General features: G+C 38.7%; 4 protein-coding genes and 1 long non-coding RNA gene across 9 annotated transcripts in view; 1 reads left to right on the top strand and 4 right to left on the bottom strand.

Annotated features, from left to right (window-relative positions):
* Nucleotides 1-2,353: 2,353 nt before the first annotated feature.
* utp6 (UTP6 small subunit processome component) lies at nt 2,354-19,752 on the bottom strand. The gene is made up of 19 exons (XM_057338673.1): nt 19,547-19,752; nt 19,373-19,457; nt 19,154-19,195; nt 18,850-18,942; nt 18,709-18,756; nt 18,534-18,597; nt 18,082-18,200; nt 17,871-17,948; nt 17,697-17,778; nt 17,523-17,604; nt 17,211-17,386; nt 17,026-17,105; nt 11,354-11,431; nt 11,047-11,226; nt 10,676-10,756; nt 3,133-3,242; nt 2,970-3,036; nt 2,815-2,887; nt 2,354-2,724 (listed from the first exon to the last, which is right to left on the bottom strand). Exons 1-19 carry the CDS (start codon nt 19,636-19,638, stop codon nt 2,570-2,572), a joined length of 1,785 nt encoding a protein of 594 aa, XP_057194656.1. The 5' UTR covers nt 19,639-19,752; the 3' UTR covers nt 2,354-2,569.
* A 749-nt stretch (nt 19,753-20,501) lies between these two features.
* On the bottom strand, nt 20,502-22,922 carry dr1 (down-regulator of transcription 1). 3 transcript variants are annotated; one of them, XM_057338120.1, is made up of 4 exons: nt 22,674-22,922; nt 22,222-22,589; nt 21,785-21,948; nt 20,502-21,665 (listed from the first exon to the last, which is right to left on the bottom strand). In XM_057338120.1, exons 2-4 carry the CDS (start codon nt 22,439-22,441, stop codon nt 21,519-21,521), a joined length of 531 nt encoding a protein of 176 aa, XP_057194103.1. In that variant the 5' UTR covers nt 22,442-22,589; nt 22,674-22,922; the 3' UTR covers nt 20,502-21,518. The 3 variants fall into 3 exon arrangements, with proteins under 3 accessions (XP_057194103.1, XP_057194102.1, XP_057194105.1); XM_057338119.1 differs by having other exon boundaries at nt 22,222-22,567; XM_057338122.1 differs by having other exon boundaries at nt 22,222-22,563.
* Nucleotides 22,923-36,201: 13,279 nt separating this feature from the next.
* Nucleotides 36,202-39,181, top strand: LOC130557375 (uncharacterized). Its single transcript, XR_008963297.1, has 3 exons — nt 36,202-37,880; nt 38,021-38,067; nt 38,177-39,181. It is a non-coding gene; the product is annotated as an uncharacterized LOC130557375 (long non-coding RNA).
* A 643-nt stretch (nt 39,182-39,824) lies between these two features.
* Nucleotides 39,825-83,076, bottom strand: btbd8 (BTB domain containing 8). Of its 3 annotated transcripts, none has more exons than XM_057339075.1 (19): nt 82,913-83,076; nt 76,913-77,071; nt 73,346-73,525; nt 72,825-72,961; nt 72,601-72,712; nt 70,353-70,442; nt 70,038-70,118; nt 69,836-69,932; nt 61,880-61,968; nt 57,925-58,027; nt 56,829-57,011; nt 56,571-56,744; nt 54,216-54,345; nt 46,698-46,759; nt 45,680-46,271; nt 44,658-44,745; nt 44,391-44,509; nt 42,416-44,200; nt 39,825-40,813 (listed from the first exon to the last, which is right to left on the bottom strand). In XM_057339075.1, the coding sequence occupies exons 2-19, from the start codon at nt 77,014-77,016 to the stop codon at nt 40,278-40,280; spliced, it is 4,662 nt and encodes a 1,553-aa protein (XP_057195058.1). In that variant the 5' UTR covers nt 77,017-77,071; nt 82,913-83,076; the 3' UTR covers nt 39,825-40,277. The 3 variants fall into 3 exon arrangements, with proteins under 3 accessions (XP_057195058.1, XP_057195059.1, XP_057195061.1); XM_057339076.1 differs by lacking the exon at nt 82,913-83,076 and adding an exon at nt 77,628-77,972; XM_057339078.1 differs by lacking the exon at nt 70,353-70,442.
* A 7,921-nt stretch (nt 83,077-90,997) lies between these two features.
* Nucleotides 90,998-144,179, bottom strand: part of ube2o (ubiquitin-conjugating enzyme E2O) — a 63,131-nt gene continuing 9,949 nt past the window's right edge. Inside the window, exons 2-20 of the mRNA XM_057337470.1 lie at nt 124,910-124,969; nt 124,616-124,726; nt 113,731-113,828; nt 111,322-111,385; nt 111,041-111,184; nt 110,804-110,913; nt 110,402-110,552; nt 110,172-110,274; nt 109,042-109,381; nt 107,965-108,119; nt 107,611-107,723; nt 107,399-107,521; nt 105,956-106,045; nt 101,654-101,918; nt 97,102-97,572; nt 96,655-96,791; nt 94,939-95,142; nt 92,855-92,912; nt 90,998-92,245 (exon numbers count right to left, since the gene is read on the bottom strand). Of these exons, the coding sequence (XP_057193453.1) occupies nt 91,497-92,245; nt 92,855-92,912; nt 94,939-95,142; nt 96,655-96,791; nt 97,102-97,572; nt 101,654-101,918; nt 105,956-106,045; nt 107,399-107,521; nt 107,611-107,723; nt 107,965-108,119; nt 109,042-109,381; nt 110,172-110,274; nt 110,402-110,552; nt 110,804-110,913; nt 111,041-111,184; nt 111,322-111,385; nt 113,731-113,828; nt 124,616-124,726; nt 124,910-124,969 (3,546 nt within the window). The 3' untranslated portion in view covers nt 90,998-91,496. The remainder of the gene's footprint in view (nt 92,246-92,854; nt 92,913-94,938; nt 95,143-96,654; nt 96,792-97,101; nt 97,573-101,653; nt 101,919-105,955; nt 106,046-107,398; nt 107,522-107,610; nt 107,724-107,964; nt 108,120-109,041; nt 109,382-110,171; nt 110,275-110,401; nt 110,553-110,803; nt 110,914-111,040; nt 111,185-111,321; nt 111,386-113,730; nt 113,829-124,615; nt 124,727-124,909; nt 124,970-144,179) is intronic.

Below are 144,179 nucleotides of genomic sequence, written 5' to 3'. Positions count from 1 at the left end.
TACAGTTAATATAAAGTTTAAATGAAATAAATGCCATTGAAATTCCAAGTAATCACTTTGGTAATCTAAAATACTTTTCGGATGTAAATGTGATTTGATTACCACCATTTAAAAAGTAACTGTAATAAAATACAGTTACTCAAATTTTGTGTTTTAAATACGTAACTAAGTTACATGTATTTCGTTACTCCCCAGCCCTGGTCGTAGGAACCATTGTATGTTTCCCCGTTTGGCCGAGTCCTGGCTGCCTGTTCCTTCCATTAGCTTCATATGTAATGCTGCCGCTTGAGCGATTGTTTTGAATGACGTGAGCTGCGGCGTTCGCTGGTTTATGAAAGTGTATAATAGTTTAATAGTCCCTTGGAGCTAAATGCTGTTTGGTGTCACTACGTTGCTGCTTTGCCCTTGCTTGCCTTTATGCTGCTATCGTGCTTGATTAGTGTGGTGTGGGTCTTTTTTGTGAATTTTGTTTTTCAGCTTGCCAGAGTATATTATTGATTATTTATGTGGTGTGAATGTGACCAGCCAAATTGGTAACAGTTGGTAACGGAATTAACATTTACGTATTTGGCAGACGCTTTTATCAAAGGGACCTACATTGCATTATACTAGTCATTTGTATCAGAATATGTGCAATCCCTGGGATCGAACCCATTACCTCGGCGTTGATAGTGCCATGCTCTAACCCCTGAGCTACAGGAAAGCTTTAAAAAAGGTTTTAAAAAAGGATTTTTATATTTATACGCCGTCTCTTGCCTGAAATCCTTGGCTAATGAACGAACCTGTGTGCCCTTATGGGGGATTTATTCCCCCTGCTATTGTGGGGTGGTGTAGTCGATTAGTTAAGAGAAAATTTTATGTTTTCCTTTTAAGTGGGTTCTTAAGTTTAAAATCCAAGGATACTGCCTGCCTCTTTACCGCTCGGCTACAAATCTCATATGAAAATCCTCAATGAGTAAAAAGCAAGCATAATAGCTTTGTGTAATTTATACAGCATTTTAATGTCACAGCATTTTATTTTATACTGTTGTGCTGTTTTACATCACAACAGTACATTACATTGTTAACAGCCCCCCATTCACTTGCAGTGGTTACAATAGAAGTGAATGGGAGTCTGTACTGTTCTGTTACCAACATTTTTAAAAATATCTTCTTTTGTGTTCTGCGGAAGAAAGAAAGTCATACACAGGTTTTAAATGACACAAGGGCATGTAAATGATGATTTTCATTTTGAAGGTGAACTACTGCAAACATAATGCAGTATGAATGAATATTGGACAAGTAAATCGATGACATGAGATAATTATTGTATCAAAAGTGCAGTGTTTGCTACAGTAAGGTCCAGTATTGTATTGTTGGATTGCGTGCCATATAGTGTATGTTGTGTAAAGTGTGTCAGTTCAGGTAGTTTATTAGCCTGATAGCCTTATGCATGCCAGGCCAATAGTTGGCGATGTCACTTTGTGAAAACACTATGCGCCTACAGCATACACACAACCAGGTTTAACCCAAAAGTGCTGTTTAATAATAACCTTTATCATGTATATAATATAATAAAAACCTTCATGTGTGTTTAGATGTGTGACTGTCATCCAAACAGATTCCTCACTTGCTGTGTCCTATAAGCAAAAGGAGAAGAACTGAGGGCTGGTGGGAATGAGTGGTGTAGCTAAAGAGAGGGAACCAGATCCGAGAATCTCAACAGCAGCCAGAGAATGACACAACAAAAGAGGTCACACAAACATAAACACAAAGTCAACACAACAGGCCATGACCATAACATCTAAAGGAAGGGTCAAACTTTATATTAGGTGGCCTGCAAGCAGCGTTGACTGACCCAAGCATTACTGTGCCATCGCTACATAATTGCTCTAAGAATATAATTTAAGCTGAAGAATATCTGTCATCATTCACCCTCATGTTGTTCTAAACCTGTAAATGACTGTATATGAAAATACTTTAAGAAATGTCTCAGTGGTTTTGTGTCAATACAATGCAAGTCAATGTGGTTTGGTTATCAATGTTCTTCAAAGAGGGAAAGTCACACAGGGTTGGAATGACATAAGGTTATTTTGCGGTTTACATACTTCCGGTTGTCAGTTGGTAGTGCCAAGACTGTTACTAACCATTGGCACATCAACAATCATACCTCATGACTAAACAAGTCTGATTTACTTTATATTGTTTAGGAGTGTAACATTTAGATTAATTTCGTGTTGTCTCCAGCAATTATGAAATTGGCAGTGTGATCAAATCAAAGTACATTCAATTATTAATCCCTACTATTGCATACTACTATCCAGCATACAACCCCCACTGTTTTATTTAGGCATACTAAAACAAACCAGTTAAATGTTAAGAACACCATGAGCTTTATTTAAAAATTTAAGACAATAACAATATCATAAACTTATGTGGACAAATGTGTATGCATGTTTTAGAACATAACACAAATATACAATGCATGAGGCTCCTTTACAGTCAAAACAAGGGAATTAATTTGTCAAGCCAATCAATCACATTGTGCTTTCATCATAAACAACACAGCAGTATGTTCAGAATAAATTTTTTAGATGTGCCCCGTCTGCAGCAGTGTGTACTGGGTTGTGAAACGATCAGCACTTTCACCCTCCAAGATTTTAATGGCCCTCCAATGAAGATTCCCACACTTTTCTGGGTTTCCATGCCCACTTAACTCTTCCCTGATGTAGTTCATCCAGAGATCTATAAAATTAATCGCAATCAGAGAAATGTACTGCTAAACAGGTATAACAAAAAGTGTTGTCTCTTAAAGAAAAAAAAAATCCTAATAACCTTCATCTGAAGACCCAAACTCACGAATTGCTCGTTCATAATAATCTCTCAGGTTACTCATTTTAGGAGACTCCTGAGAACATAAAACAAACCATCAATATGTCTTGTAATGTTATACACAATTCTGCTGGTTGATATTTTTACATCAGTAATACCTGCTCCTTCTCAATGTGAATCATCTTCACAAAGAATGCCTTAGTGAAGGGTCTGTGTTCATGCAAGCTGTTTAAAATGACAAAAAAAAACGTATTAGTGGCATGATAATTTAGAATTACAGCATATACAGACAACATCAACAAAAAAAGGCACTGCACATACCTTGTAAAAGTTTTTCTAGCCTTTTTGTAGCCACCAGTTTTGTGTGACCATTCAAGATATTTTTCCTTCATGGCAGCTGACACCGCAGGCACTGGGGACAAAAGCCCTTTCTGCAGGTACAGGAAAAAGTGCATTTAAAGGGAACCTATTATGCAACTTTTAGAAGGTGTCCACAGAATGTGTCTGCAGTTTCAGCTCAAAATACACATACCAAGCCCTAAATGCCCATTTTTGGGCATGTTTTCATGTTTATTTTTAAATGCAAATAACCTGCTGCTCCCGCCCCTTTCCGGCACAGGGGCTGTGTGGGCTAGCGGCCCAGTTTCAACTTCTATTTTATAATTGATTCATTTGTATTGAACAATTGGGTGGCTTTTGAATGTTAATCAATAAATGTTTTATCAGGTAAGCAAATCTTTTGTCTTATATTTGTTTGACACAAGGGGAAAATACACTAATTCTTCTTCGGTAGAGAATATTTTTTATTTTCCTTGTTACTATATGGATGAAATATTCTGAATGCAACATCAAAATATCGTATGGTACGATATCAAACCAATTATTATTGGGGTGATAATTTCCATTTCATATAAGAGGTCTTGGTATCAATAATACATATTACAGGTTTTGCATATGCCACTGACCCACAGTTTCGGGGCAACTGTGTATTATTGTCACTAACTATTTATTGAGCTCATGTTTGCTAGCCTTAGAGAAAACATTTACCAATCAGCTTACTTGATACCTTCATGTCCATTTAAACTATGTTTTATGGACAACAGTTAATATTATTCCTTTGATCCCATATGTCCATATGCCAAATGCCCTGTTTTACCAATTCCTTCTAAACAAATCAATGTATTTTGAAGCAAGGGGTTAGGTAAGTCTATACATTAACTACTTAGGACATATATCAAGTAATTTAATGTTAAACTTCCAGTTAAATGTTAAATGACAGCTTCCAGTGTAGTAGCCGAGTACTGCAGACAGATGTTGACGACTGCCACTAATGTGTGCACAACATTTTTGTCTTGAGAGATGCCACACGGCACTTCTTGTCAGGCATGTGATCCCTTCAGAGGTTCTCCAGTTTAATCTTTAGGGGTTGCACGAACTAGTTGACTAGTCGACATTAATGCTCTGGCACAACATTTAAAGCTTGATGTCGACTCGTCGCGCGGGTTGTGTGAATTTTTTGACACGGTACCTTTAAGAAGATGGCTGACTGTTCCAAGGACCTGCGCGCGGAACCGATGTCATTCCCACCTGGTCCAGCGGGATTCTGTCACACTCCCGACAATAATATATGTTATCTTGTCCTGCTTCCGCATGCATCATTCACAATGTGTCCTGTTTTCGTCCACAACATTCACGATTTGTTCTGATGCCTCAAAAGCTCGCAGGGAAAGCCTTACGTTTCAGTGCGCTAGCTTCTACACTAAGGTCTTTTAATATTATAGGCCACTTTTGTACTTGTTCCCATTTAATAAAACATGAAAGAAACAGTATAAATAAAAATGTTTCTCATATTGGCTGCAGTGTCACTGAGGTGCTGCGTTTGTAAGTCTGCTATGATAAAGCATCTGCTGCATCGGGCTAATAAATATATTGACGTTGTTCTAAAGTCATAGGCCGTTACAAACAAACTCTACACATTTTTCTGTTGTTTCATCTATTAGTGCACATAACACTTGCAGTTGACTTGTAAATGCAAGTGAAGTTTGGTCTGTACACACGCTTCAGATCTGAAGGACCGTTAGGCTGCTGTAGAGTAGGGTTGCACGGTGTACCGGTGCTACTGTAGCATAGCAATGCTAAAGCTTCAAAATTCCCACGATACTGCTATGTTTTTTAAATGGTAGTATCGTAGTGCCGTAACTAATGTTGCATATGCACATTAACGTTCATTTGAATGTTTTCATCTGTTTTTTGTGGCGTTTCTCTCCTAAATGAGTGTTTTGAACGACTCTGACGAGATAATGATTCAGTGAGTCATTCATCAAGTCACACAGCTATTTTGAACGAGTTGGTTAAATGATTCACGGACACAAAAAAAATTGCCGCCACCTACTGGCCATTTTAGTCACATTTAAAGTAAGCCTAATAGAACGTTCCCACCAAACGCGATTTGCGTGAATAAATTGCGCTATTTGCGCGTACTTGGACACATTTTGAGTTTACTCGTTTCATTCGCGCGAGAAATTCACTTCACAACAGATGCGAATTCGCGTCTGGCTTCTGCCAGGCGGCTCCAGTCTCGTGTATATATACAGGTGCTGGTCATATAATTAGAATATCATCAAAAAGTTGATTTATTTCACTAATTCCATTCAAAAAGTGAAACTTGTATATTATATTCATTCATTACACACAGACTGATATATTTCAAATGTTTATGTCTTTTAATTTGATGATTATAACTGACAACTAATGAAAATCCCAAATTCAGTATCTCAGAAAATTAGAATATTACTTAAGACCAATACAAAGAAAGGATTTTTAGAAATCTTGGCCAACTGAAAAGTATGAACATGAAAAGTATGAGCATGTACAGCACTCAATACTTAGTTGGGGCTCCTTTTGCCTGAATTACTGCAGCAATGCGGCGTGGCATGGAGTCGATCAGTCTGTGGCACTGCTCAGGTGTTATGAGAGCCCAGGTTGCTCTGATAGTGGCCTTCAGCTCTTCTGCATTGTTGGGTCTGGCATATCGCATCTTCCTCTTCACAATACCCCATAGATTTTCTATGGGGTTAAGGTCAGGCGAGTTTGCTGGCCAATTAAGAACAGGGATACCATGGTCCTTAAACCAGGTACTGGTAGCTTTGGCACTGTGTGCAGGTGCCAAGTCCTGTTGGAAAATGAAATCTGCATCTCCATAAAGTTGGTCAGCAGCAGGAAGCATGAAGTGCTCTAAAACTTCCTGGTATACGGCTGCGTTGACCTTGGACCTCAGAAAACACAGTGGACCAACACCAGCAGATGACATGGCACCCCAAACCATCACTGACTGTGGAAACTTTACACTGGACCTCAAGCAACGTGGATTCTGTGCCTCTCCTCTCTTCCTCCAGACTCTGGGACCCTGATTTCCAAAGGAAATGCAAAATTTACTTTCATCAGAGAACATAACTTTGGACCACTCAGCAGCAGTCCAGTCCTTTTTGTCTTTAGCCCAGGCGAGACGCTTCTGACGCTGTCTGTTGTTCAAGAGTGGCTTGACACAAGGAATGCGACAGCTGAAACCCATGTCTTGCATACGTCTGTGCGTAGTGGTTCTTGAAGCACTGACTCCAGCTGCAGTCCACTCTTTGTGAATCTCCCCCACATTTTTGAATGGGTTTTGTTTCACAATCCTCTCCAGGGTGCGGTTATCCCTATTGCTTGTACACTTTTTTCTACCACATCTTTTCCTTCCCTTCGCCTCTCTATTAATGTGCTTGGACACAGAGCTCTGTGAACAGCCAGCCTCTTTTGCAATGACCTTTTGTGTCTTGCCCTCCTTGTGCAAGGTGTCAATGGTCGTCTTTTGGACAACTGTCAAGTCAGCAGTCTTCCCCATGATTGTGTAGCCTACAGAACTAGACTGAGAGACCATTTAAAGGCCTTTGCAGGTGTTTTGAGTTTATTAGCTGATTAGAGTGTGGCACCAGGTGTCTTCAATATTGAACCTTTTCACAATATTCTAATTTTCTGAGATACTGAATTTGTGGTTTTCATTAGTTGTCAGTTATAGTCATCAAAATTAAAAGAAATAAACATTTGAAATATATCAGTCTGTGTGTAATGAATGAATATAATATACAAGTTTCACTTTTTGAATGGAATTAGTGAAATAAATCAACTTTTTGATGATATTCTAATTATATGACCAGCACCTGTATATACAGTGGCTTGCAAAAGTATTCATCCCCCTTCAGTTTATTCACATTTATATATGCTGCTGCCTTATCTTAAAGTACTTTAAATAATTATTTTTTTACATTAATCTACACTCCATGCACAATAATGACAAAACAAAAAAACGGATTTTTGACAGCTTTGCAAATGTATTAAAGATAAAAAACAAAAATAAGTACATTGCATAAGTATTCATAACCTTTTCTGGGACACTTGATATTTAGCTCAGAAGCATTAGTTTTGCTTGTTGATGTTCATACACTTCGAGTGGCGTTAACCCGTGCCAAATTCAATTGAATAAGTATGATTTGGAGCGGCACATACCCCTCTATAAAGGGTGCAACAGCTGAAAATGCATATCAAAGTAAAAACCAAGACACGAGGTCAAAAGAACTGCCAATAGAGCTTTGAGACAGGGTTGTATCAAGGCACAGATCTGGGGAAGACTTCTGAAAAAAATATGCTGTATTGAAGGTTCACAGAAGCATGTAGCCTCCATTGATCCTCAATGAAAGAGGTTTGGAACCACCAGATCTCTTACTTGAGCTGACCTCCTGTCCAAACTGAGCCATCGATGGAGAAGGGTCTTGGTTAGAGCGGTGACCAAGAAGCTGATAATCACTCTGGTTGAGCTCCATGATCATATATGGAGATGGGAGAAACTTACAGAAGGACAAACATCACTGCAACACTCCACCAATCTGGGCTTTATGGCTTAGTGGTCAGACTCAAGCCTTTGCTCAGTGACACATGGAAACTTGAAATATGCAAAAACGTACTTCAACGAATCTTTCAAACTGTCAGAAACAAGATATTCTGGTCTGATGAATCTCAGATTCATGCATCATTTCTGGAGAAAAACAAGCACTGCTCAACACCTGTACAATACCGTCTTAACAGTAAAGTGTAGCGGAAACAGCATCATGGTGTGGGGGTGTTTTTCAGCTTCAGGGACTGTACACAAAATACGGAGAGATAATGATCATGAAACCCTAGCCCAGAACATTCAGAACCTCGGACAGGGAAGAAGGTTCATTCTCCAACATGACAATGATCCTAAGCACACAACTAAAACAATGCAAGAGTGGCATATGGACAACTCTGTCTATGTCCTTGAGTGGCCCAGCTAGTGCTTGAACCCAACTGAACATCTCTGTAGAAACCTGAAAATGTCTGTCTACTGATGATCTCCATCCAACCTGACAGAGTTTGAAAGGATCTGAGCAGAAGAATGACAGAAAATTGCCAAATGCAGATGTGTAAAGCTTTTCACATCATACCCAAAAAGATTCGAGTCTGTAAAGGCGCTATAACCATTTTCTGAGTTGAGGGTACGAATACTTATGCAATGTACTTATTTTTGTTTTTTATTTTTAATAAATTTGCAAAGCTGTAAAAATTCAGTTTTTTGTTTTGTCATTATTGTACATGGAGTGTAGATTAATGTAAAAAAATAATCATTTAAAGTAGTTTAAGATAAGGCAGCAGCACAACAAAATGTGAATAAAATGAAGGGGGATGAATACTTTTGCAAGCCACTGTGTATATATATATATATATATATATATATATATACTGTATATACACACATACATACAGCTCAAACTGAGCAAAGATCGTTTTTTACAACTTACCAGATTGTCCAACCTCCTCACTCACTTTCTTCCAAGCAAGATCCTTTTTATTCCCGTTTCGATAAAAGTAAGAATACGTATCGTACAGCTCCGGGTATCCACATACAGCGATGATGATTTTGTCCTCCATTGTTGTTTCGGATTTCTGCCTACGCTCGCTACGTCATAATCACGTCACAACTAGAGCAAGCTCCTGATTGGTTAACGCAGCGTGAATTTTTGCCAAAGTTCAGATTTTTCAACTCGCGCGAATCACGTGTTACACGTGTCAAACGCCAGAAACGCTCAATTCACGCCGCAGGATGTCCTATCGCGTCTTTGCATTGACTTAACATGTAAATCACTCGCGCTAAACGCTTAATTCGCTTTTGGTGGGAACACAGCATAACATTTTCCTTTATCAGGATTGCTATAAATGCAATTTGTGGCACATTGATTGAATTAGTTCCAATTTTAAAAAAATTTTCTTTAGTAGTTTCTACAGTAAATGTTGCTAAAGTTACTAGACACTACTGTTTTTAAATCTTACCACAGTAAATATTAAAGTATTACTACAGTATTTGCTAAAACTTATCCAATTACTACAGTTAATACTACAAATATTGTAGTGTGCAGTATAATACAGTTCTCTAAATACAACGCGTTTCATTAAGATCTGTATATAGAGAATGTGAAGCTGATGTCATGCCCTATGTTACATGTTGCGCCGCCATCTTGGGAGGGTAATATTCCACTCCTATTATTGTTTTGATATGTACCGTTACTTGTTTTGTTTGACATATGGTGAAATCAAAAGTGAAAGAACCATGGGCTTTTCCTGAACGACTCTGCGTAATGTTATTGCAGTTTTTAGCACAACAAGACCGACCTACCATAGTTATAATTTCCTAATCAAACAAGAAAAACAAAACACTGCATTGAACGCACTAGCAGCCATCCTCCCAAGATGGCGCAACATTCAACATAGCGTGACGTTGATTAACAAGCTCTATTAAGGAATTTTGGTCTATTTTGTAGATTTTAATTGTAAACATGACACAGCACCGCAACACTACTTGGTATCGTGATATTTCACAAGGTATAGTATCGTAAGATATGTTTATGGTACCGTGACAACCCTACTGTAGAGATCCACTTGCTGCTCTTTTACTGCATAGTCCCACTTTTACAGACCTCACGCTTTAAAATAGTTTGGTCACACTTTATTTTAAGGTCCAATTCTCGGTATTAATAAACCCTTAACTATGACTTTTGCCTCCGTAAACTACAAATTTGTTGCTTATTAATAGTTAGTAAGGTAGTTGTTAGGTTTAGGTATTAGGTAGGATTAGGGAATTAGAATATGGTCATGTTGAATATGTGCTTTATAAGTACTAATAAACAGCCAATATGCTAAAATTAGGCATCAAATAAGCAACTAGTTAATAGTGAGAATTGGTCCCTATACTAAAGTGTTACCAATAGTTTTATTTTAGTTTAGTTGTTGTTGCTCTTGTGCAATAGATGAACAACAGTTTATTTGGATACTATGTTGTATATTTAGAGGCTATTTTGCGGGAGTCCCGCCACTTTCTTGCAGCCCGCACACATGAGTGTTTTACTGCCCACACCCATCAAATCTTGTTGCAAAACATTCCCTAGCTCTCTAGTTTTATTTATTAATGATGTCATCGACTAGTCGACGCGACTATTATCACATAATAGTCGACCTCAAGGTCGTTCAACCCCTAAAAGGCATAGCTCTATTCTGGAAAGGAGCAGCTCATTTGCATTTAAACAAGCACACGCACACACCTTGTTTCTGTAATAATCTGTAGGGTATTTAGAGCTGATACTACAACATTCTAGTGACATTTTTTTATGTAAAGTTCCTAATCTAAAATGGGACCAAATAGTAATGACCCACATGTCTTTTATCAGTATGTCACCATATAATCAATCATAATGCAAATTATCAATACCAAGCTAATCTCCATTTAAGCAGACAAATATGTATTGTTGGGTCCTACCTGAAAAAAGGCCTCCGTTTCCTCTGGTGTTTTTGAAGTCATGGTCCAATCTGCCTGCAATTGCCATAATGGCAGACTTTCCTATGGAGTACATATTAACATTTTACAATTCATATTGAAGAACAATTATGATGCCACAAGAAACACACGCATGCACACACATTAATAGGAAAATCTTACAATAACATCTATTAGAAATAAATAAGAATGGTGCAGAACCACGTTACTCTATCGCTATCACTTGAAATTTTTGTAACTACCACTACTATTATTATTACCTAACATTACTACTACTACAATCTATATTTTGTTGACTTTAAGCTAGTTTAGTTTTTTGGCTTAAGCTAATTTAGCTAGTGCAAAACCCGTACCTTGGAATTCACATGTTTCAGGGCTTCTTGAAATAAATGTCCTGCCTCTGCACTCTCCAGATCAACCAATGTCTGCAGACTGAGGTACCACACTTCTATTGACTTACTAAAGCGCTGGGTCGCAGTAATGGCAATCTGTACAGCATATACAGACTCTCCTTCCGACAGTAGGACCTTTAGCTGTTTTTTAAGAGGACAAAAGTGTCTTATATTACTACAACGTACGATTTTAATCCAGCATTGCATACAGTTTGTAAAGATCACACCAGCTGTAAATAGAAATATAAGTAGTAAGCCTATACATTACCCATGTCTTGTAAAATGTCTCTTCCAGAAGCATGGCATCATGAGCACTCTGTAAGACTCGGAGTAGTTGCTCTTTCCTCTGAAAATATATTAATAAAAAGTAAACAACCACACAATACACATACCAATTGAGTGTAATAGCATCTCTTATGGCAAGTTGATCAAAATGAAGTTTAACAATTGTTTTAAAGGAGTCATTGGATGAAAATCCCAAATTTTCTGTGTTTAAGTGCTATAATCGGGTCCCTGGAGCATCTTGCAACCCAGAAAACATGAAAAAACAAGATCCCAGTAAGTTTGTTTTGATGAGCCTTTCCCTGCAAACATGTGAGAAATCGAGCTGTTCAGATTTCGCTCCTGTTGTGACGTAAAAGCAGGATCTTATAATATTACCGCCCCTTAAACTACACAATCCCACGCACGGTGCTGCCGCCATTGTTATTTTCACAAGTGACAGCGGTGTACATGACGCCATGGCTAAAGTTCGTGGACAACATGCAATGTAGTCGCTGCACAGAGTCCTAACCTCGGAAGAGACAGGAATGGATTTATTTTATTTTTAGTGGAAATCCCTCAGAAACCATAAGTAAAAAAACTGTGTGTTTCCGCGAATCACTTCAAGCCGGAGTGCTTTATCAACCTGGGACAGTACAAGCAGGATTAGCTTCAAAGTTGTTCCTCAAGAGGGATTGAGACCAACTGAATGAGACAAAGCTGCCGATGTAAGTAATATTTATCAACAGTCCGTATATCAACATACCGTACATGTACCGTATATATAGGAGGATAACGTTAGCATATGATAGCGAAGGGAGCTAAGTCAGTCACGGGCAGTGGCGGCCGGTCAATAGGCGGCGCTGGGGCGCCGCCCCCTTAAAGTTATCCAGAGAAGAAAGCTACTTTAATATGCCAACAATAAGTTTAATATATATCGCAAATTAATAACGTAATAAAATAATTTAGTCGTACTATTCCACCGTTAGTCATATTATCATTTATTAAAAAATCAAAAAATCAAAATTGTATTTTGTTCATACGTGTGCGGGGCGCCGGACAAACGGGTGTGTATGTAGGCACGAACATTTTTGAAAAGCATGTGATTTGAGGCTGAGCTCTAATTGGCTTGTTTCAAATCGTCCTTGGGGCGCAGCACTCTGCGCCCCAAACCCTCCCACTTTTGTTGTAAGCGAATCAATATTGTTTTTATATTTTTGGCCTCATGTGATTGGACCGTTCTTAACGCCTCTCATTACCGCTCAGCAGATTGTCATTTGACTGACAAGTACTGATTAACGTGGAAGCAAGCGAAATTATCTCGAGATGAAAGAAAATTCGGTTTTATCTTTACAAGAATACCCGTATCAAAGGCGTTCAGATGAAGAAAAAAAACGGATCAAGGAGCTTGGACCAGATCGACCCAACTTGCAAATTCAGCAGCAGTCAAGTGATCGCGGTTGGTGCTTTTCCGGCACTTCTTATGGAAAACGGAGTTGGCTAGCTGGATGCGATGTAAGTAGGGATGTAACGATTCACTCAGCTCACGATGCGATGCGATTCACGATTCTGATCTCACGATGCGATTTATTCACGATTTACTCACGATTTATTTTGAAAAAATTAGTTGAAACAAATTAGAAATGAACAACGTCCCTTGCATTATTTCTTAAATGCTTCACGTTTCTTTGTATGATAAAATAATGTTTTATTTCAAATAACAAAACTAAACTGCAATTTTATAACAAATTAATAATAGAAAAAGTCTCTTTAATATAAACAAACTAATACTGTATGTGCTTTTCTTGGATTTTTTTGCATTTAAGAAATATCAGCATCCACGTTTAGGTTTGCAGTGAAAATAGCGGCCCCTGCTGTCCAAAAAATGTATTGCGATTCAGTTCAAGCCTCAACCGATTTGAATCGTCGCTCATTATAACCGATTTTCAACCGGCTCACGGTGAATCGTTACATCCCTAGATGTAAGTCATGCCTTTTATTGTTTTCCCTGTTTGCTGTTTCAAAGTTTTGGCACCGAAATGTTGTGGACAACAACAGGGGTTTGCGATTTAAAACATCTCTCTGATAAGTGCAAGCGACATGAAAGTAGCCGCAGCCATCTTGACAACGCTATGAGGCTCCAGTTTTTTGGGAAGCTTAGCATTGCTGAACAGCTAGATGAAGGCTACAGGATTGGCATTAGAAGGCACAATGAAGAGGTCACAAAAAATCGACACATCCTGTCTAGAATAATAGACTGTGTAAAATTTTGTGGCGCATTTGAGCTGGCTTTTGAGAGCGAGAGCTCAGATAACCCCGGGATATTCCATGGCTTGGTCGACTTTGTTGCTTCTCTTGATGGAGTTTTGAAAGAGCACCTCGAGAATGCCTCTGTGTTTAAGGGAACTTCGAAAACCGTGCAGAACGAGCTGTTGGACTGTATGTTGTCTGTTATGAGGGAACACATAATCCAAGAAGCACAAAACAGCGATTGTCTATCAATCCAGGCCGACGAGACCACCGATATTTCCACACAGTGCCAACTTGTGCTTGTGCTGCGATACATTGATGGCAAAAGCAACGTACAGGAGAGGTTTTTTGCTTTTATTCATCTGCATTCAACTACAGCTGATTCCATCGCTACAGCACTAAAAGAGCATCTTACTGTCATCCTTCCAGAGGATCAGAAGAGTAAACTCATCTCCCAAGCGTATGATGGAGCCAGCGTGATGAGAGGTGCCACTGCAGGTGTTCAAAGGAAGATTCAAGATGTGTACCCAAATGCCCATTACATCCACTGCTATGCTCATCAGCTCAATCTAATAATGCAAAAGGCCACTTCTCACATACCCAAAGTTAGAATTTTTTTTTCTAACCTTGGAGGATTTGCCAGCTTTTTTGGAAGATCACCCAAGCGCACAGATGTTCTTGATAAAGTAGTTGCCCATAGACTACCAACATCAAGCAGTGTTAGATGGAACTTCCACAGCTGTGCCATCAATACAGTGTTTGAGCACAGAGAGGGCCTCATTCGCTCTTTTGAAACTATTGGAGACTCAGGTGACTTTGACCCTGTTACCACCAGAGAGGCAGGAGGCTTTGCCATGCTGCTGGAGGATCAGGATTTTAATTTTTTTCTGCAACTTTTCCACAACATCATGCCACACGTGGACATCCTCTATGCCAAACTCCAGAAGAAGGACATAGATTCAGTCCACATTAAGGGGAGCATCCAGCAGTTCCAGCAGGACATACAGAAGATCAGGTAGCAGCTGTATTCCTTCTTTTGAATTTGTTATCATTATTATTGTTATTAGTCATACATTTTCTTAATCCTTTGCAGAAATTCTCTCCATTCTCTGGTTAACCAAAGCAGTGAAGGAGCTTCTCAACCAAAGAGGCGGCGGTTGCTTAGTCCAGACGTCCATGAACAGATTGCAACAGAGGTACGTTTATTGTAGTCCTTGTTACTCTGCAGTTTTTCATAGAAAAGCTATCAAAGGAAGCTATCAAAAAGAAAGTAAATATTAACAACAAGTTAAACGGCAAGGTTTCATTTACCCTCTTTGGGTACTAAATGTGTTCTCATGTCTTTGAGTTTATAATTTTTTTGCTTAAATATTGTAGTAAAGAGTAGATCCTTTGATATTGGGCTTTATTAAACTTTATGAAACTATACTACATTTATTTGCAATACATATTTTACTACAAGTCAATCTATTTAACCATTTTCATAGTCTTTAAATAGTGATCTAAATAGATTTGTTATTCTTAGGTTTCCTCTAGTGGTGTGCCCTTTTTATCTGATTGATATGAAAATGGATGATAATAAAAAAATGCTATTAGCGCCCTAAGCATCAGAAGTTCATGAAACTTGGCATGTTTGTCTAGTCCATATGTATGAAGTTTGGATAAATCAGGGATTCAAACACTGAAACTGGTCTCCGTCTCTCTATGACTTACAACTGATCATGTTGCAGTTGAAATTGACATTTTGTCATCACTACATCATTTTTGTTTTTGTCCTTCACTCTGTAGGTCTGTGACACCATACTCCAAAACACCATGGAACGGTTCTGCTTCACAAGCCACCTCGTTAGTGCCACCCTGCTGCAAGCAGACAGGTTTGAACAGTACACAGTGGCGTTTCCTGAAGATGCACTGAGTAGGACTTTGAAGGCCTATCCAGTGCTCAATGGGAGTAAGCTAAAGACAGAGCTTAGTCTCATCTACTGCAAGGAAGAGTTCAGAACCTGTTGTGGTGCTGTGGACCTACTGCAGCTGTTTAAGGAGAACAATCTTGAAGAAGTCTTTTCAGAGACTGTCACTCTCCTAAAGATCCTCATCACCACACCCATGACCACAGCAGAGGCTGAGAGGTGTTTCTCAACTTTGAAAAGAGTTAAGACTTTTCTGAGAAATAGCATGACCCAGGAGAGACTAAATGCATTGGCCATTCTGTCAATGGAGAAGAGAATGGTGACTGAGATCATTGACTTTAACCAGAAGGTCATTGAGAAATTTGCAAGTCAGAAAGAAATGAGAGCAAAATTTATTTTCAAATAGTGTTAATGGCCAATGATTAGGTAACTATAGTGTGTGTAACTATAGTTTTTTTTTGAATGATTACCTTGATTACTTCATTACTGATAATAAACCCACATTCAATTCAAATTCACTGATTCATAGTACATTTATTTGCATGTATTAACATTGACTGTAATAATGATACATCACCTGATTAATGGCTATTTATAGTCCTGCATTACTGACAGTTGTTGTTTGCGCCCCCCCAAATATTTTTTGCACCAGCCTCCACTGGTCACGGGCTAAACAGAACATTCAAAGCCAGTGTTAAACTTACTCTATATTTATATGTTATTTGGCAAATGGGCACTTGGAGTTTAGCTGTATGCATGTTTATAAATTATGTGCGTTAATATGTTCAGCTGCGGCAAGCTGTTTGTTTTGCTAATGAACAGTGGCGAACACTGCGGTTAGTTTCGTTTTAAATGTCTCAAATCATTCGTCCTTAGGCTGAAAAATCTGTCACAGCATACTAGTTATGCTCTGACAGATTGTTGTGTGACAGAAGTTGTGTGTGTAACGTTATAACTTGTCAATGACAAGTGCTAAAATCTACGTTATTCCGCTGAGATCTGCAGGTGCGCATTCCGTGGATTTTAGGCAAGCATACACGCACAACGTGAGCGCATTAGGATGCGCTGTTTGCTGTGACAGATTTTTTAGTCTTCGGACGAATGATTTGAGACGTTTAAAACGAAACTAACCGCAGAGGAGTTCAGGAAACATAATTTAGCTAAACCATTGCCATGGCAGTACTACGTATGTGTTTTGTTGACACGCCGGACGGAAGGGCGGTGGGGTGTGCTGTAACTCATCATTTAAAGAGACATGCACCAAAACGGGTTGCTGTGAGCATAGCTGTTTTTGACGAAAAAAAGGGTTTTGTTTACATTGGTTTTTGTTGCCATTGGGTGTTTTTAAGCAAAATATTTTCCAGACATTTCATGAAGACCCTAATAAATCATACCAACTTGTTGAAAGTGCTCATCCGATGAGTCCTTTAAGCTTTTAAATATTGATCACCATATTCAGGCTGACAAAATGTGATTTTGTAAAGAAAATTAATGATAAAAAACAAGCATTTTAAGTCACCTTTTTCTTGAGTTCAGTTACATTTGTCTTCCTCTTGTATCTATCCAGACAGAATGTGACGTAGCATGTCCACATAGCTTCTAAAGACACATCAGTAAACACATATTTTGTTTGTTACAGCTGGAGCTGAGAGCTATTAGAATGTACTGAATCATATCTAAACTAAATAAGTTATATTATGATACCTGTATTGAGGCTCTTTAGAGCTTCTTCATAAATGACACAGCAGCGCTCCTCTCTACACTCTGTATCAATAGCACTTCCTCTCGCTGACTGGAAGCCAGGTGCAATAGTAGCATCCAGCTCACGCGTAGCCATAAAATCCCACATCAGACAGTCATCCTTATAATGACTCTGCAGACTGAACACAAGCAGCATTTAAAACCTCGAACTTGACAGAACTTGAAAACATAACCAAGATCATAGCAAAATGTTATTTTAAGGTGAAGTACAGAAATACAGTAAAGATTATACTGTACATAGAAAAGATGTCTTACTCTTGATGAATGATGTCCTGTAACTCTTTTGTGAAGTCAAAGATTGCAGCAATTTTTAGCAGGGACAAGATGAATTTAACTCCTAAACAGACACAACAGGCATGTTTTAGCACTCTGTCAATACAAAGCAAACCACAATAGCTGAATTAAACGGTTAGTAGAAATTCTGCCAACCTTTAATTTTTTGTGTAGCATCTCTGTACACAACCTCAGCCAGTTTACCACTCATGATCTCTGGAGAAAACTCATATTCCCCCTATATAAAGCATTTTAGTATTACAAAATGCAAAAGTACAATTACTTCAACTGCAAATATTATTTTTAGGCCAGAAAAAGATATTAGCCTACCACATCTATTTTAGCTTGTTCCAACTCCTGCTGCTGTTTCCTCAGTTTCTCAGCGTGCATGAGCTCCATCCGGAAATACTGTGTAGACACACACAATAGCAGAATATTATTTTAAGATTAACCATGACGTGAGCAACTATCATATCTATCTCACAGCCATTATTGTTTTAGGCTGATGTCTTTCTGTCTGTCAGTCAGTGTATCTACTAACCTCCTGATAAACTTTCTCGTTTTCAGGATGAAAGCGCAAGGCACGGAGGAATAGATGTCGGGCACTTTCTGACGAGTTCCTGTCCTCCATCTCACATTTGGCAGCCATCATCCACAAAGCTGAAAGAATAATTTATCTCTGACCATCTGGCTGACATTATACAATTACAATGATGACAAAAAAATAAATGAATATCGTTGCTGTCCTTCTAAAACCTTGTATGACCAAATTCGCTGTTTTTCAGGAAAAATACTGTATATTTTAAATGATTACATACAGTATTGTCAAAGTTAACAAGCACTTTTTAATAGGTTTTACATTTGCAAAACCTACTTATAAACATAAAAAGTGACTAATAACACAAAATGAAATATAAAATGAAATATGGAGATACAAGGTTTCAGAAGGACAGCAGCGATTTATTTCATTAATATAAGGCATTTCAAGTTCACCTGGTTTGTCAGGATGGATGGCTAACATGGATGACAAAACTTTGCTAAGCTGAGTCTTTGTGCCCTGGTTGAAACATGAAAGGTACAGTATTAAGCATTTAAAACCCACAGTCATCATATTAATATAAAGAATGAATGAAGAGATTGAATTGGTTTGATCAATAACTGCACATACCCATTTCTTGTTAAAGGCGACCTGAGAAAGCCAAAGCTGGACATCTTCCTTTAAGTAACGCAATTAATAAAATTTCTGTTAACGTTTAGTATTACATTACAGCATCTAAAATGGGTTGTAATTTTTGGAATGCTGACCAACCTGCCATTTTGTCATAGCTCTTCTGAAAACATTGTTTATGCCATGAATGATAGGATACTCGATTTCTTCTCGTTTAAAATGGTAACCAATTCTCTGGAAACACATCATTAAAGTACAGTTCATAATAGAGCTTTGCTGTATATTGCCATTGAGAATCTGAGAGCCTAAGAATGGTTAATAAACAGACAAAATAGGATTCAGAGTAAAGTATATCTGTGATATAATACAAGTCTGTACATCTGTATCGTAAACAGACTTTTACTATATTTAAATGTATTGTATAAATTATGGACGCTATACTCACTGCTCTCCTCTTCTTGATCAGCTCCAGTACGTTTATTTCATACTGAAGATCACAAAAGCACTCAATTACACACAAATCAAATATATATATATTTTACCCAGGAAAACAGTTAAAAGAAAACTAGTTTGCAAAGCCTAATATATTGTGTTGCAAATGATGAATACGTACACCTGCTTGTGTGTCGTAAACGCAAGCAAAACATATTTTATTAATACAAACCTGTACGAATGCGATAAAGTCGTCTTTGCTCTGAACTGGTCGGTGCAGCTTGTATTCCAAAGCAGTAGATCTTTTCAGCATGGATCTAAAAAAAAAAAAAGAGTTAATTTGCGTCACTTGTAAGTGTAAAGAAAAACGTGTTTTAGATATTGTGTCCTTACTAGTAATACTCACTTGACTTCTTTATTGGTGAACAAACCGATCCTTTCTAATTGCTCAAGCGCTGGAATTCTGTCTTCTATCCGCTGCTGCACAATGTCAGCCATTTCGAGACTCTCTTTAGCAAAAATCTAAGACTGAAAAGTTTTGATAGGGAAAATCTACATCTAACCAAAATCTATCCACCTCCTCAAACTAACACACGTGTGAGAAGGAAGTTGTCGTTTGAGCGTTTCTTCGTTTTTTTTGCAAACCACCCTACATGTGCATTACCGCCCCCTATTGGACCGGGAAAACAGGTTGGGATGAAAATTTGTACCACGTTTCTTTCCAAATGTTTATTACCTGTACATGTACCTGTCAATGAAAGAAAGTTTAAAACTTAAAAACTTTTAATTGAGTTCTACGTGTTCTAATTTAAGACTACCTTCTATTCTTGATTAGGGTACAGTAGTACAGACGACCACAAACTCCTGTTGCAATAAAATGAATACAAATTCTGTCATCATTTACTCACCTTCGAGTTGTTTGGTTACAAGCATTCTTCCAAATATCTTTCTCTGTGTTCAACCAAACAAAGAAATTTATACAGGTTTGGAACAACTAGTGAGTGAGTAATTCATGACAGAATTTCTTATTTTTGGGTGAACTATCCCTTTAATTCTGAATTGTAAAATTAAAGTCAACAAACCAATTCATGTTTAATCATCTTATGCCCCTCTCCATTACACATAGACTTCACAGCTGAGAGAATCTATAGGGATGAGGAGATTATCAACTCACTGCGAATTGCAACAGATGGTGGAGCGTATTTGCAGGGCAACAATTTATCTAACCCCGGCTCAATCCGCCTTCCAGAACTTCTTCAATCCAGCAAAGAACGAAAAAGAAATTTGTTGTGTGTTTGGGAATTCGCATAACCACATCATCATTAAATCATGTTCATAAACAAATAAACTAATCAACGATGTCTATAAAAGGGGGTGACTTTATTGCTTAGAGAATACAGCTTTTGCAAAGGCATGTGAATTTGCTTTTCACCTACACCTTACCAGTCAACACAAGATAAGAATAAACCACACATCCACAATGTAACTTTTACACATTGCAGCTGGAAAAAATCTATCAAAACATTGTACAAAGTGAGTGTTGCCATCAACAGGTTGACGAAGTCCACAGTGTGGTTTAGCACTGACACGCTTCTTTCATAAAAAGAGCAAATAACATTACTAGATTTCTGCTCACCTAACTGACTAAAGTTCATAGTTTTGTCTATCTTTGGTACTATAAGCCAGATATTATTCCTTAAATAGTTGAAGTTGTTTTTCTTTGAATACTGTTCTGAAAAAAGGTCAGGTAAAAGCCTATCTACATATAATCTTTATTCTCACTCAACTAAAATGTGAAAAAAAGCAACATTCTACATTACAAATCACATCTTCTCTTATCTCACCCAGCAGAACAAAGAGAAATAGAGAAGCAGGGATAAACTCCTGTCAAAATAAATGTCCAAAAATGCTTCCCCAATTATGTCTCCTTAAGCTATTTTACAAAGAAAAAGAAGTAGAGAAATATGTCTAAAACAGGTGGCAGTGAGCTAAAACACTGGCTTTTGAAGTTAACCAAGGACAAACGATATGGTGTGCCTCACATGATCCATTACATAACATCCTTATCACATACACATGGTGAAACTTTCAATTATCTTCGAAATAACAAGGGGAAAAAAACAAGAAAAAAGAGCTAATAATTCTTAACATGTGAGGAGAGGCAAATATAGCAACGAATAACAGGATAGCACCCATGACTGTTCCTGAATAGTCAGTATGAATCGATACTGATGAGCTGGATTGTTTATATAGTAGACAACACTGCAGAGTTCCCTCTCTGCTATGGTTTCAGGAGGACACAATGTGTGTGGGAGAAAATACGTGTCTGTAAATGTATATCAATCAATCTGTGTGCTTCAACGAAAGCCTGCCGGGAATCACATGTCGTCCTCTTCATCTTCATCCTGGGAAGATCCAGCCTGCTGAGCTGAACTGGCTGAAGCTGCCGCTAACTGTGCCTGCTGAGCAGCCTGCTGCATCTGTAACCACTCCTGCTGTGCCAATTCAGCCTGCTGCTGCCGTGCCTGTGACAAAAAAAGAGGGCCAAACATTTTTTGAAGTTCTCTAATCAAACACTTCATCAAATTCATTTTTCTACTTTGACCTCACAATCAGTCAACATACACGAATAATAAATCTTTACCTTGGCAAATAATTCCTGCTGTTGACGGAGAAGTTCCTCCTCAGGAATACCAAGGTTCTCTAGTCGAGAGCTGGCCTTCCTCCGTTTAAGTGCTACTGTTTTACACTCCTGCAGAACATCTTTTACCTCGGCGATATATGACCCAAAACCTAGACTTTCAAGTGCTAAAGAAAAACAAGAAAATATCTTGCTTTGATTAAACATTACTTAACAGATGTCCAACAAACAAGAAAATTATGTTCACAGACTGCAATGTGTCAGTAAAGCACAACAAATGGTGAGTAAATCTTGTGCATATTATCGGTAAAGTTTTTAGGCCAGTGAATAAAAAGCTGTCTGGTCAATAAAATTCACCACCACGGTGCCACTTTAATCGTTTAGCAAACGCTTTTTTTAAAGACCAGAAGCACAGAGCCTTCAGGCAGTTACATCCTCACCGTTTATAACATGCTCTGGAGATATAGTCTTTTTCTCTGATTTATTGCAAATCTCGTTGGCCTCCGATGAGATAAGGTGGATGAACTCCGTGCAGCAGTTCACCACCAGTTCTCTGGCATCGTTCGCTACTCGCACATTGGGAAGTGTTTCTTTAATCATTTTATTGATCGCCGCCCTAGGGATCGTCAGATCATCGTCGTTGCCCGATGAAGAGGCCATGAGGGATGAGCTGCAGAGATGCTTCAGTTTCAGTAGTACTGGAACTGGGCGAGGAGGTTTGATAGTTTAATAACGGGAAACACCCACAGCGGTTGCTTTGTGTGGAGATTCAGGTGGCGTGGCTTTCTTAGAACAGACCAGCAAAACACTATTAGATATATTTAATAATATAACTTAAAGTGGAAAGTGTACGTGTTAAACAAAAGTGAAAGAAGATGAAAGCAGTCGATACCTTTAGGATAATTAGTTTACGCGGAGTCTCCACATCCACAAATCGATGCTGCTGTTATTCCTGTTCGCGTTAATAAGCATGATTTAACTTCGTTTGTTCATTCTCATCCTGCCGCATATAAAAACAACCAGGGTACGCGTTCCGCCGAAGCACGAGCGTATTTATTTTAGAGTCTAAAGCTAATTCTTTACTTCACCCACTCTCTTCACGACCAACGAAATAAACCCCACAATGCAACACTTCCGGATATCCGCTGATTCGTCTGCCTGTTATTGTTTGGTAGATTGTTCTGCACTGCCGCCTGCAGTAAAATACGAGAATAAAACTACAGAAAATCAGTTTCTACCCAGACATTATTACTGTACTCCTAAAAGTAACATATCTGTTTTTTGTATTTTTATAGTAAATATTACTGCATATTTCTGTATCGTCTTTAAATTTGTTTCACTTTGCTCTTTTAATTTAATATCATTCTATTATAATATTGAAGATTGTCTGAGCTTTACAGTACAACAGACATTGAAGTGATGCAACTTCTCTTTGCAGAGAAGAGAATAAATCGCATGCTGGTGAAGAATGTGCAAACACCAGACAGACAGATTCACGATTGTTATATTTTCCACATTAATTAAATCTCGGTTTGATATTTTTAGCTTTCATCTCTTTATTTTTCATCAGGATCAAATACATACATCTTGTTTGACCTCATGTGGCACCATGCAGGCCAAACAGCATTACATCACAGTACTGCAAGATTTTAAAACATTGGATCAGTTGGCTCTGGGATCTCTCTTACAAGCCTACAGACTTTGGTCCGTTGCTTCGATAAGGCAGGGCAACCATATTAGACGGGCAAGGCTGCCATATAACACAAGTGTGTTTTTTTGCATAAAACAATAACGTTTACATTTTGCTATCAATTTCACGATATAACCCAGCGGGCACCTTGACTTCAAATTGACAAAAAAAACAGGTAAAAAATGCAAATCAGACCAATGTCGAAAATTTGACATCAACTTGACATCCACACACTGATGTCCTTTTGACCACCAAAACACACCCACAATTCTGCACGTCATCAAATCACTGTTGTTGCGATCAGTGTTTGCTTTAGTTGTGCTCTTGACTCTTTTTTATAGCATTAAGTCACTATTCCTCTTTCAATGCTTCCAATCGTGTTCTTAATTCAGACACTTCTGTTTTAATACGGAAGGAGAAAATTTGAGAATGTTTAGACAATGCAGTTGTTTGCTTCAAATGAAAAGTATTGTTTAGTAATAAAGTTAAGAAGCTTTTTAAGAATTGATCCTTAAATCTTATGATTCCTAAATGTAAGTATTGTGACAAAACAAATGGAGATTTTTTTACAGGCACACTTGGACATCAACATTCATCACACAAATCAATGGTGACAATCATAAACTAATACAGCTCAACTGCAATGCATGCTGGGAGTCATGAATATGTTTTTACTATGATTTTACCCAGCCTGCATTGCAGCATTAAGTTTTATTTTGTTAATTGTCCCCACTGTTGAGTTTCATAAGATGATTCTTCATGTCTAATTGACTCATACTCTGGTATCACACAGTTTTCTCACATCACTAACACAACACTCTCAAAATTATTTATGCAATTTCAAGAGCGTAAACACTGATCAAAATAACGCTGGGTTGTTTGAAATTTCAAAACATTTACTACATAGGTGTAGTGACCAGCTTTATTTATGTAAAAGTTAAAATAAAAGTTTTTGATGTCATTCTGATTTGCATTTTTACCTGCTTTTTTACATCAATTTGAAGTAAATTTGAAGTTTTGTTTGACGTAAATTTTACACCTTTTTAACATCAGGTGCCTGCTGGGAAACATCATGTCTCTATAGGCTAACTTGGATGGTTACTTGAGAAATTAATTATTGGAATAAGAATTTATAAACAGTGGTCAAAAAGATGATAAAGAGTCATAAAAAACTTTCTCCTATTGGCAGAATTCCCTGTGGGTATTGTTGTCACGCCAGAAGGACAGGAGTCAAATGCAAGGTCACAAACAGCTTTAATGGCAGAACAACAGAATCTTACGACAGGGTAAAGCAAACAGAAATCAACAGGGGAATGGGCTCGAGCGCTCGGCCGGGGAAATGGCAAGGGAAAACACAAAAAGTCTGGGTGAGGCCGTAGGGCCTAACTCACGGAGAGAGTCACGAGAAGTTCAGCAACACAAGCCCCAGTGGAGGGGAACTGGTAATCCGCTGGAACTACCCTGAAGGGAGAATCTGGTAAATCCGTTTGAACAACCCCGGAGGAAGAATCTGGTAATCCACTCGAACAACCCCGGAGGAAGAATCTGGTAAATCCACTTGAACAACCCCGGAAGGGGAATCTGGTAAATCCACTTGAACAACCCCGGAGGAAGAATCTGGTAAATCCACTCGAACAACCCCGGAGGAAGAATCTGGTAAATCCACTCGAACAACCCCGGAGGAAGAATCTGGTAAATCCACTCGAACAACCCCGGAGGAAGAATCTGGTAAATCCACTCGAACAACCCCGGAGGAAGAATCTGGTAAATCCACTCGAACAACCCCGGAGGGGATAGATCCTCAAAGGGTGAAGATCCTTCAGTCGCTAACCAGCAGGGAAACCAAGGCCACCAACGCAATGATCTGTGTGAGAATGGGGACACCAAGCAGGGTGCACAAGAGACTGGAGCCTAGACAGACAGCACAAGTTAGCCAAAAATCTAACTGGACAAGACAAGACAAGACAAGACTCGACTAGAAAAATACAAGACCAGTAGTCAGGCGAACTAGAAAAACTAACGGACTGACCCAGAACCAAGGAGTTCTGTAAGAATAAGAAGGGAGAGAGGAGATTAGCGAGAGTGGAAACCGGTGGGGTGTGATTAGCAGAAGTAGAAACTGGTGTGCGGTGATGAGTGGATAAGGGGGGCGGGGCACCCAAAAGTAAAGACCGAGCACGTGTAGAACTGTCAAAAAAGGTATGTCCCATGTGCTCGGCGGGAAGAAACATAAACAAGAGAAGAACAAGCAGGTGCTCAGACCCGGGACCTGACATTACCCCCCCAGCAGCGCCACCAGGCGCTCTGGGAAGGGGCTCACCTCATTGTCGGTGGAAGTCCACGATCAAAGCCTGGTCCAGGATGTCCCGTGTGGGTACCCAGCTTCTCTCCTCTGCGCTATAACCCTCCCAGTCCACTAGGTACTGGACGCCTCTACCGCGACGACGCATGTCTAGTAATCTCCTCACCGTGTAGGTGGGAGAGCCATCCACTAGACGAGGGGGGGAGGAGCGGGTCGCATGCTGGCAGGAGAGAGGGGAGAGTGGAACACAGGTTTAACCCTGGAAACATGAAAAAAAGGGTGAACCCGCACGAGAGTGTGAGGAAGTCTGAGCCTGACTGCCACCGGATTAACCACCTTGGAAATGCGGAATGGACCAATGAACCTGGGTGCCAGCTTGCGAGAAGGTACCCGGAGAGGCAGGTCCTTGGTGGCGAGCCATACCCGCTGACCACAGACATAGGTAGGAGGAGAGGACCGGTGGCGGTCGGCTGCTGCTTTGGTCCATCCTTCGGTCCGGACCAAGACCCCTCTGACCCTCCTCCAGGTGCGTCGGCAACGTTGGACGAAGGCCAGAGCGAACGCGACCGCAGCCTCGGGTTCCTGTGATGGAAACAAGGGAGGATTATAGCCCATGGAGCATTCAAAAGGGGACATACCTGACGCCGCTGATGGATGGGAATTGTGGGCGTACTCTACCCACGAGAGATGAGAGCACCAGGAACTCGGGTTGTTGGATGTCAGACAGCGGAGCATACGACCAAGATCCTGGTTGGCCCGCTCACATTGCCCGTTGGTCTGGGGATGGAACCCTGAAGACAGACTCGCAGAGGCCCCGATCTGTCTGCAAAATTCTCTCCAGAACCGGGAGGTAAACTGAGGACCCCTATCAGAAACCACGTCGACCGGCAACCCGTGGAGCCGGAAGACGTGGTCCACCATCAGTTGAGCGGTCTCCCGGGCGGAGGGGAGCTTGGGAAGAGGAATAAAATGAACCGCCTTGGAGAAGCGATCCACCACAGTGAGAACCACGGTGTTGCCACTTGACCGGGGAAGCCCTGTGACGAAATCAAGAGCGACATGGGACCAAGGGCGGGAGGGAATGGGTAAGGGCCGGAGCAGACCAGCGGGGGGACAATTGGATGTCTTGCATTGAGCGCAAGTCGGGCAGGCCAACACGAACTGTCTGACATCTTCGGCCAGTGACAGCCACCAGAAACGTCGGCGGATGGCTACCGTCGTTCCCCGAGTACCGGGATGGCAAACCAGCCTGGATGAGTGACCCCACCGAAGGACCTCGGAGCGCAGCGCAGCCGGAACCGACAACCTGCCCCCTGGACACTCTGCTGGAACTTGCACCCCTCGACCGGCCTCCATCACCCGTCGTTCGATGCCCCAGGAGAGGGACCCAATCACCACTCCCCTAGGGAGAATGGTCTCGTTGGGCAGAACTCTCCCATTGGCCTCGAACTGGCGGGAGAGGGCATCGGGTTTGAGATTCTTAGACCCGGGCCGGTACGAGAGGGTGAAGTTAAAACGACCGAAGAAGAGTGCCCAGCGGGCCTGGCGCGAGCTCAATCTCTTGGCTGAACGAATATATTCCAAGTTCTTGTGATCCGTCCAGACCAAGAAAAGCTGCGCAACTCCCTCCAGCCAATGGCGCCACTCACCCAGAGCCAATCTCACCGCTAACAGCTCTCTGTTGCCGATGTCGTAATTACGTTCTGCAGGACTGAGGCGGTGAGAAAAGAAGGCACAAGGGTGCATCTTCCCATCACGAGGAGACCATTGGGATAAGACTGCGCCGACCCCGACATCAGAAGCATCAACCTCTACAACGAATTGGAGTTCAGGATCTGGAATAGACAAAATAGGTGCAGAGACAAAACGAGACTTAAGTGAGTCAAAGGCTACCTGAGCGTCTTGATTCCACCTGAAGGGCTCCTTGGTGGAGGTCAATGCGGTAAGGGGCATGGCTGTTTGGCCGAAATTCCTGATGAATCGCCGATAAAAGTTGGCGAAACCCAAGAAGCACTGCAGGGCCTTACGAGAGTCAGGGATGGGCCACTCGGCGACAGCCTTAATCTTAGCAGGGTCCGCCTTGATTCCCCTTGAGGAAATTATATGGCCAAGGAACGTAACCGACTCGGCGTGGAATTCGCACTTCTCCGCCTTGACAAATAGCTGATTCTCGAGCAGGCGTTGAAGGACCTGCCTAACGTGCTGGGTGTGCGCCTGGAGCGAGGGAGAAAAAATTAGTATGTCATCCAAGTACACAAAGACAAATATATTAATCATGTCACCCAGAACGCTATTGACAAGATCCTGGAAGACAGCTGGTGCATTGGTTAGACCAAAAGGAAGAACCAGATATTCGAAGTGTCCCGTGGGGGTGTTAAATGCTGTCTTCCACTCGTCTCCTTCCCTGATGCGGACAAGGTGATAGGCATTACGGAGGTCTAACTTGGTGAAGACCCGGGCTCCCTGCAAGAGTTCAAAAGCTGAAGACATGAGAGGTAGGGGATACCTGTTCTTAATAGTGATGTCATTCAGCCCTCGATAGTCAATACAGGGTCGCAGGGAGCCGTCCTTCTTGTGAACGAAGAAGAACCCCGCACCAGCCGGGGAAGAATAACGACGAATGAGCCCGGCTAGGAGAGATTCTTGAATGTACTGATCCATAGCCTCTCTTTCAGGACCAGACAAGGAGTAAAGGCGACCCTTTGGCGGAGAAGTGCCCGGGAGGAGGTTAATGGCACAGTCGAAGGAGCGATGTGGAGGAAGCGAGGTGGCCCGGGCCCTGCTGAATACCATGCTGAGGTCGTGGTACTCCACTGGAACGTCAGTGAGGTCAGAGGGTTGCACCTGTGGGGCACAAAACACAGAAACAGGAGAAGAGACAGGACCCAAACAAGACACATGACAATACTGGCTCCAGGAAAGAATAGAACTGTTCCTCCAGTCCACGTGAGGATTGTGCTGTACAAACCATGGATGTCCCAGGACGATAGAGCTCTTAGGGGAATCAATGATGTACAGCACAATCTCCTCACTGTGGTTACCAGATAGGAGCAGACTTACACTAGGAGTGACGTGAGTGATGGTTGTGAGAAGATTGCCCGCCAGTGACCAGGCCTAAATAGGTTCGGCAAGAGGGACCGCCGGGATCCTCCAATTCTGGGCCGTGGTGGAGTCAATAAAGTTGCATTCGGCCCCTGAGTCGAGTAAGGCGTGGCCGGAGTGGGTGAGACCCTGGAAGAGCAGCTTGAAGGGTAACTGAGCTCGACCGAGAGGAGAGATTGAACAATTCGTGGCGCCCACCAGAACTCTCCGTCTTACCGGTGGGCACGATCTTTTAAAGGACACCGAAGAGCGAAATGGCCAGCCTTTCCGCAGTACAGGCAAAGACCCTGCGCCATGCGGAGCTGCTTCTGCTGAGGGGTGAGGCGGAGCCGACCCAGTTGCATGGGCTCGGAACCGGAATCAGAAGTCGAGGGAGTCTCGTTGGGCGACAAGGGCTGACGTCGCCAGGGAAGATTGGAGGAGCGACGTTGTTGACGCCGGACGAGTCGGCTCTCCACCCAAAGAGCGAGACTGATGAGTGCCTCAAGTTCACTAGGCAGATCTAGGGCGGCCAGCTCATCAGCAATGGCGTAGTCTAGGCCCTCCAGGAAGCGTGCGCGCACCACACTAGCGTTCCAATCGCACGCCGCCGCCAGTGTCTTGAGCCGGATGGCGTAGTCCGTGACCGAGCTCTCCCTCTGCACGATACGGGACAGCAGAGCGGCGGCTTCATCCCCCTGAGCAGAGCGGTCAAAAAGTCTCGCCATCTCCATGCGAAACTCCTCGAAGGTGGAACAGAAGGGAGCTTTGGCATTCCATACCGCTATACCCCACTCACGGGCCCAACCAGAGAGGAGGGTCAACACATATGCCACCTTAGAGGTCTCCGAAGCGTAGCGGCGGGGCTGGAGAGTGAAAACCAAGGCACACTGGGATAAAAAAGCCTGGCACGATTCTGGATCCCCGTCGTATACCGGGGGATTGTTGGTGTGAGGTTCGGGCTCACGACGGTCGGTTGTGGCGGTAGCTGAGACCAACCGAAGCTCGTCGAGCTGGGTCGCAAGCTCAGTTATCTGAGCATTGATGGCACCCACCTCCTGGACGGTGGCACTGATCTGGGTGGCCTGCTGACCCAGCAGGACCCCCTGTTGGACAACAGCGGAGCGGAGATGATCAGGTCCTGCTGACTCCATTCTGGTCAGTCCGTTCTGTCATGCCAGAAGGACGGGAGTCAAATGCAGGGTCACAAACAGCTTTAATGGCAGAACAACAGAATCTTACGACAGGGTAAAGCAAACAGAAATCAACAGGGGAATGGGCTCGAGCGCTCGGCCGGGGAAATGGCAAGGGAAAACACAAAAAGTCTGGGTGAGGCCATAGGGCCTAACTCACGGAGAGAGTCACGAGAAGTTCAGCAACACAAGCCCCAGTGGAGGGGAACTGGTAATCCGCTGGAACTACCCCGAAGGGAGAATCTGGTAAATCCGTTTGAACAACCCCGGAGGAAGAATCTGGTAATCCACCTGAACAACCCCGGAGGAAGAATCTGGTAAATCCACTCGAACAACCCCGGAGGAAGAATCTGGTAAATCCACTCGAACAACCCCGGAGGAAGAATCTGGTAAATCCACTCGAACAACCCCGGAGGAAGAATCTGGTAAATCCACTCGAACAACCCCGGAGGGGATAGATCCTCAAAGGGTGAAGATCCTTCAGTCGCTAACCAGCAGGGAAACCAAGGCCACCAGCGCAACGATCTGCGTGAGAATGGGGACACCAAGCAGGGTGCACAAGAGACTTGAGCCTAGACAGACAGCACAAGTTAGCCAAGAATCTAACTGGACAAGACAAGACAAGACTCGACTAGAAAAATACAAGACCAGTAGTCAGGCGAACTCGAAAAACTAACGGACTGACCCAGAACCAAGGAATTCTGTAAGAATAAGAAGGGAGAGAGGAGATTAGCGAGAGTGGAAACCGGTGGGGTGTGATTAGCAGAAGTAGAAACTGGTGTGCGGTGATGAGTGGATAACAAGGGGGGCGGGGCACCCAAAAGTAAAGATCGAGCACGTGTAGAACTGTCAAAAAAGGTATGTCCCATGTGCTCGGCGGGAAGAAACATAAACAAGACAAGAACAAGCAGGTGCTCAGACCCGGGACCTGACAATTGTAATGTACTTTAAAGTGAAACGAAATATGGAAGAAGGAAAATAGAGGCTGTGGTTTGTTTTTGTACTGCAAATTAATTGGATCCAATGTTTTTTATTCAGAGGCAGACTTTGAAGGGGATAACGGATGTTCTGGCCAAGCCATCAAACTTCTCATTACAGAAGAATATGCCACTCCGGTAATCAGATTTTGATTAAAAAACGATGAGGGCACAAACAAAAAATAATGACCTGCACGGATAAATCATTTATTATTCAACACAATACAATGCCTTCTCTAATGCTATGGAACGACTGGATTTCAGTTCCAGTGATCTTGGTGAAGAGGAGCTTCTGGATAAACTCAATGTAACATGTGCGTCTGTCTTGGATTTTGTCGCTCCAGAAAAATCCTTAAGCCTGAAACCTAAATCAGAGCCCTGGATTGACGATCATATCCGCTCGCTTAGGCAGGTCTGTAGAAGAGCGGAACAAAAGTGGAAGAAGGATCGTCTCCAGATCTCATTTGAACTCTTAAGAGACTCACTGTTTCATTTCCAGAAGGCTGTTAAAGCAGCTAAATCCAAAATTTTAACTGAGATCATTGATAAGAACTTGCATAGACCCAGAACATTGTTTACTATTTTTAATTCAATTGTGAACCCAACTGTCTCTGAGCCTCTTATTGCACCTGATGTGCTTTGTGATGATTTCCTCGGATTCTTCATAAGTAAGATTAGGGCCATTAGATTGGCCATCCCTCAACCTGTTTGGGACCCATCTGTTTGCCCTATCTTTACTGTGGAGTTTCCACATTTGAACCAATCTCCCTGTCACTTCTTCATGAGATAGTTTGGCAGTTAAAGCCATCTGGCTCTTGTATTGATGCCATTCCACCACATTTTTTAAAAGATGTTTTTGATGTCGTGGGTCCTTATCTAATAATTTTTATAAATCGCTGTTTGGCTACCGGTGTCGTGCCTGATGCATTAAAACTTGCCACAGTTAAACCTCTGTTGAAGAGGGCAAACCTGGATCCCACTGTTATGTCAAATTTTAGACCTATTTCTAATTTGTCTTTTACTTCTAAGATCTTAGAAAAAGTAGTCTTTCAGCAGCTTCAAACGTTTCTGGTTGATAATAACATTTTTGAGGTTTTTCAATCAGGTTTTAGAAAACATCATTCCACTGAAACTGCTCTCTTAAAGGTTTTAAATGACGTGTTATTAAATGGTGATTCTGGTAATTTCTCTATATTAGTGCTACTTGACCTGACGGCCGCCTTCGACACTGTCGACCACACAATCTTGCTGTCACAGTTGGAGCACTGTGTAGGGATAACAGGGCGTGCATTAGACTGGTTTAAATCATATTTTACAAATCGTTGTTTTAAAGTTAAGATAGGTGACTCTGCCTCTGAAGTGGCTCCCCTATCTTGCGGCGTTCCCCAGGGATCCATTTTGGCTCCCATCCTCTTCTCCTTATATTTGTTTCCCCTGGGCTCCATCTTTAGGAAATATGGTCTGTCGTTCCACTGTTATGCTGACGACACCCAAATTTATCTACCCCTAAAGCAAACCTCAATCGACTTGAATACACTTGCGTCGTGCCTGTCTGATGTTAAAACCTGGTTATCTTTAAACTTTTTAAATCTAAATGATGATAAAACCGAAACTATAGTGTTTGGTCCACCGAACTCAACTACTCCAAATATTAGCCTAGGGGATTGGACCTCCTGGAAAAAACCCTATGTTCAAAATTTAGGTTTTATTTTTGACGAAGGTCTTAAATTTGATAAACAGATTAATATGCTGATAAAGTCCTGCTTTTTCTAGCTTAGACTACTGGCTAAAGCCAAGCCTATTTTATCTAGTAAAAATTTTGAGAAAGTCATCCATGCTTTTATAACAGCTCGATTGGACTACTGCAACTCCTTGTATTACGGGATTGGCCACTCAGCCCTATCCCGCCTACAATTAGTTCAAAACTCAGCAGCAAGACTACTAACAAGTACAAAAAAACGTAAGCACATCACTCCAATTCTACGCTCTCTACACTGGTTGCCTGTTCGCTAGAATCGATTTTAAAATTTTGTTACTAACTTTTAAAGCATTACATGGTCTGGCTCCCTCTTATTTATCTGATCTTTTAATTGAATATAGGCCCACAGTTCCTCTTCGGTCTTCCAACCAGCGTTTATTATGTATCCCAAAGTCTAGGCTAAGATCTAGAGGTGATAGTGCCTTTACTGTTGCTGCCCCCAGACTTTGGAATGCATTGCCCCTTTCTGTAAGAACAGCCCCATCACTTTTCACCTTTAAGTCTCTGCTGAAAACATATTTCTTTGACCTGGCTTTCTGTAACTAATTTTTTTTTTGTATCTGTTTTGTGTATGTATTTTAATCATCTGTAAAACTGTGCAGCACATTGGTCAACCTAGGTTGAATTTAATTAGTGCTATATAAATAAAACTGACATTGACATTGACAATATTCCATAAAGAATGGTCCATTTTGATTTAATGACTTAAATCAAAACTGTGAGTTTAAAGATTCAGTCTGACTGTTCACACTCTTAAAGCCGCGGTCACACTTAACTGTTCGTTCCTTTGACTTTCATGCATACACATGCGAATGCGTCAGCCCGGAAACGCAAGCCGCTTTCGCATTTTGCTGCGTAGCAAAGTTCAAGTTTGGTGAACTCTGACCTGCGAATTCACGTCACGTGAGTGCATGAGACCAATAGAAGATCAAAACGTCACAGTGTGCATGACCTCTCGGTACAGAAATCTAAAAAATGTAGGAATCGCTCCCGCCCATTTTCGAACTACCGTCCGAACGAATTTCGCATGCTCAAAATTAAAAGCTTTTTTTTCTAAAATACTACCATGTCTTTGGTGATTTAGGTTGAACCAGTGGAATTATTGAACAATTTCAGTTATCTTTTTTTTTTGTAAAATTCTCCTTTGTATCAAGTGTGAGCTATGTAGCTGTCTTGGGTGATTTGGGTAGATTCATTTGTCTACCTTACTTCCTATATGAAAAGATGTAAAATGTATTATAGGTAAAGTCAAGTGTCCATGTCTAATCAAAACCTGGGCTTCCTGCATTAGAGCTTTTCTGTATTTTCATTAGTTTTCTACATTTACATTTACATTTAGTCATTTAGCAGACGCTTTTATCCAAAGCGACTTACAAGTTGGGTAAACAATGGAAACAATTGGGTCAACATTAGGAAAACAAAAAGCATAAGTGCAATAAAACATGTCTCACAAAGCCTACTACAGTGTACAGAGCTAAGTTTTTTTTATTTTGTTATATAGATAGAGTAGAAAAGATATAGTAGTCAGAAATTATCGGTCAGGTGCTGACGGAAGAGATGTGTTTTCAGCCGATTCTCAAAGATGGCCACAGAATCTGCTGATCTTGTAGCAGCAGGCAGATCATTACACAAAACCGATCCAGAGAAGGTTCGTGAGAGCGATTTTTTACCTTTTTGGGATGGCACCACAAGACGTTGTTCGTTTGCAGAGCGTAAGGATCTGGCGGGTACATAAGTCTGCATTAGTGAATGAGGGGGGTGTCAACAGTGGTGGTGTTTGAGATGCTCAAAGTGTACTGTAGGTGATATAAAGCGTTCACATCGATTCTAAATTAGCGACTGAGAAAAAGCACATTCACAACACAAGTCTTAAATAGCAAAAGAAAGGTATACATTGCGTCTGTATACTGTACAACGTGCAGCTGGCATAATCACTGCTCCTGTTCAGATATTCATACTGATCTTATCATGTTCATTGAACAGATGTCTGCAAAATCACCAAGGAAAAAATAAGCCAAATCAATTCTTGACAGGCAGGAATGATCACAGTTAACAATAATTTACAATAAATGTATAGTCTAACCTTTGAGATTGAAACTGGAAAAAAACTGGAGCTTAAACATCTTTGTACTCCACAACCGCAGCCCTGGCTGTTGCATGTATTTAGGGAGGGTCTTGCATGATCTTCACACTCTTGGTGGACCCTAAATATAGCTTCAAGCATCAATGTATGGAAGCATGTTGGTAGATATTTTCAATTTGAAATGCAATACGCAAAATGGCAATGCAGTATGTAAAATAACAATGCAATTGTGTATTTAAATATACATTTTAAATAACATATGTGCAACATTAAGTGCAAAATGAAAATGTAATTATATCAATTACATTTGTCAGTTCCTACACTAGTTTTAATATGTTATTTAAATGGTTATTTTTAACGCTCTTTAAGTTGCAAAATGAAAATGAAAATGCATTCCCCGGATTGATAATATACTGTATGTTTAAGATAGTCAAGCAAAACTGTAGCAAAATGAAAATTGTATTTTCCCTAAATGCATTAACATTAACAGGTTGAACAATTGGGATTGCATTTTCATTTACACAGCGCGTTGGGTGTTGCAAAATTCAATGTGGATTTGAAAATGCATTTAGAGCTGGCCCCCTCTCCGATACAGCGTCATTGTGTGATATAATTGATTTTTTATTTTAATTTTGCACTTAATGTTGCACATATGCTATTTAAAATGTATATTTCAATACACAATTGCATTGTCATTTTACATACTGCATTACCATTTTGCGTATTAAATTTCAAATTGAAAATAGCTACCAATATGCTTCCATACCAATGACCAGCCCAAGAACTATATGGTGGCAGTTTCCAGTTGGTGGCGCTATGACTGTGACATGCAATCAGCCCCATAATTGACAAAACATACAATTTCAATTCAATCTAAATCCCTCAGTCTAACGACTAGGAGACACTTTCTGCTTCCTTTTTGCCATACATTTATTGCCGTGCCATGGCGACATAATTCGAAACATCAACATCTGTTTGCAATTTGGTGACACATGAACCCCTTATGAGCAGTAGTTAAAATAGCCTTTTACCAAATTTTGTCTCAGGAGGTAACTATGGCTACAAGTCTGCTGGATGTTTATGATAATTGATAGAAACAGTACATCATTCTGGTATTATTTATGTAAATTTATTAGGACGAACAATGGTCACATGTGAAAATTAACAGAAACGTATTAACCTTAATTTAGTCAGTATCACTAATGTCATACACTGTAAAAAAAGATTGTATTTTAACAGGAAAAAACCTTAATATTTTACTGTAATTTTTTCTTTTTTTTAAATTGTATACAAATTTCATTAAATTACAGACAATTATCTGTTAATTAATAACCCACATATTATTTTACGTGTTAAGACAATAATGACAAATTACATGTTTTTCTTGTTTTTGTAGAGAAAAAATACTGTAATATTTATACAGTATTTTTACTGCTTTCTTAAGTAACATACAAATTTATGTAAAATTATGATAATTTTCTGTAATTAAATTTGTTGCTCATTATATAAAGGTTTATTTCTGTACAAATAATTTAACGGTTTTCTTCCATATTTTTAAGTCAGATCTTAGTTTTTTTATTAGTGTATATGCATATTTTTACGTTAAATTTTTTAGCAAACTGTTTAGTTAGGCTACAGTACATTTAAACAATACACAGTCAAAATTACAAAGCTGCACTACTCTTGAGGTTGGAACTTTCATGTTTCCTGAAAGTGATATGACAGCCCCGTTGAAAAAAACAGCATATGCTGGTTAGGTATGTTTTGAAGCATGGTAGCTGGTTTAAGCTGAGAACCAGCCGGTTGCATAAAGCACCTTAAGTGTAATTTTGCCTTAAGTGTGTCCTTAAGTATACCTTAAGTTTTACTAAAGTTATTCTCCTATTGTCTTCGGTAAAGGGAAATCACCTCTAAAGTGTCATACTTAAGGGAAAAAATTAAGCTGCTTTATGCAACCGGGCCCCGCACATGACCAGCTCAAACCAGCTACCATGCTTCAAAACATACCTAACTACAGTAGCATAAGGCTGTTTTTTTCAACAGGGAGAGAAAGCACATGGCAGTAAACATGACAAAAGTTGCAATAGTCTAGCCAACAAAAACATGATTAATGATAATCATTAATAAATTCATTTTTTCTCATATCATGAATGGCTATGGCCTAACCACTACAGTCCATACATTAAACCTGGTTAGCTCAGAGAGAAAAACCTTAAAGACAGGAGAATGGACTGATTTAAAACCGCAGTTAAAGAAACATATGAAAACAAACGTAATCAGAATAGAACTTTGGAGAATGTGGCCAGAGGCTTAACAGATTTGTTCAAATTCAAGAGGATCATTCTAGGACAATACATCGAGCTGTAAGTTACCATAATGTTAATACATTTAGTAATGATCTTTTCATATAGGCCTGCAGTATGTCATAAGCATCTTGTTTGCTCTTTTGCTATTTTGTAAAAGTAGTGGCTGCATTTTTGTTGATTGTCGTCAGCCCTAATTTTGTTTCATGTAATGGCACTGAAACATTTTATATTTGTGTGCCTGTTTTTTAGAAACCACTTCCAAGCACCAAACGTGTGTATTCATTAAACTTGTACCATACATTAGTTAATTTTATTCATATACTGCAATGAAAACATCTGACCAATTAAATATATAGCAACATTCAAATAAAACTAAACACGTTTATTTTCTTTTAAAAACAACCTATCTTAACTATAGCTGTTGTTACTACACTTGCTATTGGTAAACAGATGTCATTGGTTGACTCCCCGTGCTGCTTTGAGCACGATTGGGTAAACTTACTGTCATTCAGGAAACTAGCCAATTAGAGCTGTTCGCGCCCTTCACTGGTTCATTTTGAACATACGCGAGGAATTGATGTCTGTCAGTTAGTTTCAGTAGTATTGATGGTCCAGTTATATGTAAACAGCGCTGAAGACACGAAGTCGTGTGGAAGTTGCAGGCTGCTGGAGAATAATCACACGCATTAACAGCTTTACCAGCAGAAGGTAAAAACTTGTTTTTGTATTTTCGTCTAGTGTGATGCTAATCGTGATTAGCGATATTAGCACTAACTTCAATGCTATAACATTCTACATAATATTGAGCTTAAGTAATCTTCCTCTTCTCACACGTGTTTTTCTTTAAGTACACAGAAATATATGATAAGATTTGCCTGGGCAGTACACACACCTGGTAAGTATGTGTAACGTTAGATTTCTTTCTGACTTTCTTTTGCATTCCATTTTAAACACTAATTTCAACAATAACTGTTAATGATAAAACATTTGCTCTCATTTTTTAGATGAAGGGAAGAAAAGCTACCCAGGCACCCAAACTCCATCGGTAGTAAGTGTTTAAACATTCGACCTGAGTATTTGTATTATGTTGTTATTAACAATTGTGTAATATTATGTATGCTTAATACTGTTATAATGTAACTCTGTAACCGTTTGGGTTACGTATTTCTTGGGTTAAAACATAACAAAATAAGGGACTTTTTATTTTCTAACTCTTACAATAACAATCACGTACAGTTAAACATTTACATCATTTGTGAAAGAAAAATTGTCCATTCCTTTAAACTGGTGACTTGTTTTGCTGATTTAATGATGGAAGTTATAAGACTTACATTTAAGTTAGCATTGTAACTTGTTTTCTAACAGTATACTCTGTATTCACATTGCCGTAATGTATAATGATGGCAGATTCAGTCCTTTATCTAACGTTACTACATTGCATATTTGCCACAGACTCATTTACTTTTTTGTGGTATGTTTTTACTTATGGTATGATTTACTTATTCTGACAGTTTGATGTTTGTCCAAATATACTATCAAAACTTCCTCCGATACCTTTTTGTGACCCTGTGTAAATGTTTTCAACACCACTTGAAACTGTTGTATTTCTCCAGGATTAAAAGTTTGTTTTATAAGAATTTGATGAATGTATTGTATGGGGATGTACTTTTTATTTATTTATTATATTCAACCATTTGTTTAAAGCATATACTGTAATTCTGTACTGTAAAGAAGTCAATCATTGTGTATTTCGAGTGTACATTTACAAATTATGGTGATTGTGTTCATATGATTAATATGTTTACCTAAATAAAATGTTATTCTACAATGCTAAACATGTGTTTTTCATTTTATTGACAGTATCTGACTAGTAATTCATGGCCAATATCTGTAAAGTTACAGAGCATTTACTGTATTAAAAGTATTTGACTGAAAAAATTCAGGAAAGAAACTGTAAAATAACAGTGTTTTTCTGCAGAACATTAGTACTTTCACATAGTTTAAAGAGGTTTATCATTATAATTCAGGGAAAAAAGCATAAAATAACAGTATTTTTCTGTAAAACCTTATGTGCAGTCACTTTATTGAAGGTGTTTGATCGTAATAATTAAGGAAAAGTCTGTGAAATAACTGTGTTTCCCTGTAAAACATTTAAAGAAAAATTACGTAAATGTAATGTTTTTCTCCATTATTTGATTTACGGAGTTTCATCTTAATTTTATGGTTTTTGTTTGGCAGCCGCTGCTGCCAGTGATTTGACCGTTTTTTTACGATATTTTTTTTTACAGTGTAGTCTTCAAGCATATCTAACAATAGCATTACAATAAAAACACTAGGCTGTCTTATACAGTGGTATATCAGACAGTGAATAAATTATAACATTAGCAAGTTATAGTAGAAATGTTAAGTTTTTGGTAAAGCTAGGAAAAGTTTGGCTTCTTGATATTAGAGCACTTTAGTTTACAGCTCTCTAATGAACGAAGAAGACAGATGTAATATTATTCTGCAATAGGAGTATATACACTCTATCATTGATATATGCTCTCCTCCTACATATAACAAGGATAAAAGCGTCTGCCAAATGAATAAATGTAAATCATTGTAGCACTTCTCAGTTGGACAGGCAGATAAGCTTCTTCCCAAATTCAATGAAAAGGTTGAGACAGAGTGACACTGAAAAGAGCTTTAATATAGATAAACACAGCATTTATTTGTTTTAAACACAGTAATTGAATAAATCAAAACCATTTACATACTCTACATTCTGTTCAAAATATTTTAGAAGCTTCATCACTGAGAGACATAAAGAGCAACAAGAAAATGCATTTTAGTATTCTACAATTGATCAAGCAACACGCATCAAAGTAAACAATAGAATTTAGAAAATTTCTCACATGCAAAGCAACTGCACTGAGGTTATTGTAGTCCAGTCTTAGTACCGTATATAGTACCATTTCATGAGAACAAAATGACAACTTCAGTCACTTAGGTTAAACCCCCACCCCTCAAAATAAGAAGCATAAAAGAAGGTATACTGCCCCATCCAAGCAGTCCACAGAATGTTGCCTGTAATTCGGACCAGGAGACCCTGAACAGCTGTTGCTGTCAGTGATGTGTCTCCAGCTCCACAATGGTCCACTCACCCTGTGGAGAAGCAGCATCTTCAGGCGAGAAGCTGGTCACAGTGATGCTGGTGGTTGAGTCCTCCAATGGAGAAATAAGCTCAGCCCAGCGCTTAAACGTTTCCCTCTCGTTATATAAGTAGTCCTTTTCATTCAAGCAATCTCGAGACAGGGACAGTGTCTGCTTTATCAAGTACTGTGCGAGGTTTAAATCCTCTGGAACTGAGTTTATGATGCCCAGATGTGACTCTTGGTCAGACAGCAACTGTCGAAGCAGACTCCAGTCTCTCTCTGCAAACTCGCTGTCTTCACTCTTTTCTTCCTCTTGAACCTCGTCCGTTTCTACATCGTTACCATCCTGATGTGACTCCTCCCGCAGCGGGTCATTTTTCCTGTCCACATCCATGCTTTGTTCAAGGTCTTCAACCACATCCATCTCATAAATAGGGGACAGGGCTTTAGACGGCTGTCGGTCATGTGTGCAGGTTTGATCCTTTGTCTCACAACCATCTAAGTCCCCTAAAAATAATTGACAATACTGCACAATGACCAACTGATTTATCCTCATGTCTGGCATTCTTTTTTAAGCACAAGTATTTCTGAAGACATAACTCCACATGATGTACAGATTCACCCCTAGTGCAACTGCGATTGCCATGGAGCAGTTAAGACCATGCTTAAAATGCAAATAAATCCTAACTGGATTCTTTCTACGTTATCATTTTTTCACCGTCAATAATCAAAATGTATTTCATTCAATGACACATGCATTACATCGAGGCAGATGGGCAAATCCAAAATTATGCATGAAGCTATTTTCGAGTATAAAGACAGATAGCTGCCATAAGGGTGATGCACACAGAAAACCCTTCAAATGTCTCTTTTGTTCACAAATGCTGTAATTTAGCATAACTACTTTTGTTTTTCAATCATATTTGCAAGCAGTTGATGCTTCTTTAAAGTTCTACATATGTGAAGAAGATACTAGCAAAAGACTGCTTATTGTTGTACTCTGCTAAACAAAGATATCTTGTAAACTCATGGAAAAGCATCAACAGTGATTTGCAAGCATGTGAAAAAGAGAGACACATTAGGATGCAAGTTTTCTAGAAACACATTACATTAAAAAAATTCTACTCAAATACAGAGAAAAAAAATCTAATCAAATTGCTACCCACTAGATCAGAACTACAAATCACAATATCTATTATGAGTGAGATGAAGAAAATAAAACGCACAAACAAAACAAAGACACAGGCACACATGGATACAGATGGGATTTCAAACATGAACCAATTTAATAATGAAACTAGTAGCATGCAAGCTTTTCTCATGTAGGACTAATAAACAGACACAATCTTTAGAAACAGTAAATCACACTAAACATTTATACTAATAATAACAAACATCCTTATCTAACACATTTAAATTGTCATAATCTTTGTGGAAATGTTGGTCCTTGATGTGTAGTACGAAAAGGAAGCTTAGCTGAATGTGTATTTGTGCATATATTGAGTTTGATGGCCAAGTCACATAGTGCTTGTCTTTTGCATAAATATATGGAAAAGATATAAATGACCTGGCCTAGTAGGAAGAATCTTCAACTCAGAGCATATGAAAATTTGAAACAAAAAGACAGGATGTAAACAAAATGACTGAGAATTCAGGTGTATTAAGTGCATAAGTACAACTGTGACAGCCCAGCTACAGCATATAGCAGATGGTCAAGCTCAAGTACATGGGTGTCTTTATATTAAGTGCATTAACAGAACTGAGGCAACCCAACCATGCCACATACAGTAACAGATGGTCTGACTCAGCATACTACAACACACACAGCTAGGTATGTTAACTGTAGAAAATGCTTGTTAAGCTGGGCAAAGTGCCTCTGAATAAAGGTAGTCCATTTAGCTTTTTGACGTTTCAGATAAAACAGTCAAAATACACGTATTTAAATAATTAATAGAATGGGAAAAGGACACAGTAACATGTTTCTAACTAAAATAGTAAGCTATCAAGATTTGGCCCATTAAAATAGTTAGAATTTCTGAGTTGAATGGGTCAGAATGGGAGACGGTGAGTGGATATTTTAGGGGTATGGGCTCCAACATTATACATTACCTGCTGGAGAGTGTGCAAGTGAGCTCGCAGTCAGCTGTGGCTCAGGTAAATCTAGCTGCAAGTCGGCTTTTTTGCTGTCTATATGCTTGGCCTGCGGATTGCCATACTGTTCTGCCTGCCACAGGTTTAGGTGACTGGGGCGCTCCTGTGCAGGTAGGTCACAGGTGTTTCTGTCTAGCACAGGGGCAGCTGATTGATTATATGCACAATCCTCCTGTAGAGAATCCCCGACTTCTGTCAGTAACACAGCAGATTTGGACTCTTTTCCGTTTTCTTGATGGCTCTTCGCTGTGCTTGTGAAATGCTGGGATGAGCAGTCATTCTGAAAGTTCTGTGGTTCACTGTCAAAGACATCACCGTGTGTGTCATCTGACTGGTGAGGTTGAGTCAGGGCACCTCCCTCTTCACATCTAAGCTCCTCACATTCATCCACAGAGAGCAAAACAGAACGGTGGAAGTTAGATGATTGGTATTCAGGTTGCTTATTCTCCTGGTCCACAGCATCTTCAAATGCCAGGTTGACTATACCTTGAAATTGTGGAAAAGGTTCTGAAAGTGGGGCAGACATTTCTCCAGGCACAACCTCGATCTCAGACCTTTCATCTTCAGTCTCCTCCTCTTCCTCTGAGGAGAAAAGCTGGTGGTCCTGGACATCCTTCATGTTTTTTACCGTAGCATCAGTTTTGCAAAGTTTCTCTTCCCCTGGCACCTCATCCTTTCTTATCCATGATTGTGGTCTCTGACGTCCTGCCTCCTCCTCACTTGTAGTCTCTGCATCGTGTCCTCTGAGCTGCACCTCCACACGTAGTGCAGTCCCGTTCTCATACAACTTAAGCTCCTCAGGTGTGCTTGTGTCACTACTGCTACGACCCAGGAAATCAGGGCAGCGTATGGTCCCGCATTTCGAAACGCCACGTTCATGGGAGCAGTAGTCGTCATCTTGCGAGCCACCTGCATCATAATCTTCTGACCGTGGCTTTATGTCATCAGACGATGTGGTAGCACTGCCAGTTTCAGACTCGGGGCTAATCTGAGTATGAAGCCCATTTGACAATTCCTCTAGGGGAGTCTCCTCACTGCCTAGACTGCAGGGTGTATCATGAGGATGGTCTGATTCTTTTGAAGAGTTCGTGGAATGGTGCCTTTGGGGCCCAGAGAGATGGGGAGGATTGAAATGGCCTGACATATTTGTATTTACAGAGTTTTGCATTTCTGGGTTTACTGACCGAGTCTTCACCTCTTTGCTGCTTAGTATACTCGGTGGATGACTGCTTTTATCCAAATCATGAATCTTTGTGGATATGGCTGATGCATCATTAGGGGCAGCTTCCTGCACTGTTTTTGACTGGTCTAACACAGCTGGGCTGACAAGTGTCTGATGCTTCAAAGATATAGAAACTGTCGAACTTGCCACAACCTGTTTTCTTGTCTTACCTTCAATAGAAGTTGGATGCCGAGCAACCTTTTTCTTTTCTGAGAGTTTAGGGCTAGATGCTGAATCTTTCTTTTTAGCACCAGCTGAAGTAGTTGTGTTTTTGACAGCTCCAGAAGATTTTAGAGATGATTTTGTTGCAGGCGTTTCTGGAGCTTTTGGTTTGGATCCTGTCTTATTCAGTACTGGGGATGACTGCTTCAAAGTAGAAGTTTTGAGGCTGGACTTTAATTCAGGGATGGCTTTTGTTGTCTTCTTAGTCGTTAATGGTTTGGATACATCTTTCTCTACCTCCTTTCTGGGGACGGCTGGCTTTCTGGAACTAACGGCGGAGCTAGCTCTGGATGAAACAGCTTGAAAAAGCAATAGACAATATTGCAATTTCAATCCAAAATCATAATTTTTAAACACGGTACTGTAGTTCATACTCTTTAAAGATTAAGTGTAGTTTCTATCCGCTAAAAGGTATATTTAATATACAAGTATATTAAAAGCTGCAGCTAATAAAAATCTGATCCATTCTGAAGCACCAGTGTTTCTTACCATGGATCTCTGCAAGCCCTGAGACTGTGCTCCTCTTTGGATCCGAGCGAGCTGCAGATATTCCAGGTCCTGCTTGGTTGGTTGTGGTGGGTTTTGCCTTGTTTGCTTTATTTGTGGGGCTGTATTGACACAAAGAAGGACACTGACTATCCAATGAAGAAAATGGTGCATAATAAACAATTTAGAGCTTAGACAAACAAAGTAATTCACAATTATTAGTCCAAGTGTAAAGACCACAGATTGTGTTGATACTGTATACACACTTACCTGTTAGTCTTGGCTATATCTGGTTTCTGAGCAGGTTTGGTTAAAGTGGATTTTGATGTTACCCTGGATTGAGGCTTTGACCTGAGACCTAGAAAAAAACACAACAATGGTTCAGTTAGCATTATTGTTACATATGACATATTGAATGATTGTAGTTATAAAAAGGAATTTTAAACAAATAAGTCCAAACATTTGATATGTATCTCCCTGTATGGCCCAGTAATATAATTATACAGTAAAAATGGTCACAATTCTGTTCAAAACACGTAAATGTATGAATGTTTGTAATATTAATTGTACCTTTCACAAACTTTGCATGTTCTGTAGCATCTCTGTGCATTCTACACCTACATTCCATAAGTAGTGTGACCAAGGAAATGAGTATAGGCAGCTTTAGCAATGCTAAGTAGCTTAATGATGAGCTAACTCGCCATTAAAACCTACTCTGCTGAGCTAAGACATTTTCGGTCATATAGGAGTCATGTAAGGGTGCCAAGAAAACACCTGGTAATGAGCAGAGAAATTGTTGAGATTGAAACAAAAACAAAAGCCTTTGTTTTAAGCCTTATGTGAAAAACTGACAGTGCTCTAAAGCTTTACAGACAAGTTAATCAGATTGTAAAATGCAAGTTTTTATCAACTACCAGTCTTTGTGAAAATAAAGAACTCTTATTTTAATCATCTAAAGAGTATTAATAACATGGCACCAGTTGCATATGAGCAAACTGCTATTGTTGATAATCAATATTTCTGACTATTAAATGCAATATAATACCACAATAATACTGTATGCCACGATAAGTCTTACTGGTTAGTTTAAATACAGTACCAGGCTAAAATCTAGAGGTGACTGGGCATTCATTGTACCTGCTCATAAAATTTGCCAATTCAAATTAGAACTGCCCCTATGTCCTCAAATAAAGTTTAGCAGGCTGCATACAAGGGATCTTGTCTATGTGGTAGAAGAAAGTTTATGTTGTGTGTGGAGTCAGTGACGAATTTGGGTTAACGCTGAACAACACCTGTGATTGTACTGTGGCCATTGTTGCAAGGAGTCCCAGTGCTGTTGTCTGGTGAAGTGCTACCAGAGTTATTCGGGGCAGGCTGGGTATTGCTGGTGCTATCAACGGCTGGTTCCAGAGGCAGATCTTCAACTGACATCGTGTTCTGAGATTTTCTTGCTTTAGTCTGACTTGCCACAAAATCAGTCCCAGCAGGGGAAGATTTTGGCCTTGCCCCTGGATTGGGCTTCCTGTCCAGCACCCCCTTTCCTATAGGTGGACCACGGGCACCTAAAGCAGGAGGATTTTCCCGCTGAGAGCCTGAACCACCAGTGCCATTCAAAACTGGTTTAACAGACGATGTAGTCCTGGTTTTAGCTGCTGTGTGGACTGGCTTAACTTTATCATTCCTGCTTTGGACTGAGATGTTGTTGCTAGCTTTTGTTTTTCCACCAGGAGCTGTGTGAGCTGTGAGCCCAAAAGCATCAGACTTCATGGTGCCTGATCCTGCGCCTACAAGTCTTGCCAGGGAACCCTGTGGACCTTGTGATACCTTAATGGGAGTAGGACTATCACATGCAGATGAAGAGCCAGAGAGGCATTTTGCAGACTTCTGTTGCAAGAGTGAGAGAGGGAGAAAGAAAGAGGGAGACTATGATGGCTCTGCTTATAGTAAATCATATCAGCAACCCATTTCACACAGGAATCTCAGACATTCCAGATACTCTTAAAAACCTTAAATTGACACATTAATCTTAAACAGTCATTCAAGTGAACCCTTTTGAGATTTATATTGACCATAGCTGTAATTATCAGCAAATAATTTACAAATAATATGTATCCACTAGTAAGCTGCTTTGCAACAATGCAAAATTGTGAAAATTGAACTAAAATTACATTTAAAACTGAGCTATTAGCCACAGTTGTTTATAAAAAAACAAGCATATAAATTTCATATATAAATATTTTATAAACCCAGGTAACATCCAGTTTAACTGAAATAAATCATAAAAGATTAGCTAAGATGAAAGCGCTTTACCTGAGAGCTGCTGAGCACAGGTTTCTTCCCAGGTCTTTTACATTCGCCTTTATCAAGAGTAGCTGAGGGGTTGAAAGAAAAGATCATTTTAAATTACTGCTTCAGTTTAAGTAACCTCCATCCCCACATAAATGTTTCCTCAATCAGGTAAACAAGTACTTGTACACTTGCATCAGTCTTATGACTTGTCCACACCGGGACGATAATCGCACGCGTTTATCGTCAACATTTAACGCCTCATGACTAAACAAAGAGCGCTAATGTGAGTGTGCACACCTACGTGCAAAACGGCAGGCGTAAAAGCGTCATTTTTTTTAAACGCCTCGGGCTTGTTTTTTTGGTTTGACGTGCCGCGTTAAAAACTGGCCGACCAATGAGATTGGAGCTTTTGTTCACGTGCCTGGAGCTGCTGAAGTTACAGTAAAACACGACTTGTGGCGCACAAGGACACAGTAGCTGTGTCTCATTTCATAAGGCTGCATCCTCCTGAGGTCTCATTTGAAGCCTGCTACGTCATCGAGGCTGTCTCATTTCATAAAAGCAGGTAGGACACTCCGTATGCACCCTTCTAATGTGACTTACTTTCACGAGAATTCGAAGGACACATGAGGTGTATCCTTCGTTGCTAGAGATAACCCATAATTCTTTGCGTCGGCAAACGTCTGTTATTTGAATAAACGGCAACAGCTGCACATTCAATCAAATATGTGTTGTTAAAATGTTAACAGCTTACAATTTGTTTCACCTTTTTTTAATCTTAGCAGGCATAAGTAGTAAATAGGTTTACAAGTGTTTTGTGATTTTTATACGTTTTGAAACAGTAAGGCAAACATTTTATATTTGTTTAACTCTTTTGGCATTGTTTAGGGTAGAAAGTAACCAACTTTTTACCTCTTAAATCATGTAGAAATTATTTTAATTAATTTGACAGGTGTGCGTGTGCAACGTGTTTTCATAGCAACGTGGTACTTCCTGTTTCCTTCTCTGCCAACGTGTCCTATGAAGGACGTTTTGTTTAATTCTAAATTGAGAATCCCCCGTATACCGCATCCTTTAGAGCAGTGGTCACCAACTCTGCTCCTGGAGATCGACCGTCCTGCAGACTGCAGCTCCAACCCTGCTTCAGCCCACCTGTCTGTAATTATCAAGCAAACCTGAACACCTTGATTTGATAGTTCAGGTGTGTTTGATTGGGGTTGGAGCTGAAATCTTCAGGACGGTCGATCTCCAGGAGCAGGGTTGGTGACCACTGCTTTAGAGAATGATACCTCTGGAGGACACAAGGACGCAGCCTTACGAAACGAGACACAGCTATTGACGAAGAGGAAGCAAGATGAATTCTTCTTCTGTGTGACAAGTTAGTGTCAGAAGCATAAAGTTGCGCAGCGCCACCTTGTGTAACGGGGTATTTCTGTTTTACATTAAGCGGCATTATGTCAGGGAGGGGAATTTGCACATTCACTCGGCTCATCGCCAGTGAAAATCATTTGTGTATGAACGCCGAAAAACATCTAAAAAAACGCTGGCGATAAGCGCGTGTGATTATCGTCCCGGTGTGGACAGGCCTTTAATCAGTAAAAGTAGTAGTCTGTGATCTGGTGTTCAGTCTATTTTTAAGCATGCTGTTATTCAGCCCCTCCTCAAAAAAAAGTTGGAGGTCCTTTTAACATGAGTAATCTTCACCCCCTTTAGGAGGTGCCTTTCATATCTAAGGCATTGGGAAAAATTGTGTTGGAACAGTTAAATGATTTTTAAAGAGGAATAATATTTAGATAGATTCCAGTATGGTTTTAGAGCCGGCAACGGCAGAGTCTGCTCTTTTGAGGGTCTCCAATGACGTCTTAAGCCTGGATCAGATTACAGGATTCTCGGCCAGATTTTACCCCGATTTCCCCTCCCGATCATACAGTGTTAATTTTGACAGCAAATTTTGATTTAGTTTTAGTCATAGTCTTTTGACGAAAATGCAATGTAGTTTTAGTCACATTTTAGTCAACCCCATCATTTTAGTTTTAGTCTAGTTTTAGTCGACGAAATATGAAAAACATTTTAGTCGAATAAATATACATTATATTTAGTCTACTAAAATCTAAATGGTTTAAATCATTTACTTGGTGTAATTAAATGTTCCATACAAAGATTCAACTGTTTTGACATAATTTACTTCACCTTAGAATGAAATTAAACCAGGTCATTACCTTTATTTTTCAGAAAAGTTCAGTAACTAGATATGCATTGTTGGAACGCAGAGTATTAGACCATGAACGACATGTTCCAGTTCATTCAGTCCCATTTGACTCAATTGCCTCGTTAAGTTGGGCGTGTTCATTCAACCAATGAAACGCTCTGACAGGGCTCACACTCAAAGGCTATTGGCTCATGGCATGCTTCTTTGAAGTAAGCGCTGCACTGTCTCTGCTTGAGACAGCAATGAATGAGAATAGCTTTCAAAAAGACATATTATATAAATTGTATTACATTTCTTTAGTCATGCAAACATGTTACATACTTGGTTGGAATGTACAGTTCGACTCACTTCATCACTTCTATAATCAGTAGAGGACGGCGCTGGTTTCTTTTGGCTGACTTTGTTGCATTTCACGTTATGCAGCAGCTCGTGTTAAGTTAACATAGGCATATAAAAACACTTGAGCTTGCCTTCGTAATGTGTTTCGGGGTGACTCGCCTGCAGTCGCGCTTCAAGTTTGCGGCGTTTTACCGGCGATCGTGAAGGAAAATAAGACGCTTTGTAAACCGCGTGGAGACACCTATGCTTTCCCTTCTCCCAGAGACTTCTCTCTGCCGTTTATATGAGATAAGCAGCACATGCGCGCAATCTGATGTCCGCCAGGTGGGACAAGAATATTTTCGTCTCGTTTTTATTAGTTGACGAAAATGTCAGTATATTTTTATTACAGTTTTCGTTATAATGCATTCATTTTTATTTAGTTATCGTCTCGTTTTCGTCAGTGAAAACATGTCGTTAACGAATACTTTTCGTCATAGTTTTCGTTAACGAAATTAACACTTCGATCATATCAAACATGTTTGATATTTAGGATTTTAAATCGGGGTGATGACGTTGGTACTTTCGCAACAACCAATGAGAGGCACATCTGCAAGGTGACGAGGTGACTGACAGACCTTTAAAAATGTCGACCGCGAAAGCTCCTGCAAGGGTACGTTGGACGCGGAGATGGAGGAACAACTTGTGGCAACAACATGATTGTCTATATAATGTATCCTCCAAAACATACCACAACCGCACAGATAAGGAAAAGAGCTGGGGAGAAGTCGCGTCGGTTTTAAATGTACCGGGTAAGTTAACTGCTAACGCCAGCTTGTAGTTTCGTTCAACAGATTGTTATTTGGCTATAGGCATACAGATAACATGCGTTTATGTGTTTGTTTTTATGCTGTATCTTATAATCACATTGGCATTCATCTTTATTCTCGGCAGTGACAATTTTTTTTCTTCCGTTATTTATTAACATTAAACTTAAGCGGCTCGCCCAAAGCACAGTCATAACTTCAGCCCTAGCAAAAAAGCATTATAGCACCCCCTGCTCAAAATATGTTCCCGCGGCTATGGACAGACAGACAGAGAATCATTCAGAGAGCGACAAAGACGTTACACAACCTTTGCCAGGTGAGATCACGTGAAATTAACTTTGCGATGTCCCTTTGTTTACTTCTGTTTCCCGGTGAGATGACGTAAGAGGCGTCCTCTGGTATGATAATCTTAATATTATCCTGTAGTTTGGGTGTCTTAGAATGTCTTTTGATGTGCAATTATGAAATAAAAAAACTTCCAATCAAACTTTCTAAATTTTTATTTTTGCACTTGCTACCTTTAGACTTATTTATAAACACAACTTTACGCCCCAACGTTTTCTTATCTGGACATTTCACATTCATAAATGCAAGTTTACAAAGGGCAAACCTATTTTGTAGTGCTTGAAAAAGAGATTCAAATGTAGATGTGATGTCAACATCTAAAAATAGTAAACCCATTAAAACGGTTACTATTAGCTCCTTTTACAAAACTGCATATCCTATGGATATGTAAAATATGTGTAGTATATATTTAGTTGTACACTGATGAGTGTGAGCTTGTTTAAGAATTTAAATAAAATAATCTGTCAAGATTCTTTTTATGTGTGTGCTGCAACCAGATTTTTAATCTTTCCGGATTTTAAAACTCCTAGTTTGAGCCAGGTTTAAGATGTTAAATAAGAGAATCTGTCAAGATTCTCCTTATGTGTGTGCTGCAACCAGAATTTAAAATCTGTCAGGATTTTAAAACTCTTGTAGTCTGAGCCAGGCTTTAAGAGGCGTTGACTCTGGAAGCCGTGTTGTTCTTCTTTTGTTAGATCTTACTGCAGCTTTTGATAAAGCTGATCATAATATACGTATTGCTCATCTCAGGAACCACGTTGGTGTTCAGGGCTTAGCCCTAAAACGGTTCTCTTCTTATTTGAAGGATTGGACCTTTTCAGTCAGTTTAGGTGACTACTCTTCTTCTACTGCTCCTCTTGTATGTGGGGTTCCCCAGGGATCTATTCTGGGGCCAATTTAATTTTCCCTCTATATGTTGCCTTTGAGTTTTATTTTTGAAAAATTTGGGATTCGTTATCACTTGTATGTGGATGATTCACAACTTTATGTACCATTGAAACGATAAATAAAATGCGATAAATGCGCTTTGCAATCTCTGCATGAATGTCTGACAGAGGTTAAGTGCTGGTTGGCAAATAACTTTCTTCAAATGAATGAAGACAGGACTGAAATTATTTTATTTGGTAATAAGGGTTGTGTTGACGATGTCTATGACTGTCTGGGGCAGTTTCCGGGGAAGAAACTGTCCCGTGTAAAAAAAAAACTCACCTTTGACTCTGAGCTTAAATTTGACCGACAAATTAATGCTGTTGTTAAAAATAGCTTTTTTTCATCTAAGGTCAATATCTTAGTTGAAGTCTATCCTCTCTTTTGAAGATGTGGAGAAGGTTGTTCATGCTTTTGATTCATGCCATTTGGACTTGTAATGTGGTGTATCTGGGTTTGAATCTTCCTCTCTTGTTTGCAGCTTGTTCAGAACTCAGCTGCTAGACTTTTAACAAGTACAAAGAGGAGAGAGCATATTACTCTTGTGTTAATCAAACTGCATTGGTTACCCATATGATACATAATTCATTATAAAGTGTTGAATGTTTTTAAGGCTGTGCATGATCTATCACCAGACTACGTTACTGACTAAATTAGTCTCTGTCAATCCAGCAGATCTTTGCGCTCAAATGAATGAAACTACTCCAAATGGTTCCGCGATCTCATCAAAAAAATGTAAAGGTGATCGGGCTTTCTCTGTGGTAGCTTCTAGGCTCTGGAATGCCCTTTCTCGGTTCATTAAATCTTCTCCAACATTAGGTGTTTTTCAGAGTGCACTTACGTATTTGTTTTCTCTAGTTTTTGACAATGCTTCTCAGCTGTGTATGTTATTTTTGTTGTGTTATTTTTTACTTCTTTTTACTTCATTATTATTTTTCATTTAATTTCATATTATTTTTCTCTTGTCTTTCCCTGTACAGCACTTTGGCTCCAGTTATAGTGTTGAAAGTGCTCTATAAATAAAGTTTGAGTTGAGTAAAAGTGGCATGACATGAAAAACTGTTATGTAACAACTTTTCTTAGTCCCTTATTGGGCAATTCTCCCGGAAAAGCACGCCTACGGCAAGGCGAAAGAAATAGCCCACCCAGGCATCATCCAACGAGCGGGAAGAAAGATAGGAAGACCCGCATACCATCAAGACTGGCTGCGCTGCGTCAAAATTTGGCTGCTCTGTGGGCCTGCAGCTGCAGTTTGCTACTCTTGCGATGGTGAGAGAAGTTGAGGTGTGTTTGTTTGTTCACGACATTTCAGTGATGGATGTTATATAAACGGTGGATATAACGTGGAGATCGTTTGAAACTGATAGATGGAGTGGTCCCAGCGCTTAAAGATGCCGGACATGAACCGCACGCGGGAAGTGAAACTGAGTCATATGTCTGTGATTTGTTTGCAATGGGTGCGCACGTGCTTTAGTTCTGCCCTCCCCTCGCACGGATATTTGAAGGGTACGATACTATTCTGTAAGTACTCAAGATTAACATGAGATATGCAGAAACTGTCTGAGTTACGGCCACTAATACACTCTGAAGAAATCATGTTTACAATGTGATTCAGATAAAATTTGAAAAAAAGTGTTGATTACAGCATTGTATTTAGATCTGCTCACGCTGCATCCAAAAACTTTTTACTTACTGTTTTTACAGCCCTGATCATAACCAATCACAGTGATGTTTTTTTTTAATTAATGCAAAACAAATCAATAAAACAATTCATAGATATTTCTCATCATGTTTAATTGGTATAGCCTATGATAACTATTTTAATGTACAGAACTGACAATAATAATCACGTTTACAATGTCAGGGTCAATAATCAATAATAATGTTTTTTTAATTGAAGTATAAATACAATTCTGATGCTGATAAAAGATTCATCAGCATTTAACTTTTGCATTTAAGTATATAATTTGTGAAAATGTAGATTGCATTCAATTACCAAAATGCATTTCTTGTGAACATACTTTTTTGTAACATTAAGACGCCTTTATGTAACAAATGCCATGTCAGATGTAACATTAGAGAATACTGTAATGTTATTGGTAAGTGGCCCATTTCTTATGATAAAAACACACGGGCACGCACAAACACATGCACGCAGGTTTAAGTAAATTGTTCATTTTTCTATGGACTGGACTTGAGCTGCCACAATTTATGCAGAAATGCTACTGCAGTTATACTGTATATATGAAAAATAAAGAGGCTTCAGTGCTGTAACATGCTCTGATCGCAATAGCACTGCTGTCATGCCAGAAACAATCTAAATAAACCAACAGTTCCACTGAAGGAATGCAGTGTTTTTGTGTTTCAAAGCATTCTGCATGTGTCAGCACACACAAAAACACATTTGCATGCTTTTACACAACATGTCAAGCTTTGCAGTATGTATGGTCACTTTACAAACCAGGATGTAGACATGATCTTGACACGCAATGCAATGCATTATTTATGTGCTGGCATATATGCTTCCACATGCTAATTAGAACAACAAAGCTCATTGTGTTAAATCTGAACCATAGCACCAAAAAAGGATTGGAATCAATCCTTTAAGAAAAAGAACACTGAATTCTAGCTTTGAATGCTTAAGCTCACCAAAGCTTCAAAGTGTCTTATAAAAAAATGATATGTAAATGTTGATGAATTGACAGGAGGTCATCAAGCATAACCTGCGTGACCAACTAACCATACAAACACTGAACCCTATTGTACATACACAAGCGCATTTTGACTGATTAAATAGAGCTGTTATAGAAAGGTTTTAATTTCTTATGTGATGGGGTTTAAGGATGAAACCTGTAAATAACCCATTTCTTTTGTTATTTCTAAATGATTACCAAGTCTCCATTCTCTGCTTACCTGCTAGTAATTTTTCTTGATATCTGGGTTGCAGGGAGTCCCATCCTTTTGTGTGTCGCACTGCAAAGAAGGATTGAAGCAGAAAGGTCCAGAGCCTCGTGCGTAACAAACACAGCTCATGCCTGAATGGCTACCAGAGAGAACGAGTAAGAGAGAGTCAGTCAGAAGGAGAGAAAGCAAGAGAGAAGGAGGGAGGGTGGGTACAGCACCAGCAGAAAAACTGCAGCGAATCAGCAGCAGCTTCAAAGGCTGGTTGTCTTGGCAACCGATCACCATTGGCTCCCTCTACCCTTGACGGGATCCTCTCCAGCTAAATGAATGATGTCACCAGCTGTGGCTTGTGTTCTGCACCGAATGTTGATTAAAATACTCTCATAATTGCTTTTTGTTCTGCCTTAGCCTTTCCAACCTTTATTTTATTTCTCCCTTCCCTTCCTCTAATGGACATAAAACCAGATTAAACATGGCCACACCCACAACTCTGGTCTTCCATCCTGCCACTTCCCATGGGATGTGAATTAATGCACAAAGAGAGATGAAGAGGCAGTTATTAGGAGAGAGAAAAAGAACCTACGCATGTTTTTACCATGACCTTTCTTATTTGTTGGGTCACTTTTCTGTAATCCAGGCCTGGCCACATACATTATTAGAAGAGTGTAAATCCCAGGATAAAATGATGTCTGTCACACACGTGCCATTAAACACAGTGGCTTTGCTTGATAGAGCTTTGCTGCAGGCACTAGCTACACAGCAAGTATTATAATAACTAAAACACTATTGCAGTTAACTGATTAATGTTAACAAGAAATCTGAAATTTCAAAATGAACTCAATCCATATCCCAAACTATTTAAAGCCTACTTGATGTCATTTTTTAAAGCAAATGTACTCTGCATTGACCATTATAAAACACTGTTTTTGAAGGCTGATACAACTTTCCTGCCATGCCAAATATATGACACCGTAACAAATATGGAGCAAAACACATGTTTACCAACCTATTACACTGTAAAAAAGTTACATGGTTGTCTTACAATTTTGAGTTAATTCAACTTAAAAACATTAGTCAACTCAACGAGAAATTCATTGAATTAACTAATATTTTTAAGTTGAAATAACTTAATTAAAATAATTCTTTACAGTGTATGTATATAACTGTGCACCACCTAATGTAACAACTGCAAAAGTAATAATAGCATACGAATGTCATTAATAATGTTAAGTAATTGCTATGTGCCTCAGGTTAAACAACAACACTGTCAAACATTGTTTGTTAAGCTGCTCGAAAGTCTCTTTATATCCTGAGAGGAATAACTAAATCATAACATAACTATATACTATAATAATAAAAGCGGTCTAGAAATGTATATCTTCTAGGGAAGGCACAGGACTTTGAAATGTCTGTTGAGAAAAGTCATATACACCTGGTGAGAAAGTCATATACACTCAGGACGGCATGCTGGTAATAAATTAATTCAATTTTTGAGTAATATTCTATTCCTTTAATAGAAATGAATTGATAAACAAAATCAGTTCATGACATTAAATTCTTTGGGATTTTTCACAAATGCCAAATACTTTCAGTAATATAGTTTTGCAGGTAGGTTTCTTCAAGCGTTTCTTCTGGATTTAATCTGTCTCATTTTTTTCTCTATCTTCAGAATGCCAGGGCATCTGTCACTCGGTCAGCAGAAACACTGCACAGCTTTCCATTACACTCACGCCTCTTGCTCGAGCAGCTCTCTTCTCTCAACTCCCTCAAGTTTTAACAGCATGTAAACAAACACTAGCATCCTCTATCAACTACTGCGCCACCTTACAGTCGTCATAAGAACGCATTAAGAAAAATGTCTTCACAATGGTTAAGAACACATAGCACAGATACGTCAAAACAAAATTGGTTGTTTTCAAAAACTAAAAACAACCAATTTTCTCTTACGATAAAAATGAACAGATGCTAACACTGCCTTTTATCATGTGCAAAGAAACTCTCACTTCTGTTAAAATCTGTCTGGTAAATATTTTTCGTAAAAAAATTACAAAATACAGTACATAAACAAAACACAAAGTTAATTGTTCTGTTAATACCGACTAGTCAAAGTCAAAAACGACTTTTTAAATGTTTTTGCAAAGATGCATCATAAAGTATGTAAATACATGAATATAGTACTATATATGTTTCACTGTAAGTTAAGCTTGAAATGCAACACACTATGCAAATGTCACTACAAAATGTATAGGGTCTGTTTAATCGCCAAAGGATGAAGACCATTGAATTACCAGAGACTCTGTTGAGATCAAATTGACCACATTTCTTGCACACTAAATGATCAAAGTGTTGGCATTCTTTGTTTACCTCTTCTTCCTCCAGACTGGCTTTGTCATCAGCAATAATGTCTACCTCTGCTGGGTCACCACATAGCCGATCAACAGCAGTAAAGAGGTCACAGCAGTTCTCCACAGTAATGCCCTCCCGCACGGCTACACACACCTTCCTGAGTAGAGTGGGGTCACGTGTAAACTCTTCTCTCTGTAACAAACCACATCTGACTGTCTTAGCTGACACGATAGCTTATTTCTAAATATGTCCATGATAGCCTGTGAAAGGTTGTACCCGTCTGAGATTGTGGAAGGCAGTGGTGCGTGTGACCCGAGGCAGGTGTGTGACAATCATGTGCAGGCACTCTTTTTGCAGTTCATTGACCAGACCTAGCACCTGCTTTGCCCATTTCACTTCTGGCAGGCTATCAATCAGCTGCTCGCTGCCACACAGCACTGATACTACACTCTGTACAGACTGAAACACAAAATCAGACATACAATGAAATACAACAACATATGAACACACACTTTCTACCATCCATCTTCCTCTGACTAACACTGGCCACATTGTTAAAGAGATTTCAGCAGTTTAACATTAAGCAAATCAAGATGTTATACAACCACACATGGCTCTCTGCAGCTGCTGAAGGTCTGGCTGTGTGGGCGTGTGTTTAGGGCATTGCTAGATAAGAACGAGTCATGTGCAATTATGACACACAATACTCTGAATCTAACTGCTTAAATAATAAATAATACATTTCTTTGTTCACACCCACCTGACTTTAAATGGATTGTGTTTGCTTCATGAGCATCACTGAATGTTTCTATCTATTGTAATAGTTGTGTATGAGTCTCTTGATTGTCCTCAATGTAAAAAGATGAATCTCAACATCATACAGTTACTGCTGGACATGAGTCAAAAATCCAGAAATGCTGAAAAAGCGAAGATTCTGGAGGACCTGGATGATTTTTCTGAAGATCAGTAGACAGTCTAATGACTCATGACAAACAAGAAACCCTTACACAACTATGACAAAACATAAAAACTGTCATTAATTGTTCAGGTAATATTATACAGTATTAAGAATCAGGGGGATGTAAACTTCTGACCTGGGCCCTTTTTTAGAAATTCTGTTATTATTCTTTGGTGTGAACTTCATGTTAACATTTCTTTCATGAAATTACTTGTTCAGGGCAGGACTAATTTTAAAAATAAACCTTAATTTACAAAATTCCTCTTATTTCCCCCCAAATTTTCAGCATTTTCCAGATTCTGCAAGGGGGATGTAAATTTTTGACCCAAACTTTAGATGATATACAGTATACACCATACAAGCTATATATAATATAAACATACATACACCAATGTTTATGTTAGTGTTATGTACCATGTTTTGAATGACAGTGTTGAAGCAATCTCTCTGTAGCTCTGGGGGGAGGAGGGCAAAATTCCTCTCTGACCAGCACCTCACAAAATGTTCAGCTGCCCATCTTTGACAAAAAAAAAAAAACACAAATTAAATCTTTCACGTCTTTCCCTTATGAGTACAATTCAAAAATAATTTCCAGTGGAATTATTTATTTTGAAGGAAATACTGCTTTTGTGGAAAGCGTGATTCTTTTGTAACTGGGGGATGTCCGGTATTTGGAACTGCCTTCATTCAATAGAGTCCCTGTGTTCCACTTGTTGAATTTGTTTGTGGTCATGCAAATTCAGTGCAAATTCAGTGATTTCTTTCAGCAATAGTCTTTATCATACACATCTTAGCGTACTGCATTGGCAGTGCACTCATCAAGTATGACTTAAAGTAGACAAATTGCATTTGTTTATGGGCAAAAAAACACCAATCTCTACACTTACTGTATCAACATGAATGTGTCACTTAGACTACTTGACTAGCCAAATATATCACTTAAGTACTTGATATTAAGATGAAGCAAAAAACATAATCAGATGATCTTAAAGGACTGTGGAAGTTTGTTTTCCACAGTTATCGACACAGGGGCTATGGGCGCAACTGGCAGTGGACTGGGACTAGTCTAAATGCTTATACAATCATCTCATTGAGCTCATCCTGATGCGTGACTCTCCAACCTCCTACACGGAATAGAGGCAGTGGCAAAACATCAGAGAAAACACACACACTCTCTCGCTTTCTTTTTCTGGAAAAACATCCACCTACATTCACACGTTCTCTTAGACTTAGCTGGTACGTATACGCAGTGCACGAGTGAAAAGATTCAAATAAAAGACTTTTGCAAATCAGGCAATGGTGATGAAACTTTGGCTGCGTTTACAGTTAGCATTAACATGCGATTACAATGAATCGGATTTATGATCCGATCATAAATCGATCAGGATGCAGTGTGTTTACACTGGTCAACATCAAGTGGCTTCTGTAACTGGATATCTGATTGGATTTTTGTTTCACACTAAATATTTGAATGTAACGGATGTAACACAACCAATCTCATATTAATCTTGAGTACCTATAGAGTAGTATTGCATACTTTGTATCTTCGAAGAGTCTTTAGTTTGATCACATGTATAAAAGACAGATACAGCTGTACGATTATTTCCGAAAACAGACGGCCTCCGGAAGGCGTGCAGGGGGGCGGAACTAAAGCACGAGCACACAATACATCATTGCATTGTCCCTACATAACTGTTGATTCACTATAAGTTTGAGTTGTTTGCCTTATGCACGTACGTGCTGATTGCCAACAAAATACAGACATTTGACTCAGGTTCACTTACCGCATGCGGTTCATGTCCGGCATCTTTTAGCGCTGGGACTGCTCCATCTATCAGTTTCAAACTATCTCCAAATTCAGCGTTATATCCACCGTTTATATAACACTCCTCACCAAAATGCAGTGAACAAACAAACACAGCTGAAGGAGCACATTGATGGGCATGCCCTTTCTCCCACTCTCCCTGGTTGACGCGTGGGCGTGCTCTTTCATCTCGCTCTCGGTGGTTGACGCGTGGGCGTGCTTTTCCAGGAGAATTGTCCAATAAGGGACTAATAAAAGTTGTTACGTAAGGGAATTTCATGTTCGAAAAAAACTTTCCGAAACCTATACGAACCTTGGGGGAGTGTATCGAGCACAGAAATACTAGGTCATATGCCCAACTCGTTTTTTGACAAGTTGACCATGTCAAGCATGAGAAGACAGCACGTTTAACATAGTAAAGAAGTCAGAATGCATGAAACACCGTTGCACAACCCCTTTAAAACTGTTTTCAGTTGTGGAAGATTTTACAAACCTCACAAAATTAGGAGACTGCAAATAATACAATGAAAAGATAAAGAGCTAAAAATGTATAAATAAACGTTTACACCTGTCTCTTCAATGGGTATGTGTGTAAACACAGCTTTTGTGAGCTAAACAGTGGTGGACAGTAACAAAGTAAATTTACCTGAGTACTGTACTTAAGTACACTTTTTGAGTATCTGTACTTCACTTGAGTATTATTTTTTCTGAGTACTTGTACTTTAACTTCACTACATTTGAAAGACAAATCTCATACTTTTTACTCCACTACATTTATAAAAAGGTCCAAAGAAGAAAATGGTTTCTATGCAGCGGGTTTTCCGGTGTGCGTCATTTATCTTGCTTGCGATCTTCCAGGACCTTTTAATGTTGCCAAGTATTTCAGTTTTTCTAAGTTTGCGGTTTTCCGGCAAGCTTTGAATGGCCATTTAGCAAAAAAATTATGCAAATCTGGCAACTCTGGGATCTTCCCTGCTAAACTAATGTAAACGTAGGTGCTGCTACACCGTTGATAGTGCTCTAAAAAGGCAAATAGAACAATAAAAGACAAAAAAGGCACATGTTAAAGTGTGGTGTAATCATCTGTGGGTTACGATCAGTCAAAGATCATAGAAACATTGTCATGAAAATGACCGGCATAACGGCTAAACTGTAAATAAGCATCACATACACCTTGAGCTACGCGTGCGTGTTAACTTCTGCTCTGCTGCTGTATCATTTAAGCGATTTGGAAAATGAATGATGTTTTTACTGAAGTAACTATAGTTGAAGTATTCCTGTTGAAATAAAAACAACAGAACCCAGCCCAAAATACAACATAAAATGTAATGGATTTAATGGTTATAATGGGAATTGTAATATGGATACTTGTTGTCTACTTGTAGGCTATGTGATGGATTTCTATTGGTGGGATGGTGCCCAAACACACTACAAAGAGGAATTTAATTTAAAAATCTCATTCTACTTCAAAAATTCATTGTTTTTTTCTGCAGGGATAGTATTTGCAGTAAAACCACAGTATCCACAAATTTACCATTTTCTATATATAGGAACCATACTCCAATTAATAATCTTTAGTAAAACCACAGCAACTAAAAATAACATAGTTTCATTATACTAGCTATAGTTCATGTTTGTAGTTACATTATGGTAATACAAATGATAAATCCAACAAAAACATGGCTTCTACACTTTACTATTTACAAGAACCTTACTACTTACTGGTAAATTGTTGCTAAAACTGGTAAAGGGAATATACAAAATAAACAAACACTGCTCATGAATACATATAGGCCTAGGGGGCTAATGAGGATAATTAGGCTAAATGATCATACAGGATTACATCTAAACTAAACATATATGTGCTAAACATATTAAGCTCTTAAAGGAGTTGCTCACTGCAAAATTTGCCCCCATTGACTTTCCATAGTAGGAATAAAAATCAATGGGGGCAAATTTTGAAGTGAACTACTCCTTTAATACAACTGATACTGTGAGCTGCTCAGTGTATTCAGTAGGTTGCTTCAGAGGCATAACGTATACGACAATAAAACAATGCACAGCTGACATAAAGTAAATTTACTTTTAATACTTGAGTACTTTTAAAAGCACGTACTTCTGTACTTTTACTTAAGTAAGAATCTGTCTTTACAACTTTTACTTGTAGTGGAGTAATATTTGACCAGTAGTATCTGTACTTTCACTCAAGTAAGGAAGTTGTGTACTTCGTCCACCACTGGAGCTAAACAAAGTGAGTGTTATTTTGCAGCAATCAATGTCTAGGGGAGTTAGGGAAGGACAACCAGAACAAGAATAAGCTTTTGCACAACTATGGTCTTTTATAGTATTGCCTGTACTGTACTGTATACTGTCCATGGGGCCCAGATGAAATACTGTCTTTTAACACTGCTTAAAGTAAAATAAAACACCCCTGTACAATAAAAGGTGTTACAAAGCAACTGCTATAACAAAACATTTTCTGCAATTCAAGATTCAATATGAACAACATTTTCTGTTGGTGAGGGAAAATTTTTTGTTATTGAAGTAGAGAACACAATTCCTCACCTCACACAGGATTGGTGGAGATTGTGCAGGCCTATAGAATGTGTAATGGCAAGGCACTCCAGTATGGACTTCTGAATTTTATCAACAGGCTGCAAAAATGAAAACAACGGTTTTCAATATTCACATCTTATTTCACACAGAAAAAGCTCAAATTAAAATCTATCTTAAAACCTGTTTTAAACTGGAACTTTATAGCCTGTAGATTAGTCATCTACAGCTGGAATAAATTATTCTCTTCCCATACAGCATTGAAATAACTCCCAAAAGGTGACAATTATGTACGAATGCAGTTCAATGGTTTCAGTATCATCTTGCATGTAAGGACAGGAACGTGGTTATTAGGGCTGCAAGATACAGTATACTGAAATGATCAAAATTTTGCAATATGCATATCACAACCATTTGCAATAACTGGACGATTTTAGTACAATTTTATGTACACTGTAGCAGTGTTTCCACTAGGATTTTGTGAAACTGGTGCTTGATGACATCACACGCTAATTAACATATTCGTTACGTCATCACATAGTTTTAATACTGCGTTCAAGACACCTCGGAAGTCTGATATTTCCCACCACAAACCCGTAAGTAACGTCTGGATTTACTAACATTAAAAGTATTAGTAACATTAATGCTACTAATGATTTAGTAGCATTAAAACATTACAAGTATCTTAACATTAAAAGAGCATCGTTTCATGAATTATTTCCAGGTTGAAGTGGGAATTATCGAATTTCCGAGAGCGCATGAAGGCAGCAAAAGTTGCAACTTCAGACCCGTTTCGATTTTACTCTCTGAACATTACATACAGCTTATTGCCCAATAAAGCCGTTGTCATTTACATATTCTCTGTTTCTGTTGTCAGTTCTGTTTTATAACCAAGACACATCGTCTGTTAAAATTATGGGATGAATTTCATCTCAAAATGATTAACAAATGCATGCACAGTAATCCGCGAACGTGATACAAGTTACACTTGTATTTTACTATTCACAAACAAATGCCGTATGATTTGAATCTGTGAAATTTAGATTGTAATAAACATGAGGCGATTTGTACAAATAGAGACAGATTTGTGAATACAATGTTTTATTTTGTGTTCATGTATAATCATTTTGCGCATACCAATGAGAAGTTGTGCATTTGTGTATCCTGCAGCGCGCGTCCATTCATCCTGTTCTGTGCATTTGGATTTTGAGACGTTCTTTATGCGGTTTTCCATTGGACAATCCACACACAAACAACTTCAGATCCATGCACAACCGTGCATAAACTACGGCCTACCACTAGATGGCAGTCTGACGGAGCGATGCAGAGGTTTGCGGCAGAGGTTGCGCTAGACTTCCATTGTTCACAAATCTGTCTGTATTTGTACAAATCGCCTCATGTTTATTACAATCTAAATTTCACTTTTTTGTGAATAGTAAAATACAAGTGTAACTTGTATCACGTTCACGGATGACTGTGCATGCATTTCAAAACCTCATCAAAACTATTTTAATTTGTGTTCGGAAGATGAACGGAGGTCCTAAGGTTGTGGTGAGTAAATTATGACAAAATTGTATTCTTTTTTTGGTGGAGGGTCCCTTTAACTGCACATGGGCCACATACAGTATATGGTAGGCTGTCAAATTAGTGATTTCTCTTTATATAGTGAATATACAGTATAGTGATATAGTGGTTGTCAAAACTGGCTCCCTCATAAGGTTTTAAAATAGTAAAAAGTGTTGTAATCATGTTTTTTGCACATTGATTACTATTTGTATCATCATAGTTTTACTACAAATATTGTGGTTAAACAATGGCATAGTTAATGTGTGGTTACTGTGGTTTTACTACAAATAAAGCAAACAAACAAGAAATCTCTTAATTTTCAAAAGGATTTGATCTGTTTCCTCTCCTGCTTGAGTGTTTTTTATTTATCCACATGGTGGCCGCTCATAGCTGATCACACTCAGCAAACCAGATTGTTTTTGCTGAGGCCAGCTTATTTCTTTACGATTTTGAATGATTTCTAAATATTCCTTTTAATATAAAATGTATTTACGTATTCAACTCAAGAAAGGAAGTCATATAGGCCTACATCTGGGATGGAATGAGGGTCAGTACAATATGAGAGAATTTCTGTGAACTGTTTTACGATTATTGTGTATGGAGGACTAAACAATCTAGCCACAGGAGGTCACATGCCAGTGTACTTTTTGTGCCGGTCCCAAGCCCGGATAAATAGAGAGGGTTGTGTCAGGAAGGGCATCCGACATAAAACTTTTGCCAAATCAAATATGCGAATCACTAACATGACTTCCATACCGGATCGGTCGGGGCCCGGGTAAACAACGACCGCCATCGGTGCCGTTGACCTACAGGGCACTGGTGGAAATTGGGCTACTGTTGGTCAAAGGAGGGGAGGAAGGTGTGTCCGTAGGCAGAGAGAGAAGAGGAAAGGCAGGAGTTTCAGACTGAAAGTAGGGACTTTGAATGTTGGTACGTTGACAGGTAAAGGCAGAGAGCTGGTAGATATGATGCAGAGGAGGAAAGTCGACATTCTGTGTGTCCAGGAGACCAGGTGGAAAGGGAGCAAGGCTAGAAGCATTGGAGCAGGGTTTAAACTGTTTTATCATGGTGCGGACAGGAAGAGAAATGGTGTAGGAGTGATCCTGAAGGAGGAGTGTGTGAAGAATGTTCTGGAGGTAAAGAGAGTGTCAGATAGGTTGATGAGTCTGAAGCTGGAAATTGAAGGTGTGATGTTGAATGTTGTCAGTGCTTATGCTCCACAAGTAGGTTGTGAGCAAGAGGAGAAAGACAGATTCTGGAGCGAGTTTGAGGAAGTGATGCAGAGTGTTCCCAGAGAGAGTGGTGATAGGCGCAGACTTTAATGGACATGTTGGTGAAGGGAATAGTGGGGATGAGGAAGTGATGGGCAGGTTTGGTCTTCAGGAAAGGAACCCAGAAGGACAGAGGTTGGTAGACTTTGCTAAAAGTATGGAGATGGCTGTGGTGAACACGTACTTTCAGAAGAGGCAGGAACACAGGGTGACATATAAGAGTGGTGCAGGAGCACACAGGTGGACTATATTTTATGTAGACGCTGTAATCTGATGGAGATTAGCGATTGCAAAGTAGTGGTAGGAGAGAGTGTAGCTAGACAGCATAGGATGGTGGTGTGTAAGAGGACTCTGGTGGTGAGGAAGATGAAGAGAGCAAAGGCAGAGCAGAAGACAAAGTGGTGGAAGTTGGAAAAGGAAGAGTGCCGTGTTGTTTTCAGGGAAGAGTTGAGACAGGCTTTAGGTGGTCAGGAGGTGCTTCCAGATGACTGGACTACTACAGCCAAAGTGATCAGGGAGACAGGTAGGAAGGTGCTAGGTGTATCATCTGGAAGGAGAAAAGAAGACAAGGAGACTTGGTGGTGGAATGAGGAAGTTCAGGAGAGTATCCAGAGGAAGAGGTTAGCTAGGAAGAAGTGGGACAGTGAGAGGACGGAGGAAAGTAGACAGGAATATAGGGAGATGCAGCGTGAGGTTAAGATAGAGGTTGCAAAGGCCAAACAGAAAGCTTATGAGGATATGTATGCAAGGTTAGATAGTAAGGAAGGTGAGAGGGATTTGTATCGGTTGGCGAGGCAGAGGGATAGAGATGGAAAGGATGTGCAGCAGGTTAGAGTGATTAAAGATAGAGATGGAAATGTGTTAACAGGTGACAGGAGGGTGAGGGAAAGATGGAAGGAGTACTTTGAGGAACTGATGAATGAGGAAAATGGCAGGGAGAGAAGAGTAGTAGAGGCAAATATTGTTGAGCAGGAAGTAGAAAGGATTAGCAAGGGTGAAGTTAGGAGAGCTTTGAAGAGGATGAAGAGAGGAAAGGCGGTTGGTCCGGATGACATACCAGTGGAGGTATGGAAGTGTCTAGGAGAGATGGCAGTAGAGTTTTTAACTAGGTTGTTCAACGAGGTCTTAGAGAGTGAGAGGATGCCTGAGGAATGGAGGAGAAATGTTTTGGTGCCGATTTTTAAGAACAAGGGAGATGTGCAGAGTTGTGGAAACTATAGAGGTATTAAGCTGATGAGCCATACAATGAAGTTGTGGGAAAGAGTAGTGGAAGCAAGGCTAAGGGGAGAAGTGAGCATTTGTGAGCAGCAGTATGGTTTCATGCCAAGAAAGAGCACTACAGATGCGATATTTGCTTTGAGAAGGTTGGTGGAGAAGTACAGAGAGGGTCAGAAAGAGCTGCATTGTGTCTTTGTAGATTTAGAGAAAGCGTATGACAGGGTGCCAAGAGAGGAGCTGTGGTATTGTATGAGGAGGTCTGGAGTGGCAGAGAAGTATGTTAGAGTGGTGCAGGATATGTATGAGAGCAGTAGGACAGTGGTAAGGTGTGCGGTAGGTGTGACAGAGGAGTTCACGGTGAAGGTGGGACTGCATCAAGGATCGGCTCTGAGCCCCTTCTTGTTTGCGGTGGTGATGGACAGGCTGACAGATGAGGTCAGACAGGAATCTCCATGGACTATGATGTTTGCGGATGATATTGTGATCTGTAGTGAGAGCAGGGAGCAGGTGGAGGAAAGTCTAGAGAGGTGGAGGTTTGCTCTGGAGAGAAGAGGAATGAAGGTTAGTCGCAGCAAGACAGAATACATGTGTGTGAATGAGAGGGATCCAAGTGAAACAGTGAGGTTACAGGGAGAAGAGGTAAAGAAGGTGCAGGATTTTAAGTACTTAGGGTCAACAGTCAGAGTAATGGGGAGTGTGGAAAAGAGGTGAAGAAGCGTGTGCAGGCAGGTTGGAATGGGTGGAGAAAAGTGTCAGGTCTGTTGTGTGATAAAAGAGTACCAGCAAGAATGAAAGGAAAGGTGTACAGGGCAGTAGTGAGACCAGCGATGTTGTATGGTTTGGAGACAGTTGCACTGAGGAAAAGACAGGAGGAAGAGTTAGAGGTAGCAGAGCTGAAGATGTTGAGGTTCTCTTTGGGAGTGACGAGGATGGATAGGATCAGGAATGAGTACATCAGAGGGACAGCACATGTGAGATGTTTTGGAGACAAAGTTAGAGAGGCCAGGTTGAGATGGTTTGGACATGTTCAGAGGAGGGAGAGTGAATATATCGGTAAAAGGATGCTGAGGTTAGAGCTGCCAGGCAGGAGGCCGAGAGGAAGACCAAAGAGGAGGTTTATGGATGTAGTGAAGGAGGACATGAAGGTAGTCGGTCTGAGAGAAGAGGATGCAGGGGATAGGGCTAGATGGAGGCAGATGATTCGCTGTGGCGACCCCTGAAGGGAACAGCCGAAAGGAAAAGAAGAAGAAGAAGTGTATGGAGGACTAAACCTGCAAAAATTATAAATAAATAAATGTATAAATAAATAAATATATAAACGAATAAATGTAATAATATGAAAATAAATAAAGGAATGAATGGTTTGATAAAACAAAATAATTCGTTTTAGCTATTATTGATCTTAGCTTTAACTTTTCTTTTCATTTTTTAAATTGATTTATTATTTTTTGTGTCCATTTTTAATTATTTTTAATTATTATTATTTTTTATTTTTAGATTATTTTATTTATCATTTCCTTTTATTTTTACATTTATTTATTTATACGTTTATTTATTTTTATATTTATTTATTATCGCATGTATTTATTTCCACTTTTATTTATTTATTCTTGATTTATTCTTACTTTTCTGTGTCTTGTATGATAATTAGATGGGTTGGTCTTGCCTACTATTGGTTCAGCGTAGATTGAAGCGTTTGATCGATTACTCTTGACTTGTTTTGGACTAACGTCACGTCACTCACTGATCGTTTGCTTCGTGTATAACGTTAAGTAACTATGGCGGGCGCACAATTAGCTAGAGAGTTACAGCATTTAGCCAATGAAGTCGATAACCATGCATCAAATGACTATGTGTCATTAGATTAGTGCTTATTGAGTGATTTATTACAGATTGACGGGAGATAAATGACAAAGTTCTTCAAAATCTGTGCGAGTCAGGGGGTGCTAAGGTGGTGACCAAGTTCCGGTTACAGGTCCTCTGCCAAAGAGGTGCATGAACGACCTCAGCAGATTCGTCGATTCTGAAAGCACAAGACGACTTGATATTAAGATGTCTAATAAACACAGACTTTCTTGTTACATGATTTTGACATTCTTGTTAAGATTGCAAATTATTGGTATGATCGCCCGTAACGGCTGAAGCGAGGTGAAAAAATAAATAAAGCGATTTGACACGGGATTCGTACCCATACAATAAAGCGAGGCAGCGTGTCACTACGGTAACAATCACACTAAGCTATTTCGCAATGCTAGCTGCTGCGGATCTTTGCAATAATATCAAGATGTCACACAACAATATGCAGCTGGATGAATCAAGGGAATATGCCCGTCTTAACTTGTGACCTCTGTGTTATTTATCTCTTATGGAATGTAGTTTACGAGTACCGTTTAGTAACCACGTCTTTTTAGAAGGAATGGTTTCCATTTGATGGCCCCTGTAGTGAAAGAACGATGCTCATTACTACCGTGTTAACTTGTGACTTAAGTTCACTATGTCTCAATTCATTTACATTATGTTACATCATGTTACATTAAATCTTTACGCTTTTTCTAACCGAAAGGCTGCTTATAACTATCACTTTGACAAAGCGTTAGCTTGCGACTTCGGTTTACAAGCTCATCTGTGTAGTTAAACCTTATTACATTTTGTGCTTTATGATTTTCACCAGTTGAACTGTAACACCACCATAGCACCCTCTGACTCGCACAGACTTTGAATGTGCTGCAAAGAGGCTAACAACCGAGGGAGAACTTTGTCATTTATCTCGCCGTCAATCTGTAATAAATCATCAATAAGTGCATCTAATCTGAATGACACAAGTCATTTGATGCATGGTTATCGACTTCATTGGCTAAATGCTGTAACTCTCTAGCTAATTGTGCGCCCGCCATAGTTACTTAACGTTATACACGAAGCAAACGATCAGTGAGTGACGTGACGTTAGTCCAAAACAAGTCAAGAGTAATCGATCAAACGCTTCAATCTACGCTGAACCAATAGTAGGCAAGACCAACCCATCTAATTATCATACAAGACACAGAAAAGTAAGAATAAATTCAAGAATAAATAAATAAAAGTGGAAATAAATACATGCGATAATAAATAAATATAAAAATAAATAAACGTATAAATAAATAAATGTAAAAATAAAAGGAAATGATAAATAAAATAATCTAAAAATAAATAATAATAATAATAATAAATAATTAAAAAATGGACACAAAAAATAATAAATCAATTTAAAAAATGAAAAGAAAAGTTAAAGCTAAGATCAATAATAGCTAAAACGAATTATTTTGTTTTATCAAACCATTCATTCCTTTATTTATTTTCATATTATTACATTTATTCGTTTATATATTTATACATTTATTTATTTATAATTTTTGCAGGTTTAGTCCTCCATAATTGTGTTCCAACATGTTCTAATGCAATTTTACAACATGTTATAAAATCTTTTCCATGTTATTCAAAATGCACTTGTAATGTTGTTTTAATGTCTCAAAGTTATATTAAAAGTACATGTTTACCAACAATTACAAATGTATTATTTAAATAATGTAATTTCTAAAATAGACTTGTAATACACAAACAATATATAATAAAAAATATTTTTGGAAAAACCCTAAGATTCAAGGCTTCAAAATAAATAAAATGCACACGCAGACACATTTACATTTAGTCATTTAGCAGACGCTTTTATCCAAAGCGACTTACAAAGTAGGGGAAAACAATAGAAGCAATTTGTGCTACAAAAGAACAAAAATGCATAGGTGCAGTAAAACTGGTCTCAGTTAGTCTACCATAGTACACGAAGCTAAGAATTTCTTTTTTATTAAAGAAGACTGTACTAATGGGTCAGTTGTTGATGGTACAGTAAACACAGGCTGAATATCTTAGAGAACCTCACCTTAGGGAAAAATTTACAGTAGTCCCGAGTCAGGACCATCTCAGCCACATCTTTAAGTCCCTCTAGGCCCAGCATATCCGCTGCTAAAACAACCTGACTGAGTAGTAAGCACACACACACAACATCTGCTGAATATTTGACAAGTCAACAGTTTATCACATTGTGAAACAAAAAGTGACTGCAGAAGGTGTTCTTGTGTTACCTGACATTGGTTCCTGGAGGAAAATCTAGAACGGCACCATACATGAAGTAGAGCAAAATCTCCATCTCTTCTGGACCCAGGCTGACCAATGCATGAAACAAAAACAGATTCACACGTTCTCAGATTAGATGCCTTATAAGATCATTACATATCTGTACTTCCTATAAAACAGCAAGTTGAGTGTGGACACTTTCACACATCCTTATTGTTTAATTATTTTTATGGGCTCTATTGACTCATCATAGTTTGAATTGCCTGGCGTGAGTTGCAGTGATTTTTCCAGTTTTGGTTGTTGTCCTACAACATATAACCTACCCCTGCAGAGTGATACACTGACGCAAGCTCTCCATCCAACTACCACACAACATCGCTCGGAAATACTGTGAGCGTGCACACAGAATGGCCCTGAAGGAGAAACACACACACAATGTCAACTTTCCCAATCACTCACACAAACATACACATGCTTCATACCATATCACATCACATCACCCAGGCTCATGGGCTTTATGTTTGTAAAGCAGGCCCTGGGGAAATAACAGTCTGTGTTTAAGATGAAGTTTTACAGAAAATGAAGACAAACTACTGTACATTTTCCAACATCGTCTAGTGCAGCAAAATTATTCTGAAGTACACAGATCAATCCTCAAGTACACTAGGCTTCTGATGACAAAAGAAAAAAAAAGAAAACTGCAAAAGGACAACCAAATTACATTTAGCATGCATGTCAAGTTAATTTAAATTGTGTTATTAACATCAGCGAGGGTCAGACTATCATCCCTCCCAATACTCCATCTCACTCCCCAGTCCCCATTAAGCATTCATTATAGACTGTCTTTAAAAATATGTCACATCTTGTTTTCTCTTAGAAAAAACTGCAGAAATCAGTAACGGCTAGGGCTAATAATAATGCTTAGATAAAAACCCTTGAACACATTCCAGATTCAGCTTATGAGTGTTGGACAGTTCTGCATGCACCTGGTTGCACATGGAATTACATCTTTGCAGTCTGAAGCATTTCATTTCATATACTGTGTGCATGTATTTGAGATTTGCGGGAAGGAGATGTGCCTCATCTCTGGGGGGCTGATGAAAGTAAACAGAAAATGAGAGATTAACTGTACTGTCATAGTGTGTGTATCCTACAGTGTAACTGACAGATTTGCAGCAGTCACCTCAAGCCTGACATACTGATCAGGACTGCAGACGTCTTTCTCTATTTTTACAACCCAAACCCACAGAGGCGCTGCTCCTGGCTGATGGTGAGGAAGAGCCTGTTGCTATAGTAACAGGTCATGGCAACTGCTCTAACATCTGCAGCAATAAACAAAGGTGCTAAAAAAACACTGGATGACTGAAAACTGCACATCAGTGCTTTAATTCATACTAATATTGTGACTGCATGAATAAGCATAAATGTTGGATGCTTAAAAAAAAAAGAAAAATTAACCCACAACAAAAATGTAAAGCAGACAAAGCTTGTTCTAAAAGCAGAGTGAATCTGGGTTGGCTGATGAGCACTAAAAGAAAGGATGGGTTGGAAGAGCGATGCAGAGTTGGCATGAGTTCTGTGTTCCTGCCTGTGCATGAGCTTGCAATGTACAAGCAGTTTATGTCCACACTGAGTCTACTACTACTTGAAAAATAATGCTTGACGTCTCTAGAACTGATTCTGGCTATAAATTTTCTGTCTTACACACAGGCCTTGCCAGTTACAATGGTGGGTAGTAGGGTACAACAAACTAAGTAGTACGTTCATTGGCAGAGACTACATTTTCTGAATGGCACGGAACTTGGTAACTTTAGTGTCAAAAAACTTGTTGACATTTAGTGATTCAAAAAGGCTAAATAGTTCACAAAATGTCAAGCTTTTACTCATGACAGCCACATAGAAATGAATGGGAAGAGCAACAAATATACAAAAATTATCAAAAAAGATTTGTCTGATTTATCACTACTTATTCATTTTGTTTGTATCTTATTACTATTTTCTAATATCGCATTTTCAATCAAATAATGGGTAAAAATGCTTTCATTTGTCGTTCTTCCAAAACAAAGTTCATGTAGGATTGTAACAACCTAAATAAAGAGCGGTTGCTGCATCTGCAGAACTAGTTTGACCAATGAAAGTCAGTAAAAAATATTGCATAAAATAAGATCATGGTTGTAAATCAATATTATTGGGGTGTCTCTAACATACTTTGGTTAAAATTCCTCAGTGGTCATGTAAAATAACATCCTTTTTAACCTAATCAAAAACAGCTCCGTTAACAGTGACCCAATTGGGTCCATGTTTCTTTAAATGATAATGAGCTACTGGCTTATTCCGGTGTCAGGACGCCTGTGAGCCTTTACAGCAGAACACTGTAGATTGTAAAAACAGTCTTCAGCTCTAGTTGCATCAGTGCATTGTTCCCACTTACATCAATAGCTTCTGTGGGGGTTTATTATTAGACTGTAGTTTAATGCTTATGTTTACCTTAATTAGCTGCTAACAAAAGGTGAAGCTCTTTTAAAGAAGAAAATAGATGACTAACTTAAGAAATCTAAAACATGATTTTACCTGTGTGTTGAAAAAACTCTATCTGCCACCTGGATACTGATGTCAGACATGTCACCTCTCCTATAAAGAGCCAAAAGGTCTGCCCCAAGCCCAGAAGCTGGTTCTAAATGTTCTGGCCAACAGACAGAAATAAGGCACTGTTTTACACATCTTGTTTTTTATTTCAATAAATGTACAGTTTAGTTCTTTCTAATGGATATGTCATAAATGTTGTCTGTCCTTACCTGGTTCTGAACTGCCCTGAGAGTCGACCTCATGACTGCCTATAGCAGTGCCATTTTCCACTGAAGAGTGGCCATTGTGTGAAGTTAAGATGCTGCATTTCTTATTCCCAAGGCACTTGCCATCTGTATACGCTTTCCTGTAATGCCAGTAAGTTATGTGTTACTCCTTACTAACCAAACATACAGTACAGTGGAATGCAGTGCTCTGAGACCATACTGACAATCTGAAATAAACTGATTGCCCATTTTAATGTGATGGCAGGTTATAATTTGAAATGATTTTTTAACATTCTTATATCATGCTGAAATTTCAAGAATTAGTATAATTTGCACAACAAATAGAAGCATTTTCAATAGTGGATTTGGATCCCACGCTAGAAGATTACAACTCCACTATGCAATACTATTTGCAACAAACAAATATGAAGGAGGCCTGTAAAAAGACAATAATTACTAACAGTGATAACTAAAATTAAAAAAATATCAGAGAAGAGATAGAAAGTAGAAAGCAGGATATATACTGCAAAATGTCCTTTAGGGCAGCAGGCTCAATGTTCTGCAGGTGGATGACAGGTGTAGATGACTCAGCTCCATCCAGGAGGTGAGGAGCTCGGGCCAGCAGCACCGCCCTGTGGGCCTTCAGTCGAACAGTAGAGCCCAAACACAGAGTGACATCAGTCTCCTGCTCCTCTTGCAGCAACCTGTTACAGAGAAATATAATAAAAGCTCCATCAAAATATTAATAAAACAACATCAGACTCAAAAAGAAGCTTTTTTTAGTATAAAAATAATGGAATACGACACTTTAAAGAGTACATAACTAGGGATTTTTAAGGTCCTATACTTAGGTTTTTTTATGGAGTGTCAACAACAAGTTTATGTAGATGGTGTAAAAACTCTATGTACTCTATGTAAAATGAAACTTATTTCGTAATAATAGGCAGTGATTCATACCTTAATTCTTGACTGACTCTCAAATAATTCGTTCTGCGATCTGTCTAATCCCCTCCTTTCCGCTAGCCTAGTCTGATGTGATTGGTCAGATGGTCTAGTCTGCTGTGATTGGTCTACCGCGAATGAGGCTCACGAGCTACAGTGTTTGGGGGAGAATAGTGACGTTTTTGCGGGCAGTCCTAGCAAAACGTAGGCGGGGACTATATGTAGTGACGTAATTCCGCGGCGGTTCGCGAATCGGACTAGGGACGACTCGTTTGCGTGATTCAGAGTCGACTCCCTTTTTTCAAGCCAATAACTTTGTTATTCATTCACCTTCGGATTTACAACTTGGCAGACTGCTTACTTTCAAACATTGCAACATTATCACAGCATGAAATGTCATTTTCATGATCTCATGTTATGTACTCTTTAACTAGACAAAACTAGAGAGAATGTGCACAATTTAGAACTTGTGAACAGAAATGCATCACTTCTCTTGTTAACCTCAATTTACATTTCTTTCACTTCATTTACATTTCAAGTGGGAAAGCTTGTTTGGAGGAACAGTATAAAGTGTCAACGCTGATACTTTTCTGCTTTCAATCGTGTATTTTGTTACTACAATTACAATAAACTTCTTAATTGAGATCTTTGTCCTCACTTTTCTTACAATACCCATATACATTACAGTACATTTATTGATTCGTGATGACTTATACTTTAAACGTCTCTTTAAAAATGAAGAAATTCAAAAAATAATTCTTAAAAAGTTCAACATTTCAAGTGCTGGGCATGTGATATTGAACGACTCACATCACAGTTCTGGCAGATCATGCGAGTCAAGCTTGCATCAGCCGATCACATCAGGTGCAGGCAGCTAGTCTATGTTAACCAATAGTCATAAATTGTGTCCCAAATTACATACTATACACTATGCACATAAACTATGCACTATGCACTCAACCATGTAGTGTATGAATTTTAGAAGGGTAGCATCGTCCCAAATGGAATACTAAATGGTTTTAATCTAACCGTAAGTATATTGGTGAGATGAGTGCAAATGACGTTCAATCGCACGGCACACTATTTGTACACTGTACATTTAATGTAGTTTTCATCTGTTTTGCCCATCATTACTTTAGTCATCATCAGATTGAAGCGTTATCACTCTGCAGGAGAGTTTTGCTCGAGCAGCGTCTGATAGACCCGCCTCCCTTCTGCTACGTATGCGAAACCTCGACGAAACTGTCCAGAGTTCCACACTTCATATTTTCAGTTGAAAAAGTGTTAAATCCGGGTGTTTCAAGTGCACTTCTTTTTTGAGAATTTTCAATGTGAACGCACTACTCACACTATTCATAAAATGGCGTAGAATAGTGCATAAGTGCGCGAGTCATATTAAAGTTGCCTTACTAAGCTCCTTATCAGCTGCTTAATTGTGCCACTCTCCAAACCCACCTCCAACCCCATCTCCACCATATCTGTCTGCATCTGTAGGGTCATTTTAATTTAATCCTGTTATGCATCATGAACTGTTCTGGTTCCCCAGGTGGAGGGACATGTATTGCTGCACTCCTGCTTTGTCCATGTGGAGAGTTTGCCCAGAACATTTAAATATTTAAATTAACCTTAAATATTGCTATCGTATAAATATTTGACGCCAGTGGTCCTGACAGAACATCCCTTTCTTCTTTTTTTAAAAGTGCTTGTGCCTAATTGCGAATTTGGAATTAGTATAATGGGTTTGATAAGGTAAGGATATCAAAATGAGAGAAAATTATTTATATTTAACATCAGAATCAGGTGACATAGTAGCTTATCTGCTTCTTTAACAAAATAGAAATCCTCTAATTTAACATAACCTTACATTACATTGACTGCAGATGTCAGACAGTAAATACCTTTTTTTATATTTTATGATTTTAGTATGCAGTCTAGATCTGTTCTCAAACTGGGGGCCATGGTCCCATGGGGGGGACCCAAAATGGATCCACGGGGTCACAGATTTTGTGGCACTTTATGAAATATAGAAAATAATAATAGATTTTATGTAATCAAACATCAGAAAAGTAAGACCACCAACCAAAAGTATGGATGTCCCAGCATTATATAACTGAATACGTTCTTGGTTTATTAAAATTCTAAGTTTAAGATTATACATTTTTATTTGGGGGGGACCCAAAGTGATGCTCTCTAAACAAAGGGGGCTTTACAATGAAAACGTTTGAGAACCACTGGTCTAGATAACCCTACAACTTGTCAACACTGCACCAATAAAAGATGCAAATTCCAACATTAAGGATTATGTTTCCCAGACAGGGATTAAGACTAGTCCTAGACTAAAATAAATTTATAAACTATCTAAACTGACAACAATACAATTGCCAACTTGATAAAAAACTTGTGTGTACCCTGCATAAGGATGCATCATATTGTATACAGCTATTCAATTCAATTCAATTTTATTTATATAGCACTTTTCACAATGTGCATTGTTCCAAAGCAGCTTTACAGGAGCAAATAAGAAAAACACAGAAAGGTAAAACACAGCACAGTGCATGGTGTTTATAGACCAAGCAAGATCATTATAATAAATAATATCTAATAAATAAATGAATAAATAAATAAATAAATGCAGTCTCCCGGTGAGCAAGCCAACACTGCACTGCTCTGCTGTGGCGAGGAACCCAAACTCCAATGATGAATAATGGAGAAAAAAAAAACCTCGGGAGAAACCAGGCTCAGCCGGGAGGGCCAGATCTCCTCTGACGTGTTATAGCTGCAATCAGTGACCCCGACCAAAGCCACCGAGCAACGTCCACGAAGAACAGGGAGAGCCCACGAGCCGCGACCCAGGAAGCCCCACCCGCCGAAACCGTGCAGGTCCAACCCGGTCCCATTCCGCGATCAACAACAGACAACAGAGGAACAACCAGGGAAAAGTAGTAATGGCATAATTAACTTTATTCCTCTGATGTCCGACATCGACCACAAAACAAGACCAACCAGACCAGACCCACACAGTCCCAACAAATGAAACGCCCCGAACCACAACCAACAAGCCCCCCCACTCCCCCCACAGCTATCACAATGAAAACTCCAGCCTCAAGGTCAGAATTACAAAGATGTTTCATGTGCAAGTACATAATTACCATTGCAGATCTTCTGACAGAGCTTTTGCCAATCGATTCCTCAGCTTGTTTTTGAAGTTGTGCTCTTTAGCTTGGAACTCCCTGACAGCCTCAGTGGACGACATGTTATTGCACAACTGATGAGCAGATACGCCAGCTCTTCTCTATGATGGTAAATATCTGAAAAAAGGCAGACATTAGTGCAGTTAATTACTGTCATTAATTAATTAATTATAAAGCCTCACACTTCAATTATCAGATTCAAAGCAGGTTCATCATAATGACAGACATGACAACATTGAGCCGGGATTGCGATTCCCCCACCCAAAGTATACACCGCCTGTCCGCGCGCTGCACGCATGATGTAATTTTCATCATTAGGACAGTCCGCAGTCGTCCGCACATCCCATCTGCTTTCAGCCCAATTTTTGAAACAACAACACATGCCCCAGACAAATGTTAAGACAGTCAGTCAATGGGATGAAGAAGAAGTTTATTTTTATATAGCGCCTTTTAGTGTTGTCACGGTACCAAAATTTCAGTAGTCGGTACCAATACCAGTAAAATTCCATGGTTCTCGGTACCAATTTCGGTACCAAAGCAAAACACAAGTACATGCTAATTGAAACACAATTTTATTAATAAAGCTCATTGTTAATATAAATGTATAGAAAGCAATGCGATTTTGTATACATGAAGTATAAGTTAATTGTTGCTGAAACTGTTGTGTGCTCACTGGGGTCTTTCATGCTGATGAACATCCTCCTCAGTCTGCTGCTGTATAAGACAAACAGAATAAACTTCAGTAAGTCAACTGACTGAACAAACATGCATATGCAATATTAGAACAAACCTCAGTTTTTAATACTGCATTTACACAAGATTACTTGCATTAAGGTAATTAAAATAATAAATGCAACAGATATATTTTTCTTTAGTTTAAATGTGGCTTTTTAAACCTAATAGAGTTATCTATCCAAGACATACACATTGCTAGTCATGCAGTTAGTATGATAGTTTTCTAGCACATAGATTTCAGATAGGCCAATATAAAATAGATACTGTAAACCCCATCCTGTCCTCCCATTTATTTTACCCCATTACAGTTATAAAAGCATTAAATGGTTAATAAGGACACTTGACTGGATTAGCATAGGCGCTAACAAATTAACACGCAAACAGGGACATTTGTTTTAACGTAACCTTTAACTTAACATATGCTACAACATTCATAATGCAAACGCGAACAGAATTTGAAACTTACCGCTTGAACGTGTTAACTTAAATCCGGATGTTTCCTCCTTTCACAACAAAACTCTGTTCGTTTTCTTCGTGATATGACTTTAATCTGAAGTATTTCTGTGCGCATCTCTTGTGGATCAGAGCCGCGCTTATCCGCTCATCACGTCTTATTGCGTCTATAAAAAGTTTCCGACTGACAACCTGTCAGACAGAGCATCAGTACCCGGTTGACCCGGTACGTCGGTACTACCGGGTCTTGTGAAAATTAGGTACCGACAACTTTTTTATTTTTAGGTACCGACTTGGACCCGAAGTACCAGTACTTTTGACAACACTAGCGCCTTTCCACAAGCTCAAGGTCGCTTTACAATGAGCACTTTCAAGCAAAACTAAATTTTCAAACAAACATACAAATATACAGGACAAAGATGCAAGATTGTTGATAATACATTTCAAACAAGTATGTTTTCAATTGTGTTTTGAAGATGCATAGAGAAGAAGAGTCACAGAGCGATATGGGTAAAGAATTCCAACTAAATGACCTTCCACCTGCAGTGGACAGTCTAAACTTGGGAATGCTAAGAAGCCCCAAATCAGATGATTAAGAGACCGAGTTCGTATAGTATATGGGTGAATTAGGTCTTTGATATAGCCAGGTGCAAGACCATTCAAAGCCTGAAATGTCAACAGGAGAATCTTAAACTGAATGCGTGAGGAAACAGGTAGCCTGTGAAGACTGTGTAGAAGTGGAGTAATGTGAGCACTGCGCCTGGTCGAGGTAAGTACCCTAGCAGCAGCATTCTGGACATACTGAAACATTTTAATATGTTTCCCTATAAACAGAACATTGCAATAATCTATCCGTGATGTAATTAGAGCATGCACTAGGGTTTCTGTATTAGCCAGATTAAGAGAAGAAAGAAGACGTGCAATATTGCGCAGATGATAAAAATAACTTTTAACCACTGCAGCAATGTGAGAGCTGAGTGAATCAGTGTGTCAATCAGGACACCTAGATTTCAAACAGAGGTTGAAAGTTTAAGAAGAGCCCCATCAATGTCAAAATATAAATCCTCTTTTTTATGTGATGTAGCGGATCCAATCAGCATTATTTCAGTTGTGCTACTGTTTAATTTAAGGAAATTTAGCGACATCCAGTGTTTGATTTCAGCGATTCAATCTGTAAGTGTAGCAGGCAAAGTAGATTTTTCAGAGGCAGTGGTTAAATAAATCTGGATATCATCAGCATTGAGATTAAAATGTAGACCATATTTATGAATTATGTCACCTAGTGGCTGTACTGTATATAGATAATGAAAAGTAATGGACCGAGAACAGATCCCTGTGGAACACCTAGAGTGAGTGAAACAGTGGCAGACCTATACCCTTGCATGGCAATAAAGTTTTCTCTGTCGTTGAGATATGATTTGAAACAAGAAAGAACAGTGCCCTTGATGCCAAGTTCTGATAGACGAGAAATGAGAATGTGATGACGGACAGTATCAAATGCTAAACAAATGCTACACCACTAAACGTGAAATGCATTTGGGAAAACACACTGAAGAAGACTGTCAGTTGCAGGATCTGTTCTTTTCAGATAATGAAATTAGCACGGAGAGTCAGCCGTGGTCCAGCCAGTGTAATTCAGAATCCCGTGCAAATTCATGTGAGCCCTTTAAAAAGCACCCAATGCCAACACGAAATGACTGAGGCGTGAAAAATATGGATTTTGGTCAAATTTTAGATTTTCATAAAAAATAAATACATTGCCCTGGTCTTGGATCCCAATGCTCCAAGTCATAATGAAGCATCTAAAATTATCTTCATTTGTCTACGTTTTCTGAGAGGTGCACCTTCCTAAGTCCTTCCTAATACAAACGGGATGCGTCCATCGGAAGCAAAGCGCGTCTGAGGTTTTGGTTTTAAAACACGCAGGATTGAGAAAATAAAGTGCAGGACTGATGTTAAGAGAGTTATTAAGAGAAATTAAGTGCAGGACCTGATTGATGCATGTTATAAGAGCTCAAAAAAGAGTTATTAAGAGCTTTCATAAAAAAGAAAGGTCAAAAAGCAAATACAAGCGATACAAAAGTAATCTGCGCGTCTCCTGATGACATATTACTGTATTATGACGCCCATGGGTCTCTAAAATAATGATTAAATATCATCTGTAAACTACAGCTTCTGTGACTGAAACTTCGGACCAATATCAATTGCACCCAAGGGCATTACTCACTAAGAAGGGCAGAGCTCTAGAAGTGGAAATTCAAAAGGGAGACCCACAACTGTCTCTCATAACATATAGCCGTTTCAATCACACAGGTGAACTGAATAATATATATCAACGCCATTTTCTCTTTGACAGACACTTTGCGTTCGTCCCTTTCAGCAATGCTTTTCACGGGTGCAAACATGACGTTTAGAACGCGTGATTCTGGTTGGCCCAAGGACCAAAAAAAGACTCTGTTAGCTGTTATCTTGATTCTGGTCGGCCAAACGAATCCCGGTGCTGGACCAAAGACAAGACGTTTCAGATGCTCGAGAGTAGACGCCTAAGGCCCCCCACACGAAAAAAAAAACCTCTTAGGATTTACACGATTCACATAAATGAAATATTTTTGTTTAAAAATGGCGAATTTCGCCAAAAAGCGACTAGTTTGCAGGTATGATTAAATTCATATATTAATTTAGCCTATATTTTGATAATTTATTATTTGAAGAGGTCTACCGGGAGATAAAAATTTAGGCCACATAACGTTAGTTTATGTTGTTGCCCCTGAAACTGTCTCTACCTACCTATTAGCATTCTTTTGGAGAAGTTTAGATTTAAACGTAATTCTTCATGTAGCACAAGTTTAAAAATTTGATATCACATGTGAATGTTCTATCACTTATCATTGTAGCATATCATTTATTGATTTCCTTTATCTTATGACCGACGGTGATTAGGAACTCTTGGTAAAGGAAAAGTTCACCCAAAAACTAAAATTCTGTCATCACTGTCTTCGAGTTGAAAACCTGAATGACGTTCTTCTGCAGAACACAAAATGAGATATTTTACAAAATGTCAAAAGTGGTTTGAGTGCATGCTGTACAACAGAATAGGGGCCAAATTGTTTGTTTACCAACGAAAAAACTTAATTTTTTTAATACATTTCATTTTTTTGGTGACCTACACCTCAACTAAACCTTAAAGGGATACTTCACCCAAAAATGAAAATTCTGTCATCATTTACTCACATTCGAGTTGTTCCAAATCTGTATAAAAGAATGCTTATAACCAGACAGATTTTGCCCCCCATTGACTACCATAGTAGGAAAAAATTTGGAAAAATACAATGTTAGTCAAAAGCGCCCAGAACTGTTTGTTGTCCTACATTTTTCAAAATGTCTTTTGTGTTCACTGCTCTGGGTGTGTGTTCACGGTGTGTGTGTTACTCACTGCTGTGTGTGTGCACTTGGATGGGTTAAATGCAGAGCACAAATTCCGCGTATGGAACACCATACTTGGCCTCAACAATCACTTTATAAAATAAAATGATAAAGTAATTTTTCCTACTATGCGAGTCTGTTTGCTGTCCTACATTCTTCAAAATGTCTTCTTTTGTGTTCAACAGAAAACAGTCCTACTATGGGAGTCAATGGGATGCAAAATCTGTCTGGTTATAAGCATTATTCCAAATATCTTTCTCTGTCTTCATCAGAACAAAGACATTTATACAGATTTGGAATTCTGAAATGATAACAGAATTTTCATTTTGGGGTGAAGTATCACTTTAAAATGGAAATTCTGGCATGAATTAAAAGCGCAGAATGTCATTCAAAGTTCAGTATGTCAGTTGCGTTGCTGTCTGTATGGGCGGGAGTCAGAATTACCCGGAGCAGGTAGTATATGAGCTATATTGAATTAGCCTTGTGGAACAGAATCACTTGTCAGATTAACTAAATAAGCCTGGTATATCTGGTAAACTTATTTTTGAACAGGCCTCAGATCAAAAACGTATTCAAAATGGACATACGCTGCCTTGTTTGGTCTATGATAAGAGTACATTATTTATTAACATTAATTAATGCATTAGGTAACATGACTTTTCGAAAAAAATACTTCACGTTCAATGCGGTTCAACGTAACAATGTAACGTAAACACTAGGTTAATGCAAAGAGAATTAGCATGAACGATTGTGTTGGCATTAATATTAACAGATTTATAAAGGCTGAAAATTATATTGATCACATATAATTTATGTTAACAAAAGCATTTACTAACTCTAAGAAATGCAACATTATTGTAAAGCTTTTTCAGTATTTAAAGATCATCGTATAATCGAATATCTTTTAATGTTTATTTGACATGCACTGATCTCACTGCTAGCATAACTAGCATTCACGCCTTAAGATTCAGTAAAAATGAAAAAGCTATCAAAACTATTCTGCTTTAATAGACCAATCATAAAATAGAAAAATATACACCTCGGATATAACTATTATTACAGGCTGCGTGGCAATAATGCTGAAACAAAAAGAGTGTGAATCTGTCATCATTTCCATGCTGCTTGCCATTAGCGTCTAAACTGCCAATGACCACAAAACAAACCGAAAAGATCACCGTGGAAAATACGAATTACTATCCCCGTTTAAACCGAAGAGTGTCTTCTTCTCATCTATCTGAAGAGGACAGTAACGTAATAGCAAACAGTTCATTAAAACACAATGCCATTTCAAAAGCCTCAGCAGCGAAACTGCCCCGTTGTCAATGACAACTGAATAAAAATACTTACCTTACGCTTTATCACCATGACGTACATTTTATTGCCATTGTTAAAAACCTACACACTTAGTATATAAATCTTGCTGATAACGGAAGTAGTTTTAACAATCCATGCGCAGCTGGAAACTAAAACAACCTTCACATTTGGGAGCGCTGCCTAATTTTTTTCTGGATATATTTTTGCTGCCCTCATGTGACGCTTTTGTGAAGTGAATGTAAGGTGCAGGGGCAAAGTTTATTTTCCTTCAAATAAAAAAGATTTATTGCAATGACTGGACAAGGAATCAATTAAAATATTGATACACGACCTAGGCTTGAAATATATTTGTAATAAATTAGAAAAATGTAAGTAACATGAAACATACAGTTTTGTACAAATGCAAATATTAAATACTTGGCCATTATACATCTAGTACAAACGGAAAAAGAGATATCACATCTCATCCAGTATAATCAATTAAACCAAAAAGTAAATTGTCCCATTTATATTTAAGCTATGCGTATTCTATTCTTCATAAACCCTGTTTGGGTTTCATCAATAACAGAAGACATTTTTAAAAGGCCACTGGAGTGTCTTAGAACATGTAGCTTTGTTTCATGTTTTGACATTTTTCCACTGAAACAGGATGTTTGGGTGGCTATTAGAACAGCCAATAGCATTTACCTCAAAGTATTGACAATACCCATGGTCATAAATCCATGGCATAATGACTCAGATTCTTTACCTGCACCAATGGACTTAACATCTTTTACCTATGATGAAATTGAAGCAGTGGTTGTCTTTTGTGTCAGAGAGTATCAGTTTGAGCCAAGACAGTGTTACGGTTCTAATGAGCAGGCAGCTGGCAGTTTTTCAGTGATAAAAAACTATTTCTTTCTGCTTACCGATGTAATTTGCAAACCTACAACATTAGCTAATAAAATATGGCACGCCTAGGACAGTAACATTGTTTTGATTTTAACTGTATGATGATGTATTTTAGGGCACCGTTTTTAAAAACATGATATTTGTGAACTGTAACTCATTTGCTTGAACAGGTTCACTGGTTTCTGCCAAAATATGGCATCTGGTGCTGAGTTTATGCTGTAGGGAGGTTAGGCTGGTTGGTGGAAGTGCAGAGACAGGTTCCTGAACAGATGGCTTTGAACTGCCTACTATTCTTTTGTGTGGTGGTGTTTGGGTTATCAGAGAGAAGTGAGGGTGGCAGTTCCATCATGTGTTGTGAGTCGGGCAGCATTTCATACAGACTGTGGAGATAATTTATTGAAATACTAAAATAAAAAGAAAAGAGGTTTTAGTTGTTGACTTTATTGATCTTGCAGATCAGGCCCGTAGTCCTAATCCTCTAACAAAGCTCTTAATTTAGTTAAAAAACTTCTACGTAAGAGTCTTATCTTAAAAACGATTCAGGACCAATCTGAGAGAAACTCTGAGCAAGGAAAAGACAAAAACTTTTAAATTAGTGAGGAGGCGGGGCTGACCCCGTTGCTATGTATGACACAGTCTTTTATAGACTGTGATTGGTTGGTTGACCAAGAAGGAAAAAAGAGTGCTTTTAAGTATAGGGTCATCAGTTTGAAATTGCACATGTCTTTTTTCCTGTTTTACCGTAGTGTAAGTGCGCACACACACACACGCACGCACGCGCTATATATATATATATATATATATATATATATTCTTTATTTTTTATTTACCATGCTAATGTCAACGTATTTGATAGAAAACGAACAATAAGTTTCTGTAAGTGCTGTAATTGTTTGTGTGATCATCTCTGCTGCATAGCTGCATTTCTCCAGTTGCTAAATATGTTAACGTAGTTATTTCTTCTATTTCTGGCGCAATGGCATTTCTGCGCTGTTTTGGAGATGTTAGCGTGTCTCTAATAGGATCGGTCAGAAACATCTAATGTGTTGTGTCTTATTAACTCACTGTCATTCAATTCAATGTCATTTTATTTTATAGCGCTTTTACAATTTGCATTGCATCAAAGCAGCTATACAAGAAAACCAAAACCAAGATAATCAAAAGTTGAACACACACACACAAAAAACAATGAAAAAAAATCTGATAAACCTTAAAAGTAATATGGAAATTGTCATGCATTGCAACACATTTCTTCTCACTTTTCGTGTTTCGTCCATTTTCTCTGCTGCTAAAGAAACTCTTAAGTCTCTTAAAATTCCTCCTCGCTACTCCTAAAATTTTGGACCTTAAGAGCTCTTTTAAGGGTTAAGATACTTTATGAATTACTTTCTTCTTTACTAGGATATTTTTTGTAATTCTAAGGGGAAACGCCCACATTTCTAAGAATTTTCTTAGAATTTTGTCACTAGGAGCAACTCTTTGCGCAAAGATTTTTCATGAATACGGGCCCAGGTATTCAAACGTAGAGCAGAGGTCATCTGGAACTTCAGTTTGGTCTCTTATTCTGATAAGAGACTAGATTATCAGATACTGCTTATAGCAATTCTTGTAAAATATCCACAGTCTTAAGAATTTTTAAAAATTATGTTCCATTTTTGAGTATGAATTTAGAATTACCTTTTTATAGCATGTATCTTAATTTTAGCATTGTATGTATGATTATTTTTAATTCAAAATATAGATGTGACCATTGCACTATGATCTCAAATAGAACTGTTAAAATATTTGTATTAATTAACATGAGTAAATATGTTAGTTAGGGCTGGGCGGAATGACGGAATATTCCGTTACCGCGGAATAAAATGTCAACCGTAATAGATTTTTCTATTCCGTGTATTCCGCGGAATGTAAATAAGTAGGCGTGGTTAACTCGGCGCTCTGTAAATTAGGCGCTATTCTGAAAAAAAAACTAATGAATTAATCCACCCGTAACAAATGAACGTATCAAACATTCTTGTGACCTTCTTTCAGTCTGTAGTTTAGTGATCCGCTCCAGTCCGGCGCTTCTCTCACCCGCAGTGCTCGTGCAGGGATCTACGCCAGCATTTAAAAAAGCTCATTCTCAACACGTATTTCAGAAGTCAGGTTGTTTTGAAAACCTGTTAATAGTTTTATAATGTTTAACTTCAGGCGAGCCAAGGTGAAATTTGCGTTGAAATGCGCGATGATGCTCGCGAGCGTGTGCACGAGCGCTTTGATGTGACGCGCTTCTACCTCCAGTTTTGGGAGACGCGTGAGGAGTCACCAGAGACTTGCAGTGGAAAAACAAGCCCGAGAATAAACAAACCTAAAGAGAGAGAGTCGCAACATACTAAAATTGCTCATCTAATAGAGAGTGAAGAGCGATAAAGACCCACAGCACAGACCCCATGAACACCAGTTTATAACACTAGTCATATACTGTACTCTCATTGTTTGTGCATATTCATACTTTATTGTTATATATATGTTGTCTATCTTCCTACTGTATACATATGATATAGCCAGAAGATAAATATGAATAAATAATACAACTTAATTTGATATCTTTAGTACATTTTCATAACTTGCCTATATTTTAACTATGGTGAGCATTTAAATGAACTGTAATAAATAAATTAGTTAAATCAATCTAAGAAAAATGAGGTATAAAATATAGAATTTTAATGGGAGATTGTTTCATGAAATATATCGTTACCATGAAATAAAATTACTCATTCCGTGAAATAGATTTTTGGCCATTCCGCCCACCTCTAATGTTAGTGTAGATCTGCTATGAGGACTATGCCATGTGTTATAAATGTGTGGATAAAATTTATACAGAATGGAATGGCACTTAATGCTTGTTGGATCAGTCTTGAGAAAATGAGATGGTATACTCGCCCTTCTTGTATTTTGGAGAGGCAGAGTTTCACCCTCTCTTGCCTATGTGTGTTGTGTGCTTCTCCGCGGTCTGCATTCTTAGGCCATACATGATAAACACACCCTGAATTTAAAAACTATAATTTAATTCAGTTTATTATTATCAATATACAGTTTTAAAGGAATTATTATATTATAAAATGCTATCATAGCATTGTGTTGTTACACTGAAAATACTATTACATGTTTGCATCAGGGTGATTAAATGACTTATTTTTTGGGTGCAAACTTGAGAATGAGGCATTGAATCACATTAATCAATGATGTCTGGTAGTAGGGACCAATAATCAAAATGTCTTTTTTTAGATGATCCTGCAACATCAGATGGCAGAATTTTTCACATGCTTTGGTACCTAAGATTTAGCAATGTGCTACAGGGACATTTCATCTGAACGTGAAAATTCTGTCATTATTTACTCACCATTGTAGACATTAATACATTTGAATTGAACAATTAAATGGTTGAATTCATATACAGTACGTTTGGATTGTGAATGTTGTGGTGGACTTTCAATAGAGGAATGTAAATCTTTAAAATGTCTCAATTGGTGTTTTAAAAATAAATGAAAGTTTTAATAGGATACAAGGGTGAGTAAATGAATAAATTGTGAATAAACAGGGTGAACTGCCCCTTTAAATGGAAATATGAGATACCACTCACATGTATAGCTGGGTGGGCACAATTTGGAAATAGACTATTCATGATTTTTGCATTTCTCTATTTGCTTCTTCCCAAGATGGATGCAATGTGGTCAACTTTCATAAAGTCCAACATCTATTTCATAACCTCATACAGTAGCATTAACAAAGTCAGAATCAAAGTGCTTGTTGATCAAGGATGAAAGGATCCAAAGATTCTGCAAGAGTCTTATGGATAAACTTGATCTTAATTCTAATCTCAGATCCCTAACCTTGCCTTACAAACCTACTACAAGGGCAGTATTTCTTAGAAATTATGACTAATAAACAGTAAAAACTTGAGTCTAACAAAAGTTTGTTCATCAATTATAGACAATGTTCAATCATCTTTGTCCAAAAAATAGTGTTTTTCAGTTATGCAAACTAAGGATTGCTTCTATGCTGGTGTAGTCGCTGGCGTTGACTAACCTAATAGACAATGGTCCATGCTCCAAAATTTCTTCAAACTTTTTTCATAAAATATAACACAAGCCTTTAGCTCTGTGCAAAATCTCTGTACATATTTGCACTGCATTAACAGATCTCTGAAAATGGCAACACAAATTGCTAATCAGCCAATCACATGGCAGCAACTCAATGTCTCTGTCTTAAATAGGATTAAAAATTTAAAGTAATACAATATGTCCCAAATCACAGTACTGTATGTTGAAATTGGTATTCTCAGAGTAACCAGATGGCCTATATTGAACATTTGAAGTGCAGATTCATCAGCACTAAACGGCTAATATTACCCACAACTCATTGGGCACAAGGTGATGTGTAATGACGATTTACTGCATTATTAAATTAAAACAGAAACATTACACAGTTAATTATGAACAAATAAATGGTCATATGACAATCAAATCATTTCTCGATGTGAATGTTAATATTTTAATAAATCCTGATTAGATGACAACTACAATTTTATTATTTTAAGTTTATATTTTGGGGCTTTTTTGCCTTTATTTTTGAGAGGACTGATAGGGGAGGAGAGAGGGCAGAAAGCCGGGACTTGTAATCAGGGCTCCTTAAAGTGGCGATAGCACACACGGTTTCTGCTGATCTCATATTAATCTTGAGTACCTATAGAGTAGTATTGCATACTTCATATCTTCGAAGAGTATTTAGTTTGATCACATTTATAAAAGACAGATACAGCTGTACGATTATTTCCAAAAACAGTCCAGCTCCAGGAGGTGTGCAGTGGCCGAGCACACAATACATCATCGCATTATCCCTGCATAACTGTCGATTCACTATAAGTTTGTGTTGTTTACATTATGCACGTACACGCAGATTGCCAAGAAAACACAGACATTTGACTCAATTTCACCAACCGTGTGCAGTTCATGTCAGGCCTCTTTTAGCGCTGGGACCGCTCCATCTATCAGTTTCTAATGATGTGTAAAAAACTTGTAACGTAACTGAAATTCATGTTCGAAAAAAACTTCCCGAAACCTACATGAACCCTGGCGGAGTGTATCGAGCACAGAAATACTAGGTCACACGTCCAACTCATTTTTTAAGTTGACCATGTTAAGCATGAGAAGCCAGCACGTTCAACAGTGTATTGAAGTTAACCCCCCCCCAAATAAATAGGATTTGTGGATTAGATGTTTTAAAGATTTTGACAGAAAGTCAAAGTATCAGTCTTGGATTGGTTTAAAATGGATGATGATGTTCCAATGGGTAATAAAGTCCTAAGAAATGTAAACTTAACATTTTAGCACAAATTAGGATAACTCACAATGCCAGTGTTATGCTTGCAAAGAGTTTAATGCTTAAATTTTTACAATTAGTGCAACAAAATAAATTATTCAAAAATACAAAGGATGCAAAAAAAAAAACAATTACAACCCTTAGAACTTATTTAGAACTTGCTTAGTGTAAAAACGTTATAATATATAGCCATTACTTCTGTACAGAGGATTCCGGCTATAAATCATTTCTTATTTTACCAATACAGGCAACTGTGGAAATGTTTACATTGTACAGTCAAGTCTCACAGAGCCACTAAGGCTTAAAGAAATGTTACATGCTTCAGCTAATGTCCCTAATAGCATAGTTAAATTGAGTTTTGTGAATCTGATGAGACCTAGCTTCAATAAACAAATGTACAGAAACCAGAATATAGAGAACTGGCATAAAGGAGCTTGTTTAGGAAGAAGAAAAGCTTACAGTATGAATTGTATGTATATGTAAATGTTACTTTTACTTGGAGATAAATCTGAGATAGCTATAATGATCAAATAACTGAAGTAATCCCTGTGAATTGAGCAAATGTGCGTTAAATTAAAAGTAAATAAGGAAAGGCAAAAGGATTTGTATGACGTTACTCAAAAACCTCTTAATATCATGTATTATGCACAAAAAACATCTACAAGAATATCTTGCCGAGGGGGATACAGGGCCAAAAGCCAGAGATACTTCTACTTTCTTGCTCTATCAGAAAATCGAACTGCAAAGCTAACATGGAGATAATGATCATCTCGGCTTTTGCCTAAGCACATGAGAAGAAAAAGGCCATATGATCACATCTGCATAATGAAAATAACTCCCAGTAGAAGCTGTGTAAAAGGTGTAGTAATGTGCAATTGCTTTTGTGCAAAACTGAATATTATTTTCTTCATATGAAAAAGCTATGTGTACTTTTTCGTCACAAAGTGGAAATCCACATAAGACACACCTTGTCTGCAGGCTGTGTTTAATTACAGCTGGCCTAATGCTGATGTAAAAAAAAATAGTGAGGTTTGAATTGTTCGTTCTGAAGCCTGGTGCGCGTCACTCAGATCTATCTTGCACCCTAGTGGTCTAAGGAACAACAGCACCACACTTACTGTGAAACTTCTAAATCACACACACAAAAATGAAGATTGATGTAATTTACAAACAATCCATTAATTCAAGAGTATGACATCCTGGATGAGAAAATGTACACCTTATAACGTACTGACAAATGTTTTTGCCAAACAGACTGATGAGAGATTTGCATGTGGTCCTCTCAAAAGGAGACGGAGGGGTACAATGGGGTACAAAAGAGAAGCCTGAAACCAACTACATAAGGCAACAATGTTGGACAGCGAACAGAGTGAGAAATGTTTCAAATAGAAGCTTGCATGCTAGTATAGCCCAAAAGGTCTTTTTAACTATGTAAACCGGACTGATGAGAAATGAGAAACTATATTTTTACAGGTGTAGAAAAGCATGTTTTGGAATTCCTTCTCTCGTTTCATGTGCAGTAAGCAGAGTCAGAAATAAATCATATGTTAGTTTCCAGTGTCAGAGTTGTTTCGTGTATCTGGTTGTATTTCGTGAATCAGGAAGTTTAAGGGCCTAAAGTATACAGTACAAATGACTGGCCAATTTTGTCTTCTGAAGTTGCAAATCAAATGTCAGAAACCAACCTTGAAAAGAAATGATAACATTGATCAGAAATGAAAAAGCAATGAAATGCATCAAGCAGTACTGCACATCTGGAAGTATAGACCAGAGAGCAAGTCATGCTGGAAAATATGGTTGTCTGATGAACCACCATGTGATATACAATCACATCTGAATTGAAATGTTATGGAATCTTAGACAAACCCATGCAGACTCCTTTATTTCTGCAAGTAAACCAACTTCAACTGTGCAAAAATAATCAAAAACAGGCTCTGTCCCTCCCACAGCAGGGAGGACAGCACCTACGACCAAGTATCCCATGAAACAATGAATCAGTTCCCTCTGGCAGTTTATTCCCTCATACCTTGACGTCAACATACCAAAAGCTTCAGTTATGCCATAGCATCTATAATGTCTCACGTCTGTCCATTTTGTCCATACGTCCCTGAGAGAGTGCCATGTCGGCAGGGTTGTCATCAGGGAAACAAGATTTGAAATTTCAATGTGTTACAATACAAACAAATATGTATGCTTCTGTCTGAAGACAAATGAAAGGCAAAAAAGCAAACTAGAAATGTGCTACAAAGCAATAACACAGGCTGCTAGTAAACACTGTCAGTCTGACGTAATCCAAGTAGCTGGCCAAGGGTTAAAGGGGATAAAGCGCAGCTCTTGGGGGCTTAACAAGAGGGCTAGAGGGCAGTTATTTGTTTTCATGGTGTTCCGGAATGCCAGCAGCTGTCATAGTCGCTCGATACTGCTGGAGGACTGAACGCATACTTTTCACAAAACCTTTGGAAAGTGGAAAGAGCGGGAATCCGATGTCGGGATAGCCGCTACGCTCTGGAAGGAAGCTGCGATAGCTCTTTCTTCGTTTCTTTGGTCTGACAGCTGGCTGAGACTCCTGACACGGTTTTCCGCTTTGTTGAGATGCGAACAGCCCTTCAGAACCTTCTGCCATTTCAGATCTCATGCCTCCCACATCTGAACTATCACACTCTGAGTTCTGGCTCAGCTCTTGCTGCCCATCTTTACCAGAAGCTCCACTGAGCCCCACTGTAGAGGGACTGAGCCCAGAGTCTTCGAGATCCTCTTGGCTCCGCACTTCCTGCTTGTCTGGGCTGCTACTGGCCAAAGCTGAGGGAATCTCTTCCAGAGGCTCCGCACGGAGGCTGCCACCGCAACATTGTGACACGCGGTCATTTACGCCCCCATGCAACTCCAGCCAGGACTCCAGCCGATGGACCAGCCGCCAGCCATTGCAGGCAAAGTGCTCCCGGATCTCCTGCTCAAACACATCCGCAGGATGATGGAGAAGCTGAGTCATTGACTGCACCATCTTAATGAGTGCCATCTCATTGTAGCAGCGACTGTTCTCGTAACCCTCCTGAAGGCCTCGGTCACTGTCAAACCCGGCCTCATTATAGTACGGCTCGTTGACCAGGATCAGACCTGGAAAAAATATTATTAGTGCTGGAATGCAGTTAGTATAGTAGTAGAATTTTAAATTGGATTCTGGTTTCAAATGATGGTTAATTTAGTTTACATACAGTACTCTGTCGGCTTCAGTTTTTCAGTTAATTTTAGGTCTTGTTTTTATTTTAGTCTATCAATGTATTCAAGTTTTTATTTTGACCTAACACAGATGGGTAAAATTACTAGACTGGGGATATTTAAAAAACCTTTTTTTACCGTTCAGACTGGTCCAGAAACAATTCCTGTTTAGTTTTTCTTACCACCAAACAAACATTAGAACAAAATATAACCAATTAGAAGATTTAGAAATTAATCAAATTGTTAAACGAACATCCTTAGAAGTTAGATATATGTGTGAAAAAAGTAAAAAAAGAAATTGTATCTGGACCAGTGTTGTTTAAGTCTTCAAAGTTAGTTGTTAGGTTGTCTAGTCTGAAAAAAGCATTCTGGTTGAGTACCATCTGTACCGTATCAGAACCGATTTGCATCCCTAACCTGACCCTGAATAAAACAGCCCTAAAAATATATTCTATTTATGGAGTTAGCTCAATGAGGGCACAGCTAAAATATTTTGTTTGAACTAACCTTGAATAGAGATAAGCACTTGCAACAGACTGGATTTGCTGGTCCATCTTTCAGTGCCCTGTGAGAGGAATGATCACAAACAACAAATATGCACATTAACAAATATTCACATCACAGAATGAACAAAAAACCTCTATAACTGTAACACTGGCCTGGAAAAAAAATATTTTGATATGATCCCTTAAAGCAGTCATCCTCAATTGGCGGACCGCGGTCCGGATCCAGACCTTTGCTTCGTTCCATCCGGACCACGAGACATAGCCTAATAAACCATTTAAACTTTTGACTATTTTGGTTGTTTAAATTGAGCCACGAGTCTACGCAACGGAGAATTAGGGCTGTCATGATTATGAAATTTGGCTGACGTCTAATAAATCATTGCGATTATGACGATTAATTGTCTGTTTTAGAGCTTTGACTTTTAATTCTCATACATTTTTTATTCAGCTTTGAAACGACCATATTGTTCTGAATATAAAGACTATGTTCTTTTTCTTGGAAAACATAGGAAAAAATTGGGCCATCATACTTAAGGTTTAGGCTTTTACCTGTCAATAATACAACAGCCAAATACTTGTAAATTAAGTAAATTGATCAGGAGTGAAATGAAGCCACTATTAAAATGCTATCAGTCATAGCAAAGCTTCTAGTCTGTTTTTTTTCTCACTTGCAAGACTACAATAAAAGTTTACTTCCATGTTAATGAGATTTGGTAGACTGGTTTTCACACTGAAATAATATTAAATTGTACTGCAGGTTATTTTTATAGTATATGCTTTAGTTTTTTTTAAGTGATTGTGTTGTGGTGGTACATTTTACAAGAATTACCATGCTTTAGTTACAATATATACAATAAAATATGCAGATGCACTACAGCTCCCCCTAGTGTCTTCTATAGCGATGTGCAATAATTGCGATGATCTGAGACGATTATTTAATAATCGTGACAGCCCTACGGAGAATCATATCACACGCACTCTCAGGAACATTTATGTAATTGATCTTTTGCCGCTATATCCTCCAATATCTTTATCTAGTGCCAAACGCGCTTCATTTTAACTCTTTCCACTCCGCGCGCGCTGCTTCTCTATCGCCAAAGACGCGCCGCATGAAGAGCAGCAAACACGTGCTTATTTTAACAACAGTAGTGCAGACACGCAGAGCAGGTAAATGGACACACTACAGTAAACAAAATGCAGCAAAAATTTAAGCATTTGTATCTGTCAGTCTGTTAACTGTTTGCTATATGTCTTCAACCTTTCAACCAGATTTGTGATATTTTATTAACCATAACGTTTTTATCTACATTTAGCATTAACATTATTGATCAGCATGTAAACATTTGTGACCCTGTGAAAACCCAGGCTAAAGTCTCATGATCTAATTGAATCTAATCCATCAAAGATTAATTTCAAGCATTAATTTCACTAAGATTTTGGCATTATTCAGTCAGTATTGAAGATATTGTTATATTTTCACAGAATATTCTGTAGGATGATTTTATGAAGGACTTTTGCTGGGTTTTCACAAGCAGGATCACATTTTATAATGAACAACGTTCTAATTGGGAAATTATTTAAAGATAGATGTAGTTCTGGTATGAATGGTATAGAAAGGCTAATTTAGTAGGTAACTACTGTTTTCTGTTTATGATAAGCATTTTAATTGTTACATTACATTTGTTGTTTGTATGTTGTCAGTAGTTTTTTTTATTTACAAATATTAATTATCAGACTTCTATTAAGAGGGCATTCCCCTAAAGCCACAGAGCCTACAATACATACATACGGTGGATATCAAAATATAAAATAAATGGCCTGATAAAAGATCATATCTTTTATACAGTATATCCAACTGGGCTAAATTGATTCAATATTTATTTATTTGCAAAAAACATTGTCTGGACCTCCGTTTGGAAGAAAATATAAAGACAGGACCTCTTGGAACTTTAATTGAATACCCCTGCCTTAAAGAGAACTTACAAAGGCAAAAGTACAGTCCTTCTCCAAAGTGACAGAAATTAACAACAGTATATTAGTAATAAACACTGCATGTTCAAAATTTGTTCAGGGGGTTGAGCTCACCTTTCCAATCCAGGTTCCGAGCAGACTAACACAGACTTTCCCATTATCATAGAGGTTGGGGTTAAGTCGTCCGCTGCACTGAGAGAGGTAACGGAAGAGAGGGGGAACAGCAGGATAGATATTTGGAAGCTGGATATCAAACAGGAATAGTCCATCCTCGTAAGGAGTGCGATTAGGGCCCTTAATTACAGCTGAGAAAAGATCCTGGGAAGAAAAACATGAAGATAATCATACCCCCTTCTTATAATATATTCAATATTCACAATTGTTCCCATAAACAATAAAACTGTAAAATGCAGAATAAATATAGTTGAATATTATACAAAAATTATAAATAGAAATACGTATTGGCATCTAAAAGAGAGATACTTCTAGTGTAGGCAGCTTCACAATTATGTTATGTTTTTGATCATTTTCTTCTTTTTTTTGTATCTAAAAACAAAATAAATTCACACTTTAGATAATCCATCCTGATTTGTATTTTTTTTAGTGCTGTCAATCGATTAAAAAAATTAATCGGATTAATCACACATTTTCTGTGATTAATCACGATTAAGCACACATAACAATAATATTTTAAAATATACTTTTACATTTGAATAATTTCACATTTAATTTTCAAATTGATGTAGAAACAACATATTTCTTTAACAGCGTCATTTTATGAATGAAAGAAAACATTTTGATATTAGTACTGTAACTGATGTCTCTATTAAATTGATTATTTTAACATTAATTATAGCCATTCAACAATATAATTGAGAGCTATCATGAAATATACAGAAATTGAAGGAAGTTCTCAAACACTTTACAGTCTTTAATGCTAAATTATAAATTAAATGCAGAAGAATTCTCATTAAAGCTACAAAATCACATTGATTTCTTCTTTTATTTTGTTCTTTGATTAACGTTAGTGACAGTAGTCACAGCAGCACGTTTAAGAACGTGGCCCCTTTAAGAGCTGTCTCAGTACGCAGATCTGACCGTCACCGCACTCCCATTTTCACAACTCTTTGCATTCATTTAAGATTTTATTTTACACTTTGAAGTCTTGCTTAAGAAAATGCTAGACAAAACGGGCTCTCTGACATAATCTTGTATGGTTTTATCCATTCAAGCACGAAAGAGAACTTAACACGGATGCGCTGTCTGACAGAGATTCACCGACGCAGCCTTCAGCCCATGACTGTTTACACCAGACTGGACCTCGCGTTGCGTTTTGCCGCGTCCCACAGTTTAGAAGCTGTCTATCTTCATTGAACGCGTCAAAGCAACTGTTTAAAATTGCGCTTAAGTGGTTTAAAAGCCTGTACACGAATAAGACCGTGATTACATCATGTAACGCTAGACAAAAATGTCAAAACAAACGGATGCTGCGTTAATTGAGTTAAATATTTTTCACGCGTTAATTTGAAAAAATTAATCGCATACGTTAACGTTGACAGCCCTAATTTTTTGTTTGTATTTTTCTGTTAATATTTTTCTTTATTAATGATAAATGTATTTTAATGTATTTTTCTTTATTGTATTTATCTGCTACTGCCATAAGACAAACCATACTCATATTCAAGATACATTTTCTGAGACCACGTATTTTTTTCAGGTGAATGCATTTAAGGATGTTATTTTACTATCACAAAACATACTCATATTCAAGAAAATTATTTTCAGTGTTCTATCTATTAATAGGGTTTATGACGTTTATGGCGTTTTTACCATTCTGTCCTCAAAAGTCTTCACCATGATGCCATCGGGCAGAGAGGTGGCCAGTAGGGCCATTTCCTTTCTTACAGTGCTAAAGAACTTCTTTGCATCCGCAGGCTGGAATTCCATTTTTTTAAATGAGTGTGTCTCTAGAAAGAGTAAGAGGGAACATTTCAGACCACATTAACACTGTAGAATATGACAAAATAAACACCGAGTAGGCAGTACTGAATCTCAGTGTTGAGATTCAGTCACTCTCTTTCCACTGAAGGTGCTCTAAAAATCAGCTGTTCCACACTCTCCTGACTGTTTCTATATAGTAAGTTGAGTTACACAGATGAATTGTTTCAAAACGTCTAAATGAAGATACATATACAACTACTGTTACAGACAAAACAATTAAAACAGAAAGACTATACTAAGATTTTTATTAATTTATTAAACACTTGTGTATTTTACCTGGTGACCATTCTAAAACAGAAAAGACTTCTCCTTTAGCGCTGGTGAAGGTAACACCAGGTTTGCCTCCACTCTGCTGACACAAAACGGGCGTGTCACTGGGCCACTCAGAACGTACAGGCGTTTGAGGTTCAGGTGCCACTGACGCAGATGATCTCTCCTCCTTTATAGCAGCCTCCATCTTTTCTTCTTCCACAATTGCCACATTGTCCAGAGTCTTTTTCAGGTTTTCCTGAAGTTTCTTTATGTCATCCAAGAAGCGTTTCTCCTTTGTGGGTTTAGCATCAGCCGGGCTTGTGGCAGCCATTGCGGCTGAAGGTTCGGCAGTGGGAGAGGTTGGTGATCCGGTCCAAAGCTGCTCAACAGTCATGTTCTTAAGGCTCTCTAAGATCTTTAGGGCTTCTTTGAGCTCACGGAAACCACGCGGTGGGGTCTCTTTAACATGTTTCTCCTCAGATGCAGGGACTCCACCTGAGACAGGGAAGATAGTTAGCCGTAGGTGAAAACAGCACATGGCTAATGAACTTCTACACCAACTGCTACATGATTAATTTTATTTAAAGGGATACTCCACCCAAAAATGAAAATTCTGTCATGAACAGTGATGGGAATAACGGCGTTATTAATAAACGGCGTTACTAATGGCATTAGTTTTTTCAGTAACGAGTAATCAAACAAATGTGACCCTGGATCACAAAACCAGTCTTAAGTAGCACGGGAACTTTTTCAGTAAAAGACAAAAATACATTGTGTGGGTCAAAATTATCGATTTTTCTTTTATGCCAAAAATCATTAGGGTATTAAGTAAAGATCATGTTCCATGAAGATATTTTGTAAATTTCCTACCTTAAATATATAAAAACTTTATTTTTGTGAGTGGATGGTCTGCCACAGCGCCCCTGATTAACAACTTCAAAGGCAATTTTCTCAATATTTTGATTTTTTTGTGCTCTCAGATTCCTGAGTTTTAAATGGTTGTATCTCAGCCAGATATTGTCCTATTCTAACAACTCATATATCTATAGAAAGATTATTTATTCAGCTTTCAGATTATGTAAAATCTCAATTTCGAAAAATTTACCCATAAGACTGGTTTTGTTGTCCAGGGTCACAAATTACTGTTTCCCTCTTTACAATGCCGTTACTGTTTCTATAAATGACCCTTCGCGTGGAGTTTGATTGACAGGCCAGACCAATCATAACACCGATATTATGCGCCCCCTGTTGCTATTCGTCACAATCAAACCATAGAGTTTAACCGGCTGCGCATTATGTGGTTTTAAAAAGTCCTTCGCGATTGTTGCTGGCCGTCACACTGTACGAACATGATCCCTGCTAAAAGTCATGTCACTGTGGAATCTTAGTTGTCATAATGTACAACAATAAAGACTTCTTAAAACAGACTCATACAAGAAGACTTGTCCAGAGTTTTACCTCATAGAATGACTGTTATATGATCTGCGCTGAAGGACTGCATTTCATCAACACTGCCAGAATTTTATCGGAGGTCAAATTTGATCTTTATTGTCATGATCACAGTTTCACCCATTGCTTAAACCTGTCAGAAACCAATGGCGCTATCCAGACGTTATGTCGTTACAGCAAACACAGTATGTTAGGCTAGAGATTCGATCTTCATTTTGTTTACTTTATTCCGAGTCACTTTCACATCCTGAATATTAGGGCTGTGTATTGGCAAGTGCCTCCTGATACGATACATATCACGATAGATGGGTCACGATACAAAATATTGCTATGTATTTGGATACGATACACATTTGCGATATATTGCAATACTTTAAGTAGAAAATGTAAAAAGTAGAGCTAGAAATACAACATGCTGTGCACCACCAGGGGTTTTCTGTAAGGTAAAAACTATAAGTGTAAAAACATCCCTTACCTCTGCAGAGTGGCCATGATGTGCGATGCATGGACCTTTAGATCAGAGGTTTGGGTTCTCAAACTGTGGATTGCGCCCCTCAAGTGGGTAGCACAGGGGAATAAGGAGGGTCACGCAAGTCACTTGGCTGTTGTGGTGCATTACAGTTAAAACAATGAACATGGGCAATATAAAACCTCTGGTTCATCCGTGCTGTAAATGTGCTGGTGTCACATCCGTGAAAGCACAATAAATGTCATTGTTACTTTTCTTAATAAACTTTTTGTCTAATGCACTGCAGTAGCCAATGACTTGTGTCATGACTTGCAAAGCCTACAAACAGCATTATTTTATATAAGTCATTACTCCATTACTTTTTTGAAAACCAAAGCGCACCCACACATCAGCTCTGAGAGCTCCAAGCGTTCTTATATTTTTTGCAATGATAGCTTCCACTTACTTTTGGCCGTATGTATATGACATGATTTATCGATACACTATCGAAAAAATAAATATTGCGATAGTTACATGTATCGATAATTTTGCACAGCCCTACTGAATATATACTTCAAATGCATATTGCAGACTTTCTTATTGCTTTTGAATGAAAGTATACATCATTTTTTTCCCAGAAAAGATTATTTCACGATAAATATTCTTTAGTGCAGTGGGAGTGCTTTGGCTGATGTGGGACATAGCAAAAGGGTCATACACTTTGCAAAGGGTCAATTGAGCTCAATGAAGCGGTTTTCATCCAAGTAGGCTCTGTCTCAGCCAAAGGACCTGCAAGTTTTTTTTCTCTGCTGTGTGTTGGGGGTGGGACACATAACTGATGATGATTGTTGTGTGTGTTGGTGGGTTGAAGACAACCGAATAACTGATGATGATTGGCTTAGGTGGAGAAAATTTCCATAATTTGCCAACCAGAGGCAGAGTAGGGCGGGTTTTCACACACATGCACAGTCGCACACAGTACACCAACGCCTAGGAGTCGCAAACTGGAAATATTATAACTACTTTCCCTCGTTAAGGTGATAGGCAAGATTGTGTATTTAACGTGCAACTTATGCCCAGGAAAAAAGAGGCTCTATGTCGGTGTAAAGTAATTATCTAATGAAGCACCTCACATCGTCACATGCTGCCACAAATTTACTAGCTGAGACCTTGTCCATACGTTTCCCGTTGAAAACGAAGTTTTCGTTTTTAAAATGCTCTTCGCCCTATCCACACTGAAACGTGCTGAAACGCAATAGTTACATTCCCTAGTAATTAGTTACTTTTATAATGAAGTAACTCAGTTACTATTTGTGAGAAGTAACTAGCAACTACATCTAATTACTTTTTAAAAGTAACTTTCCCAATATTGGTCATGAATTACTCCTTGTTTGAAACCTGTATAAATTTCTTTGTTCTGTTGAACACAAAGAAAGATATTTTGAAAAATGTTAGCCACTGACATTTCTGGGACATCATTGTCTACCATAGTAGGAAAAATTTAAATGGTAGTCAAAGGTGCCCTAGACCGTAAATTCTTCAAAATATCTCATTTTTGTGTTCACCAGAACAAAAAAACACAATCATTTTTCCTACTACGGCAGTCAATGATGTTCCAGAAATTTAAATCAGTTGCTAACATTTTTTCCAAATCAGAACAAAGAAATTTATGAAGGTGTGGAACAACTTGAGGGTGAGTAAATGATTGTATTTTGGGGCGGAGTACCCCTTTAATACACATTAATTCATTTAGAGTGAATCTCTAGTTAACAAGTCAATTAATTATTTAATTAAGATCGGGAGATCTTCGCAGAGTGTTCTTGTGACTGATGGAAATACTAATGCTGAATTTTAGTACCGATTATTGAATGACAATTATTACATAATTATTAATTATGAATAGATAGAATTATAAAGCGACTAGAAAAAGGTCAGTGTGTTTTTTGGGCAAAAATAGTATTATTATAATTACACCTCAGGGAACAAAATAAATTCATGTCATGACCCATGTCATTCCCCGGGCGCTGCAGTGATAGCTGCCCACTGCTCCGGTACGTGTGTTCACCACTTGCTGTGCGTGTGTTCACTACTCTCTGGATGGGTTAAATGCAGAGGTCACATTTCGTTGCCTTGTACTTGTACATGTGCAATGACAATAAAATTGAATCTAATCTAATCTAATGTCCATTGAATGAAATGCTTGAATTCAGACATGCCCACATTTGTGTATCACTATCTGAAATACTTCATGTAATTGAAATGAATTGAAAGCCTTTGTCATTGTATATCTTTTCATAAAACCAAATTTAGAGAACAAATAACAGTTAAAACATCAATGAAATAAAAGTAAAAATGTTATAAAGGACAAATCCATTTACATGAAGTGCAATAGTGAGCGCAAGCACTTGTGCATTACAATATTGGCCAAAACTATCTTATTTTTCGAAGCATACGTAAAAGTAGCCAGTGTAAACAGAAGTAACAGACCGGAATCAAGTGATAATATTGCACAATTAAGTGTCCTTGATGATGCTTTAGCCTTAAGGCAAGCTCAGATCACAGAGCTGTGAGACTGCTGTGGTGCTCACACTACAAGGTTTCCTATATAAAAAAGTTAAATATTGTTAAATAGTTACTCATAACAAACTTTGTAATTTAACTGAGGAAGAAAATCTGTACCAGGAAGTTCAGATGTGAACATAGCTCCTGGTGATTCCGTGGTGGAGGTATTCACACCATTAGTTTTGCCATCAGCAGGAGGACCTTTGGTGGGGGAGGAGACTACAGCATTGTCCCCTCCTCCTGGTTCCTCCTCCACAGGTCCATTATCCGTCTCCCAGCTGTCACTCTCATCCTCCCACTCTTCAGATGAAGCACCACTACTGCTGCCTTCCGCTGAGTCATAATACGTTTCTTCAATCTCTGACTCCACATTATACAAGTGCTAAATCAAAGAAAGGGAGAAATACAGATTAGAATCGGTGCCTGATCTGATTTTGCCAAATGGCAATAAGGTGTGGGTCCACCAACAAATCCAAAGCAAGAATCCAAAAAGGTAGGCAAGAGTTGAGCAAAGAAACCAGCCCCCACCCCCACTTCATGATCATTATGTTCTACTTCTAAGGTCCAGTGTGTAATTTTTTGGAGGATCTATTGACATAAATGCAATATAATATACATAATGTCTTCAGAGGTGTATAAAGAGCTTACACAATGAAGCGTTGTTTTTATTACCTTAGAATGAGCTATTTCTATCTACATACACCGCGGGTCCCCTTGCATATAATTCGCCATGACCTTTAAATCTTAACACACTAATGCTCTGGACTGGAACAATATTGTCAATATTAGAATTAACAATCTAATTACAGGTAACCAAATCGCAACAAAAATGAAACAAAATGACTTTAACTGCTGGGAAACAAAAAAGAAACGTACAAAATACAGGTCTCTAGACTAACTTTTTGCACTGGTTGCACTGGTGCGCCTAACTTTTTTTCTTAGGTGCACCAGCACAAAAGTTAGGTGCACCCAAATTTTCGACCGCATCGCATTTAACACGTTTTACCAGTTCACTTTTTTTTTTAATCGCTGTCCATATAGGCAAAATTGACTTGTAAATGACTAACTAACAATCTGGTCAACATACAGTTCTTTATTTGAAGCACAATTCTACAAGAAAGGTAACTTACTGAAAAAGTGTTGGTGCTTAAAGTGCTTCACTGAAATGAAATTTAAACTTAAAACATCTCAAGATAAATGGAGCAGGGCTTGACATAACATGGGAGGTTGATGGCTCCGTGTCAGAACATTGCTTATGATTTTCGGACGGATCAGGCCTTAACTTAACATTATTCACAAAAAAGTTGTCAATCGTTCTTTTCATCTTCTCTCATCATCCGCGGCTACATCCACTCTGTTTAACTGACGGGGCTATAGGCTCCTCACCTCTCTGTCTGACTGCAGCACACGCATTTTCACACGTACACACCAGAGGTTGCGCTAGACTTTTTTATTGTCCGTCATTTTGACTGACAGGCTCGTAAAAAATCCATCATAATCTATTATTACCCGTCACTATGGTGCAAGGTGGCTTTAGGTGGTAATTAGTATGTTCGTGACATCATCACGTTGTACTTGCGTCTCGGAACTTGTTGTATTTTAATACAACTGAATGCCCAATAAAGCCGTTGTTGTTTATATTCATCTATATATATAATGTTTTAATGTTTATGTTCATATGTGATTTGATCTGGGAAAACCCAACACATGGTGCAAATTTATATATTACAGTTTTTGATACCATATTCAAGCCCTTTCCAAATCAGTTTTTATTTTGCTCACACCTTGTGTATGTAACGGAATTTGGAGGAAAACGGGTTTAAAGATAAGTGATGAAAATAAAATCACAACAGTCCAGTATCACAAGTAAAAGTCACTTTACAGTGGTAAAAGACTTTAATAACAATTTAATAAAAAAACATTTCCTAGTGTTGAAGTCTATAAAAACACTGTACAAAACTGTTTGAATAAAACGAAAGTAAGGAAAATGGTGCGGGCACACTTAAAGAACGAGAGCTCTGCCATTATAACTACACAAGGAAACTCGCAAACATTACGGACAACAACTAATAAGCAGTGAAGCAAGTTTTACGTTGTTTATCATGTGCATAGTGTCTGGACTTTTGATCATCCCTTGCATTTTTTTGGATCGGATAACTCCCGGTGCTGCAGACGGGGAGCTCTGTCATCTCACGAAAACATTATATAAAAAAACTTGACTGCATGCCGTAGTTTACACAGGACTGGCGGGAAATGTGCATTGCTACTCCTTCATTCTTCATGTTATGTGGTTTACTTTGATAGGTAAACTGTCTTTCCCATGCCCCAGCGCGACATCCGGCGGGTTTTCCCAGATCGCATCACATATGTCTAGTCAGTAACAATGACAGGTGAAAACACGCACGTCCCTTCGCGAGCATATCACGCTCTAATGAAGGGAAACGGGGAGTTACAAATTGCCCTCATTGTAATCCGTCAAAATGACGGACGGCCTTCAGATTTTTCTGTCACTGGTAAAAAAAATCTGAGAATTTTCGGTTAACGCGACCTCTGGTACACACAAGTACAGGAAAATCTGGACCACGGCCAATCAGAGGGGGGTCCGCCCTTCACTATCTCTGATTGGTTTAGACCACGATATGGGCCTAATGTGTGTCTGTTGTTGAATCAAAGGGAGACTTTCAGAGTCGCGGAGACTTTTTTCTCCCTCGAACGGCTGTTCGCACCGCACCAGATTTTTTTTAGTCACATGTGCGACAAAATTGGTAGCACTCTAGAGCCCTGAAATAGCTGTCCAAATCCTTCCCTTTCAGGTGGAAACCTCTCATCTCCATTGTTTATCCTTCATGTCTGTTAAAGTGTGTTTTGCAAGTATTTAACCCAAGAATAAACAACAACAACCTGTGACTCAACCTCAAACTGTCTGTAAAACAGCATCACCCCACCCCGTTTCTAATGTGAATGAAGTGTTGCATACATTTTGGACCATATCTGCATGTATGCAATTCAAGGGTAAATAAATAAGGAACTGGTTGTTTGGTACTTACTGCACATTCTTTGCTCAACAAATAAGAGGCTAATGTTTATGTATTGCCGAGAAGAAAGTCTTAGTGTAGCATTTATCTTCGAGTCATAGCCAATACAGTCCTAAATAGCCAATCCAGTTACTTAAAAATACTGTTAATTAGAGCTGAACGATTAATTGCATTTGCGATTAAATCGCGATGTGGTGAAACGTGATTTTCTAATCGCAAAGAATGTGATTAATTATAGGGATGCACAGTGTGATGCGACCCTGCTCGTAGCTGACCAATACCATCTTAAAAGCATTAAAAATTCATGGAAAATACGCGGCATTTTCTCCTTTTCCCCAAAGTGCTCGGGACGGAAGCTTGCTCTATCGTGGTGACTGTCTGCGAGTGAAGAGAGCGCGTTGCAACTCATTCGCGTTGTGACTGCTTCGCTCAATATTTCAGCATGTTTGTCGCGCGTCTGTATTTAATGTAATGAATATGTACATTGACCTGTTGTACAATGGCCTCAAGCTCGACAGGACGTGGCACTGTGGAAACTTTAGTGTAAAAGAGCAACAGCACGTCAGTTGTGTGGGACTATTTTGGCTGTTTTGTGTGGATGATGCTGCGCAGTGTCAGGTATTGTGTGTGCTAACATTAATGCTGCCTCAAGGGGCAATACTACTAACGTCATGCAGCACTTACACAATAATAAAAGACAATATATAAGATAATACATATATTAATAGTTTATCATTTTACTTATTTATTTAAAGATTGTCTAGTAAGTTAACAGACAGTGTTTAAGTGCAATCAACATGTTTGTCATATATTTATTACAGTGACTCTGCATTATCAAATTACTGAGTGTGGTAAAGCCACAGTTTAGTTTTATATTTATGTAATCTGCACTTTTGTTTCTGTGATTAATGACTTTCATGTTACACCAAGCTTATTTGTCAGTGCTTTATGTCATGATAATTATTACATGATTACACGGCTAGAAATTTAACAAATAATTCAATATATTAGTATGATTGGGGTATTTCTATAAAAATATGTCAATCAATTCATGCATCAATTTATATCATCTTAAGCCTGGCCTATAGTTTATGGTAAATCTGTCTAATATTGTGTTGGTTACCATTATTTATTGATTTTCTTTATTAAATAATACAGAAGATAAGGTGCTTAAAAAAATAATCGCATATTAAATTGCAATCGCAATATCGATTAAAAAAAACGTTCAGTCCTACTGTTAATATAAAAAAACGTGCATGTATTTGGCCAAATATAGAGTTTCTTACACATAAGGTTTCCACTAAACGGGGATGAAATGTGGAAAATCATTAGAAATGTGTCATACATCAATGTTAATTCCTTGTCTGGATAGATGGAAGCATACCTGTGGAAGGACGATCGTCTTAGACTCATCCGCCCACACAACCTCAACTTTACTACTCAGATCCACTCTGCACACTTGGCCAACAGACCTCTACAGATGAGACAGCACAGGTCATAGGTGTACAGTGAGATATAAAGACAAATATTAAAAAAACTAGTGCTGTCAATCGATAAAAAAATTAATCTGATTAATCAATTAACAGCATCATTTTATGAATGAAAGCAAACATTCTGATATTAGTACTGCAACTGATGTCTCTATTGATTATTTTAACATTAGTTATAGCCATTCAACAGTATAATTGAGAGCTATAGTATCATGTCTAACAGGTAGGAAATATACAGAAAAGTTCTCAAACACTTGACAGTCTTTAATGCTAAATTCTAAATTAAATACAGAAGAATTATATTACAGAATTATATGGCAATTATATGTTGAAGTCTGTGCTTACGAAAATGCTAGACAAAACGGGCTTTCTGGCATAATCTTGTGTGGTTTTGTTCATTCAAGCACGAAAGAGAACTTAATACTGGTGGGCTGTCTGACAGAGATTCACTGACGCAGCCTTTAGCCTGGACTGTATACACCAGACTGGACCACTGACGTGTTGCGTTTTGCCGTGTCCCACAGCTAGAAGCTGTCTATCTAAACTGACCGCGTCAAATCGGTGATGGTTTGTGGTTTAAAAGCACGTTTGCAATGCAATGCGAACCACATCGAAAGGGAACTGCACAAATTAAGTTGAAACTATATAACTATACTTTGCTACACCAGCATTGTTTTTAAGAAGTTATGCGGTTGTGTGGTTCTGTCACATCCATAAACCTAAAGAATGGAATTTGTATTTGCAGCTTGCTCTTACAACAGTTGCTTAGAATTTATACTTGTCATCTAGATGGCTGCTTTTAATTTAGGAAATTTCTAAATGGCATCTGGCAAAGCAAAGAAATCTCAAAGTGCAGAGAGCCTGCAGTCAAAAAGTGAATGTGACAAAGCCCATGCTAAAACAAGAATAAATACTGAAAGGTTTCCTTGAGATGGTGACAACTCGGAGATCTGCAGGAACTGATTCCTGATGCAGCAATGGATTTTTTCTGATGGTACAGGCTAGAATACACTATATGACTTTTACTCTGATTTTTGCCTTAATTGTTCCAAAAGTCCGGAAATTTTGGTCTGTCGGAGGAAAACGAGGCAAGTCTGAGTTTAGACTTGAGTAAGTCATGAGTACTCATCTACCATGAGTAAAATGACGCAATTCTGACGCATTACCAAAAAATAATAAGGGTTGTCTCCTTTTTCAGTAGTCATAATGTTGGAATCACATAACCATCGGAATAGAACTCTATTACAACAAAGATAAAATTCAAAGTGCAGTCAAAGTTCAGAGTAACATTTTAAACGTGCCAGAGTTAAAAAAAAACTCAAAATGATTTTATGTACCTCATTTTCACAGTCCTCTGTGTTCGAGTTTCCGATCCTTATAACAATATCTGTTATACGGAAATGGAAGTCAGGATGATCAGAAATGTCGTAAACACTAACATCCTCTTCCACTCCATTAACCTGCATACAAAACATTAATTTATTATACAATTCAGTTACCGTGTGTTAATCACTAAAACACACTGGAATACAAAACTAAAATAAAGTACCTCAATATCATCACCCGTAGCATTGAGTTTAACCCACTTGACCACGCAGGTTCTGGCCTTATGATCGCCTGACTGAATCACTCCACAGACACCTGAATCCTGAACAGTCTGAGCTGCAGGAACCACAATCAAATAGTGTACATCAAGGAACAAATCAAGCAAAAAATAAACCACTAGTTTTGTCTACAATAGACTTAGCAATTGGATCTTTTATTCCCGTTTGTTTCCAGGAATAAGCCCTCCCAGTACAAGTTCTATTGCAAAGCAAAGTATGCATATCAGGGCACAAATAACATCAAAGAAGCATTCTGAAAAGAATACTGTAAAATGGGTTTAATGCTAAAAAGTACATACGTCGTTTGTCTACAACGTAGTCTCCAGGACAGAACTCGTGGTTGTCCAGGTGTTGGATAGGGATTAGATCATTGGAGCGGATACCTGTCTCTAATCGACCGTCCTTCCACAACACATCTGCAGTGGTCACGGTGGAAACAACCTCAACTGCCACCCTACACAAAACACAGAATTAAACAAAAACACAGACACACATTAATTTGAAGTGCTATACTAAATGATGATGGTTACATACTCTAACATGACACTAAAAGTTTCAGTATAAACACAATGTCTGATGCTGCGCAGTTTTATTAGAAATGCAACACTGTACAAAAATGCAGATACATGTTTAAAGGGGTGATATGAGACGGCTGAAACGAATATTATGGTTTGTTTTAGATGTAATGCAATGTGTATACACGATTTAAGGTTAAAAAACGCTGTATTTTCCACATACCGTGCATGTTTGTATCTCCTCTTTGCCCTGCCTCTCTAAAACGCGCAGATTTTTTACAATGCTCATCGCTCTGAAAAGCGAGGTGTGCTATGATTGGCCAGTTAACCAGTGCGTAGTGGTTAGTCGAATACTGCAAGCGTGTGACGGAAATGTAACGCCTCTTACCATATTTGGAACATCAGGTTCCAAAGCAATTGTACTGACAGGTACGCTCACCTTACCTGCGTATACATTTTGGCGGTCTTAGTCAAATCATACCACGAACTGACGTAGATTTGTGGGGGTGTGGTTGCACGAGGCGTTTCAGGCAGGTCTGGGTTAGCATTCGCTTTTAGATAGAATGCATCTTTTGCTCCGACACTTTCATTTTTGCTATTTTACGTGTCTAATACATGCATGGGCAACTTATAACACACCAAAGACACAGAAAAACACGTATTCGCGCCATATGACCCCTTTAAATAGAAACTAACTCCAGAAACAGACAACAAAACAATATCTAACAAAAAATTAATTCCTTTATAATAATTTAGTTAGGTATTGGGAATATTGGATGAAATTAAGTTTTAACATGACTTACACGTTACACTGAAATTACATGTTAATTACTGACAATTGTTTTGGAAGTCTTGTTGTACCTGTCTCCCGGTTTAAACTCTCGCGAAAACTTTGTCCTCTTCTTTTTGTGCTTTTTCTTCAGGTTGCGGATGGACAAAGGGATGCTCTTCTTTCGGGATGGGCCACAATGCTGTGAGGCCGTGGAGCTGGCAGAGGAAGTGACTGAGCTGGTGTCATCAGTGTCGTCCCCAAGCTCCTCATCTGACTCCTGCTCCCCCAGATGGGCACACGGTTTCTGAGAAGCATCTGATGGTGGCTTCTCTCCCTCATCCACAGCTTCTGGACATGAAACAGGACCATTGTTGGGGTAACACGGAACATCACCAGGACAGTCCTTTTCCTGCATTGGTTTCTCCTCACCTGAAAAAAAACATGATCTCAATATAAATGTGATATAGCTAACACCGTGTCTATACCGAACGTGACCGACGCGATGCGACATGACAAAAGACGTTAGAAACACATTAGAACCCATTATAATTCGAAATTTTGTCCACACGAGATGCGTCGCGGTGCGACGTGACAAACCCATTAAGAACAAGCAGGTTGTCATGTCGCGTTGCGCCGGTCCCATCCGGTGTAGACACGGTGTTATGTAGAAGTCAATCCACATAAGCTGTTTCAGGAATTGTTCTGTTGATGTCTAGTGCATTTTTACAAGTTTTACAAAATTCCCAAAAGCTATGGTGAGTATTGGCACGTAGGCTTAATTGGTTTAAATCTTTCAAAAGCTACAATTTAAATATCAAACAGCACGGGATGCTCCGATCAGAATTTCTGCAGCCAATATTGACTACTTATTCTTTGTCATCATGATCATCCAATCATACAAGCAGGATTGAAGGATCGATTCTGATCCCCTGAAGTTATATAAATTACTTTTATGATGGATTGATGTGCTTTTCTAGAGGGTCAAAACATTGGTGCCTAGGATGCACTGGAATTTCGGCCACCGAAGATTTTCATCCCATAGTAGCATTAGGGGTTCTCAGCCAAGGGAAAATAAAATAATAAAAATCTGGTGGAGTGCACAGTTTTCAGTAACTCATGTAGACTGTCATAGCGGCATACATACATTTCATGCACCACAATAACATTTGATATTATTTACTTTAGTTCGTAGGACTGAAAGTGAAAAGGACATCAATACCTTCCATGCTTTCCACCTTCTCTGTTGAGTGCGAGTTGTTAGTCTCTGTGTCTGAATTCTCTGACATCTTTTTTCCAGATTCCTTCCTAAACATTCTTTTTAACTGCAAAAAAATCAAATTTTGTCAAATAGACTTTCAACTGCCTTGTCCACCTATACTTTGCAATACTAATAAAAGCCAAGAAACTGCTTTTAAAAACACAAGGCAGTTATTGGCAAATCAACTATACCTTTCGAACAACAGGGTCCTCGGGTTGAGCAGGTGCCCCCTCAGGACCCTCGCAAGTTATTCGTGTAGTTTCACTCTTGGTGGGAAACACATACAGGGCTCTCTCTCCCAGCTGCCTCTGAGTATGATCAAAGAAGCCAAGTCTCTTCACCCTGATTATAAGAGAATAATGGCAGAAAAATAGTCTTATTATAATATTTGAGTGCATCCAGAGGAACAGAATTTTTATTTCACTCTGTTCCTTGAGGTCTAATTATGACATTTTTCAGTCTGTTTTTAATTCCTAACGTCATGACCCCTTTAAAGACATTTTAAAGAAAGTACACATAGGGATGCACCGATCTTATATTTGGTATAGGAACGGGTCTGATACTGGCAAAGAAAATGCTGGATCGAAAGATACCTGCAAAGGTTCTCCTGTGTGATGGTTGAGGGTGGTGGGAAGACACTGTCGGGCCCTTTTGGAGAGTAACTTTTTGTAATCCATGTCACCTTTAGCTCCACCACCTGAACCTGCAATTATACACAAACAAAGAGCCATGGTTTACTGAAGAGGTTAATTAAATAAAGCTAAAACAGCATTTGTTTAGTTATTTTCAAATATTTTATATCACAGACATTTTGACTAAACTTGTCTTACCTCCTCCACAACAACCCTGAACTTGCTTTTTTTACTGAGAACTGGTTTTACACCATATAGCCATTGCACATTGGTAAAAGCCTTTGAGGGTCCAATCAAAACCTGGCCTGGGTAGAACCCATATGCATCATCAAAGAATAAACCCTGGAGTAAAGGGCAAAAGGACAATTCCATTCACAGATCACATTCAACAAACTGTTTGGAACATTTGCTAAATACGAGTTATAATAGAGATATATATATGAGAGATAGACATGAACACAAATGTTCTATTTACATACCACATCACTGACGTGAGGGTAAATATCGTAGAGTTTGGCACCATCCTCCTCACTCATGGAACATCTAGAGGAAAAACATACAACATCATACTAAATCAAAAACAGAAATAGTGGACATTGTGACCTTTTTATGTGGTAAAAGAGAAGAACAAAAGAAAAGCATTTCAACTCACACAGAGCGAAAAGTAAAATAAACGCTAATAATGCACACTGTCCTAATGAAAGTTTTTTTAAAAGAAAGTTTCTTTTCTTTTTTTTTTTTAAGTACTTTTCTGCCTACCAGTAAATTGGATTGTTGGAAATTATATTGTTACCATCAATGCTTTTGTCCATGATAACAGTGTAGTGAAAATCTGATATTGTGACAGCCCTACCTCATACTTTTATGAAACATAGTTCTGTGAAATGTTTTTTAAAGTCCCGCTTGCAAATGTGCTTCTGGTTGATCTGCTTGTTTTATATATGTAAACAAATTTTTTAATCATATTGCAACATTTGGGTGACATGTAAACAGCACTTTTATAATCTGCAATCAGACTGAATTCATTCGGATTGATGAAAATGGGTGCATGTAAACATAGCCACTGTTTATGTAACCAGTCTGATGCAAAACACAGAGGTGTCTGGTGTCCTACCCTCACCGTAGTAAGGAGAAACAGGGCAATCAGGTTTTTATATCACACCACCAACACGAGAGTGGTGCTCTCCCACAAAAAGGGAGGTTTTATCCATGTACATCTTTCACACCCTAGCAGACATCTAGAGTGCCACAGAGATGACGTATTTTTGTAGCAAACCCCAGAAGCGAGTTAGCATTTTAAGACTTCCGGTTCCATCGCCACAAAGTCTATGGTTTTTTTGAATGGGTATTTGGTAAATCGCCTGAAATAAGGTCTGTGGCTAACAAAATATTTAAACCTCTAAATATTTTCACATTTTAATCTATGACATAAAACACACCAGTTATAACCAGCTTGTGATTTTTTAAACCTTTATTGTGTCTTTAAAACGGCGGTTGATAACAAGTTGCTTTCCTTTGGCAGGGACGTTAGACGCCATCCCGCATATAAATCTCACAAATAACGCAACGTGGGCACAAATGTCTAAAATCATTGTTGGGGATTAATTCACGGAGTAATTACTTACCAGGAAACAAGTTTTTAATAAAGTTTGAGAAAGTTGTCGGAGGCTTGGTGACGTTGATATCGAGCGACCATAGTGTAGTCTGTTTATAGCCTTGAGTTAGCTTTTTACTTCTGCCAATTGTATTTAGGCTTCAAAAATAAAAAAATATTGTGTTAATCTGTAAAGATTATCTTGATAGACAACACGTGTAAACATAATGAACATTTGTTAATCAAAGATCTTATTTTTTGCGATCTTCCAAAAGTCTATGTGAAAAATGCACAGGCTTTCGGTCGAGGGAACCAGCGCAGCGCTAACTTCCGGGTTAGCCTACGAAAATACGTCATCTCTGAGCCACTCCATTATGCTTGCCATGGTGCTTTTGATTGATCCGTGTGTTAAACTAAAGAGGAAAAATGAATGCCACTGTTATTGTTTACACCTGAGCGCTAAAACTCACGGTTATGCTAAGACTAGTCTTGTGACCTTCATATTGAAGGTCTGGACTCTTTGGCCACTTTCTTTGGTCAAGGCCCCCCCAAAAGGCGATATGAATGACGGATAACTGATAAAATCATGGAATTAAGGCATAAAAACAGAATTTACTGTATAGACTGTATAGTAGGGATGTAACGATTCACCGTGAGCCGGTTGAAAATCGGTTATAATGAGTGACGATTCAAATCGGTTGAGGCTTGAACTGAATCGCAATACATTTTTTTGAACAGCAGGGGCCGCTATTTTCACTGCAAACCTAAACGTGGATGCTGATATTTCTTAAATGCAAAAAAATCCAAGAAAAGCACAGACAGTATTAGTTTGTTTATATTAAAGAGACTTTTTCTATTATTAATTTGTTATAAAATTTCAGTTTAGTTTTGTTATTTGAAATAAAACATTATTTTATTATACAAAGAAACGTGAAGAATTTAAGAAATAATGCAAGGGAAGTTGTTCATTTCTAATTTGTTTCAACTCATTTTTTAAAAATAAATCGTCAGTAAATCGTGAATAAATCGCATCGTGAGATCAGAATCGTGACTCGCATCGCATCGTGAGCTGAGTGAATCGTTACATCCCTACTGTATAGTTAGCTGTTCTAAATATACAGAAACACTTGTCACTGCATTGGTTTATGAGTTTTTTTGTTAGAAGTTTTTGATTATGTTTTGTATTGATTTAATAATTTACTTTGAAATTGCAATCACAATTCTGAGTAGCAAAATCAATAGAAAACCTAATATGACTCATACTACAACAATGACAATAAAGTTGTTACATTACCGTGCTCCATTGGAGAGCTGTACAATGATTTGGATGCTGAGATCATACACTTTTCCAAGCCAGAAGTCATAAACGATGTAGTCCCCATACATAAATGACTGAAGATGGGTACGAAAGACAGAGAAAATGTTAGTCACCTGTTTTTTACACATCATTTCACCAGATGCTTATAAGCAAAATTATTTACAGTACATTAATTGCAGATTCAATAACCCCAGAGTAACCCAAGTGGCTATATCATGGGCAAAATGATGATACAGCTGAGCAAGGTTTTGGCTTGTAAGCCATTATAACTAACCCAGCTAACACATGACGTACTGGTATTAATAATGTATTGGTAATTTCATGATTTACCAGCTAGCAACGTAGCTGGCATGTCCCAGGCACATAATTTCATTACCATTAAATGACCAATTCATGACGTCGCCTGCACAAACTCCTGACGTTACAAGATAACCAAGGATGGTCCAGTTACGTAGTAGATTCTAGGGATGCCACAATACTCAATATAATATTGAACCGTTCGGTACGACCTCCACGGTTCAATACGTGTAAGTGAATTGGGGTTTTCCGGTTTGCGTAAAAAAATTTCTGTGCGCTTAATTACACTGTGAACTAGCTGTGTCCGTGTTTGACTGTATGCTGAGATAGATAAACGCATCCCCCCAGGAGACTGCCTGCGACACGAGTTGAGTATAATGCTGACGAACAGACGCGGGCTGGCTTTATTGTATGCCCGATGAACTAAAGTGATAATGTCCAAATTTAGCACATCAAGAATGTATTTTTACACTGCATACGAAAGCAGCACGTTCACGTTGCTCTCAGCACATGCAGAAAGATCGTCTACAGCACCATGCCAAAGTCCGTTTAACAAAAGTCATGCCACTCGCCGGCCATTCGGACAGCTATTTACGTCATAGCAAGAGCGCCTCCAAGCAGCTATTTAGCATTGCATTTCTTCCAATTTATTGCAATGGCATTGGCGCACCTTGTTAATATATTATCTTTGGCTTTTCCCATTGAGCGCACGTTTACTTCAATTACAGCAATCGCAAGTTTTGCATTACATCATTTTAAATACTCTGATGCGCAAAACCTCTTCAAGAAGCTTATTTTACTGGCATGTTGATGAACAGTAAACCAAAAACTGCTGTGAGCTGCCAGTGTAAATCTCTACATTTATTAAATACACCAGGAATTTGTACAAGTTGATTTTTGCTTAAAGACAATAAAATTAGTCAAGTGAAATAAAGAGTATTTCAGTAAAATAGTTTTTTTTCTTAAGTTTTTACTGTTCCTGTCACATTAGCATAAAACAATCAAAAACACTTCAATGTGCCAAAGCCATGAGAACCGAACCGAAAACCGTGGGCCAAAACCTAGGTTTGTATTGAACCGTGGATGAGCTGTATTGTTGCATCCCTAGATTCATACTATTTTTGTAATAATATGAACTACGGGTAACGTAAGTGGCACGTTGCGGGCACGTAATTTCATTACCAATACAATTTTGATTAACATTAATGATTTACATGCCGCTTACTATTTTAATAAGCGTGTTTAAAACGTTTTTAGTCAGGACATTGTAAATCTGTTGATTAAATAAACCAAGAGACATTTAATACGCTACATGCAGCTGGCCGCTGTATAGGAATGTGACAGTGTGCGCCTCCTGCCCGCTCAAGTTCAGAAGAGCGCGTGCAGAGCAGAGCTGCGTCTAACAGGAGGACCGATAGTTCTCCGAAGTAAGACACGTTTTAATTTCACAATTGTCGTTTCATACTTGTGAAAAATTAATTTAAACTGATTTTTTTACTTATAGTGTGACAGAATGTTTTTGTGACAGACACTTTTTTTAAGGGTTTCTGTCTTGACAGGAATTAAAGTTCCTCAGACATGAAATTTCACCTCATCAACGTTGCTTTAGGTTTTAACATAACATGGCGCCTGAAGAGGACAAATAACTCAGTCTCTCCATTATAAAAAAGACCAACAATCAAGTAACAATATCTTATAAGTGTTTTTGTAATAATTATTCTTCTGTAATTATTTAGTATCTGTCATGATTCATGTGCAATGCTATGTTTTAAAAACTGTTATATAAAGTTAAGTATCTGAACAAACACTTTAGTTGTTTTTAACACTAAAATGATGTTGGGGACAAATGTGGGCAATTTTTTTTCTTACATAACTTTTTTTCACTTAATCTGATTGGTACAAAACTTGGCTACTTTTCCTAAGTTTGCCACTCAAGCATACCCAAAAAAGTTGGACTTTTTTCAAAAAGTTTCATAATGAACTCCATAATGAGCTTTTAGTGCCAATTTGTGGGCAGAGCAAAAAAAAAAAGTTCAATAACCATCAATAAATCCAACACAATGCAGATACATTCATACACATAAATGAAGGGGAGAGCCTATACAACATCCTCAATGTGATCAACATTCACACAAATGCACAACCACGCAAACACACACACACATCAACAAACAAAGAACTGAAAGAGCCTATAACAGAGTGCTTTTTTATTATTTTGTCAATTAAAAACAGCTACTCACACATTCATGAACAAAAAAAATAATTTGACAATAAAAAAAGCCAATCAGAAACTGTGCAGAACACACACACGTATACACACACACACACACACTTCAAAGAGAGATCGAAGTCCCACTGCAAGATTTGATGATGCTTCCAGATAAAACATAGCTAAAGTTAAGTTTTCAAGTAATTTTGTAGCAGCACAATGGCAAAGAGGTTTACTGTAGCAGAGACCCTGGATCTCTTTCTTGAAATGTGATGTTTTTTGCTGCAAATAAGTGATTACTTTCTCCTACTTTGCATTTGTCTGTAATGATATTATCTTCTAATTGCTACTTTAAGTCCATTAGATGTCACAAAAAACAGAAGCGTAATTTATTTTGAAGGGTTTTTACTGTGTTTTAATTAGTGGAATGAATTTTCCGTGTAAATTTTGGGTGAAAAACAAAAACTGCTTATTTTTCATTCAAATAAATAAAGTAATTGAGGTAAAAAATTACATACAAATCACCAAATAAATGCAAAACTTGAAAGATTTTACATTTATTAAAATGGAATCACAAAGTGCCCAAATTTGTCCACTAACAGCAGTCGTAATTAACACCACTTGAGGGATAAAAATGTTTGTATACTGTTTTGAACGTGATTTGATATGTTGTTGCTGTTAATAAATAGGTTTTATCTATATAAATGAAAAGTATTGCAACTCTGAGTCGTACCTGTCAACATTTGTGTACCAAAATCCAGGAGACCCGCCAGGGGGTCAGAGATCTCAACGTCAGACATGAAATAACTTTTGAAAAAAGCACAAGCAGTTTGTCCCTTCACACATCCCGTAGTTCGGTTGTTTTAACTTTGTTTTTTAGTTAGCAGAATGTTTTTATTTTTTATTTACATGGATGGATTTAACAGTATATGCTTAATATTTACAAGAACCACTTATGGTCACAGAATGGGAAATATTAGAAATAAACTCTATAATACCTGTTTTTATTCAGAGTTGTCTGCAGAACACAACACTTTCCACGCTTGTAAAAGCAAAGAAAGTGTAGCAACAACAACAACAGCTAGTAGACTCTATTGCATCTACCCGTCGATGAAATGATCTGTAGTCTTCAGTGAGCGGACACAAGACTGTGAGGAGTGAGTGTTAAATGGAAAACGCGGAGTGGAATATGTGGACCTTTAGCAGTGTAATAAGAGAAAGTTTTTGTGAATCCTCTCTACCCCACTTCGGCTACCGTTCTATTTCGCCTACCAAAGGGCGCCAGCCTGTGAGGGCAAATGGGCAGTGGCTCAAGCCACAGAGCCACCCGTGAACACATTCCGATTCCCGTCGGTCCAGGAGTTTCAAAGGAGAAATAACTGAAATACAGGAGTTTCATGGGAGAAATAACAAAACGGGAGGGTGGCAGGAGATGGGTGTGAAAAACAGGAGCCTCCCGTGAAAACCGGGAGAGTTGACAGGTATGCTCCGAATCTGTGTCATTCATATGTTATTTAAAAAGTCTCTAAAATAGGCAAATAAGGACAAGTTAAATTAGTTGTACTGCATGTGCGCACAAAGAATACGAAATAAAATATTTAAATTACCAGTTGGTTACCAACACAAAACAGTTTAATGCACGACGTGACCGCGACAGTCAGATTAAGTCACGAGGTTACATTGAAACGACAAATCCAGGAATTTCTCTTTTTCGGTCACCACGACGTAAAGTTGGTCATAAGATTACGTTGACATAACGTAACAGTCAGGTAGATTGGCTAGCTGGGTCTGAAGTTGTAACTTACGTACCGTGATAATGTCAAAAATATGTTAATTATCATGTGACGTCATCCAGCGCAACAGTTACACAAAATCCTAGCGGAAACACTGTACAGTAAAATAAACGCATGTGTGGGAAAACAACACAATAACTAGTGGTAGGCGGAATGACCAAAAAGCTATTTCACGAAATGAGTAATTTTATTTCACAGTAACCAGGGTTTTTCCTGCATAGAGGCTTGAAAAACGCATATCGGTCGACCCCTAATACGCATTTCTGAATGAACTATTTAAATAAATTACTTTTTCATCTGTATTTAACAACTCAAGCTGTAACCGTGACTGTTTACTTGCCGCTATATGCCCTGTGCACAAGCATAGCGAGGAACTTCCGCTGACGCCAGAAGTCGGGATGTCAGTTTCCGGTTTGCTCTCGCACCATGCAAAATGTCAGTGTTTACAAGATGTCTTTAAGATCTGCCAAAAATAAGCATTAACGATGTACACCACATCGTTGAGGCCTGGTCTCCTGCTCCAACAAGCAAGCAGGACAAAGGATTCAAGCTCTACATATCGAGTTATATCCACAACTACGAGGGTACAGTAAGTAGTTTAATCTAATGCGGTACATCGTTAATGCTTATATTTGGTAGATCTTTAAGACATCTTGTAAACACTGACATTTTGTGCTGTGCGAGAGCAAACCGGAAACTGACATCCCGACTTCTGGCGACAGCGGAAGTTCGTCGCTACGCTTGTATAGACCAATATGCGTTTTTCAAGCCCGATGTCGATATCGATATATATATATATGTCTGGTGTGAAAATGAAAAATATGTTCAAAATTAAGAATAACAAGAGCTCTGACAAAAACTTTGCCCAAAAACCATGGTTACTACACATTTACTATAGTAACACCATGGCAAACAGTAAGGACAGAAAGAAACAATATTCGTCAGAGAGAATGCGCTCCACTTGATGCAGTCGCTCTTTAATGAAACCGTTTATCCTCAGAGTGGTGATTTTTTTAAACGGAATGCAAACCTTTCCTCTTTGTTTAGGACTGTCTGAAGATCCACTGCACATGTGCAGTGTGACATCGGCCAAACACGCAGTAAAATTAACATATTTGACAAAGAATCTTGCTGTTTTGTTGTGAAATTGTTTGGGGCTTGCGCAGATCATGTGAAAAAGAGCGCTCGGCACAAGGATGTGATCACATAATGAGCTGATGCAGGAGAAAATGTACCTGTCTTTATTGTCATAAATAGTACATAATCAGAGAACATTAATATTAACTGGATCATTTAGAAGTAGACACTTCGAGCTTTCTGTAGACATATACGTTTCAGAAAGATGCACACGGAGAGAGACGGCTGAAAGCACAGCCTGTATCTATCTATATCTATATCTATATCTATGTATATATCTATATCTATCTATCTATCTATCTATCTATCTATCTATCTATCTATCTATCTATCTATCTATCTATCTATCTATCTATCTATCTATCTATCTATCTATCTATCTATCTATCTATCTATCTATCTATCTATCTATCTATCTATCTATCTATCTATCTATCTATATACAGTATATATATCAACCACTCGCACTAAACATAAAACAGAGAATCACACTGATGAAAATAGCATGTTTCATAAACCCTTTTTAAAAACTTATGTTTCGATTAATCATATATCGGAAATACCCATTGTTACCCATTGTTAACTGAATCACACAGAAGACGCGGACCGCTAACGCGCTACAAATGTAGTATGTGTGGAAGCACAATGGTGCATGACGGATCTGTACGCCATACGTGTTGCTCTACGCACTGCATACACACTACACACGGAGTATGTATGAATTGGGCGTTACAACAGAGGAGACTGCATTAGAGCCAAATAACACGCGTTTCACAAATAAGTTAATTTATCGGTAAATCGGCTTTGAAAATGACCGATGTCGATAATCCTAAAAATGCTTAATATCCACATCGATAATCGGCCAGGGCAATAATCGGTCGACCCCTAATGTGTATGAGTAAATGCGCCAATTTCGCAGAGTTTTTTGACCTGAAGGAAGGGGTTCAAGCAGACCAATCACAATGCTTGCGGTCCGCGTCGCATTGATGCGTTATTGCATTTTTAGAGAGGTGCGTATATGAAATACAAGAGTTTGGAAGTCATATTCAGCTAGGATGACATAAGGATGAGTAAACTATGGCGTAATGCCATAACATCTCTGTTCTGGACATTTTCCAGGGACATGAGCTAATCAACACTTTGATGATGTTTTTATTTCACCTTTGTTGCCATTTTCCAGTATATTTGGGGGTCAATACACTACCCATTTAATATCATTAAAATAAATGGATATGTAAACAAATAAATGTAGACCTACTTGTTCAAACCATCCTTTGTAACCCTCAGGTTACTAGCCTAGTTATTTACCAAATAACTAATAAATAGCTTTTTAAGTAAGTAATTAAAGAATATTCGAATGGATTAACATAATGAATGTTAAAATTCTGGTGCAGAACCATTAGTTCTGTTTCATTCCTAGTGACAGCCAGAGGCAGTGTAACACTAGTGGAGTATCACAGCGCCAGCCAGATAGGCTGAGAAAATATACCAACAAAGTCACATAGTGACGTAAACTGAGTGTCAAGTGTAATAAGCCTGTGACATTCAGCATTCTGTCTCTTTCGTTTTCTTGCCTGTAAGAGATAGGTCATTGTGATGGACCGATATTCATGCTGGCAAGTGCAGATTATCAGAGCAGCGAAACCTCGTCCCCACAAACTGTGTCGGCACACTTCTGCAACGGTCGTGGTTTGGAATATTTTCTTCGTCTGGTGAGTTTTTATGCTTATTGTGTGTTTCTAGCACTGGTTACACACTGTGCCTCTCGGTGCTTCCTGTTGGCTGGTGCTCCGCTAACATTGATTACCCGCATTATCAAGTGCTACTTTCCCTTGTTTGTTTTCAAGCAGCTTCGTTCCAACCAACAGTCATATAACATATTCTCATATATTTCATTCTGTTTGATCTGATCATTGTTTTTTGACCTTACGGTGCAATCCGAGGGTGTTATCTACGAGAGATCATGTCTCACAGATCGATTGTCACTGGTTTCCCACTGACGTGTAAACTATGTCTCAATTATCTGCTTCCGGACGATGGTCAAGAGCTTTGCCCATCTTGCCTGGGTGTTCAGCATCTGAAGGATGCGCTGACGGATCCATGTATACACTGCAGCCTCTTATCTATGTCGGAGCAGCGGCTCCGTCTCGCCGAGTAGGACCCCAACACGACCCGCTGTCCAGTGGATTAAGAAGCAACGAGCGGCCCTCCGTTTAAGAAGAAGGAAACCTCACTTTCTAAGACGGTTGCGGTGCCATCTTTGGAAATGGCGGAGCTAAAGCACCTCCTCCATTCATTACATCCACCTGTCACTACTGTGAACCCGATGCAGGATGATGGGACCGGCACCGGTCACTGACTTCTGTCCAAGTCTGAAAATTTGTGAAAGTGATCTATTTCTCAGGTATGGTGACCCAGATGTGACCTCTGCATTTAACCCATACAGAGAGTAGTGAACATCTGCACAGCAAGTCGTGAACACACGTACACCCAGTGCAGTGGGCAGCTATCACTGCAGCGCCCGGGGAGTAAATAGAGGTATGGTGCCTTGCTCAAGGGCACCTCAGTCGTTACCCGCCGGCCCTGAGCGTCGAAGCGGCAACCTTCTGGTCACGAGTCCGACTCTCTAACCATTGGGCCATGACTGCCCAAAATTAGAATTAGATGCATTATCTACAAGCGCTTCTGATTCCCTGTTCAATGATCATGGGAAACCTGTAGACGCTACTGCTCCACCTTCCCCCCCCAAGATGTCTTTACTGAGATATTAGCAGCTGAGGTTTAAAGTGGGGGGATCAGTTTGATCGACAGAGCATACTCAGTCAGCCTCTGATGATACCTTAACTGTACTCCGTATGGCAGTTGCCCATCTGGGGTTGGATAAATCTGTTTAGGTGGCTCAGCCTAATGTGTTTTTCAGGATGAGAATTCCTTTACCATGCAACGATTTTGTGGCCGAGTTTTCTAATGTTCTAAAATTGCTCGCACCTTGGCGCAGATTTCATAGGGGTCCCGAAAGTAGAACAACCTATCGTAGCCAATGATGAGGCCTTACAAGGCAATGTATGATGCCCTAAGTGCACAGTGTGGTTGCACAGATTCTCTGCTAAAAAAGGCTTACGAGTCCACCGATTACATAACTCCGACAGAAAACACAATCTGTCAGTTGCTTCTTGCCACTACCAGTACGTTGGAGTCAGCGAATGTAGATCCCTCCGTTTCTCAGTTTCTCAGTTTCTGCAGACAGCTCTCCTGGCAATGGGGCACGTTTTAACTAACTGCCACTAACTGCCACGCTTTTGGCAGCCCGCCAACAGGTATGGCTTGCCCAGGCACGGCTATCAAAGGACTGTAAAAAAACTTTGAGAGACCTTCCTTTTGTTCCCGGGTATCTCTTTGGACTCACTGTTCCAGAGCTGTTAGAGAAGCGAGTGAAGCTGTCAGAGACTACCTGTCAGCTTACACAAGCACCCCGAAGCTCTACCTTTCGGGCACCGATGGCCCAGGCTCGTCTTCGCTATGTAGCCCCGCTGCTCCACAGCCGCATGCCCCTCAGAGGCCTCGGGTTGCAGAAGAGGTGAGAGATTTTCATGCCAACGCCACCAAAAGCCGCATTCATAAAGCCTGAATCTCTCGGGCCGGCTGTCAATCGATTTTCAGCAGTACAGCGGGATTATTGGAGGAACATCACATCAGACCCCTGGGTTCTAAAGACCATGAGCAGGGTACAGTTGCAGATGCAGTACAGTTTCGACGCTGGACCCCCAGGTTCAGCTCGTTCTGTTACACTTTTCCCTGGAGATTTGTCCCCTGTTAGAGAATGGAGCCATAGAAGCAGTTCATCCCCTAGTTCAAAGGGATGGCTTCTATTAAACAAATTTTCTTGTTCCAAAGAAGGATGGTAGTTTCCGTCCAGCTCTAGATTTGAGACGTTTGAATCAGCTTCTGAATGTTCTGCCTTTTCGTATGCTGCGTACAACCGACGTTCTTCGGGCTGTGACGAGAGGCAACTGGTTTGTTTGTGTCGACCTAAGCGTACTTTCACTTTCCAATAGAAAATTCCTGCGTTTCAGCTTTCAAGGTCAAGTATACCAGTTCAGAGCTCTGACATTTGGACTCTCTTGCTCCTCGTGTTTTCACGAGGTGTGTAAATGCACTGTCCCCTCTTCAGACCTGCAAACTCAAAAGAGGGGCAAAAGGTAAAAGCCATACGCCGGGGTGTCGGGGATTATTGAATTGTCATTTTCTTCAGTCTTTTGGCCTGCACAAGTTTTTCAAGTGCAACACATGACACCTATGGGGCAGCAGCTAATCACATGACAATTTTGAGCAGCAGGAAAAAGTGAAAAATATGGATTTTGGTCGAATTTGAGATTTTCATAAATTCATAAATACATTGCCATCGTCTCACAATCCCAATGGTCCAAGGTGTAATTAAACATTTAAAATGATGTTTATTTGTCTACATTTTCTGAGAGGTGCACCTTCCTAAATCTTTCCTAATACAAAGGATGCGTGTCCATCGGAAGCAAAGTACTTGCGTGGTTGACTTTTTGGTTTCGGTTTTAAAACATGCAGGATTGAGAAAATAAAGACTGATGTTAAAAGAGTTATTAAGAGAGATAAAGTGGCCAAATGAATCCAGGTTCTGGACCAAAGACGCTCAAGAGCAGACGCCTAAGACTGGCAGTGAATGTGAAAAAGAGCTGCCTGATTCCTGCACAGTCGATTACATTCATCAGGCTGACTTTGGACTCCATTGGAATGTCGGCTACCCTTGCGCAAAAGCGAGCAACCAACATACTTCGGCTCCTGCCGCGTTTTCCGCACAGAAACATCTAAGGGAGATGGGCATGCTAGCGGCTGCCACGGTAGTAATCCCATTGGGCCTGCTGCACCTTCGACCACTCCAGTTGTGGAACAACGGCTTTCGGTTAAGCCCCACCAGACACCGCCATCGGCTTATTGTGGTTTCGCATTACTGCATACAGGCGTTGCGTCAATGGAGATGGCAGGAGTTTCTACTGGCGTGAGTCCACCTGGGTGTTACTTCCTTGGCGAGAGTCATGACCAATGCTTTGCTCATGGGATGGGGGCTTCTTCGAATCAGAGGGGAATTTGCGGTCGTTGGTTGCAGATCCAGGAGCAGTGTTGATTTTTTTTTCTAGGTAGGAGTTTCTTGTCACTCAGAATGCGCGAGAAAGGCATACCGAGACAGAATGCTGAGTGTCACGGGCTTATTACACCTGACACTCAGCAAACATCACCTCTACCTATCTGGCGGGTGCTGCAATAATCCAGTAGTGTTACACTGCCTCTGGCGGTCATCCGGAATTCACAGAATCACAGTTACATTCATAACTAGCGTTTTCTCCGATTTAGAATATACCATACCTGTAAAATTGACATAAGACAACAAACTCACCCAGACATGCTGCAGATCTTTGCTGTTAACAGGATAAAGGACGCAGTTGGTCCCCACAAGCTTCACTGCACATTCAGTGGTTATGTTGGTCACAATACCACACTGTTTATTCTGCAAGATGGAGACAACACACAGATAACAACAGCTTTAAATACCAGTGCCAAAACTTACAATGTGTCCTACATTTTAATAACTTCTAAAACACATTGCAACATGAGTAGTTAAATGTATAGCAGCTGAATTGTTTAAAAAATAGCCATTTAAATGCTAGTCGTGAGTGATAATACAACTTACATTCAAATTCAAATACCGGACGAAGTCTCTAGGCACAATAGATCGATCTTCAAGTTTCAGCTAGAAAGGGTTTTGGGTGGAAAAAGTGACAGAAGATAAGTAAACAAGTGCAGTGCAGTACTCTTATGCTTTTATTCTGGACAAAAAAACAATAAACAATCTTATTCAGACAACCTGATAAAAATATATTTTTTCAGACAAAAAAGTTTAGCAAATTAACAGCCATGTGATCAGCCAAGAAAATGTTACTCGCTTTCACATACAGTAGTAACAATAGTAAACATATATTTATTTGGCAATGTCTGGAATGAAGTCTATATATGAATTAAATAAAATAATTTGAAAATTGTAATTTAATGCAAACTCTGTGGTGTGGCACGATTGTTTTATAATTTTTTAGCATAAGCATGCAGAGTTGAGCATAGAGTTGAGCATGTACACTGTTCTGTTGCAGTGTTTCACACACATTGACTTCACTTGGGCGGGCTGCCGAGGCATATTAATGGATGTCCAAGTATATTTGGCATCACATTTTGTAATTTGTGTTATCCATCCGTGATAATGACTGTATCTGCGATCGATTAACTATTGGATAAACAGCGCTACCGCGTCTCTCTTTTCCGACTTGTTTGATGTGAGTGGCGTGTGTGCGTCCTCTCCTGCATTTGCATGCTCTCTCTTTCTCAGTGAGCTTGGTGTGTGTGCAAGCCCTGAGTCTGGTGCGATGTGCACACATACACGTGTAGTTAACAGTGTATTCTCCCATATTTCTGCATTTGTTCTGAACTGTCTGCACTATACGTGATCTATAATTAATCTAGCACTTAGGGCGAGGGTTGACAGGTTCAAGAAATATTTCATGCCCAATGACCCCTCAAACCCGGCCCAAAAGGAATGAAAACTGGCCCGGCCCATGTCCGACAGCTTATCAGAATTCTCAGCCTGAGTCCGACTGAAGGCCGTTATGTTTTGTGTACCTCTGCATTACACATAGGGCTGTCACGATTATTAAATAATCTTCTCATCAAGATTGTTTGACCTCATAGCGATGGTTTCAGACCATCGCAATTATTGCACATCTCTATAGAAGACACTATGGGGAGCTGTAGTGCCTGCATATTGCATATTTTAGTGTATATATTGTAACTAAAGCATGGTAATGCTTGTAAAATGTACCACCACAACACAATCACTTAAAAACTGAAACTAAAGCATACACCATAAAAATAACCTGCAGTACAGTTTATAATATATACTATTATTTAAGCTAATCTCAGTGTGAAAACCAGTCTACCAAAATTGAATTAACATAGAAGTAAAATTGTATTGTAGTCTTGCAAGTGAGAAAAAACAGACTAGAAGCTTTTCTATGACTGATAGCATTTTAAAGGTGGCTTCAATTTTCCCCTGATCAATTTACTCAATTTAGTAAATAATTGAATTATTGACAGCTAAAAGCGTAAACCTTAAATATATGATGACCCCCTTATTTCCGATGTATTGATGTATGAGAATTAAATGTCAAAGCTCTAAAACAGGCAATTAATCGTCATAATCGCAATGATTTATTAGACAATTAATCGTCAGCCAATTTTCATAATCGTGACAGCCCTAGGCTGTTGCGGCAATTAAAATAGTTCAGTTATGTTTTAATGGCAAATTATTCATATTTTGTTTCATTTCGTTATTACGTGAATTTAGAAAAATGTTTGGAGTATTTTTTGTTTGTGGCTCAGGTGCAGAACGCAGTTTGAATGCCAACTGTGCTGGAGCACGAATTTGAATTAATGATGTGAATGACACTGTTTAAACTGTTCAAATAGTTAAAATAGTTTAGACTAAATAGTTTTGTTTTTAATGGTAAATTATATTTTGTTTCGTTTCTTTATTAGGTAGTTTAGAAAAATGTTTTGCATGTTTTTGTTTGTTGCTCAGGCACAGAATGCAGTTTGATTGCCAACTGCAATGATTTGAATGCATGATGGGCATGAGTCTGCTTAAATTCCTCCTTTAGCTTCTGCTTTCCGTAAGAAAAAAAAAAAGGGTGCCACACGATTACATGCTGCCCTGTGTCACCGTGTCACAAACTTGTCAATATATTTGGTTTGCCGGACATCAAGCAGCGTTACTCAGACCGATCGGCATGAACCGCAGGAGAAAGTGTCTTTCAAAAGGCCCGATGCCTGGCCTGTGTTTTAAAGTGGCCATTCCCCGTGATGCCAATTTTCCAACTTTAGTTAGTGTGTAATGTTGCTATTAGAGCATAAACAATATCTGCAAAATGATAAAGCTCAAAGTTCAATGCCAAGCGAGATATTGTCTTTAACAGAATTTGCTTTTCAAGGACTACAGAGAATGGCTGGAATCGGACTACAGCCCTATACTTCCCGGGTAAATTATGTCACTATTCCGAGTTTTTGAAAAACCTCCACCCAAAGAAATATGCCAAAACAGGCGCGAGGCCTTCCTTAGAGAAGAGGAAGAGCCGCTGGAGTAGTGTTTGGTTATCAGAGATTGTAAACATTTGACTGAGCTGCGCAATTAATTTCTCACAGTCCTACAGCTGGTAATAAGAATTCAGCTACACACATTCTAAGATAATAAACGGTCAAATAACAGCTTCCATGACTTTAACATCGGCAGTGAAAGCTGTTGTGTGTGTGTGTGTGTGTGTGTGCGCATACCTCTAAAACACTTCTATGAAACATCCTTTGAAGTCCTGCTTGCAAATGTCTCCTAGTCAATCTGCTTGTTTTATTATCCAACTTAGGTCCAATATAAAAAGGCAAAACTAACGCTTCTGTTACTTATTAGTGTTAATTAATATAACAGGTCTGACCCAATCGGTCCAGTGTCATTTCTCTTGCCATAGTAGGAAAAAAAATGCGATCTCTATCAAAGATTGACGTTTGCACATGCACTAGCAGACCTCCGTTACACTTCGATCGATCCGCACGTGTTTAACTGATGATGTGAAGTTGACGCCATTGTTTATTGCTAAAAGCCAAAGCTTATGAATACATGTGCACTTAGAGGGGGACCGACCAATCACAACAGCCTGAGAAGCGTAAGCTCGCTGATATGGTATGGGTGGGACATCTTCAGACACGCTCTAAGCGGGAAACCAATCACGACAGACCTGGTCAGCTTTACCAATCGGAGCATTTCGGAAGGAGGGATTTTATATAGACCGAGAGAAATCTAGTCGTTTTGTTAGAAGAGGGACAGCAGTGAACAATAGACTTGAAATATGTGAAATACAGTATAAAGCATTTTTTGAAACCAGAATTGTTAAACACCCAAAAAATATAACTAATGCTTCAAAAACAGCAAAAGAATGGCTCCTTTTATATATGGTAATAAATAAATTTGTTCAACTATTAAACACTTTTTTGTTTCATTTTTTGATGGCACATGCTCTACATGTTTTGACCGTTTGTGAACTCCCATTTTTACCATTACCATTATAGATATAAATGGTGATAATGGTAAAAATGGGAGCCAATGATTAAATTACTACTATAGCTATTGTATTCTTTATAGATTGAGTCACTTAATTTTGCTCTTAAAATGCACTAGATTGCAGCATTTACCCTCACCATAGTAGATATGGGCATCACGTCCTCATCATAGTATGAAAAAAATGTGATCGCAATCTCTAACAAGGATTGACATTTACACATGCACACTTTCACACACTATCAGGCCTCCATTAAGTTTGAAAAAAGGTGTTGAACTGATGAGGCTGAAGCCATTGTTACTGTTTATTGCTGTTACTGTGTATAGCTTTAGAATAGGCATGGGCCGGTATGAGATTTTGACGGTATGGTAACCTTAAAGGAGAGGTTTCTTTCTACTTTTACAGAAATGTAATATAAATCTTAGGGGTCCACAGAATGTGTCTGTGAAGTTTCACCTCAAAATACACCACAGATCTTTTATTATACCGTGCCCTAATTGCCCAGTATAGCATGCGAGGAGAAACGCACTGTTTTGGTGTGTGTCTCTTTAAGTGCAAATGAGCTGCTAGTCTTCACCCCCTTTTCAACAGATAACACAGCCAGGGGCAGGCTGTGAGCCTGTGCTTCCATCGACAAAAGAAGGGTCACATAAAGCGAATGAGAAACGCTATTTCCGTCTTTAAACACCAAACACATTGTTTTCTATAAGCGAACGGACTCCTAACAAAGGCGTCATGTTTTCTACATGCGAAATTACACATGACAAACCGGTCGTGTATTAACAAACCGTAACACTGCTTTCTATAAGTGAAAGTACCCATGACAGACCCATCGCGTGTTTACAGACCATACACACTGCTTTCTATAAGTGAAATTACACATGACAGACCCATCGCGTGTTTACAGACCATACACACTGCTTTCTATAAGTGAAATTACACATGACAAACCGGTCGCGTATTTACAAACCGTAACACTGCTTTCTATAAGTGAATGTACCCATGACAGACCCATCGCGTGTTTACAGACCATACACAACAGACCATACACACTGCTTTCTATAAGTGAAGATACTCAAGACAAACGCATCGCGTGTTTACAGACCATACACACTGCTTTCTATAAGTGAAGATACTCAAGACAAACGCATCGCGTTTTCTCTAAGTGAAAGTAACGTTACACAGGACAATCCCGTTGCATGTTTACAAGCCATACACATTGCTTTCTTTGCGTGAACGGACAAACGTTTCACAATGACGTTTTACCTACTTTTAAGTTGCCTTGACGTCTTACTTAAAAAATAACGGTACTTACAATGTCTTTATTTGCAGCTTTGCCTCATTCAGTCTGGTGGATTTCCATTCAAAACAAAATAAATCCATTCCTCTCCTGTCAGGCTGGGAACAGTGTTCTGTGCTGCTCTGAGCAGCCAACAACAGAACACTTAGCATGCTTTGCTTACTTTTGCCATAGTGTCGGAACTAATTCACATACGTCGCTGGCGAAAACAAAAATGGCGGCAGCGCCATGGGTGGACACGTTCAGAAAAGGGGGCGGTAATGTTATAATAAGAACGACTACCTACGTCAGAAAGCGAGCGAAATCTGAACGGCTCGTTTTCTCACAGGCTTGCAGAGATAGGCTCACGTAAACAAAGTTACTGGATTGTAATTTTTCACGTTTTCTGAGTTGGTAGATGCACCAGACACCCGATTAAAGCACTTAAACATTTAAAAAGTCAGATTTTCATGAAATGTCCCCTTTAAGATAAACTATCACGGTTTCACTTTATGGCGGTATTGCGGTTGCAGCTTTAAAATGTGTTCTTTTAAATGTCTGAGTAAAAAACACTGAACACAATAGATTTGATTTTTAAGCAACACAAAATATTTGGAATGGTAGGAAACATGAACAGTATGTCAGGTTAAATCAGTGCTTCCCCAACATTTTGAAAGCATGGCACCCTTTTCTAGTCTTCTAAATACATTTCAAGTAGGGCTGAAACGATTCCTTGAGTAATTTTAATACAAAAAATCATTGAGGCAATTTTTGTTGCCTCGAAGCTTTGTTTAATTCATTTAACTACAGTACACACGGAGCGCTGCGTTTCCCCATGGACCATTTTTACTAACACACAGCCCGCTAAACCCAAGTCTCATGCATTCACCATGAGACACACGCATTTTAGTCTGCTCACACGTATTTCTTATGCTGATAAATAAGTGACATCTTATTGAAATGGTGAACTGCTATTTTACTTAGTTTTAGTCTATTTTGCGAGTGAACTTGTTTTCCGGCTGCATTGAGTCCATAAAACTAGATGCAGACTAGTGGATGCAGAATCCTGTTATTTACACATGCCATCTGGCTGTTCAGCGTGTCTAAGTGTATGAATTGCATGGTTTAACGTGCTACACACGTGATGCTCATGAATTTGTCTGCGTCTGCACTTTATGAGGACATGAACACATGAACTTCATCTCCAGAGTTGCTCTGAGAGTTTATTTCACAAATATTTTATTGTTTGAGTGAAGAAACAGACATACTAAAAAATAAGCATCTTCCAACAACCTGCCAAAATAAAAATCCGGTTAACTCTGTATTTTATGTGGACAAATATATGACTATTTAATAGTAAAAAAAGAAACTAAAACTAATTTAGATAAACTAAATGCATCATGCATAAGCTGAAGTTAGTTGTTTACCTTTGAAATTATTCTTTCTATTTTTATTAATGTTTTTTATTTATACATTTGTATTATATTGCATTTTGAATGTAATATGGCAATGTAATGTATTAAATGGGTTAACTTCTCACAGATATTAATGTATGCAATTTCAGCAATAAAAAAAATATTTTTTCTTAAAAGGAAACAAATGCTCTATGCTCTTTAATAAAGAAAAAGTATTTATTATCCGAATACCCGATTAATCGATAGAAAAATCAGTAGAATATTCGATTACTAAAATAATCGATAGCTGCAGCCCTAATTTCCAGTCATTAAACTTACATACATTCATCCATCCATATACACATATACATAAATAAATTAAATGCAGATGAGCAAACAACTAATTAAGCATAAACAAAATATAGCACAGAACCTGATGGATTCCTGCACAAAACAGCTCAACCTCGGAATGGTATAACAGAAACTTTTAGCGGTTTTAAAACCGTGACTTTACCAAACCACGGTATACATTGAAACCGGTATTTGGCCCATGCCTACTTTAGAATATACAGGAGCACATGCAACTACCCGTTATGGTAAAGGGTGTGTGACTTTTCCAGACAACGTGCAGTCGCGCACTGGGCAGTTAATCCATCATGGTAAAATATAGAGGTGCACCGATTGACCGGCAAGAGATCGGAATCGGCCTGTTTTTCGTATGATCGGCCCGACCAGTGACCGGCCGGTCAGTCTCACGTCTCGCCGATTCCAAGCCGATCTTCTGTTTCCCGTGATGAGGGCAAGAACGTCACAGCCGGCAGTACACTCAAAGCCGCAAGTAAACATGTAAACGTGCGCGCGCACAGCCGGTCTTTCACAGCTCATTTATACTCTCATGTGGGTCTACCACGAGTCTCTGCTGACTGACGCGCATCTCTCATATCCGCTAACTGCGCGCACACGCATCATGTACTGTACAGACAAAAAGGTGCACTGTAGTTCATCTCTCGCTGCTCCGTCTACATGGGGTATGTATGCCAATAGTGATGCTATTAGCGTCATGCTGAACTCTGACACATGCTAAACTCATGTTGAAGTCATTCACTCCGTGTAAAACAAACGTAAATTCCATTCAACCGGATTCTTTCTCTTACGTTAAAACTGTGGTCATTTCACCTAGGTAAAATGACATTCAACACAACTTCTACTTGTTTTTAAAAATCCAAAATATAAAAAAATGAATAAATCAACCAATATATGTGATTGAGTTCTTTACTAACACAGAAAACTGCAAATACATATACATCTTTAGAGTAGAATTCACTCATAAGATTTTTAACTTTTTTAAGTTGCAGCAAAAATCAACCCACTTCTTTTAATACTCAGGGTTCCAACACTTTCATCAACACCTAATTCAAGGACCTTTTCAAGCACATTTTGGTCAAATTTAAAACTGTGTTTTTGTGCCGTCGCCGGGCACTTTGGGAAAAGGATACCATTTTTTATGATTTCTCTCTTCACAAAGGGCCATTTCATAAGTCTGTTAACAAAGGGTACATGCAGTCACAGACATAAATAGACACCGCATTAAAGACTTTGGCCTGTTGCTAGGGCTGCACGATTTGCAGAAAAAATCTAATTGCAGTTTTTCACAACAAAATTGCGATTTGTGATTTAAAATGCGATTTACTATTATTAAAAAAAAAGAGCTACAGATTTGTTGTGGAGGTTTTAACAGCATCAAAGAAAGACCAAGAATAGTCACAAACTACTCTAACACTGTGCCACTGTTTATTTAAAACACCTTACCACTGTTTCAATTTAGAAAAATTTTGTCATAATGCAGACATCTTGACAAATCAGGAAAATAACTACAGTATTTTTAATGAAGTTAAATAAACAAATAAAAATAAAAGCTTACCTTTAAGAGTAAACAATTCAGTAAAACACTGAATACTCTCCCTTATGATCAATGGGGAAGTACGCCGTTTGTAAACAACGACTCTTTAATTCAAAATCCTCACTTATGAAATGCACAGTGAGACTTTGATATGGTTCAGTGGTCCTACTGGACCACATCAGTGGCGCCCCCAAGGGGAATAAGGGGGAGCCGCGGCACACCCAAAAAGTAACTGGCACCCCATTGGCCCCCCAACCAGAATGAGATTTTTAAAATACTGTATATATATATATATTTTTTTTTTTTAAATATTAAAATAATAGTATTAATATTTATTAATTAAAATGTACATTATCGAAGCACTATGTAAAAAAATAACTTGTATAATGTGTTATTTAGAATACGATCTCAACCCCTCCTCTCTCGTTTAACCTGCGAAACCGCGACAAATGTCGCCTTTACACAGCAAAGGCGGCACAGAAACCGAATCTGAAGCGAAATGAGTATTTACACAGAGCGTTAATGCAGCTCTAAAGCGGCATAAATGCATTTACACAGGAATTAAAATAATGCGAAATAATGCTGAACATAACCACAAAAACACAGAGCGTTAATGCAGCTCTAAAGCGGCATAAATGCATTTACACAGGAATTAAAATAATGCGAAATAATGCTGAACATAACCACAAAAGCACAGTTCTAACAATATGCTGATGAAATAATATCTTAAATTAAACAATATAAACTCAAAATATATATATACACTGACACTAATAATAACAATGCATACTTTAGGATAAAAGCAATAATAGGCTATAAATGCAACATTTTAAATGATTTTCCTAGCTAACAAACACTCTCGGGCACCTCACCGCATATTGAAAGACGCCAAAAGATGTTTTAAAGAGCCCCAAAGTCACTGTCGACCAGGTAAATGAACAGTTCCGATGTTACAGCAAATGTTACAAGATCGTTTTCGTGTATGAAATACTGTCCTCAATGAGATGCGTCTGGAAATATAACGACAAAATCCTGCATTTCAATCCTAGCCCGACAAGACCCAAATAATTTACGCTCCTAGGGCCGGGCATCTGTGCACAAGCGCTACTGTCTTCACTTTACGATCTGGACCGAAGCACACTTACATTATTATGATGCGACTGTTTTGAGGTAAACGGTAAAAAAAGCACACACTCTCTTATAACAACACAATGTTAAGTTTGCGATTTATTAAGTGTTCGACTTCATGCGTGTGTTGCGGAGACCCATCTGTTTAAGTAACACGAGAGCTTTTCAAATAACTCTGCGACACTGCATGTCCGACAAACATAATATTTGAAGCAGTTTGAGACGCACAGTAAAACATGTCTGCATGTGACCGTGTCACACGTACCGGAAGTTTTTTTCCACGAAGGAGAGGAGCTTAAGGAATTTAAACAATGTCATGAGTTCAAATAAAAAAATCTGCATGCTGGGCCTGAGTCACAAACAATCATACTCCAAACATTTTCCTAAATTAACTTAAAAAAAAAAAACGAAACGAAATAAATGTAATTTGCCATTAAAAACTAATCTAAACTATTTTAATGCATTGGATTTTAATTTTTCTGCTGCTCATACTCGCAGTTTGATCGATCACTATACATGTTTGGTTAAAACATTACTCCATCAGCTGATCTTTAAATTGTTGGAATTGCAGTTTTTGGCATCTATTACTATCATATTTTTTTTATAGTTGAATATATGTAGAAGTTAGCGAATTAGCATGTATCGATCAAACACTGAAAATATTAGTAAATTAAATTAGAAATTAAATCGTAAGACTAGTAATAACTTTATATGATCCCATTAGTATTAAATGGCAATGCCAAAACTCTTAACAATTAGATTCAGGCATAATACATTTTTTTTAAATGTGCCACCCTAAGATTTGTACTGGCCCCTTTGTGCCACCCCATAAAAAAAATCCTGGGGGCGCCACTGGACCACATGTCAGTCGTCATCGCATAATATCCCACCTCTTTCAGCTCAGCTTCAACCTTCTTCTGAGTCGTATCGTACAGTTTTTGTATGGATTGAGTAAAGAACACACGAGAGGGAATGCGATATCTTTTATCGAGCATTAGGATAAGACTCCTGAATCCGTCTTTTGTGACAGCGTTAATTGGTAGCATATCTTTAGCCAGGTATCTTGTTATAGCGTCAGATATTTCGCAGTACCTTCGTGAAGACTTGTCATAAGATGTACCACTTTCTAACGCTTGAGTAATTGAAGTTTGCTTCGATCGCGGTGGTTGCAACAAAGTTTCTTCATCATTGGTTGTCTGTGGTACTTTCGCAGGTGTTGATATAGGTTGGTCGTGTTGCCTCGCAAGGTCGACACAGACGTTCGGCATGTTTTACATTGTACTTGCCTCTGAAGTATATCGGAACGTCGAAATCCAAAATGATTCCAGACGTATGCGGTGCTTTTGTTTTTAGGTACCAAGTCGTCTACAGGCTCTTCTGCAGACACACTTTGTTGTGAAGTTGAACTGCTGCTCCAGATGGCGCTCATCTTTTCCAAATGACATTCGTTGCATATCAGCGCGCGCAGTGTTAAAATGCCCCCTACTGGTTAAACTCTGCATCAAGCGTAAAATGCGCAGGGCCAAACTTTCAACGACTACGTGTATGCGTGTTATTACTATATCTGTATTTGATGGTCTTAATCGAAATAATCGCATGCCTTTCAATTTGAAAATCGCATCTTCAAATCGCAATTTCGATTTACAAACGATTAATCATGCAGCGCTACCTGTTGCTGTTATGGGTTCAACAATGCTGCCATATTGGAGAGGACAAGACATAAACAAAAGGGAGCTTCTTTGAATAAAAAGCACAATAACAATGTAAACGTTACATCATTTTTTTTAATGATTTACAGTCTACGTGGAGTATAAAAATGTCTTGTCTCGAGTAGGGATGGGCATTTTTCAATAATTTCATATTCGAATATTTGAGCTCATAAAAAAATGAATATTCGAATAATGGTTTATAGAATAGAATACAACAGAATAGAATGAGCTTTATTGGCCAAGTATGTTTCCACATACGAGGAATTTGTTATAGTGACAGAAGCTCCACAGTGCAACAGAAAGACAGCAACAGGACAGAACACAGATGAAAAAAAAAAATAATAATATACAATAATATAGAAATAGGCAATGTACAAAACAGCAAAAACACAACATACAATATAGACAATTATGTATGTACAGGTCTGATATGTGCAAATTTGGTGAACAAATAATGTAATATAGAGTTGTGTGTTCCGCGTTTAATGTCAAGTGTTCATAAGATGGATTGCCTGAGGGAAGAAACTGTCCTGTGTCTGGTCGTTCTGGTGCTCAGTGCTCTGTAGCGTCGACCAGACGGTAACAGTTCAAAAACGGAGTGTGCTGGGTGTGAGGGGTCCAGAGTGATTTTACCAGCCCTTTTGCTCATTCTGGATGAGTACAGTTCTTGAAGAGCGGGGATGGTTGTACCAATGATACGCTCAGCAGTCCGGACTACCCTCCGTAGTCTTCTGAGATCAGATTTGGTAGCTGAGCTGAACCAGACAGTTATAGAAGTGCAGAGGATGGATTCGATGATGGCAGAGTAGAACTGTTTCAGAAACTCCTGTGGCAGGTTGAACTTCCTCAGCTGGCGAAGGAAGTACAGCCTCTGCTGGGCCTTTTTAACAATAGAGTCAATGTGAGTGTCCCACTTCAGATCCTGAGAAATTGTGGTGCCCAGGAATCTGAATGAGTCCACTGCAGTCGCAGTGCTGTTCATGATGGTGAGTTTGGGGAGAACAGGGGGCTTTCTCCTGAAGTCCACGATCATCTCCACAGTTTTAAGCGTGTTAAGCTCCAGGTTGTTAAGACTGCACCAGACAGCCAGCTCCTTGACCACCTGTCTGTAAGCAGACTCGTCACCGTCCTGAATGAGGCCGATCAGTATGGTGTTGTCTGCAAACTTCAGGAGCTTGACAGAGGGGTCTTTAGGTGTCCAATCATTCGTGTAAAGGGAGAAGAGCAGTGGGGAGAGAACACAGCCCTGAGGAGCTCGAGTGCTGATGGTGCAGGTGTTGGATTTTAATTTACCAAGCTTTACGAACTGCTGCCTGTCTGTCAAGAAGCTGTTGATCCACTGACAGACAGAGGTGGGGACGGAGAGTTGTGCCAGTTTATTCTGAAGGGTGTCCGTGATGATGGTGTTAAAAGCGGAGCTGAAGTCCACAAACAGGATCCTCGCATAGGTCCCTGGTCTGTCCATATGCTGAAGGATGAAGTGCAGTCCCATGTTGACAGCATCATCCACAGACCTGTTTGTTCTGTAGGCAAACTGCAGGGGGTCCAGTAAGGGACCAGTGATGTCCTTCAGATAGGCCAAAACCAGTCTTTCAAATGATTTCATGGCCACAGACGTTAGAGCCACAGGTCTGTAGTCATTAAATCCAGTAATTTTGGGTTTCTTTGGGACTGGGATGATGGTGGAGCGTTTGAAGCATGAGGGGACTTCGCACAGCTCCAGTGATCTGTTGAAGATCTGTGTGAAGATGGGGGCCAGCTGGTCAGCACATATTTTTAGGCAGGCTGGTGACACACCGTCTGGGCCTGGTGCTTTCCTTCTTTTGTTCTTTCTGAAGACCTGGCGCACATCTTCTTCAGTGATCTGAATTGTAGTTGTGGGAGAGAGGGGGGTTGCTGAAGGTGTGAATGGTTGTGGTGTTCAGGGCGGGTGTGGGGTGTTTTTTCAAACCGGCAATAAAACTTGTTCAAGTCGTCAGCTAGTTGTTGGTTCTCCAAAGTGCTGGGGGATGGTGTCTTGTAACTGGTGATATCTTTCAAGCCTTTCGACACTGAAGCAGGATCGCTGGAAGAGAATTTGTTCCTCAAGTTGTCAGAATAATTCCTCTTTGCCCCTCTGATCTCCTTTCCCAGTGTGAATTTGGCATGTTTATACAAGAATTTGCGTTCTTTATATAAATTAAGTTAATAATGACGTAATTTGTTACATTTTTATTTAGTCACTATTTCACATCAAGCTTATAATTATCATTAAATATTCATAATGCATTAATATTATGTCCTGTATATCTTTTTTTTTATGTTGAAAAAATAGAAAAATACATAAAAACTGCATTTAAACCTGCGCGGAACGGTATAATACAAAAACAAAACGGACAAAACAAAACGAACAAAACGCAACGTATATTGACAGTCTGTGATATATGGTTATCTTGTTTATTTTGTTTTACATGTTCTTGATAAGAAAAACAAGCATATAGGTCTATTTTACTCTGGTGAAAGTCTGTTCAACAAGCCGACGGTTAACTAACCGACAGAGGAGAAAACGCGCTGCTTTTCTCTAACTCCCAGTAACAAAACCCAGATCTGACAAGAATATCTGGCTTTATTGTTTATAATGTTGATAATAAATAAAGTAAACGGGCTTGATACCTCATGCCGACTGTTAAGATCCTAAAGAATACCCCGCAACAAAGACGGAGCCATACTGCTTGATTCCCTGATTACGTGACCGTCACCTGAGGAAGATATTCTGCTGATCAGCACATATAAATATTGTTTTCAGTGTCTGTCTTGTTTAGCTTTGCATTGGATTTGCATCAATAAATAAGTTAAGCCTATTTAGTTCAACTAAGGTAAGGAATTACAGCGCGTTTTAAAACAAACAAAAAAAGCATCCGTGCAAATTTATTTACAGGCTGTAACTTGAAGGTGACGACCCTATTTAAACTTCTAGAAGGAAAATTCTTGCTTTTAGGTACTGAAAAATGTGCCAGTCTTATGTTAAGGCCAAATTCATTAACTTTTGTTGCAGTGAAATGTACATTTTCATGTTTCAAGTTGTTGAAATTAGCATTACTTAATATATTTTTAACGAACGAATATGGATTTACTAAGAACAACCGCTACAAACAAGTAATGGTAATAAATTAATTATTGTTGTTAATCATTTAATATTACGTTGATATTTTTATACCTAATGTAAGTAATGTTAACGAATTCTGTGGCTCACCAGTTTTGAAACATTTTAATATGATGATGTGAGCCGAGCATAAAACGCGATCAGGGCATCCAGTGTGTAAACTTAAACTATTTAAACTAGCTTGCGATCTGAGTGAACAAAGATTTAGGAACACATACAAATAATTTTTATATTTTCTGTACATTAAAAAATCATTACAGAAGTGAAGAAGCGTTAAATAATACGTGACAACTCTAAGGTCTTCTGTAACGGTCACTTAACCTTGTGGTGACGCAGTTTTATTCTTATGAAAAATAGGAATATTCGAATAGCATTTTTAATATTCAAATAGTTATTGCGGATCGAATATTCGAATTTTCGAATATTCGTGCACATCCCTAGTCTCGAGTTACTTACAGATAGTCAGACTTGGAAAATTGTTTGTTGTTTTGAGGAATTTAGAAAATTCACACTGGTCAATTAGTGATTTGGCTTATTTTTCATAGTAACTGTGGAGACATTCCAATGCAAGTATGGGATACTGTACAGTACAGGCGCCCGCTTATCATGATAGAATAAAGAACTGAAGCGGAGACAAGTATCACACAGAAGGGGTTTCTTTTGCGATGACAACCGACTGGATGTACATTATCCTGATTTTAACATGGCTACTTGCCTCAAGAGCAAATTATATCATGTATTATGTATTGATTTTAAATATTTTATTAAACCATTTCTAACAAATGCAAACCTACTGCAGGGAAAACATTTTTACTTTTGGTTTTTAGGCAAGAAAAAAGTAAAAAAAAGACAAACATTCATTTGTAAATATAATCTCATATATGTTATTATTATTGTACTTGTCAGAATGACAAGTACCTGGATGATTGTGCAGTATTAGTTTTGATAATAAACAGATGAGATTGCCCTCAAGGAGCTTAATTCAAAGGGTTCTGCCCTTCAAAGGTAGTACAACATAGGTCAGTTCACTTGTGTTTGGAATTTGCCTTTCATTTGAATATTTTTATTTTCAATTTATTTATTTAGCATTCAATGTGACAAGTAATCAACGGTGCCCTGAGGGCGCTATATTCGCTCAATGTCATCTGTCAATCTGCGTAAATAGTGCTCTGGAAAGTTTCAAGACATTATATAAAATAAATTGTAAATAAAAATATATGATATTACTGTATGATGATTATTATTACTGTTATTAGGGCTGTGCGATTTGGGGAAAATATCTAATTGCGATTTTTTTGACAGACATTGCGATTGCGATTTGATTTGCGATTTTAACTTTTCTAATTCAAGCTTCAGCTCAATATTGTTGTGTGGAGCACAATATGGGTATAGTTACCCTGCTGAAAGAAAACAACAACAGAAATTTTAATTGTTTCCATTAAAACCATTACAAAATTCATTTTTGTAGTGTGTTTTTGGGCATTATTCAAATATTGGTTCCCAACTTCCAGATTACATCACACCAATAGAATCCAAATACCAGTGTACACTATTATAGTTTCCATTAAAACAAATACAACTCCCATTGTAACCCTTAAATCCATAACATTTTCTATTGTGTTAGTGAATTATTAAAATAGTTCATAGGTTACATAGGCTGATTTATAATTTTTTAAGTATGTGGGATTTTTTAAAACAAGTTGAAAATGTGCTGAATGTTTAATATCATCCAAGTGAAATTAGCAAAACAGTTAGATAGAATTTACATTTGTTTGAAACGCGGAGATAGGCGTGAGTTGACACAGGGTGCGCGCGTGCGTCAAGCCTCGTCCATATTGCCAGATGCCCGTGTGGAGCCGGACTCAAGTACTATAAACGTCATTACGAAACAGGCTGTGTGTGCGCATCAAGTTTAAATGGCTCGTCCGCGAGACGCGCGAGTATGACACAGGCTGTGTGTGCGCATCAGGTTTAAACGGCTCGTCCGCGAGACGCGGCGAAGTGTTGAGTGTGTGCAGGCTGTGTGTGCGGTCTTCTGAATTGGACGGTTCTTTAGTATTTATTTGCCTAATATGATCGATCTGACTCTGCAGATGCCATAATAACACACTCTCTCTCTCTCCTGCCTTATGTTTTTTTTTTTTAATGTCGGACGTTTACGCAGTTGGCTAGGGCAGTGCTGATAGGCATAACAGAGGTGCGCTCACTCAGTTGGTTAGCAAGAATGCCACTCAAAGCGGGCTTGGAACAGACGCATTTCTTATTTTTCACATCGCTTCCACATCGCAGCCTCTTGCGATTAGCAAATCGCAACGTCTCACATCGCGATTGCGATTCGATTTCGATTAATCGTTCAGCCCTAACTGTTATATTCAAAATTAGGTACAAAGCAGTTTCTAAAAGATACAGATCTCTGACACATGCAGGAATACACCAGCATACAAACATTTCGCTCCATCACTGCTGATATGGTGAACTTGATAAAAAATGACTGTGCGACTTCAGACACAGCAAGCTCAAATATCCAAACCTCCACCCAAACACATAGCAAAAGTTCATTACTGCAACAGATAACACTGCTGGGAGCATGTTTTTGTTTTCGCTCAACCAATGCTATCTAGCTAGCATTTCAGTGTTTCTTAACATCCTAAAAACGTTTCAAACTCTTAAAGCACGTTCACTGACAAGAATAATGATAACTAATGAAATTATTCTTGAAATGAACGTAGCTGAAAAGAAACTTATTTAGCAGTGGTTTAATACAACATATGTTTGACTGTATACGATGATCTTAACCGTTTCGCTTGATGCATAACCTGCTGGTGTACTCCACATCTTAACTTTGATAAACCATTTTTTATTATAGCTCAAGCATCGTTGAATTTGCACTTCTCTGGCATTGAGTGAGTTAAATAACTCCACGCCTCTGACTGATTTATGCAGTGCTGCACATGATCACGATCCATCCGCTCAAAGCCTCTTTTTTTAATTTCTTCCTGCTTTTCCCCAGACCAGCAATGTTGTTTTGTTCTGGCTTCGGCAACACTAACCAATATTTTTAACAGCGCTGCAGCTAACAAAATCTAGTTTGTTTAATTTAAGCACTTTCAAGTACCTATGTCTGTTTTCCAAATACTTTCCAGTCCTTGAATTCATATGTCAGAAATTCAAATACTTTCAAGCACTTTCAAGAAGAGTGGGAACCCTGAATACTACAGACCCAAGATAAAGACAATTTATTTTACATTTCAGAAAAAATGAAATAAAGCAATGTTAGTTTCATAAACAGAAACAGACGAGAATAAAGTTGAAGTATTTTATTGTTATCTTAGACTTTTGTGAGATGAGTACAAAAATGAAAAAGGTAAATTAAGTGACATGTTAAGTTATATTTTATTATTTGTACTTCTTTTCAGTCACAGAGTTATTCAATTTAAGAGTTGTTTGGGAAAAAGAACATTCTGTAATTTAATGCAGCTTGGAGAACTGCATTTAGGGAAATTTGGGGAAATTGTAATGTTAAATCATTTATTCAATGAAAATAAAAAAATTTGTAGTGAAGAAAAGTTAATATGGTTTTATATACAGTATACTGTCAATTATAGTTTGTGGATAGAAAACCTGAATTGGCAAAAATCTGAATCGGCAGGTTTCACTTGTAATAAAATCGGAAATCGGAATCGGCAAAGAAATTGCAATCGGTGCATCTCTAGTAAAATATTTGCCATATATTACTATTAAAAAAAAAAGAATTGACATGTTATATTACACACAAAAAACCTAACCAGGATCACGGAAACAGGCAAAATAGGAGAAAATTAAAAAAAATTAAATAAATTAAAAAATTAAAAATATCGACCCAATATATCGTCCACAGCGGTATACAGTGCCCTCCACTAATATTGGCACCCTTGGTAAATATGAGCAAAGCAGGCTGTAAAAATAGATCTGCATTGTTTCTCCTTTTCATATTTTATTTTAAAAATCTACAAAATTCCAATATTTCATTGAAGGAAAAGAATTTGAAGTGAAGGGACTATCACATTGAGAATTTTTCCATACATTTCCATACTTCCATACAAGTTGGCCACAATTATTTGCACCCTTGTATTTAATACACTCCGCAATCTCAATTTATAAGAAAAACAGCTCTGAGTGTTTTCTTTTCAGTCTGAGGAGGTTTGAGAATTCATTGAGAGCCATCAGAGCCCATTCCTCCATAAAGAATTTCGCCAGATCCTTCAAATGGTGGTGCTCCCTCTTCTTCAGTTCATCCCACTAATTTTCTATAGGGTTCAGGTCAGGGAACTGGGATGGCTATGGCAGGATCTTGATTTTGTGTTCAGTGACCCATTTTTTGTTTATTTTGATGTTTACTTTGAACCATTGTGCTGATGGAAGATCTAACCACGACCTATTATAATATTTCTAGCAGAGCAAGTCAGGTTTAGATTTTTTTATTTGTTGGTATTTGATATAAAACATGATGCCATGTATCTGAACAAGATGTCCAGAACCTCTGGTATAAAAGTAGGTTCACAATAATAAAGATATGGTGACATATTTAACTGTGGACATGTGGCATTCTTTTATCCCTGTGTGCACCAAACCTATCGTGTTATTGCTGCCAAAAAAACTATTTTTCATTTCATATGGCAATAGAACCTGGTTGAAATTCCAGTATGGCAGATTAATATGGTGGAGTTTATTTTTGCATGAGAGCAGAAGATTTGTTTCTTGAACACTGTCCCAAACAACTTTTGATGATGGAGGTGCAGTTTTCCATTATTTTTATCAAATGCGTTCTGACCCCAAAATTCAACTGATTACTGCAATTTTCCATCTGTGCTCTTTGAAGAGTCTTTGGCCACTCAAATTCTTCTCCTCACTGTGTATTGAGACAATATAGACTCAAAACCTGTTTCAAGCAGATTTTCAACGTCTCCAGTCCATTAAAACCTCTGATCATTGCCCTGATGTTGGAAATTTCCTTAAAGCCATTTTGTATTCTGTGTAGCTCAACAGAACTATATTGAACATTAGAACTACATTCTTTGGTTTTATACATTGTAATAAATTATTAAGGGGGTTTGGGCTTTGTGTTACTAACATTTATTCTCCTGTGCAACAAGTCATGACTGGACAACATCATGTTTCTAGTCACCTTGGTGTGCTAAGAAAATGTAAATATCAATGGGAATATATCTGGGAGATATTTTACTCATAAGAATTTCTAGGGGTGCCAATAATTGTGGCCA

Source organism: Triplophysa rosa, linkage group LG7, assembly GCF_024868665.1.
Source record: "Triplophysa rosa linkage group LG7, Trosa_1v2, whole genome shotgun sequence".
NCBI lineage: Eukaryota > Metazoa > Chordata > Actinopteri > Cypriniformes > Nemacheilidae > Triplophysa > Triplophysa rosa.
Note: the sequence above shows the minus strand (reverse complement) of the source record. Positions and strands in the feature narration are given on the sequence as shown.

Excerpts from the sequence above, each read along its gene's own strand:
- dr1 (XM_057338120.1), bottom strand. The coding sequence starts at position 22,441 with ATGGCCTCTTCATCGGGCAACGACGATGATCTGACGATCCCTAGGGCG. Across the intron at positions 21,949-22,221 it reads TCCAGAGCATGTTATAAACG|CACTTGAAAGTCTAGGTTTT; the intron begins GTGAGGATGTAA and ends GTTTTTCTTTAG. Across the intron at positions 21,666-21,784 it reads AGCAGGAATTATTTGCCAAG|GCACGGCAGCAGCAGGCTGA; the intron begins GTAAAGATTTAT and ends TTTTTGTCACAG.
- utp6 (XM_057338673.1), bottom strand. The coding sequence starts at position 19,638 with ATGGCTGACATTGTGCAGCAGCGGATAGAAGACAGAATTCCAGCGCTT. Across the intron at positions 17,949-18,081 it reads ACGAGAAAGTTTATCAGGAG|TATTTCCGGATGGAGCTCAT; the intron begins GTTAGTAGATAC and ends GTGTCTACACAG. Across the intron at positions 17,779-17,870 it reads AACAAGCTAAAATAGATGTG|GGGGAATATGAGTTTTCTCC; the intron begins GTAGGCTAATAT and ends TGCTTTATATAG.
- btbd8 (XM_057339075.1), bottom strand. The coding sequence starts at position 77,016 with ATGTCGTCCACTGAGGCTGTCAGGGAGTTCCAAGCTAAAGAGCACAAC. Across the intron at positions 72,962-73,345 it reads GCCCTAAAGGACATTTTGCA|GAAAGCGTATACAGATGGCA; the intron begins GTATATATCCTG and ends CTGGCATTACAG. Across the intron at positions 40,814-42,415 it reads ACTTGCACACTCTCCAGCAG|GGGACTTAGATGGTTGTGAG; the intron begins GTAATGTATAAT and ends AATTATTTTTAG.